This window comes from Hibiscus syriacus, unplaced genomic scaffold (genome assembly GCF_006381635.1).
Source record: "Hibiscus syriacus cultivar Baekdansim isolate YM2019G1 unplaced genomic scaffold, ASM638163v2 tig00005712_pilon, whole genome shotgun sequence".
In the NCBI taxonomy this organism is placed as follows: Eukaryota; Viridiplantae; Streptophyta; class Magnoliopsida; order Malvales; family Malvaceae; genus Hibiscus; species Hibiscus syriacus.
In genome coordinates, this window is record NW_024062065.1 from 464506 (window position 1) to 608684 (window position 144179).

Genomic DNA, 144179 nt, shown 5'->3' on the forward strand with positions numbered 1-144179 from the left:
GCAATGCGAAAATGACTATCGCAACGCGAAAATGACTATCGCAACGAGAGAATCGCAATGCGAAATGAAAATCGCAACAACATCGCAACGCGAAAATGACTATCGAAATGCGAAAATGACTACGTAATGCGAATTTGACTATCGCAATGAAAGAATCGCAATGCGAAATGAAAATCGCATTGCGATTCTCTCGTTGCGATAGTCAAATTCGCATTATGATAGTCAAATTCGCATTGCGATAGTCATTTTCGCGTTGCGATTTTAAGTTTCAGATTCTATTCTTCTTCTACAAATTGAAACTTGAATGAATTGCATTACTTCAACCAAAAGACAAATACTAACTTCACAGTGTTGAAAATTTAAGTTTCAAGAATAAACTACTACTCTTTATGTTGTCATTGAACCTGCATTAAACCTATATGTTGTCCTTTTAAATGTTTATATAAGTGCTTACTTCTGGAATGTTATCTGATGCATTTTGTGAACAATGATATAATAATGACTTGGGTGAATACCGTGCAAGTTTGAAATATATTTGTCTTTGTTTTCACTGTTTAATATAATGTTTGTTTATTTACTGATTTATGTATTAATTTATTTTTAGCGGCCCGCTAAGGTGGATGCTCTACGTCGGGTTTTTCTTGCAAGACGGAGTTCACGCATCAGACGGCGTGCATGTGCCATTACGTCTCCGTTCACCCCAATAGTTTGAAGAATCCGTAAGAAAAAGGCCGACTCACCTGTCATCGTTCAAGAGGCCTCCTCTATCGTTCAAGAGGCCCCTATCATCCCTCAAGAGTCCCCTCCCACCATTCAAGAGGCCACTGTCATCGTTGAAGAGGTCCCTCCCAACATTCTAGAGCCCGATTCACACGGCGTAATATATCGAATTATTGAGAAGCCCTCTCGCGTGCCGGACATGATGGATGATTGTTGGCTTTCGTATAAGTTACCGGCCAATACCATTCCGACATATGAAGTGGAGAGGAAATAACTACATGAAACAATTCTGGATAATACCCTTTGGGCTAAGACCACAGTTGATTTTTATCTACATGAGTGGAGCCAAGGGTGTTACGCTGACATATACAAACTCAACGATGATATGCATTTGTTACTTGAACTGTCTTGGTGGGGTGTATTATTAGGGGTTGAAGACAACGGCTATTTCGATGGGGGGTATGTCTTATACTTCTTCTTATATTTCAGTTTGATTAATTTTTTTTAAAATTTATGTAATTCACTAATATATGTCTTTTTTTTTTTTGTAAAACATCATATTGATGCATGGGTGACATGTCTTCTAATTGTAAGGAAATTGAAGAAAAATATAAAAAAAACGCGATATACAATTATGCCGACGTCTTTTCACGTAGTTCACTTGAAGAATCAACGACAGGAATCATATATGTTGGCTAATGGACAAGCTAAACTTTATCCTGCATGGTGGGAGGTCGATAAGGTTAGTATTTATATGTTTAAATATTTTAAAGGTGTTCATAAATAAGTGTGCAATTTGAATTTTTACATTTCGATGCAGGTGTTTATCCCTGTTTTAGAACGTACTCATTGGCTTCTCGTCGAGCTTCAGCTCCCATCCCTAAAGACAATAGTATATGATAGCATGATAAATTACATATCATTGTCTAATTTGAGAGATATTATTAAGTGATGGAGCTCTCATTTGGCTAAATTCTTGGATGCAATTAATTATTGGACTAATTCTGGAAACAAGAAGCCAAAGAAGTTCAATGTTACAGTTATCAGAGACGAGACCGCGCCACAACAAACGAAGGAAGCCAGAGGGGATTGTGGTCCTCTCGTATGTATGTGCTTGGAGCGTTTGACGACAGGAAGTACACAGTTTCTACCTCCCACCGATAGAGATAGAGGTGCAGTAGGCTTGTGGTTTCGGTATTTTATGGCTAGAACGATATATGCGAGACGCTGCCTGCCTGCATCCGCGTTATGAAAGTGTCCATAAACAATTTTTAAGTCAAATGCAAGTGTTGTTAAACATATATACTCTTTTTGGTTTGAAAATGTTTGGTTAAGTAGCTAGAATTCAATAATTTGCTATTTGTAGGTTTTAGATGTGTATAAAGTGTTGTTGATTCAATGTTTGGTTTCTGCAGGTTAATCCTGAAGTGAGCTGCGTGAAATGGATGTATGGGTGCAAAAGTTGATTCAATAATTGATGAGGAAATAATTCTTATTATTTTTTTTATTGTTTAATTGATTTGTAAAAGATGATTTGTGTTGATTTGTTTAATTGATGTGTACATAATTATTATTTGTGCTTGTTTAATTGATTGAAATGTAATAGTTGATTTGTTGATTTCAATTTGCATTATGTTGAATGCAAAACAGACTATCGCAACGCGGAAATGACTATCGCAACGAGAGAATCGCAATGCGAAATGAAATCGCAACGAGAGAATCACAATGCGAAAATGAAAATAGCAACGCGAAACTAAATTCGCGTTGCGATTTTCATTTTCGCATTGCGATTCTCTCGTTGCGATTTTCATTTCGCATTGCGATTCTCTCATTGCGATAGTCATTTCCGCGTTGCGATAGTCAATTCCGCGTTGCGATAGTCATTTCCGTGTTGCGATTTCCGCGTTGCGATAGTCAAATGAATGTTAATAAGTGATAACAACTGAACATATCATAGCAATGTTCAAACTCAAGTTACTGACCCAACTTCACTACTGGTCAATACGAAAACCAGAATTTGGTGCTGAAAGTTTATTGGGATTTGGATTAGGGAAAGGTTGTGGGTTTTGAGATTGTGTTTGGTATTGGAAATGTGGTGAAACAATATTTGCTTGGTGATGAAATTGTGGTGGAACCATTAAATTTTGAGCACCATAAACTGCGGTTGAAAAACTTAGTTGATTACTACCCGCTACTGACCCAACTTCATTACTTCTAGGTTCAACAACATACAATGTAACATCATCACTTGAAACACTAATGTAAGCAATGAATCGTTCAACATCTTCATTGTCGGTTAACAAATAAACTTTACCATTTCTCTGATAAGATAACCTAAATCCACTTAGGGGCTCTAAATTCAATTTATTTGCAACACGTAACATTAGAGTTTCATAAGTTAACTTTTTTAATGACAGTTTTAGTTGAAGATTCATGGGTAAAGGCATATATTGTAAAACACCATGAACATTACACAAATTTATCCAAACATGATCAACATTAGATGATTTCATTATTGTAAATTAATTTACTAAACAAACGAGCTATGAAACTAAAACCTGTTACCGGATGGGGAAGGATGTCGTTGGATATAGGAACGGATGTCGTCGGAGAGAGTGATAGATGGAGATGGAATGATTGCGATTTAGGGATTTAGGTTATGAGTTGTTGTTGCTGCGTAGTTATATACCCAAAACATTTGTGTTGCGAAACTAAAACCTGTTGCAAATTCAAAATCGAGTTGCGAATTTAAAATTCAGTATTGCGATAGTCAGAATCGCGTTGCGATTTATATATTCGCATTGCGATTTACGTATTCGCATTGCGATTTACGTATTCGCATTGCGAATTAGGAAAATCGCAACGCGAATTTGTAAAATTGCAATGCGATAGTCAGAATCGCGTTGCGAATCTGGAAACTGATTTGCGATACCGGAGATCGCGTTGCGAATTATCGATCACATTGCGATTTAGTTGGTCATTTTGGCAAATCCAAAAAAAGTTTGTTAAAATCGTATATTATAAGGCATTTTTGGTCACTGAGGTTATTTTCTCTTATAAAAAAGAAGTGAAAAGGGCATAATAGAAAAAAGTAAAAATATTATTTGATCATTTATATATAGGGATATATGTGTCAAAGAGTATTTACAGAGGCTCGGGTTGTTAATATAATGTGTGAAGTCAGCATTTCGTTGCCCCAATAACGTTCATTAACGGCGAGGGATCATTTTGTTACAAATCGATAATATTAGTGATCAATTTGTAACTTTTGAAATTTTTAGTGGAGAAAACAAAAACTTACTTAAATATTAATGACCATCTGTGTAGTTTACCTTTAATAAAATTTATATTTGAATTTTTAATATTTATAAGTTTTTATTTAACAAATTATTTAATTTAACTTTTATTTAAAGAGGAAAATTTTAAAGCATAAGGGATAGTTTAACATTGCATTTTAAAAGTGATTTTTAAAAGTGTTGTAGAAAGGAATTTTCAAAAATATAGTTTAAAATTTAATTGTTTGAAATTATTGTTAAAAGGTGAATTTAAAAAGATAAAATGTTCATCATAGACATTATATTATAAATTAAAAATATATCATTTAAATTATATTTACACTTATATATGAATTATTTCAATTTAAACTATAATAAATTCAAAAAAATATTATTATATAATAATTATATCAATTTAAACTATAATAAAAATATAAGCATGAACCAAGTGACCTCGGTAGTAAATGAATTTTTGTTATTCTTTGAGGTCATGGGTTCAAGCACCATGAATGTCAAGAGTGCGAGCATTTAATGTCAAATGGTTGAGAGTGTTCTTTGAACAGATATTACCTTGTACTTATCATATCTCAGTTAGCATTTTAACGTCTAACTCATATACCCGTTAATTTTTAGCAGCAAAGTACGTATTTGAAATATAATGAATAGTCGAGTGATCATTTTATAACTTTTAATAGTCGAGAGACTCAATAAAACAACTCCATGTAGGCAAGAGATCATTTTGTAACTTTTCATAGTCAATAGACTCAATGAAGCATTATCCTATAGTTGGGGGACTTTTTGTGTAACTTACCCTATTTTATATGAATTTTATATTTTAAAAAAATAAAATAAAATATTAAAAGTAATAAGTTATTTTTTTTAAAAAGGATTTTTTTAAGCTAAAATTACGTTTAGACACCTTTAAACAACGAGCCTAATTCTATGAATAGGTTGACAAAAGTAAGTAGTAGGTAGAGTTTTGAAGGGTGAGGTAATAGGATTGGGAATGAGGTGATGGTTGCTTTACTCATTTGAATATAAAACAAAATCATATGCATTTCTGTCAATTGGACAGTTGCACAAAGCTTACGTGCCCAAAGGTACACCTTCCCTACCAAGTAAGTAATCTTCAAAATATGATGCCCAAAACCATATTTTAATGCCCATTTCACTTTTTAAATTTTAAATAATAAACTTATAAAAAATATAAGAAATAAAATCATATTATCTCTACATTAAAAGAAAGGAGAAAAGAACCAATAAGGTTGGTCGAAGTGGTAAATAATTTGATATCGCTTAAATAAGATATCGAGTTTAATTTTTGTGTATGCAAAAAATTTATATTAAAAAATTTATCCACTAAAATTAAATGTACGACGTGAATTGATATAGAATAATCAATACAAGACTTGGGTGGAAAAAAAAAAGAAAAGAAAGTAAAAGGGAATGACAGGGCATCCAACAAAGCTTTCATGCTATCAACTTTTTGGGAATCTTCTGCTTGGAATGCCTGTTTTTTAATTAAAACCTGCATTTCATATCCACGAACCCAAAACCAAAAACTTTGACTCATCTCCCTCGACTCACATCACAAACCGAGTCGACTCATCCTTCACAAAAACAAAACTTCATTTCAATCTAACACCTGCCAGTGCCAGCTAATATATCCTTTAGCAGCACTAGTTTCCCCGTCGGATTAACATCGCCGTTATTAACGTCACCTTGTTGGGTCGAATAAACCACCCTGCTGCATTTCCTACTCAGCTTCTGCCGCCTCTTGAGTTGAACCAAGTAATTCAAAACGCCGGTCCACGCGGGCATATTCCCGAGTCTGACTCGTTCAACGGAACAACTCTCCATCGCCACGACAATTTCTCCAATCGGAGGACGGCGGTCGTGGTCCTCTGATAAACAACGTGACGCCACGTTCAGTATTCTCCTTATCATGCTCTCCATCATGCACGTCGGGAATGGAATCCTGGGGTCGTAGATTTCGATCGTTCTTTGCTTTTTCACCAACGGAACCGCCCATTCGACGATGGAAGCCGACGCTTTTGTGAGATCAATAATTTTCCGGCAACTGATGATTTCTAATAACACAACCCCTAAACTAAACACGTCGTTTTTAGTGCTTAGTTCGTTAGGGGAAGTGTAAGAAGGGTCTAAGTACCCGATTGTACCGGCCGGTTGAGCGGCCTGACTCGACAAGTCCGCCGGCGAGATCGCGAGTCCGAAATCAGCCAGCTTAGCAGTCCAGTTCGAATCGAACAAGATATTATCCGATTTAATATCTCTATGGATAACCGAAGGCTTGCCTTCGTGTAAAAACTGAACCGCCCTCGCGATTTGCATAGCGATTTCCACACGTTTAGGCCACGACGGAGGCGTGACGGCGGCGTGTAACAAGTCATGCAATGAACCATTAGGCATGAACTCCATAACTAGAAGCTTGTCGTCGTTCTCAGCTGAGCCGTGACTCGCTCCGAGGTAGCCGATGACATTAGAACTTTCACGTAAAGATGACAACATGGATATTTCATTGTCCAGCTTCTTCAAATTTTCACGTTGCGCCTCGACGCCATTGATGGATGACCTCTTCACGGCAACCACTTGGTTTTCTCGAAGAATGCCTCGAAACACCGCTCCATGACTGCCTTTTCCGATCAGCCTCGACGGAGAGAAACTTTGGGTGGCTTCCACAAGTTGTTCATAACCAAACTCCACCATTGCTCCTTGTTTGTTTAGAAAAGAATAAGCTCTGAAGGAACATTAAAGGACTAAACAATGAATAAATAAATAAAGGGGGCATGAAAAGGAGAAATTATAATGGATGAATTATTGAGAGAAGAAAAAGTGGAAGAAAAAGTAAAAGGAAGTCTTACAAGTCCTAGTTAAAAGAGAAGTGCTCTGACAAGGCGAGATGAGTTGCTGATCCACCATAGCCGGTTCTTGGGACCCTTTCCTTTCCTTTTCCTAAATCGAAATCAACATATTCTGAGTTTTTATGTGAGTTGATTCGATTTTAATTGAGTTGGAGACTGAGTGACCGAGTTGAAAAACGAGTTGAAAAACCTGGTCTTCCTGCAGATGAATAGGATTTAACTATGTGTATATATTGATCCAAACGTATCAATCAAAGCTTTTGACATTTTAAAGAGCAGATAATGATGGAATTTTATCCGAATATTGCGTTGAGTAATCAACAGAATCTAAACAATATATATAGGATAGTTATTATATATATCATTTCTTGAAAGTATTAAAATTGTTTTCAAATTTGGTAACCAACTTTGAAAAAATAGTTTTTAAAGTTTGGTAAATGTTTTTTTAAAAATGGTTTACAAAGTTTGGTAAATGTTTCTTTGAAAAATAGTTTTTCAAAGTTTGGTCGATGTTTGTTGAAAAATGATAATGTGATAATCACAATTAATCCCTAGGTTTTAGGGTATTTACAAGATTAAGTCCTTAAGTTTCAACTATAAATACCTTAGCTCATTTAGCTTCAATATCATCCAAAAATCATTTCTTTCTCCCAATACTATAGAGTTTTCTTATGAGTAGTGAGTGTTTTGTAAACAACTGTAAATTTTCTCTCTTAGTAAAAGATCTGCAGCAGTCCGGAGACGTAAGCACAATTGGCTGAACTCCGTTATCAATTTCGGGTATTATTTTTCCGCTTTTATTTTGCATTCTCACTAATCTGGTTATAAGAAAATTACTTCTACTTGGTTTATTTCCCAACAACTGGTATCAGAGCTTTTGGGTTGTGAATTTTGTCAATTTTTTGCGAGGTTACTATTCGGGTTACTATTCATGTGAATAGTGAATTTCGTGAATAGTGAAATTCAGTCGGCGATACGAGTTTGTCGACGGAGGTGTTCTAATACACGGCGGTTCGTAAAAATTGTCAGAAACGATCCAAACGAAGCTAGATTCGAGTGGGAGCGATGGCTGCAGACGAAGGGAAGGTGAAAATTGAAAAGTTCGATGGTGCGGACTTTGGATTTTGGAAGATGCAAATTGAAGATTTTCTATACCAGAAAAATCTATATCAACCCCTCTCAGGAAAACAACCAGAGAGCATGAAGAATGAAGACTGGGCTCTTCTCGACAGACAAGCCCTCGGAGTTATCCGACTGACGTTATCCCGCAATGTTGCTTTCAACATAGCAAAGGAAAAGACCACGACGGGTCTTATGACGGCTCTCTCCAGTATGTATGAGAAGCCATCGGCCTCAAACAAAGTTCATTTGATGAGGCGATTATTTAATTTGCGGATGACGGAAGGGGCATCGGTGGCACAACACCTAAATGAACTCAATACAATCACAACCCAGTTGAGTTCAGTGGAAATTGAATTTGATGATGAAGTTCGAGCTTTAATTCTCTTATCATCTTTACCAGACAGTTGGAATGCTACTGTTACAGCAGTCAGCAGTTCGTCGGGAAACAACAAATTAAAATTCGACGATGTTCGGGATCTGGTACTGAGCGAAGAAATTCGGCGGAGAGAATCGGGAGAAGCATCAACCTCCTCAGCCTTGCACACGGAGTCCAGAGGGAGAACTTCAGAAAGAAATTCAAATCGTGGCAGATCGAAATCTAGAAGGGGAAAATCAAGAATAGGAAATAAAGATTTTACCTTTTATAATTGCGGCAAGAAGGGCCACTTCAAAAGAGATTGCCGAGCATCGAAGAAAAATACCGGCGTACAGGAATCTGCCAACATGACGGAGAAGACAGGTGATGCTATGATTTTAAGCGTCAACAGTCCGATTGAATCATGGATTTTGGATTCAGGGGCATCTTTCCACTCCACGCTATGCCAAGAAATCATGGAGAACTATGTCAGTTGTGATTTTGGGAAGGTTCATCTTGCTGATGATGAAACCTTGAAGATCGTCGGAAAAGGAGACATTCGACTAAAGCTGCCAAACCAGACCACCTGGAAGCTGACAGGAGTGAGACATATTCCTGGTCTCAAAAGAAATTTGATTTCTGTAGGACAGCTTGATGGAGAATGATACAGTACAACCTTTTCAGGCTGTGAATGGAAGATTACCAAAGGAGCACTCGTCATTGCTCATGGTAAGAAGACTGGTACTCTCTATGTAACCTCAAATTTAGAGAATATCATTGCAGTAGCAGATGTTGATGGAAAATCAAACCTATGGAAACAAAGGCTTGGCCATATGAGCGAGAAAGGAATGAAGATACTTCTGTCAAAAAGGGAAGCTGCCGGATCTAAAGAATGTAGATATCGGACTATGCGAGGATTGCATCTTTGGCAAACAAAAGAAAGTCAGTTTTGCAAAGATTGGCAAGACACCCAAGGCAGAAAGGTTAGAATTGGTTCATATTGATGTATGGGGACCATCTCCAGTTCCATCTCTTGCAGGCTCATTATATTATGTCACCTTCATCGATGATTCTACAAGGAATGTGTGGGTTTATTTTCTGAAGAAAAAATCAGAAGTCTTTGATACCTTCAGAAAATGGAAGGCCATGGTGGAAAATGAGAATGGTATGAAAGTCAAGCGGTTGAGGTCTGACAATGGAGGAGAGTACAGAAATAGGAGATTCAGATATTTTTATGCAAACAATGGGATCAAGATGGAGACAACAGTTCCCATGACACCGCAGCAGAATGGCGTAGCAGAGCGCATGAACAGAACTCTGAATGAACGTGCCAGAAGCATGAGGATACATGCCGGATTGCCCAAATTTCTATGGGCTGAAGCTATTAACACTGCAGCTTACCTGATCAACTGTGGGCCCTCAGTTCCTTTGGATGGAGGAATACCAGAGGAAGCTTGGAGCAACAAAGAAATAAACCTTTCACACTTAAGAGTGTTTGGTTGTATTTCTTATGTACACATAAACTCTGCTGAAAGAAGTAAACTTGATGCCAAGTCCAACAAATGCGTATTTGTTGGTTACGGTGGTGATGAGTTTGGTTACCGGTTTTGGGACTACGAAAATCGGAAGATCATTAGAAGCAGAGACGTCATTTTCAATGAAAATGTGATGTACAAAGACAGGTCAACCGCAGAATCAAGTAATAACGAAGCTGAAACAAAGGAATTTGCTGAGTTCAAGGAGATTTCTGGAAATGATGTTCAGATCAGTCCTGAAGCAGTTCAAGAGGAAGAACCAGGCACACCAGAACTGAGACGCTCCTCCAGAATTCTTAAACCAACCCAACGGTATTCTCCTTCTTTGCACTACTTGTTGCTGACTGACAATGGTGAACCATATTGCTATGATGAAGCAATGCAAGTGGAGGATTCAGTCAAGTGTGAGTCTTCCATGAAAGATGAGATGGACTCGCTTATGTCAAATCAGACATGGGAATTAGCTGAATTACCACCAGGCAAGAAAGCGCTCCATAACAAGTGGATTTACAGGATCAAAGAAGAGCACGATGGGAGCAAACGCTATAAAGCAAGATTGGTTGTCAAAGGTTTTAAACAAAAACAAGGTATTGATTACAATGAAATTTTCTCTCCTGTCATGAAGCTATCTACAATCAGACTGGTGTTGAAAATTGTATCTGCAGAGAATTTACATCTTGAGCAGTTAGATGTAAAGACAACTTTCCTTCATGGTGATTTGGAGGAAGAAATCTATATGAGGCAGCCAGAAGGCTTCATAGAGGTAGGCAAGAAAAACCTGGTATGCAGGTTGAAGAATAGCTTGTATGGTTTAAAACAAGCTCCTAGACAGTGGTACAAGAAGTTCGATAGTTTCATGAGTAGTAGTGGTTTTACCAGATGCCAAGCAGATCATTGTTGCTACATCAAGAGGTTCGACAATAGCTTCATTATTTTATTGTTGTACGTTGATGACATGCTCGTTGCAGGCTCAGACATGCAAGAGATTATAAACTTGAAGCAAAAATTGTCAAAGCAGTTTGCTATGAAGGATATGGGCGCTGCAAAGCAGATTCTTGGGATGAGGATCAAGAGAGACACAAAGTCGGGGACTTTGATATTATCACAGGCTGAGTACATCAACAAAGTACTCTCCAGGTTCAACATGCAAGATGCTAAACCAGTAAGTACACCTTTAGGTGTTCATTTCAGACTCTCCAAAGAACAGTCACCAAAGACGGAGGAAGAACGTGCACACATGGTGAAGGTGTCATATGCCTCAGCAATTAGAAGTCTGATGTATGCCATGGTTTGTACCAGACCAGATATTGCTCAAGCAGTGGGAGCTGTTAGCAGGTACATGAATAATCCGGGCAAGGTACACTGGGAAGTAGTCAAATGGATCCTCAGATATCTGCGGGGTACCACAAACAAAACACTTTGTTTCAAAGGTGGAGATACAATACTGACAGGCTATGTAGATGCTGACTTAGCCGGAAATGTTGACATCAGAAGGAGCACTACAGGGTATGTCTATACTCTAGGAGGAACCGCAGTGAGTTGGGTTTCTCAACTACAAAAGATAGTTGCTCTCTCCACAACTGAAGCAGAATATGTCGCTGTTACGGAAGCTAGCAAGGAGATGGTTTGGCTCCAAAGTTTCTTGGAAGAGTTAGGCAAGAAACAAGAAAACAATGTCTTGTATTGCGACAGTCAAAATGCTATACATCTAGCAAAGAATCCGTCTTTTCATTCCAGGACAAAGCACATACAATTGCGATATCATTTTATCCGGTCTCTTCTGAAAGATGAGATTTTGAAACTTGAAAAGATCAGTGGAGCTCAAAATCCGGCAGATATGTTGACAAAGACAAACTAAATTTGTGTTCAACTTCAGTTGGCATGCTAGAGTAACAAGACTAGAAAAGCTGTTGCATTGATCGAGGTGTGAAGACAGATTAAAATCAGTCTTCAAGTGGGAGATTGTTGAAAGTATTAAAATGGTTTTCAAGTTTGGTAACCAACTTTGAAAAAATGATTTTCAAAGTTTGGTAAATGTTTCTTTGAAAATGGTTTTCAAAGTTTGGTAAATGTTTCTTTGAAAAATAGTTTTTCAAAGTTTGGTAGATGTTTGTCGAAAAATGATAATGAGATAATCACAATTAATCCCTAGGTTTTAGGGTATTTACAAGATTAAGTCATTAAGTTTCAACTATAAATACCCTAGCTCATTTAGCTTCAATACCATCCAAAAATCATTTCTTTCTCCCAATACTAGAGAGTTTTCTTGTGAGTAGTGAGTGTTTTGTAAACACCTGTAAATTTTCTCTCTTAGTAAAAGATCTGCAGCAGTCCGGAGACGTAAGCACAATTGGCTGAACTCCGTTATCAATTTCGGGTATTATTTTTCCGCTTTTATTTTGCATTCTCACTAATCTGGTTATAGGAAAATTACTTGTACTTGGTTTATTTCCCAACATCATTATCTTTATATAAAATAATAAGCATTTAAATTTAAAATTTATTCTTTTTATCTTGTTAAAATTGGAGAATTTAGTTTGTTTTAATCTGTTAAAATTTGATCTCATTCTTTATAAATTAGTCTGGTGAGAAAATACGGTTGAATATTTTTAAATTCTTAACTAAAAATCAACAATACAATAATTTATAACTAATATAACGTATTGAATAACATTAATAATTAAAGGAAGTGTTATTTTTCTTTAAAATTTTAGGTCCAACCAGTTATATTTATATGGTATGTGTGTGTTATCAATAAAAAAAATTATGAACAAATATTATCTTATAATCATTCAAACTATTCATAAAAGATTATATCTATTAAATTTAAATTAAAGTAAGAGATAATTTTTTTTTAAATAAAATATAAACTATTTTTTTTATAAAGTATAAAGATACAATGACAATTATTTTTTTTGAAAAAAAAGATGGATCTCGTTAAAAACCCTTTCTAATCTTAAAAAGGGGAAAAGAGTGCCCAATGGAATATATTACCCGGGATCAACATCGTTTGATACATCAATAACAATAAGCTTAAGGCAAACCGAGTCAAATAATAACAATGCACTGCCAGAACGAAGGCCCAAGAAGCTAGCTTATGGACGACCTTGTTACAAGAACAAGATACATAAAGAACAGAATAGAAAACATTGCTAGCTAAAATGTCACATGCATCTTGAAGATGAAAACCAAGAGTGGAGATATCCTCTGTGTCACTGCTCAGTTTATTGACAACCATCATGGAGTCAGACTCAGAAATCAAATTTTGCCATTGATTCTGTTAAGCAAACGTTAATCCAGCAACAAATGCATGAATTTCAGCAACATCGGCTTCCACACAAGAAGGTAGTTAACCGTGCAATGAGGAGCTAGCCACACTCCAAAAAATTTTCGGTCCACCAAAAACGTCGTATGACTTATGTTATCTCATTAAGAAAATGCTCATGGAGAAGGTAGTAAGACATTATGTATTAGGGTAGGGCCTGAGCTACCGATTTAAGGAATATTTCTCTTTCTCCGTACGATAAAAGTCGTTTGATCCATCCTATGACCATGGTTACAACATTTTCTCGCAAATACCCAAAAGTTCAAGTTTTATTCTTGCCAATATGGAAAGGGAGACCCAGATAGTGACTTAGGGAATCAAATGCTTGAATGTCAAATACATTAATTGTAACACCCCAAATTTTGGGCTAGTAGTTTCGAGTTTAGCCAAAGGTAAGTGGACCCCGTGAATTTCATGATTTAAGTTGTTGGGTTCAATTGAGTTGGATTCGGGCCCTATTAGCCATAAAAAGAGGATTTTTTATTATGAGTTAAAATGATAAGGACTAAAAGTGTAATTATACCTTCAAAAGAAAACAAGCTTTTTTTGGGGGTTTTATTTGTGTTTGGGCGCAGGTTTCATCTTCCCACCTTTTCTTCTTCATTTCTATTATCTTCTTTCATCTTCCTTCTCCATAGCTAAGGCAAAAATTCTAGGTAAGTGTTTGAGTTCTTCCATGCTCCCTTAAGCTTCAAAATTTGTCCATAATCTTCATCATTTCAATTTTGTATTAAGAAATCGTTGTCTTCTTTTGGCCAGAGGAAAAATAGTGGAAAAATTAACAAAAGTTCAAAAAAGAAAGTGTTTGCTAGCTAAATGAGGTTCATTTCGTGATACAAACATCAATGTAGTGTATTTCTAATCCTTTGGAGTATTAAATTTTCATAAATCACAAGAAATTGCTAATATTTGTATAGTTGAGCATTTAGGGTTTTACTTTTGATTCATGACATAAATAATGAATTTGTTGTTTATCGTGTGTTTTATGATACTTTAAGACCCTAAATAACTACCCACAACATTAGTAAATGATTTAGAATCAAACTATGGCATTTAATATGAATTTTGAGTGTTTTTAGTCTAAAATGTCCATTTAAGGGTTTGAGTACCGATACTAGATGAATTGGGACAAAATTAGGGATTGGATTGGGGAGTATCGATACTTCCCCTGCAATATCAATATCTACTTGCAGTATCAATATTGAGCCCCTATTTTCGCAATATAATGCATTTTCAGTACCGATACTTGACCCTAGGGTATTGATACTGCAAGTAGAGTATCGATACTACTCACTTTGGATAGTTATATTTGACCTCGTTTAAGGCCCATAAGTGAAGGACATAAATGACCAAGCATACCCAAAAACACTCATAAGAGCACGTTACATCAGTTGTAACCACATTAAGCGTATTATGTCAAAATATCTTCAATTGAGGATGTATACAGATAATTGGGATCGAGGATCGTTACAGGAGATATTCGATAAGCAGTACGGTGAATACATCAGATTCAGTGGTAGCGAAAAAATAAGCTTCGAGTATGTCCATGAACCCAAGAAGAGTAAGTCGTCCTTTTCATATCAAGAGGTTCTGAGGGAAGTACGATAAGATTGAATAGAGTATTGCTGCTAAAAAATGAACCCGAGCCAGATATCAGGCTAGCTAGTTCCACAGTTAATAAATAAACCTTCACATAACGTTTTAGATGAGAGAACGAGCGAGATAACAACTCGTGAGAATATGACTTCACTTTAGTGAGTCCAAATATGTTAAGGTATACCCAGGTTACCTTAGTTGCCCTAATGGGGCATTGTCAGTGTGTGAGGCACTTCAGAAGCTAACTAGGGTGTGAGGCTCAAACACACGTAAGGAGTGGGTTAGCGATGTTAATGTTGTGTGGCCTTGTATACATGAGTAGTAATGATTATGAATTGCCTTAAGGGCATAAGACACTAAAATACTGTTAAGCTTTGGTATAACGTTCTAGGAGAAGGAAATTTCAAAATACTAGTAAACTTTAGACTATTACTATTTAGCCCTTAAACTTTAATTAGAACTTTCAAATTGACATAATTGATTAGATTAACAATTTGAGCCTTGACTCTAGGTTTAATTTCATCTTAGTCCTTTAATTAAGGGGTGATTCGATTTGGGCTTTCACATGAAAAATGCCCGATTGCTCAAATCAATTATCTGTTCCATAACTGGTTTTAAAAAATCAGGGTTAATATTAGAGCTTTCATTTTAGGTTTACTCTTTTAAGTTCTTTAATTTTCATAAATTGACACCTTAGGTTAGGAAATCTTTTAATAAACCCACTTAGTAAAATTAGGTTCTTAAACCTATTGATTGGTTGCATTTCTTTTTCAAACACAAGGCAATGTTGATTTATTAGGGAATTAATAGTATACTCCCCGTCATTATGTTGTAGGGGCTACCACTGGTGATTCCTGAAGTAGGTCAACATCTTTTTCAAAACCCTTCATTTTTTAAAAATCTTGAGGCAATGTTTGGTTATTGGGCACAATAATTGATCTCACACATTCATGTTAGGGGATAATATTATTGGCTTTAATAAACGAGCATCCTCTTCAACTTTGCATTCATAGTGATTTCTAAATTAAATAAAACTTTGAACACAAAATTTCCAAATTTTAAAATAGGGTAATCAACTATATACAAATTTTTGGGCGCTGTGGGAGTGCTTACCCTTCCTCACGCGTAACTGACTCCCGAACCTATTTTTTGGTTTTACCCACTTGGGTGAAAAATGGTGTCGACGGTTGCTTTAATATATTGTGATGCATTCTTAATTATTTATTTAAATATTAATTAAATACATATATTATTAAGTTAAAATTGTTAGTGAAAAATGAAAAACCCTATCATCAGTTAATTATTCTTGGTATATTGTAGTTTGGGTTTTAGGGTGCTCGAAATTCTGAATGTTTGATAAGAAAGTTCAGTTTTTTAAAGAAAAATTATATTCAATTAAATTTTTATAGTTTAAAATTTCTCCAGTTCGCCTTTTATATCAATATTAATAATTAAATTTAATATATTTTAGATTAATCAGTATTACATGTCATATTATTATATTATCTAGTGAAAATCTTTTTTTATATTTTTTAAGCCAATAATTTTTAAATTCTACAAATTTTACACGGCATAATCATGTTTGTCGTATGGTATTAAAAAGTTTGAGAGCTTCCAACATTCTTAAGCCTATCATTTCTATTAAATTATTAATAGAGAAGAATGTATGAATTTTATGGTAGAAGGGAAAATTTAGGATGTCATATTAAAAATTTAGTAGTCGTAAAATTATATCATCAATAAAAATATCAAAAATATCTAAATTATAACCAATGTGATTGATTCAAGTGGTAAATAGATTGATATCGCTTAAGTAAGGTCTCAGGTTCGAGTCCTTGTGTAGGCATAAAATCCTACTGGGAGACTCATCCACCAAAGACAAGAGTACGACTTGGGTCAGTCTAGATTTATCGTGATAAAACCTTAAAACTGAAGAGTAAAAAGAAAATAAATTATATGAGGATTGAAATTTTTAAAAGATCCGATCCGATCTAATATACTCTTAATTATTATTAAGTAGATGGAGAGTGAATTTTTTTCTATGAATGATATTAAAATGTTGACAATTATTACATTTATTTACTTTATTTCATATTAAATGTTTTTTACATTAAAAAAAGACCTAAATAAGTGAATAACCCAATGTAGAGGCCCGTTAAATTGATATAATTGGAGATGGGTAAAAGCTTGGGTAGAAAGTTGGGTTCATTGCCATCACTTATAATTAAATATACCAACCACAATCCAAAGCCCTAATGATAAAAAGACCCTCATAATAAATAAATAAAAAATCAATTGAATCCATAGTTTGTGTTCTTTTTTAAAATATTTTTCCAATACATTATATATGATTTTCATAATTTTTATATTTTTAGACGTAACGTCAGAATTAGTTCTCAACGTTTATCAAAATAATTATTTTGGTTTATATTTTCTTCTATAGCATTTTAGTCCCTAATATTTTATTTTAAGACAAAAAACTCCTAACATTTGATTAAATAATCATTTTAACCCTTATATTTTTACAGAGCATTATAATCCCCAACACTTCATTTCAAGATAAAAAGGCTTCTCTTTTAAAACATTACTATTTTTTAACTAACAATTTCCATCACGACTTTCAAAATAAAACATTAAGAGTTAGAGTGTTAAAAAATTAATTATTTAATAGAATGTTATACTTAGCGGTAATATTTGAAATATAGGTGGCATTTCGTTGAGCTATTAACATCAAGAAAATAAAAGGAAAAACATTTTAATTAGTTTTAATAATTAATAATTTGTTTGAATAATAAAAGGCGGAGGAGAATTGGAATTTTCCGGGTGGTCCCCGCAACGTAGACCGTCGGCACAGACAGGCTCATCACCATTGCTTCTTGTATCTCACGCGCCTCTTAAATTCCTCAAGCATAAATAAATAAACACTTTTAATTTTTAGGGTAAACTACTTGTTTAGTCAAAAAAATTATTTCCGGAGTTCTGTTTTAGTCACATAGCTATTTTTTTTTCAAAATTATATCAAAAGTTATGTTTCGTTAAAAAAATAACAAATCAGCTGACATCAGGTACGAAGCCACTTATGGATGGGAGGTGCAGCTGCCCCTAACATTGACGGACTAATTATATTTTAGGTTATTGGATATTTTGAAACTATTATAATTAAGCCCTTGTCCCCCCAAATTTCTTGGTATAATTACTTTTGAGATACTACCAGTTTTAAAATTAATAGAATTAAGTTTTGATTCAAAATTTATTTTTAAGACATTTAAATTTTAAAATTAGTTGAATTATACCATCAATCTTTTATTTTTTTATGAATTAATTACTTTTTATAAGGTCCTATTTATTTTAAAATTAAACAACTTGCCCCAGAGATTCAGATTATAGTTACTGTAGTGTTTTCGATTACGTTGCGTTTATCGCAATTATGACAATAGAGGATATTATTGCGTGTATCGCAATTGGCGATAACGATTTTAAATGACATTTTTACCTCTATATAATGTAATGGTCGTTATTCTAATAGCGGACCGGTATTTAAATTCATGTTTGTCGCCCTCGTAGTTTAATCCCGGCTCCATCCCTGGTTGACATAATATTATTTTATGGTGAAAAGTTAGTGTCATTGTTTATTTTTTTATCAAGTGATCAAAACATAACTAGAATATAAATTTATGTATGACTGTATAAAATAAATAGTTGGCTGACCAAAACTAAATCACAAGAATAGTTAGAGGACTAAATATATAGTTCATCCTAATTTTTTTTATTTATATGAAAGAGGAAGAATAGTCTCCTATCCGTGAAACTTTGGGAACGGTGGTGAAAAGGACTAGATTTATAACCAGACAAAACTCCGCCAAATCAAGTGAGGGTCTGTCGAATCTCACGTGACCTGCATGTGCGCTCATCTACTTGCTTAAATTCACATAATCATCATTAATATTTAATCATTACCTAAATTATTTTAAGCTTTCCTACTTTTTTTTTCTTTATTTTACAAAATTAAATTTGTAAAATCAAATATGTAAACGAATTTATACGGTGGTCCATTATTTGCTGAATTTTTGTTATTTTCATCCCATTGAAAGTGTTTTTCTACAATGCCAAAACTACTAACATTTCATATTTAAAATATGGAATTTTTTATTATTGAATGAGAAAATTAAAAAGAGAAAAAGAATCATAGTTTGTTGATTGGGATTTTTTTGGGTGAACTGCGTGTTTAGTGCGTAAACCATTAGTTTTGGTCCATTATAGTATCTAAATTTTTTATTTTTTTTCAAAATTATTCATAACGTTTAGTTTTTATTTCATTTTAATACCCTGCCATTAAAAACTTAACGAACAAGTTGAGGTGACATACCTCTGACGGACCACGAGACGAGTCGACCAACATAGTTCGATTTTAGGCCCATCGGACGGTGGACCGTGGAGATCGGTGGATTAAAAAATCGAAAACTCCATCGTTGATTTAGAAAGATTAAGGCTTTCCTCGATGAAAAAGATGTTGGAATCGCATTTAGGAGATTAAAAAGTTGTGTGTTGAAAAGTTTGGGCTTCATTGACCGACAGATGCAATGACCGACGATTGTAGACGCGTAAGCCCGTCCTTATGTTTTTAACGATAGTATTAAAATGAAATAAAAACTAAATATTAGGTATAGTTTTTTTTTAAAATGAAAATTTAATTATTAAAACATACTAAAACTGATAATTTAGATACTAAACACCTAATTTAACCTTAACTTTTTATCGAAGAGGATAAAATGGGTCCATTGGCTAGACTGCATCCTCTTAAATGCATCCACATGTGTAGCTCAAAGTACATCAATAACTCTTGTCAATGGTGACAACGATAGCCGTAAATTTCCCATTTTTTACTGCTGATGTCAAAAAGGGCAAGTTTATTGGAACAGAAAGAAATGCAGATTCATTCAAGGCTGGAAATGTAGGGTACGGTAAAAAAAAAGGATAATTAATGAAACAGGTAAGGGGTTGAGTATTTACGAGACCCTGCGACCGCCATTCAATTCTGGGAATGTGAAAAAAAAATTAAATTAAATCTTGTTAGTTGGAACCGACTTGTCCATCCATACATACAAAAGGATGAAGGATTTGTACCACTGTATGGTCATTAGTGGGGCTAATCATGGATTAGATTGGATGATGATCTGTCCATTTCGGAATACTTCCTTTATGTTTATTTTAAGTATACAAAAGTGGGTCCTGTGGGGGGTACTAGCTGGATGGTTAATGTTGACAGATTATAATCTATAACAAGCTTCTTCTTCTTCTTTTATCGGATACATTTGCATTGTTTTGGATCAAGCATATTTGATCTGATAGTCATACTGCTCATCTGTATTCTTTTATAATATCTTATGTCATGAATTTTAACCCCATTACGAGTATTTATCTTCCTTCCTCTATGGTCACTCCTCCCCCTTCCCTATAGGTAAGATCGAAATTAGATTTAAAATTTATAAAAAATAATTATTTTGGAGCAAGAACATTTGATCAACTAACCAAACTAGTAATCTTTGTTCCCTTGTATTCTCTTAGATCATAGATTTTAAACTTACTATGATACATAAGTATAATGTATATAAGATTCAAGAACGAAAATAGTTATTGGCATGTATACTGTGTAAACTAAAGAGGGTAGAGAGAACAAATGTGAAAGAAGATTGTTATACCTCGCCAAATGTCCTCATCACACCTCGTGTTTATTGGAGGATACTAAAATATTTTCGATTATTCGACACTAATAAGACTTCAAAAGACATAGAGAGAACATCTCCAAAAGAAGAATATTAAATGCTTAATATTCTTTAAAATATCACGACTAATCGATATAACCTTTGACAAGCTAACGTAACATACGAGAGAAAATTCATTGTTACATGATTGTATTCACATAGTCGGTCACATACGGATAGTCATTATAGTCATACGAGTAACACACTAACAAGACCCTATATAACCTCTTATAAGGTTGAAGCAAAATTTGTCTAACTTGAAAAAAAATCAATTTTTTTTACTTAACTCGATTTGACTCAACTTGTAATTTCATAAATTCAACTCAAAAAAATTCAAATTCAAGTTGAGATATAAAATAGAACTCGAATAACTCAAACTTTTTTAGCAATTAATAGATTGATTTTCAAGTTTAAGTCGAGTCCATCAACCATGCATGATATATGCATATTATATATGGAAAAATATAAAGGAATATATATATTGTATATGATTATAGAAAATCGTTTAAATTATAATGAAATAGTATTGTAACATTACATATAATTATAATTAAATTTAGATAGAAACTCAAATAATTTAACTCGAAAAAGTTTCAAATAAAGTTTATGTTATAAAATAGGATTCGTCAACTCGACTAACTCAAAAGTTTTAGCCCAACTCAGATCAAACACTCACCTCAGCTCAAGCATGACCGAGAGACAAGATGCAACCAACAGCAGATCCATTCATGACTCAGGGTGGGCACGTGCCCACCCTGAAATTCAATTTTTTTTAACCAATCACTTATTTTATTGATGGTGTCCACCATAAAATTTAAATTTTATTCGATTAGTTACATATTTTATTGTCGGTGCTCACCCTGAAATTTTATTTATGCTCAACCATTCAAAATTTTTATATTATTAACACATGTGTTAACCTCAAAATTATTTTTGGATCCGCCACCAGATGCAACCTTAATGAAACTACACCTTAACTCTTTTCTACTCTACCTTCTTACGGAGAGACAGAGTTCATTGACACCGATTAACGATCGATTTTCAACTGACGCTAATTCTTTGCATCAATTGTTTAATTAGTATAGTTTCGTTGAAGATGCATGCAACAAACAGCAAATACACACTCACATATCAGAATCGATGAACTTATTGAATATGAAAAAGATACAGTTGTTTCTGGCTGCAAACAACTTCTTCAAGGATCATCTGATGTTCTTTCACATGGGTATATAACTAATAAACACGTGGCATCTTTTCTAGAATCTAAAGGGAGGACAATTCCGTCATTTCCGGATAAATAATAAGTGGACAGCTTATTAAAGAAGGGGTGCCCATTTTGACAGCCATCCAAATCCGAAAGCAAAAGAGATATGCTATTATATTTTATATACAAATGTTAAATAAATAAATAAATAAATAATTTATGTCAATGTCAATGTGGGGATTCTTTTATATATAAATATTAAATAAATAAATCCGAAAGAAAAATTGATGGGATTCTTTTTTGTTAGATTATATTAAATCTCGATTAAGTTTAAAATTTAGCTAAATAAATTCTCACAATCTTATTATTTTTATATTTGTAAAGTTGAAATTAAATTTTCACTTAAATGTATAAAATTTCGAACAACGAAAAGCATGAGATATATTATTTTTATAAAAAAAAAATATAGTCAAATTATGAGTTGTGACATAATGCTCGATCATATTCTATATTAATCATATAACATGTTTTTATTTATAATAATAAGAATGTTAATAAATTTAGTTTTATCAAATAAGTTTGTGTTCGTGTTTGTTTGTTTATTTTTTAAAGTGTTTATGTGTAGTTCGTTGTCGTTTAAATTTCTAATATTGTGTTCTTATTTGTTTATTTATTTATTAAGGTATTCATGTTCAGTTCGTTTAACATTCGAAAAAATATTCATTTAATATTTGAAAACCTCTCTACTTTTTAAGTATGCAATGATTACAAGGTAATATTTGTTTAAAATCTTTATTAGTTGTTATCAATGCATACATGCACATTATAGACACAATTACTTGAACACAAAACTTATAAGGAGAAAAAGAATCTCTTTTATCACCAAGGTCGCTTAATGATTTCATTTATATGTTCGCCAATACATTTGTTTAACATTCACAAACATATGCACGAATTAACTTACCTCAGTGGTTAAAAAAATCGTTATTATTTCTATATGTCGCATGTTTGAGCACCAGCGACTGCAGCAGGATGATTGAGCGTTTATTGTCAAATGATTGAGAATATTCAGAATATATACTATTATGTAATCACCTTAGTTTAATAAAATTTAAAAAGAATCACAAACATATTGGTGAAAATTAACCATTAGTCTTTAAGCTGTTTAAACTTCACAGTTTTAACTTCAATGTTCACCCTATGTTCAATTTAGTCATTGATTTCACCAATATTTAAAATGTAAAAAAAATCAATTAGGAGAGTTTATAAATGAGTCAATAAGCAAGTTTATAAACGAGTTTATTTGTGAATATAAATTAACAGAACATTCATATATTCATGTTCTTTATTTTATTAAATTTATATAAAATATTTATTCATTAATATCGATAATAAATTTTTTAACCCTTCAAAGATTACATACCAAAAAACAATTAATCATTAATATCGATAATAAATATCATAGTTTAGAAACAAGGAAAGGTGAAAGATTTACAATACTACTTTACGAGGACGAGACGCTACGAGTGGACTTGTTGTACATGGCTAGACCATGTTACCACCTAGCATTAAAAGGTCCCCAACCTGGTTGAGTTAGCCGGGCTCTTAGGCTTAACTCGGTTTGTGACTCGTACCACTTTAGTTCTCAACTCAGCCAAAACATAACACAATGAATCAAAAAGCAAAAAGAAAAGAAGCCCCACAAACTCTTAGTCTTACTTATGTCCAGACTCTGCAAAAGAAAAAAAGAATTTAACTTTTTTCTTTTATTTCTCTCTCTCTATCTTGTTTTTTCTCGAGAAAAAAACAAAATAAAAGTGATGACTTGGAGAGAGGCGAGAAGGAAGAGAACAAGATGGGATTGATGATGGAAAACACATTTTAGTATAAAAATTAAAAAAAAAATCCAGACCTTTCAAAAACCTGGAAACCCCACCAGATGGAACTTACAGATTTGCAAAACAATAAGCAAGCCAACAACAATTCCGAAGAATCGCACCGCCATCAGCACCACCAGCAGCAGGAAGAGCAGCTTCAACATCAAAAACAGTCTTCTTCTTCTTCTTCTCACTTTGTGGTTCCTTTTGATGACACCAGATCTCCGGGTCCTCCTTCAGTTAACCCTTTTAATATGGGCTCCATTTCTCAACATCATCACCTTCTTCTTCGTCCAACTACTACAACCACCGCCGCCGCCGCAGCAACGCCGCCTCTCCCGTCTTCTTCTTCATCATCTTCGACCACTGCAACGAACCCATCACCTCAGCTCGTTGACGCCTCTCTTGCTATCGCTACCAGATCTAGTTCTCTCAACATAGATTCCAAGAACCAAACGAACTCTTCGCTTTCATCTACAACGACGGCGACGGCAGCAGCCGCTAACCCACCAGCGAAGCGCTCCACCAAGGACCGACACACCAAAGTCGATGGTCGAGGCCGCCGTATCAGAATGCCAGCTACTTGTGCAGCTAGGGTTTTTCAATTGACTAGAGAATTAGGTCATAAATCCGATGGGGAAACAATTGAGTGGCTTTTACAACAAGCTGAACCGGCGATAATAGCAGCCACCGGAACTGGTACCATACCGGCCAATTTTTCAACTCTTAATATTTCTTTAAGAAGCAGCGGTTCAACGCTTTCAGCTCCACCTTCAAAATCCGTTCCTCACTCCTTCCATGGCGCTTTAGCTTTGGCTTCTCATCATCACCACCCATATGACGAAGGGTTCGCTCATAGCGCTTTGTTGGGATTTCATCGGCAGCAGCAACAACAGCAGCATTTTTTAACGGATGATCAAATAGCCGAAACTTTACCCGGCGGCGGAGATGGTGGGAGTTTAAGTGAGAATTATATGAGGAAACGTTTCAGAGAGGATTTGTTTAAGGATGATAACCACCAACAAGGCGAAAGTGGTAGTGGTGGCGGAGATGATTGTCCTAATAAGGCTTTCAAAACCGGTTTAAGCCAATTATCGAAACCGCAACAACAACAACAACAACAACAAGATGTCGGATCTTCAGGTCTACTTCGACCATCGAATATACTGCCTGCTACTGCTATGTGGGCAGTAGCACCAGCACCGAGCAGCGGAGCTGGAAGTACATTTTGGATGTTACCGATGACCACTGCTGGCGCTGGTGGCCCATCGATGACTTCGAGTACATCTGGGGCTGACCAGGGTCAACCCCAGATGTGGCCATTTGGAACAGCAAGCGGAAACACAATGCAAGCGCCATTACATTTCCTACCAAGATTTAATCTTCCAGGTAACCCTGAATTCCAAGGTGGTAGAGCCGGTCCTCTGCAATTAGGTTCAATGTTAATGCAGCAGCAGCAACCTCCTCCTCCTCATCACCTCGGTTTAGGTACGTCCGACACTAATTTAGGCATGTTGGCCGCTCTTAATGCCTATTCTAGAGGCGGTCCGAACATTAACTCGGACCAAAATAATCCACTCGAACATCATCATCATCAACAACACCAACCTGAAGGTACAGATAGTGGAGATGATGAAGACCCTAATAACTCTCAATGATGTTCGGAGAATTAAACACACAAAGTTGGTCAGTAGCTAGGGTTTTTAATTAAATTCCCATATATATTACATGATTGAGTGCCTTGGGATTTATTTCCTTTTTTCACCTTGAGAAAAATGAATACATGCAATCTGTGCCATTGTTAGTATTGTTTGTCCATTTTGATTTCTGGTTTTTATGAAGTCTGAGTTTGTAATTTATGTTTGATGTCCGAAGGGGACACCACAGAGAGCAGTAATGAGAGAAAATAGAGTTGTTTTTGTATAGGAGGATATTTGTTTTGTGTTAGATTATTACAGGTGTTTAAATAAATTTATCTAAATTTAAAAATGACAAATTCAGAAATGGGAAACAAAGGCACAACCTTTATCGTTTCCAAAGATTAAACAGTTCTATAAAGTGTCAATTTAGTCCTTTTTATTCTTCTCAAGTTTCAAAGTGACCCCCGGAAAGCATGTTCTGTCAGTAGTGTGTTGTCTTACCAAGTTGCAAGCCATTGTCACTTTTTTTTAAATTGGTTTATTTAATGCTGTTTTGTTTACACTGCTGTATGCATGTTTTTTTTTCCCTCCATCGGCAGTAGGCATGCTGCTTGCTTGTTGTGATTTTAAATTAATTAATTAAGCAAGCCCCACTTCTCCTTGGTGGTTTGGTCTGCCTGATTTCCGGGGGAAAAAGGAAGAAAAAAGATTACTTTATCTAGGATGTTGCTTGTCAATGTTCCAAAGTGCTTACAAACATCAACGGAAATTCAAGAAAAATAGAATGGATGAGAATGTCTTTTCCCAATGATCACTATCTATGCAATATTTCTTTAAAAAAAATTAAAATCACTTCAAACTAATTTCTTGGATTTTGATAACTTTACGTCGGGATCTAAGCGGGGTAGATGGGTCGGTTGTCTTCTTAAAATTTAAAATCATGATATATTTTAAACTTTTCTATGTATTTTTCGACAATCTTAAGACTTTATAAGTTCAAATTTAAGTTCGTCATCTAATATAAAATGCAGTTTCCTCTGAAATTTGTAATAGTGTAGCTCGAGTTGAACATGGAAGGGGCTGCGTTGTTAGTGGGAGGCCATGATTTCGATTATGCTGGTTTAATTGCATGTTTTTATTAAACATTTTAAGGTTTTATCCATTTTGAATTAATAAAATTAAGTCTTAACTCTTAATTTTTCTTATTTAATTATTTTTTAAAATATTTTAATTTAAAAACTACTGAAATCAAGTCTAATTTCTTCAATTTTTATGATTGAATTACTTCTATGAATTTAATTGTTTCAAAATTAAATAATTTAGCTCCCTAATTTTAGTACATAAAATAATGCAAAAGTCAATTTTATTAGATTTTGGTTATATCAGACAAATTTCCACTTTTATCCGCTTAATAAAATATTAAAAAAACAGTTTTTTTTTAAAAGTCGGATCCATATTATATATATTTTTATGTATACCTATATGAGAAAATAGTTTAATGATATACGGTTAGAGTCGAATTTTAAGTAAAACATATGGTTATTTATTTGACATAAAAATTTATTAAATCAGCACGAATCAACTTACCTCAACGGTTAAAGGAATCATTGATGTTTCTAGAGGTCACAAATTCGAGCACCAACGATTGCAGTAATGTGATTAAGCGTTTATTGTCAATTATGTTGATAAATTTAACAATCAAATTGTTAAATATCAAATATATACAAAACTATGAACATATATAAAATTAATTTGGTCTTAGACTAAATAAATCTCTCTTTTTTATACAATATTCTCACTTAATTATTTAAAAAAAAATAAATACGGATAATTTTATTTTTTTAACAAAAATATCTATTAAAAATAAATCCATATATTAACGGTATAAATTTCTATAATATAAATACCACAGTGCTCAACATTCCAATAACATTAGAGGGTCATATTTCCTGTATACAAAGGCCAAAAAAGAAAGCTTCAATCTACATTTTTTCGTGCTTCAAGCCAGAGCAGAGGGGGCCAATGAACCAGAGAAAAATCTCACCTCATTCTGTCTCCAGATAATGAAAAAATTACAAGGTTTCTCCTCGGCTGCTGTTTCGAGCTTTTGAAGGAACGGCGGACCGACCTTAAATTTCGATCAAGATATTTCTCTGTCTCTTGCCGCTTAAGAGGGATGCCTTCACCGAAGCCATCCACTTCTCCATGCTTTAATGACCTCATGAAGATGCTGATAAACCCGGACCGATCAGACGTAATCCATCGATTGTTTAAGAAGCGAAGAGTGGAATGATGGATGTTTCTTAAATATACATTCTTCAAGGTCTCTGAGAACTACCCTAACCATATCTTTGGTTTTGTGCGGAAGAAAAGTTCCCCAAAGGATGGTCACGAAACCAGCATACTCGGCTATGATATGAGTCGGACTCTGCCCATCCAATCCTGATATCAAATAAAACTAACATCACTAAGGTAAATTAAAGTTCTATAGCAAGATCCCAATCTAAACAGCAGAAAATATGCCAAGAGCTGAGAACAATATTAAGAAAATGAAACCTGGCTCTGCAAGATCCCAAACTTTCCACTTTTATCCGCTTAATAAAATATTAAAAAACAGTTTTTTTTTAAAAGTCGGATCCATATTATATATTTTTATGTATACCTATATGAGAAAATAGTTTCATGATATACGGTTAGAGTCGAATTTTAAGTAAAAGATATGGTTATTTATTTGACATAAAAATTTATTAAATCGGCACGAATCAACTTACCTCAACGGTTAAAGGAATCATTGATATTTCTAGAGGTCACGAATTCGAGCACCAACGATTACAGTAATGTGATTAAGCGTTTATTGTCAATTATGTTGATAAATTTAACAATCAAATTGTTAAATATCAAATATATACAAAACTATGAACATATATAAAATTAATTTGGTCTTAGACTAAATAAATCTCTCTCTTTTATACAATATTCTCACTGAATTATTTAAAAAAAATAAATACGGATAATTTTATTTTTTTAACAAAACATTCTCTTATTAATATAAATCCATATATTTAACGGTATAAATTTCTATAAATATAAATACCACAGTGCTCAACATTCCAATAACATTAGAGGGTCATATTTCCTGTATACAAAGGCCAAAAAAGAAAGCTTCAATCTACACATTTTTCGTGCTTCAAGCCAGAGGCAGAGAGGGCCAATGAACCAGAGAAAAATCTCACCTCATTCTGTCTCCAGATATGAAAAATTACAAGGTTTCTCCTCGGCTGCTGTTTCGAGCTTTTGAAGGAACGGCGGACCGACCTTAAATTTCGATCAAGATATTTCTCTCTGTCTCTTGCCGCTTAAGAGGGATGCCTTCACCGAAGCCATCCACTTCTCCATGCTTTAATGACCTCATTGACAAAGATGCTGATAAACCCGGACCTGATCAGACGTAATCCATCGATTGTTTAAGAAGCGAAGAGTGGAATGATGGATGTTTCTCAACTACATAATACATTCTTCAAGGTCTCTGAGAACATACCCTTAACCATATCTTTGGTTTTGTGCGGAAGAAAAGTTCCCCAAAGGATGGTCACGAACCAGCATACCTCGGCTATGATATGAGTCGGACTCTGCCCATCCCAATCCTGATATCAAATAAAACTAAACATCAATAAGGTAAATTAAAGTTCTATAGCAAGATCCCAATCTAAACAGAAGAAAATATGCCAAGAGCTGAGAACAATATTATTAAGAAAATGAAACCTGGCTCTGTAGCAAGATCCCAAACTTCTGTTATGGATTCAATCTGACGTTCTAGGGGAGCATGCAACACAATTGTTGTAGAGCCCAACACACAGAACACAACCAAGAACCCCAAAAATATGTAATCTTTCCCGCAAAATGACATGTGCAAGTGCCGCACTGAAAGAGAAACAATGATTAGCGATCAACACCGAAATCCCAAACCTAAATGTAAAAAACTTTCTTGCCTGATAATGATGCTGAGGGCACCTAGAGGAGGGACCAGTATTGCTAGTGCAAATGCATAACCTGCAAAATTAGCAATATCTCCCACAACCACTGTTTCAAAGCCAGTTACCAGTAAAAACCACATTTTTCTTCAATAATCATGAACCTTTAGCTAGCCAAACAACTCATTATATTTAAAGAGAATGTAGGGTTTGATTAGTCCCTACAGATTAAGAAGTACAGAAAGAAAAAACTATTTTTCTATAAATGCACGATATATAATTGACAAGAGCCTCCCATTTTTAATTCATGTTAGATAACTTCTATTAGATATCTTTCAGGGATAATATTTGAAAAGAAAAAGGTGAAAAGGAATATAAAGAAAGAGTTTTCAACATGAATGAAAAATTCATGAGTTATGGAGTTAATGATCAATGAGAAATCCATAAAACTTACTTGTTATCATCCCTGCCCACCAAAGTGGCTCAAGCAAGTAAGAATTCCCCCAACTCCTGCAAAAAAAACCAATAAAACAATGTCATTTTACTATGCAATGCATAAGAACAATAAAAATCCTCATAAAAAAGAACAGGTGAACAAGCAAATGATATCAATCAAGCAAGAATGATTGATGAATGGAAGAAACTCTATTAAAAAGCAACAAATTATGCATGAAAACAACAATCATCTGGAATTAGGAACACCCAAACATATCATTTTCTCCAGTTGGATCCTATAAAGACATATTGTTCCTTGCATTAAGCATACTTTCTGCACAAGAAAACACCGGCAGATGGCCATATTCAAACGGTTTGAAATCAACAGATTAAAAGATGTAAAATATCAAAGAAGCCAAGTAACTCATAGTTCAAAAAGGATGGGCAGTAGATTGGGAATGGCTCAAATCAATAAATTCACAGGGTAAATTAATTTCCAACATTTACAGTTCACTCAGTTTCATTTTCTAAATGAGGAAACATTATTCTGAATGCATGCAAATCATTTACAGAAAAACATTAAAAAAAGAAAGAGAAGAGAAGAGAAGAGCAATTCAGTAGAAAACCTTGATAGAATTGCAGTATCTGCTCTGATTCCGGAAGCAGCTATTTTAATTTTTAATAGTTGGAGGACTCAATAAAGTAACACCCTAAAGTAAAGGGATATTTCTGTACTTTACCCTAAAATATAAAAGGAAAGTATAGTGTATATAGGTCAAATATGTAACTACAAGTATTATGCACTGCGAAATTGTGAATGACTAAAAAAAAACAAACTTGTTTTGGAGTTCCCTCTGTGCGCGGATATTATTAACATTTGGGTCGGCATCTTGTATGCGGATATAGGGGCTTAAGCCATGATGTGCCAAAAGAAGAGAGACGTGAGTCAACAGCTCTCCCCCATTTAAAGATACAGCATGCTCCTTCCACGAACAGTTTTTGGCTGTATCAAACAACATTATCATCCGCAGATCACACAGAAATTTCCACACGCCACCATGGATCTCGTTGGATCGATCTTTCAATTGAGTGGCAAATTGGTATCCCTTGTAAGATACAGACTGTTCATCCTTCAAAATCAAGACGTTTGGATTTGTTCCACGAAGCTCATGTCTGATGCGATCAGGTCTTCTTTTGTCGAGTATAAAACTTTCTGCTGACATATCGCCAGAGTCTTTGGGCAGCATCGTAGGATGAACTAGAACAAGGTACATCATATAATCAGACAAGGTACTGCTTTTCCGGCGCAATGATGAACCATCAGGTCCTTCATTTTCAATACCAATGAATTCGTGCACCAACTTGGTAGCAATATGGAAAATAAAGATGGCACGCGTTGAACTTGTGGGCATTTGTTTGCTTTCATCCTTTCCGTGTTCCAGATATGGACGCAAAGATGCATCTAATTCCTCAACATTCAACGTCTCTGGGAAATTACATGATAAAGAACCCGTAAGCTCCTTTTTCAAACCACTGTAGATGAATTCCTTCATATCACTATTGGCTTCCACCCATGTCATAACATGATACTTGCTTGCAACTTCGCTGGTGTCAACAAGATTTATGAGTGGGGAGCAAATCTTAAACCAGAGTCTGAAATTAAAATCATAGAACACATTGTACTGTGCCATTTTTGGTATTCCAGACTTGGACGTAATCGAATGCAACTTGGGAGCAACCAACCATTTGTACAACTTATGCAGGATGCTACCAAATTTGCAAAACAACTGCAAAAACGTCCAGGAAAATTGCCCCAACTAACAGCATGTAGGTGATGGTAATGTCAACACTTGATACGCCGGGCATCTTAATCACACCACCAATACTATTTTGCGTTGAGAAAGCGATCAATACGTATAGAGGAGACAAAATGTAGAAGCCACGAAGAAATGCACTCAGTATTGGGTGACAGTGTCGTAAGGGATTCTTGGTGAAGAGCATATCATAAGGAACTGTAGCTCAATGTTCACCAATCGGAAGGCTTCCACAGGAGATTTGTGTTTTAAGAAAACTCTCTCCTAGTGGTACTTTTTGGAAACCTCAAATTGGAGATCCAGAAACAGTGGTGTAAAATTTTAAACGACTTGTAGGCCTCATCAAGAAATCTAAACATAGGAACCATCTCAGGCTCAGGCTCAGGCTCAGGCTCAGTCGACTCGAACAGCCCCATTCTAATCATTTCACTCCCACAACTACGTTCTGCTTCGGAGTACAAGGCATCCCGGAGCTGTTCACTGCTTGCGGATCTCAATGCCACAAGCCTTTCCGCATACTTGATAATTCCACCAACTAATAGCAGAACCATCACAAGATCAAGGTGATAGAGGCTCCATTCAATGATTAGCCGCCTGTTCGAAACTTGACGTAGATGTAAACTGCTTCTGCACCATTGGAGACTAGCCCAAGAAAGTGTCTTAGCCACAGCTCGTTGTCTTCTAAGGAATAAGCGGTGATGTTAGCAGGGCTGCCAAGATGCCATAGAAGGAATGGAACCCAAAGCACCAAAATCGCACTTTCACCATTGACGTTGATAGAGAAAGAGGAAATCGGCAATTGAGAAGAACGGCGAAGATCCATATTCAGATCAGCAACCACCTCCTACGCCAACAAGCACGATGAACTAACAAGAACGCCCTGAGTTACACAGCAAGAAAACAAAGGCTCCAGGACTTATGGCGATTGATACCATGTTGAGTATCTAGTGAGAAGATACTGAAATCAGTATATTGAATAGAGAAGATCAATTGAGTTCTTGATCTACATCCCTCTCTTCCTTATATGCAGCTCTACATAGTTTTATAGTTTTAAGACTTTGTAACTAACATTAACAACCTCAACTAATCTTAGCACAATCTTCTAGAATCACTATGCATCATGCACTAGAGCTCGAGCAGTGTAGGAGCACGATCGTGATGCTCACTAACTCATTATGCTAACATATATTGACCACACAATAACTGCTACGCAAGGTAAGCATCTTCCCTTGTATTTTTGTCGACTGTACGCTGATAGGATGAGAGCAGCTGCAGGGAAAGACTTCAACACAACTAAACACCGGACTTCCCAATCCCTCCAATCTTCTGCCAACTCTTTAAATGCTTTGATTTTCCCCACCGCCCAATTTTTATCTCCACGTAAACCAATGACTGAAAAATAAAAATACTTAATTGAAAAATAAATACTTAAATTGTACTACTATTTATTTTAGGAGTTTAATTTTTATTTAGTCAAAGTATATATGGAAGGTTATTTCGTTATAATTTCAATGTCTAAAATTTTATCTATTACTATTTTAATATCTTTCGGTCAACAACGTTAAAAACACATTAATTTTTTTAAAAAAATCGTAACTTTTCTTTTTTAACCTCAAATCCATAATCTCTAGATTCTCTTAAATTGTCGGAAAGCATGTAACGATCGAAGGTTTATGTTAGCAGGTAAACGAATCGAATGTTTAGCAAACCATTTGTGAACCATTCACGGGAAGTTTGTTATTTATTAAACAAATGAACATGAAATCTTTTATGTTCATTTAATTAAATGAACGAACACGAACAAATGACTTGTTCGATCATTTTGTTAGTGTGTCGATAATCCGTTCGTTTATGTTCGTTTATGTTCATCATCTATATTCAGCCCAATCTTCAGACCCTTTAAAATATTAAACCTACTAAAATTGTAACCTTAAAACTAATTATTTAAAATCTAATTAATTTTAAACCCAAATAAAAAAAATACTTAAATCAATAACGAAAATAAACTAAAATTATTGAAAAGAAAAAACTCTTCTCACTTATAACTCGATTAATTTATGCTCGTTCGTTATGTTCGTTCATTTGTGTTCATTTATCATGTTTATAAACAAAAACGAACAAGAATTCTTTCGTTTAGTTGTTTGTGTTCGTTCGTTTGTTCGGCCAAAATTAAACAAACAACCATGAACACACCCTCATTCATATTCATTTACAGGCCTAGGATAAATGGTGAATTGACGATTGCTCATGAACGTAGTTGAAAATTGTTGAAGTTGTTTTAATTTTAAGAAGATTGTTGAAGTTGTTTTAATTTTAAGAAGATTGTTTTGTCGAACAAGCTAATCTTTTATGTGGTAAAAAATCCAACACCTCTCAGCCGCCGCCTCAACTCCCCCAGCCCCTCTCGTTTGACATCGACGGTGGCCAACATGGGTATAGAGATTACAATAAATGTTTTCAAAGTTCTGAGATTCTTTTAAGATTTTTTAAAATTTTGAACTTTTTTTAAAATAATATATTTTAATTTTTTATTTTAAATAAAACCTTCAAAGTTTTCACAACATAATATGTGTCACTTAACATGAGATAATTTTATTTAAAAATTACTTAAAAATATTATTTATCAAAATAACATTTATTTACCATTATTTATCGAAATGTCACCCATTTGAATAAAACTTACAAAACGCGCCTTACGTATTGACAAAAGCGCTTTCTGTAGAAAGCGCCTTATGTTGATTTGGCAGCACACATGTAAAGCATATTAAATAAAATGCATTTTATTTTATTTTTAAAAAGTATAGGGTCCAAAGAAGTAATTTAATACATATTCGCTCCATAAATTAAAAAGTCTAATGGTGTTAGTTTATGTAAGCATAAGTGATTCCTTTGTTTGTTACCAATGTAGAATAAAAGATAAAAGGAATTCTTCTACTTTTTTTTAATATAATCTTTAGTATTTTATTTTTACTTAATCGATTAAATTTTATTATTAAAATATATATGAATTAAAATTAGAGAATATCAACATAATAACAAAATCAATACCTTGATCAATTGTGACGATATCAAACTTAACTATGAGGAAAAAGATAAACGAAAACAATTTTCCAACGATAAAAAATATATTAAAAAATAGAGAAAAACGTGTCGTAAAAATGAAGTTAATTAAAACTAAAAGAACAAAGAAAAATAAGAAATATCAATGATGATAACAAATACCAAAATTAATATCATCAGATATCAACTAAAAATGAAGAAAAGTTGAGTGGATATAGAATTTCTAAAGCAATAAAAAGACCCAAACATTAATAGGAAGATTAATTAATCATTTAACATACCATCATCTCTTGCATTATAATTTAGGGTAAAACACGTAAATGATTCTTTAAATATAAGACATTATTTTGTTAATTCTTTCAACTATTAAAAGTTATAAAATGATCTATTGACTATAGGATGTTGCATTTTGCTTTGTTGAGTTTTTCGACTATTAAAAGTTACATAATGATCACTCGATTACTCATAGGTTCTAAACTCGTCATTTCTCATTAAAAAAATTAACGATCTTCAGAGTTAGACGTTAACCTATTGATTATGATATGATAAAATTTAATCCTTAAATTGTTTGAGTTATATTTTGTGGATTGACTCTTCTTTTAAATCATTTCGTTGAGTCAGTGCTCGAAATATTATGTTGTCGAGTCAGTACTTAAAAGTACAAACGGGACGGTAAAAATCATTAAAATGTTATTTTATTATATCCAATTTGTAGGTTATAATATGGTGCAGACGATTGTCAATTTTTCAATAGAAAATGATGAGTTTAGAACATATGAATAATCAGATGATCATTTTGTAACTTTTAATAATCATGAACTCAACGAAACAACACCCTATTGTCAGAAGGTTATTTTGTAACTTTTAATAGTCGAAGGAATCAACAAAACAACACCCTAATAATTAAAGGATTATTTTATAACTTTTAATAGTTGAAGGACTCAATAGAGAAACATTCTATAATTAAGGGACCGATTGTGTATTTTATCCTATAATTCAATATGACAACGGCAAGAAAGTATGTGTGACAAAACCATATCCAAACAAGCCAAGTGGGCACCTTTTCGCTTAAAATAAAAGTGCGGGTTTTGTTTTTCCTCTTCTTTAATTTCTTCGAACGCTGTCGCGTGATCGCCTCTGTTTTCTTGATTCATGCCATAAATTGATAGTGGCAGAACACGCTATTAATTAAACAAGGAAAGATCCACTGTTAGTTCCTTTCACATATGTTCAAGTTTACGACCTGCCACTGGGATCGATGTCATGAAATTATGTCGGCAATTTCACTGAGTATGATGCAAAATTAACATCGAAGAGATAACAAAAAAGTATATGTATTTAGGTCAAATTAGATGTGTGTCTTCCGTTAGCACTATTTTAATGGGTTCAGATTGTCAAAAAATAAATGTCAATAAATTTAGGGAATTAGATTACCAACGAAGGACAGATTGCTTCGGTGGGGAATGGAGGTGACTGGAAGCTGCTGTTTCTGCTCGGGGTTGGAGTCAGGAGATCACTTGTTCTTTGGGTGTGGTTACTCAAAGGAGGTTTGGAGTGGTATCCTTGCTTTGTGTCAGTTATCAAGGCAGGTCGGCACATGGAGGAAGAGATTGCATGGGCGATTATGAGCTGAAAGGTAAGGCTTTCATCTCCTGTTTGCTGAAACTGGCCTAGAGTGCTTAGTTTATCATATTTGGAGGGAACGAAATGTGAGTTTTTGGGGGCCTAGTCGGATTGCTGGTGCCTTAGTGGAAGTGTCAGGGAGGAGGTGAGGATAAGATTGGTTCAAACTGAGAGGACATTGACCTCAACTTTTGTTTACAAAGCTAAGTACGAGAAGAAAGAAAAATGTGCGCAAGAGATGTATTGCTGCTCTGTATATATACACACAAGGCATATTAGCCAGAATTACAAGGGCTCCTACAAAAGCAGTTGAAACTAAACTGTGCTAGCAGTGAACTGGCTTGTGGCCAAACACCACACCAAATACTTAACACCTTTCCCACTTCCACGCGATACTTAACACTGCCGGCTGCTTCGCTGTCCGTGAAAAAAACGCAACTCGATCACCGGTACCGAGCTGTTTGCTGCAAACAAACTCTCGCCATCCCTTGGAAAGAACGGCTTCGGGTATCTTCTGTTCGTTTTACGAGTGTAGATTGGAACTTCCAACACGGCCGCCCGCGTCTCGTACTTGAAAATTGACCAGTGCTTGTCCCGCTCAGAGGAGGAAAATACTTGAGGGACTTGCTGGGGAGGGTCATTCGTTTTCGATATCGGTCTTCTTGAGATCCTTTAACACGATCGGTGCCATTGAAGAAATAGGATTGGTTGCTGAAAGCTTTTTGTATGTTTGGTCGAGAAACAATGAGCATGAAGTGTAGACACCCGTTTTTGTCCAGGTCTTTTTTGTTAAATATTTATTATTATAGTTATTATTATTATGTTTATGTATTTTTATTATTAATTTACATGTTACATATTTTGTAGGCCCAACAATGACCAGAAACCCAACAGTAATTACAAGGCCCAACCTAGGCTTAGCCCGAGCCCATCATATGATAACCCAACAAAATTAGGGTTTCAAAACCCTAAATCATCAGCTCAGCCACCGCTTGCCATTGATGTTGCCGCCGTCGTTCTTCCCTGCATCAACAGTGACTCACAAATCCATCAACAGTGACTCACCAATCCATCAAACAGTGACCCAGATCCTATCCAAGTAAAAAAATCAAAAGATTATTATCCTAAAAATATAGGATATTATTACCTATTTGGAGGACTCAAATCCATCAGCAGGAATCATATATCAACTTATGCATCAATAAAAAGGAAAAAAAACATGGAGAAAATAGGGAGAACTATTCGAGTTTTGAGAGAAGAAAGAAAGAGAGAACAAAACATAAAATACAGTGAGAGAGGGGGAACCATTCGGACCCCAAATAAAAAAACTAAAAACTAAAAAAAGAGAGAGAAGGAAGAGATTTACCCTTAACCGATCCGGCCACAGCTGCTTCATCGGAGCGGTTGGACTCTATTTTAGGAGGTAAGGTTCTTATCTTTGGGGCTTAGGTTTTTAAGATTTGGTTGTGGGGAAGAGGGTCTAGTTTTTTAGGTTGGTTTTTTAGATGAGGATGTGTGTGTGAAACACCATGGCCACCGATCTAAAGTGGCCGGGGTTGTGTGTTCTTCATCGGTGAGAAGAGAAGAAAAGGAGAAGAGGAACAGGAAGAACGTTTGGGAGAGAGTTCTCTCCTCTTTGGTTTTGGGATACGGCTGAGAATGAGAAAAACAAGGGTTTCGAAACCCTTTTTTGGGTTATAATGGACCCAAAACGACGCCGTTTACATTATTTCAATTTGAGCCTTTATCTTTTCACTTTTATATTTAGTCACTATCCTAGGTATTATAACATTTTTTGTTTATATTTGGTTTGGTTTCAATATTTATAAATGTTACATCTTAGCCACTGATTTAATATTTCGTGTATGTTTCTTTGATATTCGATCTGTCCATCACATTTATAATATTTTATTTTAGTCCTTGATTACGTTTGGTTTAATTATTATTCAGTCTTCTGTTTCTGTTTCAATTTCAATCTAGTCCTAAGTATTATTTATGGCTTATTCACATTTCTGATGTTTGTATTAGTTGTTGTTTGCGATTTGGGCCCTGTTATTTTGTAATTACTTTTTAGCCCTGTTAGTTTCTGCTTTTACTATTTAGTCCATTATGTTTAGGTATTTCTATTTTAGTCCTATTAATGTATGTTATGTCATTTTTGTGGATATTGACTTTTGGTCCCAATGTTTGTAATAGTTTCATTTTAGTCCTATTTCTTGTGTTATGATATTTTGTGGGTGTTTGAATTTAGCATCATATTTGCAAATGTTCTATTTTGGTCACTGTCCGACATTTTGTTTAATTACTTTTTGATCCTCCGTATTTCTGTGAAATTGTTTTAGTCCTCATTTGCATGGTTTGTGTATTATTTGATTTTACGCCTTAGAGTTTAGATTGTTTCATTTCAATCCATATTTGGTTATTTATTTCAATTTCATTAGTTTTAATTTAGGCTATGATATTTATAATAATTTTATTTTAGTCACTTATTACATGTGTTGTGTGATTTTGGCTGATGTTCGAATTTGGCCCTCAGATTGGTGCATCTTTTGTTTTAGTCACTGTTTTGGCATTGGTTTAAATATTTTTGATCCTTCATGTTTCTGTGTAATTTCAGTTTGGTCCTTAACTTGTGTTTCTTCGACTTTAGCCCTTTAAAAATTCATGTTGTACTATTTTGGTTCTTTGAGTTTATGTGTTGCTATTTTGGTCTTTGAAATTTCAAGTACTTTATTTTTGGTCATTATAGTTTGGTTTGTATATTAATTTTCTTTTATTTTAATTCTTTATGTATGTACATTTTTTATGTTATGTATTTGTATCATATAAAAAATATTTGACTATATTTGTTGTAAATATTGTATTTTGCATATTTCTATTTATAGTTATTTATATTGCATTTCTTTATTTAAATATTGTTCGAATGTTTTCAAGAACACAAATTTGTAGAACGTGCATGGAAAGTATCACTTGATCGAAGTGGTACAATCCGATATGACATTCGAACAAATGTGAACTTGAAATTAATTTGATTTTATTTTGCTAATCCATTTCATTTTAAATCGAACATTGCAATGAATGTCTCTAAATGATAATTAATATCATTTCAGGCAAATTATCAATCTTTATTCTACAATGTATTCGATTTTTTTATCAATTTATTTTGTTGTATGTAAATATCTTTTTATATATATTCCATTCGTATTTTGTTAATGAGGGAATATTCTTTTATGGATAAGAAATAGTCGAAATAGCTTTCCCGATGGAGGATTGTTAATTTCGAGGTTTCTTTTTGAATTAAAGAATTTTCCATGACATTCAGTAATATGAGGCAAATTAAATAAATCTCAATAAATTGATCATAGTTTAATTTTATATTCGATTCATCGTTTCCACCATTACAACAATGCGTAAATGACACAGTACCAATTTTGGGCACTGTGGGGGTGTTTACCCTTCCCCACACGTAACCGACTCCCGAATCCATTAAATTGAATCTTTGGTAAACGCATACCATCTTTGTCTTAAAAAACTATTTTTCTTAAAATTGTTTTTAAAAGATATTTTTGGGTATTCGACCTACCTAGCTCAAAGGTCGATGGCGACTCCCATTTAATTAGTTCCAAATTAATTCCAAATCACCAAAATTTTCAAATTAAAGTCGTAATCATTTTTTTAAAATAATATTTAATTGTTTCACTTAAAAATGGTTATGACAGCTTGGCGACTCCGCTGGGGACTTTTTTAGAGAGTCAGGCTGTATGTCGTTTACATATTGTCATCTTGGTGGAAATTATGATTTCTAGTTTTAGTTAATTATGATCCGTTTATTGAAATTTTTAATTGCTTCGTTTTTTTGTCGTACTAACATTTTATTTTTGGCTTTCAGCTTTGTCAGGATTTTATCATTTTTCTTTGTTTTGTTTTCCTTTTGGGTCGAAGGTAGGTATGTTTCTCCTCACACACATCACTCGCATTGGCATAACATAAGCTCTAGACACGAGCTTCGATCCAAATTAGTTGGGGTGAATGCTTTACTCTCGTAAGAATTTATTCTTCGTATGAGTTTTAGCAAATAACCCATGGGATACATACCTTATACCTTCGTAGGGATTTATTCCTCGTACGGGTATAAGACAGTGAATCCCCTCGAATTGAACTCGTTCCGTTTGAAACCTGTAATGGGTGAGGATCGAGGGTCTGGCAGCCCAAGGGGGCACCGACATCAAGGACAATTCGAGTCCCTTTTTTCCGTTAGAGCTTAAACCAAGCATGTAGTGAACCGTCGAACGATCACCCTAGGTATAGTCGTACCGAACCTTTGTCCGTCAGTAGGTACCCAAAATAGGTGTACACGAAGGAGGAACGATTCTAAACCTTAACCTTTTAAATTTGTAGAATATATTTTTTTCCGAATAAAGCATGCGAACTAGATACCATGCGGTTAGGGCCAATTTCTTGAAAATAGATCATTTTGGGTAGATAGCATGTCCGGGTAGGATTGTTATTTAATTGAAAGCATGTTTGGGTAGATATCATGACGGGGTAGATGTTATATCCATCTCTGAATTACATTTTTATTTGTATCAATTATTTTACATGTACTAACTTATTTTTCTCTTTTGTTTGTGTATACTAACTTATTTCTTCTCTTTTCTTTGTGTCATTTTGTCATTTGCATTGCATTGCATTGCATCATCATAATGCAAAAGTGTTGATCCGTAAGGGGATATTCAAGAGAAAATTTTCACCAGAAGAGATAAAAGTTTTCAATCAAGCGATCGCATACACAGACATGCATCGAGGGCTAAAAAGAAGTCCAGAGTACAAGAATGAGATGAGCTCGAAGATCGTGCATCATTTGAGACTGATATGATAATCCACTAATCCAAGGAGTAATCCAGCAGTAGATTCTTATCTACATTTATTTCATCGCTAGTCATCAAGGAGCCATGCATATTCAAGATTAGAAAGATGATCCACTGATCTGAGGAGCAATCCTGCAGTATATTTTAATCTACAATTATTTCATTGCTAGTCATCAAAGAGCGACACACCGACCTCACTACCACCGAGGCATTAACGGAGTCAGATTACAGAGCGCTAGAGGGGCATCATTATTGAGGACGAAGATCCGAGATGAAGCAGTGATCCATTCTAGGCTCACCATCTAAGCGAAGACATGTTTGTAAATTGGATTGTCTTGTAATGTGAAAACTTTTATTTCTGGTGAAGACTATTCTATGATATTCATCGTTGGGGTCAACATTTTTCCATCTGCATTTGCATCTTTTTATTTTGCATATATATTTTATTTTTAAGCATTTTCATATGCATCATTCATAAAAACATGAGATCAATTTGTGGAGAAGTCAGTGGAAGTAATCCTGATCACGTGACCATATTGAGAATATAAACAAGAAGCTGAAATCAACACGATAGAAGCTTGTTCGATTGAGTCTTCCAGGATGGTTCGAGAAAAGAGTCCCCGTTCCTGGAGGTCCATGATGTTGATCTCGGGTACAACTACAACATAGGAAGCTTCAGTCATTCCGCTAAGAACTGTAAGACACTGAAGATCAAGATCCAGAACTTGATGAATTCAGGGCATGTACAACTGAAGAAAATTGGGGCATTGCATCTAACACTTGAACTGAGAGATTGTTTTGTTTGAACTCGTTTTGTTATATCTTTTATTTTGCATAAATATTTTTAATCTTAATACTTGAATTTATACTACCTTTTAAGGTTGAATAATGGAACAAATTTTAATCTTGAGTTCTTTGAATATCAAATGAATTACATATTCTCTTAATTCTTCAAGAATTATAGATCTTTGACATATGCCAAGATTGGACCTATCTTATCCTGTCTAAAACCCTAAAATAAAATCTCTCAATTTTTACCCGAAATAATTCCTGGTCACTACCAAATAACCAATTTTTGACATTCTATCTCTTTGAGACCTTGAAATATTCTTTCCACCTTGAAACACTGTATTTATTTTTTTTGAGACACAAAAGTCATACCCATACCTTTCTTTGAGCCAATAAAGTCACCATTGTCTTCTTAGACGTAAAACCAACATTTTCTACCAATAAAACTTACAGGCACTGAGTACAAGATGTTCACTTGAACATGATCCTTCCTACAAGAAGAAATAACGTGGGGCATCTCGCAATAATTTTCTGAAGATGAGCCTGAACAATGAGAGACGCTGAGAGCAAGGAGCAAATAAAAGAAGAAATTATTTCAAAATAATTTTATCATGCATTAATTACATTTTTTCATGTGAATAAAAATTAATCCTGAAAATCTATCCCCCTGGGGATACCTCTTTCGCAAGGATTTCTATGTATGAGATGACGAACGGCTTTCTTTCATTATCTCTTCACAACAAGAGAAAATATATATCCCTTGTGTCCCCATTTGAGCCTGAATTATATTTTCTTCTGATTCAACCCTAACCAAGGATCACCCTCCACACTGGGGGGCATGTTGGAGGAAATCTGCTCGCATGAGTGAAGACCATTGATCCAGATGAGATACTGAAAGGTGAACAAAACATCAAGTGCGAAGATCCAATCAAAACAAAGAGAAAAGAGCAAAGAAAAAACAAAGAGCAGAGAGAAAAATCAAAGCAAAAACAAAGAAAAATCAAAGAAAAAGAGCAAAGAAAAGCAAAGAAAAAAAAGAACAAAGAGCACAGACAAAGAGTCTCTCGACTCAAATGACGCATTGAGCTTCAAACTGTGAGATTGATCGAGCACAATCACTCCAGAATCACTTCACTCGAAGATCATAGAACATCAAGAGAATGACGCATAAGAGCATATCCAAATTGAGCAAAGTAAGATTGAAAGCATCTGAACAAATTGGTTCAATAACCTTTAAACACTTGTTTGAGCCTTTTATCCCTTTCTTTCATAACCCTGAACCATGGCCCACATTACGTGCCTAAAAAGTCCCTTCTAATCATACATGGATTTCTAAACAGAAGAGACTATCTTCAGATTTCATCCCGCTCATCAGGATTAATCTTTTATTTACAAAAGGTTCTCTAAAATCTTTAATGCATGATAGAGAGGATAAATCGAGTTCTTGAAAACGAGGCTGAAAGGGTGCTGAATATGAAGATATACATAGGAGACGATTGCTCAAATCCCTTGATGAGGCATCACACAACATGAATGAGAACATGAGAGCTGGGAGTCCGAGAACACTTCCAATAAATGAGTACAGAAGCTACTCCATCAGACCAGTGAACATCAAATAAATGAGAACACTATACTTTTGACCAAAAATAACCACTTGAGACTTTTTTATCCTTCCTTACTTAACCATCTCTCAAAGATAGCATTGATCTTGACACTTGTCAAATAGCTATAATTTATTGAAGGATTAAAAGAGTAATTAATTCTTTGATATCCAATGAACTCTTGTTCTATGATTTGTCAATTGTGAAACCTTAAAAGGGGCAATATTTTCATATCTTTTGATTAAACATTTTTCAAAACTATTTTAATTGATATTTTCATACTTTTGAAAATAAAAGAAGAAAAAATTTTCAAACAAGATAATCTCTTTGGAGGCATATCTTAGAATTCAACAAATATCTCACCGAAGCTCAGAATCGAAGCTGGGGCAAGAGAAGCTAAATTTTAGGGCAAAATTTGATGGAATAAACAAATGGTCTCAGGTCAAGGTTTGTAAGAGTACACATTGGTGGAAATACGGACAAGTTGAATCAATGATAGAGTGAAGACTGCTCTCGCGATCATTCTCCTTCTAGATCAAGAAAAGTATACACATACATACATACATGCATACATACATACACATACATACATGATACCTAAAATTTGTATCAAACATTTATCATGATGTGTATTAAAGACATTTTTCTCCTCACTTGAGGACAAATTCAATAAAAAATCAAATAAATTTCATAATTGACATCTATCATAACATCCAAGATAGTTAGTCAAAAATGCATCATTCTGATCTTTTCAGGAAATAAGAGCTCGAAATAACCAGATGTTTTCAACCTGAAAGAACAATGCAATCCACATATTTGACTTCCTGAAGTCAACAATCAGATCTTCTGAAGACGTTTCCTCAACATGCAGGAATCAATAGACAAACTTTGAGCTATTGAGATCATTTTCTTTAAAAAAAAATAAATAAAGTGTCGTCTCACTAGAGATAGTTTTCTTAAAAACAAATTTTATTTTGTCTCGCTTGAGACAACTTTCTCTTTAAAACAAATTATGTCTCGCTTGAGACATTTTTCCACAAATTTTGAGAATTTTAAAACAAATTGCGTCTCGCTTGAGACATTTTTCCTTTGAGATACAAATTTTGAATTTAATTCACTAAAAACAAAATTAATCTCACCTTAGATTGTTGTTTCTTTCAAAACAAATTTCGTCTCGCTTGAGACCTTTTCCCTTTGAGATCCAAATTTCGAATTTGTTTCACATTAAACAAAGTTGATCTCACTTGAGATCGTTTTCTCAAAAACAAACTTTGTCTCGCTTGAGACAATTTCTCTAAAAACAAATTTTGTCTCATTTGAGACTATATCTTAAAGCAAATTTCGTCTCGCTTGAGACATCATTTTCTCTCATAATACAAATTTCAAGGTTGTTGTACTTAAAGCAAAATTAATATCACTTGAGATTTTCAAAGCTGGATTTGTCTCGCACGAGACAGTTTCCCCTTTTAACAAATCCTGAAATTGTTTCATTTGAAACAAAATAAACACTTTTGAAAACACCTTTGAGATTATTTCCATATAAACAAAATCGAAAATATTTGAATCTTTTAAAACGATTTTTTATCTCTTAAAGACAATTTCTTTTGAGAAAAAAAATCTTTGAGTTTGTTCCTCTTGAAAAAAATCTTTGAGTTTGTTCCTCTTGAAAAAAATCTTTGAGTTTGTTCCTTTTGAATAAAAATCTTGGAGTTTGTTCCTTTTGAATAAAAATCTTTGAGTTGTTTCTTTTGAAAAAATCTTTGAGTCTATTTATTTTGAAACAAAGTTTTGTCTCTCTTGAGACAATTTCGTGAAAAATCTTTAAGTCTGAAACAAAGTTTTGTCTCATTTGAGACAATTTTGTGAAAAAATCTTTGAGATTGTTTCTTTTGAAACAAAAATCTTTGAGTTTGTTTCTTTGGAAACAAAATTTTGTCTCTCTTAAGATAATTTCTTTTGAAACAAAAATCTTTGAATCTGTTTCTCTTAAAATGAATTTGTATCTCTTGAGACCGTTTCTTTTGAAGTAAATCTTTGAATATGTTCATTTTGAAAATCTTTGAGTTTGTTTCTCTTAACAAAATCATCTTTAAGTCTATTTTTTAAAAACAAATGTTGTCTCTCTTGAGACAGTTTCTAATTAAAAACTAACTTTTGAGATTGTTTCATTTGAAACAAATTTGGTCTTACTTAAGATGTAATCCATCTTTGAATCTGTTTCTTTTGAAACAAAATTTTATCTCTTAAAGACAATTTCTTTTGAGAAAAAAATCTTTGAGTTTGTTTCCTTTGAAAAAAATTTCTCGAGACAACTTCTTTTGAAAATACCCACCTTTGAGATCGTTTCTATTAAAACAAATTTTGTCTCGCATGAGACAATTTCCTTTCAATGTCATCTTTGAGTCGTTTCCCTTGAAACAAATTTTGTCTCTTGAAACATTTTCTCTTAAAACAAGGTCATCTTTGAGTTTGTTTCTCTGGAAACAAGGTTTTATCCCTTAAAACAGTTTCTTTTGAAGAAAATCGGAGTCTGTTTCTTTGGAAACAAAATTTTGTCTCACTAAGATACAATTTTCTGAAAAACAAGTTTTGTCTCTTATGACAATGTCTTTAAAAAAATCATTGAATCTCTTTCTTTGGAAACAAAATTTTGTTTCTCTCGAGACAGTTTCTTTGAGAAAAATCTTTGAGTTTGTTTCTTTGGAAACAAATTTTACCATCATTTGAATCTGTTTCCCTTGAAACAAAACAAACAAAGTCTTTGAGTATGTTTTTCTTGAAACAAAAACATCTTTGAGTTTGTTTCTCTCGAAACACTGATCTTTGAGATCAATTCCCTTTAAACGAATTTTGTCTCATTTGAGACAGTTTCCCTTTAAACGTCGCCTTTGAGTCGTTTCCTTAAAACAAATTTTGTCTCTTTTGAGACAGTTGCTTTTAAAAATATCATCTTTGAGTTTATTTTTCTTGAAACAAATCTTTGGGTTTGTTTCTTTTGAAACAAATCTTTAATTTGGTTTCTCTTGAAACCATAACTCCTAAAGATGGCCAGCCGTCCTCATCATGTAGGAACCGTGTCATCCCCAGACCAGATCTCTTCATCACGTAGGAGCCGTGTCAACCATAGATAACCAGCCGTCCTCATCACGTAGGAACCGTGTTATCACCTTTAGATGGCCAGAACTCTTCATCACGTATGAGCCGTGTCATTCCCTGACCAGATCTCTTCATCACGTAGGAGCCGTGTCAACCACAGATAACCAGCCGTCCTCATCACGTAGGAACCGTGTTATCGCCCTTCCTAAAGATGGTCAGAACTCTTCATCACGTATGAGTCGTGTCATCCCCCGACCAGATCTCTTCATCGCGTATGAGTCGTGTCACCCCTAGATAACCAGTCGTCCTCATCACGTAGGAACCGAGTTATCACCCTCCCTTAGACGACCCGAACTCTTCATCACGTATGAGCAATGTCGTCCCCAACAACCAACATTATTCAATTTCTAAGTTTGAAAGGGAGAGAACCAGACAAAAACATGATGTCTTTTCATCTTTGCCCTATTCTTGTTAACACAAGAATGTGCAAAGAGGGGCAGCTGTAGACACCCGTTTTTGTCCGGGTCTTTTTTGTTAAATATTTATTATTATAGTTATTATTATTATGTTTATGTATTTTTATTATTAATTTACATGTTACATATTTTGTAGGCCAACAATGACCAGAAACCAACAGTAATTTCAAGGCCCAACCTAGGCTTAACCCGAGCCCATCATATGATAACCCAACAAAATTAGGGTTTCAAAACCCTAAATCATCAGCTCAGCCACCGCTTGCCATTGATGTTGCCGCCGTCGTTCTTCCCTGCATCAACAGTGACTCACAAATCCATCAACAGTGACTCACCAATCCATCAAACAGTGACCCAGATCCTATCCAAGTAAAAAAAATCAAAAGATTATTATCCTAAAAATATAGGATATTATTACCTATTTGGAGGACTCAAATCCATCAGCAGGAATCATATATCAACTTATGCATCAATAAAAAGGAAAAAACATGGAGAAAATAGGGAGAACTATTCGAGTTTTGAGAGAAGAAAGAAAGAGAGAACAAAACATAAAATACAGTGAGAGAGGGGGAACCTTTCGGACCCCAAATAAAAAAACAAAAAACTAAAAAAAAAGAGAGAAGGAAGAGATTTACCCTTAACCGATCCGGCCACAGCTGCTTCATCGGAGCGGTTGGACTCTATTTTAGGAGGTAAGGTTTTATCTTTGGGGCTTAGGGTTTTTAAGATTTGGTTGTGGGGAAGAGGGTCTAGTTTTTTAGGTTGGTTTTTTAGATGAGGATGTGTGGTGTGTGAAACACCATGGCCACCGATCTAAAGTGGTCGGGGTTGTGTGTTCTTCATCGGTGAGAAGAGAAGAAAAGGAGAAGAGGAAACAGGAAGAACAGTTTGGGAGGAAGAGAGTTCTCTCCTCTTTGGTTTTGGGATACGGCTGAGAATGAGAAAAATAAGGGTTTCGAAACCCTTATTTTGGGTTATAATGGACCCAAAACGACGCCGTTTAAAGGGGTCAGGGTATGCGTGTTTCAGCATAAAAGGGTAAATAGTCCATCTGGTCCTTACATCTTTGTATCATTCTTCCCGTGTTTCTCATATTAAAAGGGGTAAACTACACTGTAGGTCCTTGATCCTTGTAATCTCACGATTTAGCCATGGAATGAAGTTTACATTATTTCAATTTGAGCCTTTATCTTTTCACTTTTATATTTTAGTCACTATCCTAGGTATTATAACATTTTTTGTTTATATTTGGTTCTGGTTTCAATATTTATAAATGTTACATCTTAGCCACTGATTTAATATTTCGTGTATGTTTCTTTGATATTCGAATCTGGCCATCACATTTATAAATATTTTATTTTAGTCCTTGATTTACGTTTTGGTTTAATTATTATTCAGTCTTCATGTTTCTGTTTCAATTTCAATCTAGTCCTAAGTATTATTTATGACTTATTCACATTTCTGATGTTTGTATTAGTTGTTGTTTGCGATTTGGGCCCTGTTTATTTTGTAATTACTTTTTAGCCCTGTTAGTTTCTGCTTTTACTAATTTAGTCCATTATGTTTAGGTATTTCTATTTTAGTCCTATTAATGTATGTTATGTCATTTTTGTGGATATTTGACTTTGGTCCCAATGTTTGTAATAGTTTCATTTTAGTCCTAATTTCTTGTGTTATGATATTTTGTGGGTGTTTGAATTTAGCCATCATATTTGCAAATGTTCTATTTTGGTCACTGTCTGACATTTTGTTTAATTACTTTTTGATCCTCCGTATTTCTGTGAAATTGTTTTAGTCCTCATTTGCATGGTTTGTGTAATTATTTGATTTTACGCCTTAGAGTTTAGATTTGTTTCATTTCAGTCCATATTTGGTTATTTATTTCAATTTCATTAGTTTTAATTTAGGCTATGATATTCATAATAATTTTATTTTAGTCACTTATTACATGTGTTGTGTGATTTTGGCTGATGTTCGAATTTGGCCCTCAGATTGGTGCATCTTTTGTTTTAGTCACTGTTTTGGCATTTGGTTTAAATATTTTTGATCCTTCATGTTTCTGTGTAATTTCAGTTTGGTCCTTAACTTGTGTTTCTTCGACTTTAGCCCTTTAAAAATCATGTTTGTACTATTTTGGTTCTTTGAGTTTATGTGTTTGCTATTTTGGTCTTTGAAATTTCAAGTACTTTATTTTTGGTCATTATAGTTTGGTTTGTAATATTAATTTTCTTTTATTTTAATTCTTTATGTATGTACATGTTTTTTATGTTATGTATTTGTATCATATATAAAAAATATATTTGACTATATTTGTTGTAAATATTGTATTTTGCATATTTCTATTTATAGTTATTTATATTGCATTTCTTTATTTAAATATTGTTCGAATGTTTTCAAGAACACAAATTTGTAGAACGTGCATGGAAAGTATCACTTGATCGAAGTGGTACAATCCGATATGACATTCGAACAAATGTGAACTTGAAATTAATTTGATTTTATTTTGCTAATCCATTTCATTTTAAATCGAACATTGCAATGAATGTCTCTAAATGATAATTAATATCATTTCAGGCAAATTATCAATCTTTATTCTACAATGTATATTCGATTTTTTTTTTATCAATTTATTTTGTTGTATGTAAATATCTTTTTTTATATATATTCCATTCGTATTTTTGTTAATGAGGGAATATTCTTTTATGGATAAGAAATAGTCGAAATAGCTTTCCCGATGGAGGATTGTTAATTTCGAGGTTTCTTTTTGAATTAAAGAATTTTCCATGACATTCAGTAATATGAGGCAAATTAAATAAATCTCAATAAATTGATCATAGTTTAATTTTATATTCGATTCATCGTTTCCACCATTACAACAATGCGTAAATGACACAGTACCAATTTTGGGCACTGTGGGGGTGTTTACCCTTCCCCACACATAACCGACTCCCGAATCCATTAAATTGAATCTTTGGTAAACACATACCATCTTTGTCTTAAAAAACTATTTTTCTTAAAATTGTTTTTAAAAGATATTTTTGGGTATTCGACCTACCTAGCTCAAAGGTCGATGGCGACTCCCATTTAATTAGTTCCAAATTAATTCCAAATCACCAAAATTTTCAAATTAAAGTCGTAATCATTTTTTTAAAATAATATTTAATTGTTTCACTTAAAAATGGTTATGACATGAAGATTATAGAGCGAAAAACAAAGGTGCCTCGAGGACTATTTTTCTTCTACGGGTACGCTCGATTTTCCTGCCCAAACGCGCGGTTTCTATTTTATGCTGTCGTGAATCGACTGTCCAATTGTAAAGTAGCGCGATTTTGCTAGTGTTTCCGACTGTGACGCGCGTTTATCCTTTTGTTTTCTTTCTTTTTTTTTTAGAGTTAATTGCATCATATGTACTTAAACTATATCTCTCATTTTAAATTAGTTGTTAAATTTTTAAATATTCCAATTTCATCCTTAAATCATGAATCTCATTCTAAATTAGTCTTTCAACTTTTTAACATTCGAATTTCATCCCAAAAACATGAATTTCATTCTAAATTAGTCCCTAAACTTTTAGATTTTCGATTTCATCCCCAAATTTATCCAAATATGCAATCCATTTCAACCATAATTTAACCTAATTTTTTCCTTCAAACATATAATAATATAACTTGTCTAATGATTTTATTAACTAGACATGTGATTAGTATATACGAATATAAAATTAAAATATTCAAAAAAGTTTGGGACCAATTTAGGATGAAGATCATAGCTTGGGGATGAAAATGAAATGTCTAAAAGTTTGAGAACTATTTTAGAATAATAATCATAATTTAAGGATCAAATTAAAATATTTAAAGGTCTAAGGACTAATTTATAATAAGAGTCATAAATTAGGGACATATGATATAATTAACTCTTTTTTAATAAGCTCCAAATTCGTCATTCACAGCCCAATAACGTCTATGATCACAAATCTAAAGTTTAGAAACTTCTCAAACGTGGGACCAAACTCGTCGTGTGTGTAGCGAGAGTCGGGTGTTCTTTGTTCAATTCTAGCAATGAACTCGCGCAATGCTTGTCATATTGTATTGACGTGCGTTCCAAAGAGAAAACAAATCGTAATTATCAATAGATCGGAATCAGATGATTAATCGAAAAAAAAAAAATATTGACCTGATTATATTTTAAAAAGTTTAAGAGTAAATTATATTGATAATACCTAAACCTTTAGAGTGATTTCACATCGGTTACTAAATTTTTACAATTCTCATTATGATCACTAAATTTTTAGTTTACTTTCATTACAATTATTATCGCTAACTATTGTTAAGAAAAATCGAATTGAAAGTTTTGGATGAATAAAATGATCATCAATCAATATCAGCGATAAAAAAAACATTGATATATTAAAAAAGTTTTAACTTTTAATTTCGATACAATCATAATAACTATTGATGATGAATAATGAGAAGTATAAATGCATCCCATACATGTTAAGAATATAACATGTTTCTAAGATGCAATTGCATATAGCTCAATATCGTGACCGGATTACAATTTACATTAAAAAAAAGGTTCAGGAAGCATATGAAGACTATCACTCAATTATCTTTTCTCTTCTACTTTGATTCATTCAACTTTTAAATTTTTTAATTTACTAACTGAACTTTCAGATTATTCTTATTTTCACCATTTTGAATTATTTTTATTATTATTTCATATAAAATTAAATTCAATTGTTCGCCATCGTTGGACGCCACTATCGTTGACCGTCAATGGTGGTCATGTCGTAACCTTAATTTTGTTGGAATATGCACCAAAGTCCACGAATAGTATATCAAAAGTGAGGAAAATTGAAATGTTTCAGTCGAGATTCGCGGATTTTGGGTCATTTTTCGGTGAAACAACCACCAGATTCGGACTTAGCATGTCAAAGCGAGTCTCCCAATACAATTTGGAACCAAATGGCAATCAATTTTGAAGGCTGTCATGACGACAAGTGACAGTGATTATTTTAAATATTTTTAAATTTAATAATAAAATAATTTTTATATTTATAATATTTTAAAAAATCATATCAAAGAAAAATAAAAATAAAATAATAGAGAGTGACAAAAAAGTTGAATGTATAAAGTATAGTTAGTAAATTAAAAGGTTTAAAAGTTGACTGATCAAAATAACATAGAAAATAGATTAGTGATGACCTGTGTAATTTACCCTTTTATCAAAAAGGAAAATATTTAGAATCATACTAAAACTTTATAACTACAATTGTAAACTAAAAATATAATAAGAACATTTTATTATAATCATTAATACAAAAAATTAGTTACTTAAAATCTTATAAGGATTATACAAGAAAAAGGTTTAAAAATATAGTCTTCATACCAAAATAAGTACCCAAACTATACTACTTTTCCGAAATAGGTGCCTAAACTAATTTTCGTCTCATTCAGGTGCCTAACATTACAACCGTTGCCGTTTTGGTGCTCGGGCTATCAACGACGTTAATTTTCCCCATTAAGTGACACGTGTCACAATATTATGATTTTGAAATTTATTTTTTAAATAAAATATTAAAAATATTATGATATTTATAATAAAAAAAATACTAACCTTCATCCGCCGCCGCCGCCCTTTCATGCCACAACCACCACTACCAACGTAGTCCCTACCATCCTCCTACTTATACACCGTCGTATTTTTCGTCGATTGGCTGTCAGAATCGAGCGGTTTAAAACATTGATTCATCCTCGATACGACGTTGATCTATCACGATTTCATGGGGTTTTGGTCACCGGGGAGGTCGGGTGGAGCTTCGTCGACGGTAAAAGACGATGGGCGACGTGGGTTTAGGGGTTGAAATGAAGGTTTTTAAAGTTTTGGGTTTATTTCAAAAATTGCGCTTTATATTTTTTAAAAAATATATAATTTTAATTTTTGAATTTTAAATAAAATTTTTAAAATTACCAAGTTGTTACACATGTTATTTAACGAGGAAATTAACATTGTTATCTGCCCAGACACCTAAATGGATAACGTTTGTAATATTAGGCACCTAGATGAGACGAAAATTAGTTTAGTCACCTATATGGGAAAACATGTATAGCTTGAGCACTAATTTTGATATTGAGCTAAAAGTCTAACAAAAAAACTCGAAAAAGATCTTATTACATCAACAAACATGCCACAAAAGAAGATTAAAGTATTGAAATACTATCAACAAATTGCATATCAAAGTCGAATGATGTTAAAAATTATCAATGAATTCAAATCACATATCTATGTCTAATCTGAAATTCTAAAATAGATAATATCAACATAGTAACAAATAAGCACTGTCTTGATTAATTATGTCGATACCAAATCTAACTATATATATATATATATATATATATATATATAAAAGCAATTGTCAAATATAAAAAAATATATCAAAAGATAGAGAAAAATGTATCATAAAAATAAAGTTATTAAAATCTAAAGTAAAGAAAAATAAAAACCGTTGATGATGACAATAAATACAAAAATTAATATCATCACATATCAACTGAAAATGAAGAGAAGTGAATATAGAATTTCTAAAACAAATCTATTTAAAAGAAAGAAAAAGACCCAAACGAATATGTCGTGCCTATCGATGTACAAAGCAAAAGATGTCGTAAAAGTTGACATGATTTTCTTAATGGGAAAAAAAGACCGTGTGTCCCGCGAGAACAAAACCAACTGAAAATGGCATCGCGGTGCGATAGGTGTACCGCCCGAGTGCGCGCGATTTCTTTATTTTATGTATTCTTTTGCCTGACCAATCGTGCTGACGCACCAAGTCGACGTTCAATAAATAAATGCACCGCGAGACAAGAATCAGAATATGTTGAAAATGGCGTCATCTCTCTATTATGAAAATGAGCATGAGCGACAGATTTAATATCGGTTAAAAAAATAAAATCGGTAAAAAATAATCGAAAATATTATTAGTAGTTATCGGTTTTGTTATTATTAGATATTTTATCGAATTTAGTAAAAATGACCGGAAATATTATTAAGCGCTATCAATTTTATTACTGTTAGACACTTTTTTTGAAAATATTAAAAAAATAATGTTTTAGATAAAAATAATAATATTTTTTATATTTTTTTATTAATTTTATTATTTAAATAATAACAAAATTAATAACATTTTTTTAACTGTATATTTAAATGTCGGACTATAGAACTTGCCCTTTATTACTCAATCAGCTAATCTAAAAAGAAAAACGTTGCTTTCCAATGTATTTATCTATTCTATTCTTAAACTTCTCTGACACAAAGTGCATCTCATGAAGGAATTACTTATCTGGTAGCTATCGGCCTATCACGAAGTACCTTTAGCGATTTCTCTGATAAAATCTAACAATCGCTCGTTCTCAACATCGGATTAATTAATTATTTTTTAATTAATAATTGATATCCGATCTATTAATTTATTAATTTAGACCAAATTTTGCATATGTTTATTATCAGGTTGACCTTCCCAACCCAGTTTGTTTCATAATCAAATGTCAGGATTCGAATCTCTGACATTGCTTAAGAAATCTAATGTCTCATCCCACTAAATCAATTGGTTGTTGGTAGACTAATTAATCATTTAATAGACCATCAATTCATGCATTAATCATTAGAATTTAACCTATTCGTTATGATATAATAAAATCTAATCTTCGAGCAGTTTGAGTTGTGTTTTGTGGAATGACTATTTTTTTATACCATGTCGTCGAATCAGTGCTCGAAATATTATATTATCAAAAATTACTTAAAAGTACAAACGCGGCGATAGAAAACATTAAAATATGATTTTATCATATTCAATTTGTAGGTTAACGTCTAGTGTAGACAATTGCTAATTTTTTAGTAGATAATGACGAGTTTGAAACATATGAATAATCAAGTGATCATTTTATAACTTTTAATAATCATAAACTCAATAAAAAGCTCTCTATCGTCAAAAGATTATTTTATAGATTTTAATAGTTGAAGGAATAAAAAAAGTTTATACACTTAAGAAACCAATTGTGTATTTTATAGTATAATTTAATATGACTAACGGAGAGAAAGTATGTGTGACAAAACCATATCCAAACAAGTCAAGCGGGCCCATCTCGATGAAAAAAAAAGTGCGGCTTTTTGTTCCTCTTCTTCTTTAGTTTCTTCGAACGCCGTCGCGCGATTGCCTCTGTTTAGCGAATGATGGCAAAAACATCAAGCAACACCCTTGGTTTTGGTGATCTGAAAAACTCAAATGTAAAAGTAACGATAACAAGAGAAGATCGAGAGATCAAAGCTGAAATGCTATCAACGATATGAAATATTTCTGGGTAATCAAACTCGGACGATGCTGGGTTGGGAGGCACGAGTCCAGATTCAAGAACTCTTGGATTTAATATCCTTAGGGGAGAAGGTTTGCTCCGCCGTTAACAAGGCCAAGCCCTTCAAAGGGGAATGCGGTGCGGTAGGGAAGCTGGTGAATCAACTGGCTCAAACGACGAAGACCCTTCTTTGTTTATCCTAAAAGAAAAACATCGCTTTCCGATTTATTCTACTTCAACTTCTACAAAAAGTAGATTTCATGAATAAAATATTCATCAGGTAGCTATCAAGGCGTACCTTCAGAGATTTCTATGATAAAATCTAACGATCGCGCGTTCTCAACATCGGACTAATTAACCATTTAGTATACCATCATCTATTGCATTATAATTCAGGGTAAATTACGTGTTTAATATTAAAATTATCAGATTTAGTTTTTTTAGTATATAAAATTTCTTATTTTTTTTATTAAAATTATACCTAACGTTTAATTTTTGTTGTATTTTTAATACCCGCTCCACTATTAAAAACTTAACGAACGAATTGTCGTGACATAACTCCTATGGACGGACAACCAATCCGAACAGTGGACTACGAGAGAATGACGAGTCGACCAACATAGTCCAATTTTAGACCCATTGGACAATTGACCATGAAGATCGGAGGATGAAGAAATCAAGATTCCGTCGTTGATTTGAGGAGATTGATGCATTTCTCGATGAAAAGGAAGTCGAAATCACGTTAGGAGTCAAAAAGATGAGGATCGAAAAGTTTCAACTTTATCGGTCGACGGATACGACGGTCGACGGATACGACGATTAACGATTGTAGATGTGACGATCGATGAGCCCATCCGTTAAATTTTTTACAGCGGATAATAAAATGAAATAAAAACTAAAAAATAGATTTAATTTTAAAAAAATTAAAAAAAATACTAAAATTAACAATTTAGGTAATAAACACATAGTTTATCTTATAATTTAATATAATAACGGAAAGAAAGTATGGTCTGACAAAAACATATCCAAACAAGTCGAGTGGGCCCTTCTCGCTGGGAAGAATAAGTGCGGGTTTTTTCTTCAAGTTCTTCGAACGCACTCGCGCGATCTCCTGTGTTAAGCGAATGATGGCAAAAACATCAAGCAACACCCTTGGCTTTGGTGATCTGAGAATTTAAAAGTAACGATAACAAGAGAAGATGGCAGATCAAACTGAAATTCTATCAACGATATGAAATATTTATGGGTAATCAAACTTAGACGATGTTGGGTTGGGAGGCACAAATCCAGATTCAAGAACTCTCGGACTTAATATCCTTAGGGGAGAAGGTTTGCTCCGCCGTTAACAAGGCCAAGTCCTTCAAAGGAGAATGCAGCGAGGTAGTGAAGATGGTGAATCAATTGTCTCAAATGATGAAGACTCTTCTTTGCTGCATCCGTTCAGCTCGAGCTCCACTTTACTTGCACCCACTTCGTTGCATACTGGCCAAGGTCAAGCGTCACTTTGAGCTCGCTCTCGCCGTCGTTCACAAATGCAAGCGGCGGAACTTGTTCTGGCGGCTCTTCGGCAGTGGAACCCAATTCAGGGAGCTCCGCAATCGTTTATATGCTTCTATTGAGGATATGAAATGGTTGCTTTCCATATACGTCGGAGGCCGCCGTGAATCGCCGTGCAAGGAGTCGCCGAGGTATCGGGTTTGGTCTTGCATTGCCGCCGTCAAAATGGAGCGTGAATTAGAAGATCGAATAAAGGCGGTGGATTCTCTGGCGTTTCTTGCTCGAGAAAAGACGAGTATAAGAACATTATTTATGAAGAAGGTGGTGTACCTCCTTTACAAAAGCTTTTGAAAGAACACATTTGTTTCGATGCTCAGATCAAGGTTGCCAACACACTTTGCCTTCTAGCTAACGAGAAGGGAAAGGAAGCTGTAATCATGAAGGAAATGGTCTCAACGATCTTAAACCGGTTATCGAGAACATCTCAGATTTGGGATCGAATCGAAGCAGCCGATTTGGTAGCCAGCATTGCAGAACATTATCCGGAAATGAAGGAATATCATTTAATCAGGGAGAACGTAATATGGAGACTGGTTTCATTGCTGTCATCTGCTAATGATCGTACGCCGAGTTCACTTAAGCTGCAGCTGAAACTCGGTTGTTCCAGGGCTTTGCTGATCCTTGTTCGAGAGAGCGTTCGGAATTGTTGGACGTTCGCCGAGACGAAAGGTATGCTGTGCTTGGCTAAGTTGTTGGGAACGGAAAAGAATGAATTGCAGTACAATTGCCTAATGATTATAAGGGAAATCACGGCCATTGCTGAATCAGATGATGATTTCAGACATTCCACTTTCAAGAGCTCTTCTCCGGCTTCGAATGTGATTGTTGATGAGCTATTGAGGGTAATCGAAGAATACGACATCACTAAACTGAGAATCCCGGCGATCGAATCCGTCGGTTCATTGGCGAGGTCTTTTTCAGTGAAAGAGAGCAGAGTAATTAGTCCGTTGGTGGTACTACTAGGCGATACAGATCGAGAAATTGCGATCAAAGCTTCCATCGCCTTGCAGAAGTTTGTTACCTCAACCAATCACCTTTGTTGCGAGCATTCGAAGTCGATAATCGAATTCAACGGCGTACCATTGTTAATGAAGCTAATACTTGATGACGGAGATAAAGAGTTACAGTCGCACGGATTAACTCTCCTTTGCCGCATTGCCATTGCCATAGGCAACGACGGCGAAAGCGATGTTCTGATCAATGCCGGAGCATTAAACGCTCTTCGGACGACCGGTCGGGCAGTTGCCGATGAAGATTCCGAATTAAAGGCATTGGTTTCCGAAGCAATATCGAAACTACAATCCAACAACACAGAGAAACACGAAGAATCGGATAATTCACCAGGAATTAAACAATGTATTGCAGAACAGAGTAAAGCGTTTTTCGAATTTATGCGACGTCAATCGAAGATATTGTTACAGGGTCTTATATACTTGCCGGAGATTGTGAATCTCCTGCAAAGATCATGTAAGAAGGGTATTTCAAGAGCAAAACGATCATTGAAGAAGAGGAGAATTCGGAGGCTTAAGAAATCAAAACGCGTGGAACTGAGTCCAACTCGAAGGCTGGTGATGGATTCATGGATGGAGGAGATTGAGGGGAAACTTACGGTGACGAAGAAAATTTTTAAATCGATGGAGAAGAAAGAGATCCGAAGAAGATTTGGATTTATCATACATAAAATCAGAAACGATTTCTAGTGAGTTATTTCAAATCCCCACGAGTTTGGATATTTTATGTTTAGGCCCAGAATTTAACAAGGGTTGGAGATGGGCCGAACAGGTTATATGGCCCGCTAACCTCCTTGTAAATCCGTACATGAATAAGAAAGCTGTAAAATGAAACTGCAAATATAAAGCCGTAAAATAGGAAATATCTCAAATTACAATAAATATTTACAATTAAGAACATAATTAGAAATTTTTTTATAATAACTGAAACAAAACTAACAACTTAATATCACAAAAGGGTCATACAAGGAAAGATTAAAAATCTAACAAAAAAACTCGAACAAAGATAGATACAAACAAATCTGATACAAACAAAAGGAGATCAAACCATCGAAAAATCGCAAATCAGACTTGAGCGACGTGAAAAGCTATCCACGAATGCAAATCGGGTATTCAAATCAACCCTTAGAAAAAAGATAAATGAAAAACGACCAAACAACAAAAAAATGTCAAAAAAATGTCAAAAAGAATAAGAAAACGTGTCATAAAGACAAATGAAAACGTGTCATACAAGCATACTTATTGAAAATAAAAAAACAAAAGACAATAGAGATACAATATAAAAAAAGGACAATAAAAAATATCGACGACCGGTAACCAACACTAAAATTGGTGCCATCGATCAACAAAGACGAAAAGAAAATTTATTTAGTTACGAGTGATGGTGGTGGTGAAATTTAATGCTTATCATATAAATCGGTACATGGAGTTATTAATTTTCATTAAAATGCGTATATGACCATTCTTTTATCTCAAATTAGTGTACCAATTTTTTAAATTTCTTAAATTGGTAATTAATTTTTAATGTGATATTTCAATAACTAATCAGATTATGACATGTATTATTTAATGGTCTCAACATTCAAATCACACCGGTAACCCAATTGGTTGTTGAAGTAATATGCCGTCATAGGGGCCAATTTGAGAATTTGGAAAAACTCAAGAACCACTTTGAAAAATTTACAAACTTCAAGTACCAATTCGTAGAGTAAACAAAATCCAAAATGGAGTCACCCGGTTCGGTTAATCAGGCATCAGTCATCACCCAAATTTTCAAACCTCTAGAACTAGTTTGAATCTTTGGCCTTCGAAAAGATGCGGAGTAACCCAATTGGTTGTTGAAGTAATATATTTTAATTTTTTAAAATTTTATAAGTTTAAGTCAACTTTTAAAATTTTATAAATTTAAATTTTATTTTTGTAACATTAAATATTACGTCCGTTCCTATTCATCATTAACATAAAGTCGGCTAGTCAACTTCAATTACATATACTAAAACATTACTTTATACAATGCTTAATCTGAATAATTATTTATTAATATGCATTAATAATTTCGGCCCCCCAGTGTGAAATGTAAATCACCAAAACTCCCATGCATCGATTGACCGAGAACGTGATCGGTTGTGTAAAATGATTTGCTGCAGCTATCTCGGTCATGAACCACCGTGTTACCACCCGCAGTCGAACCGAGACCGAAATGCTCGAGCACAGCAGCCGTCTTTTGTTCACCACCGCCGACATCATTAGTGTCACCGGTAACAATGGCACCGAACTGCTTTTGTTCTCTCTTCGCTTGAACATTTTTGCACCTACTTGCTGCTCTCTTCAATTCGACCTTGTAATGCAACGAACTCAACTTATCTTCCTCCTTGTGAAATGTGGTCGCCGGCGTTCAAGCCGTTTCCGAGAACAAAGCGCCTCCAAATTACCTATTTGGTCATCAACTAATTATTGAGTTTCTGTTTTGTTTTTTTCCCAAATTATACTCAACGTTATGTTTTGATTTTACTTTGGTCGTCCACCGTTAAATAATTAATGGTGATGTTGATGTGATATTATCTTATGGTAATACATCAATATTATCGATAATTTTTAAAATATGAATTACTAAAATGTAGCATTATATATGATTTTGATGAAAATAAAAATTAAATGATCAAAACAAAAATATATTATCGATAATTGTTGATGTGATAGTTTGGACCCCTTATTGTGAGCCTATGTAACTAGGCCTCCATTATAATTCAAAAAAGAAAAAAGAATGTCGACTACATGACTTAGGTTACATAGTTTTTATGTTTGCCAACTTAATGGATGGACTCATATGGTTTGCCTAGGATTTGAAACCATTACTGCTGATTTTAGCTCAAGTTTCTTAATCACACTTTTTCCCTAGCCCTATAACACCTTGGCACTTAGAAACTTGTTTATATGTCATTGTTTCTTTATTTTCGGTACTAAATTATTTTAGTGTAAATTACGTGTTTAATATCTAAACTAGCAAATTTGATATGTTTTAATATCTGATTAATTTTTCAAAATCATACCTAGCATTTAGTTTTTATTTTATTTTAGTACTGCGCCATGAAAAAGTTAACGAACTGGCTTGTCGATCGTCGTGTCTACAGTTTTAAGCCATGCATCTGTCGGTCGAAGAACCCCAAACTTTTCAGCCAGTAACTTTCGACCCCTTGAACTTGATTTCTACCTCCGTTTCGTCGGAAAATGCCTCAATCTCCCTAGATCATCGATGGGCTCTTCGACTTTTTCATCTTCCGATCTTCTTTGTCGACTGTCCGATGAGCCTGTAACTGAACTATGTTGATCAACTCGTTATTATCTCGTGGTCTACCGTTTGGATTGGTTGTCCATACACTGGAGTTATACCACGTCAACCCGTCTGTTAAGCTTTTAACAAGTACTAAAATGAAACAAAAACTAAACGTTAGGTATCATTTTGAAAAAGTTAAAAGTTCATGTAGTAAAATTGATCAAAACTAATAGTTTAAGTACTAAACGCGTAGTTTGCCCATCATTTTATTATTACTCAGCTAGACGAACAGGCAAGGGGTCATCAAAGACTTCAAACAAATCTTCAAGTACAGGGCTTAATTTCATGTATAGTTCCTCGAGGTTCATCTCACATCTTGTTGCTTCCATTGATTTAGATTCTAGACAAAATTTCGGCTAATTCTATATTTTCTCCCAACTAATTCATAGTTAAAATATCAAGCAAAAGCTGCTCTCTTTATAAGGTAGTGATGGGAAGGAAGCATGAATCTTAAGAGGTTATATGGTTGTAATGAAATTACCTTCTCTATGTTTTCTTCAGCGAATTACAAATTTGGTCATTTGACTGTTAAATAGTTAACGACATTAAAATCAGCAGTTATATAAACACAAAATGGTGTCATTTTGGTATTTTTTTAAAAACAATGTAGGTTTTAACGGCGTTAATTATTTAACAACGAAGTGACCAAAATAGGAGAGAGAATAAAGTTCAGTGAACAAAAAAATCAATGAATTAAAATCATTTGAGGAAATTGAAATTTTTTAAAGTTCAATGATCAAAATAGGAGAGATAGTAAAGTTCAATGATAAAATTTGTAATTTACTCATAAATAAATTAGTTAGAAATGAACTTTGAAAGTTGAGGACGAGGACAAGATTTATTATTATTTTGAATAATCAAAAATTGTTTGTATTTTGAATAGATATAAAGATTTATTATTATTTTAAAATATATATATATATTAAGATTATATTTTCATTTATTAATTAAAATAGAGAAAATAACCTCAGTGACAAAAAATATCTTATAATATACGATTTTAACCAACTTTTTTTGGATTTGCCAAAATGACCAACTAAATCGTAATGCGATCGATAATTCGCAACGCGATCTCCGGTATCGCAAATCAGTTTCCAAATTCGCAACGCGATTCTGACTATCGCATTGTGATTTTCCAAATTCGCGTTGCGATTTTCCGAATTCGCAATGCGATAGTCCAAAATCGCATTGCGATAGCACTGTTCACCGTTGCGATAGCACTGTTCACCGTTGTGATAGCACTGTTCACCGTTACGGTAGCACTGTTCACCGTTACGGTAGCACTGTTCACATTGCGAATTTACGATATTACTGTTGTTTTCTGTCCAGAATGATGCAAAAAAGCTTCAAACTTTGGATTTTTTTGTTTGAATTCTCTTTAATGGTGTATGGATTTATTTAAGTTTAATTTTGTTTAAGAATGGATTTTTTTGTTGCGATAGTACTGTTCACAAGATCTGGATCCAAGTGCATTTTCTTTTTCTAATATTATTCTAATAGGTCTAGTTCTTAATTAACAGATGCTGATGCATTTAAGACTCATTTAATCTTTTTTTTTCACACAGTAAATTTTTTTCCAGTATGTCAGTGAAACATCTCTAGAACCAAAACTGATGCATTATTTTAGAGAGACAGTGATAGCTCATCAATCAATACCAGGCAAATACTAAACCATGGAATGTTTTAGCTTCAAACCCAACAGCAAATTGGTCAATGGAAAATTCATATGGCCAACCATGTGTTGGTCTCCCTGTACAGTTTTCAGCTTCATTATAAACAATGCTCACTATCATCATAATCATCACAAACAAAACATTACTCGATAATTAAAAATCTTTAAGATAGAATGATAAACAATGCTCATAGATAACAATCAACTTCATTCACGATTTGATCCTTCAACTATATTTATTTTCAGGTAAACTACCTTCAAGATCATTATTAATTAGTTTTCTTCTTATTTTGATCACTATCTCAATGGTAAACAGTGCTATCGCAACGGTAAATAGTGTTATCGCAACGATGAACAGTGCTATCGCAACGGTGAACAGTGCTATCACAATGCGATTTTGGACTATCGCATTGCGAATTTGGAAAATCGCAATGCGATAGTCAGAATCGCGTTGCAAATCTGGAAACTGATTTGCGATACCGGAGATCGCATTGCGAATTATCGATCGCATTGCGATTTAGTTGGTCATTTTGGCAAATCCAAAAAAATTGGTTAAAATCGTATATTATAAGATATTTTTGATCACTGAAGTTATTTTCTCAATTAAATATTGTGATAACTTATTATTTTAGCTTAATTCTAATTTTATAGATCATACAATAAAATTTTTTTTAAGTTTTGTACCTATAACAGGTACACTTTCGCTTAATTGACGTCCAAATCTGCTATTTTTTAAAAAATAAATTATATTTTTATTCATTAAAAAATAATGTAAAGTACATCAAAAGTAATATAACCTAAATGAAATTTTTGAAGGGAAAAATAAAAATAAAAAATCTTTCCTTGAATACATGTTTCATTTTATGTAAAAATCTAACAACTATCAATAATTTATAAGTTTATAGTCGAACTTAGACATAATTTGATGTAGACATAGAGATTGAGATAATTAATCTGACAGATTATTCTACGAATAATTCTAAATACATCAACAAATTGTCATAAAATAAGATCTAACTATAAAATGCAGTTAATACTTTTAACTTTTAGAGCCACTTTTCTTTTATTATTCCGTACATGATATTTAAAAAAATATTTTCTCTCAAAAATAAAATAAAAAATATATATTTTTGTTTGAAATTAAAAAACAATGTCAGAGTTTCGAATATTGATATTTACGAATGAAGTAAATTAGGTTGGAGGGTCGTCCTTCTGCAGTACCCGATTTAGATTAGTGATCATATATAAGTTATTAATTAAAAAAAATGAAACTTTGAACCGTCGCCGTCGACGTTTAGACAAAGGCAGGGCAGAATCGTGATGAATTTATTTAAGTATACATTTCACAAATGCAAGACACCCTCGGAATATATTACACATGCACTGCTAAAACAAAACAAAGCCATGCTTTCGCTCCATATAAACGATGATAAAACATGATATAGAAACAGAAGAGCAAAATAAAACACTTTGAGATCAATCGAGATTTAAAGAAAATAATAATTATAATCATTAAAAATTCAGCATCATGAGGCATAAAGAGGATTGTGAAGAGTTGTAGGCGACCCTTTCTTCTTGAAAATCCAATCACCAACCAGAGGAACAATGGGCTTCTTCTTCATCAACTTCCTCTCTCTTTTCCCCGCAAAATACCCTTCTTTTTCACCTATACTCAGTATCTGAGACAGCGTCGGGTTGTTCTCAATTCGCTTCATCAACTCCTTTCTTCTCTCTTCCTCCCTCGCTATATCTTCTCCCTTCCCCATCTCCAAACTCGCCGTCCTCCGCATCGGCGTCGGCGTCGTCTCCGCCGCCTTCTTAGCCGCAGCAGCCTCGGCTATGGCCAACTTCGACATGTTCTTGTGGAGTTCAGCGTTCAATAAAGCCAACGCAACCTCCGTTTCGGATTCTCTTTCCTTGAGCAGCTTCAGCTCCACCTTTGTTTCCTCGAGCTCGGTCTCCAGCTTCTTTAAGGTGTCGAGAACCTCTCGTTGATCATCTTGTTTACGGCTCATTGGAGTACTACCGGGTGAAAACCAGGCGATCTCTTGGCTTGGAGGGCGACTGTAAGTGTAAGGCTTCGGAGTGTATATCTCTCCGACGAGAAACCGCTCGCCGAAGACGGCGACGGCTTCTTTGACGGTGCGAAAAGGGCGGGAAGTGTCGACGTTGGAACGGTAGTCTTTTGGTGGCTTCGTAGCCGCCGGAACTGGGACTTGGGTTTCCATGGAAAAAAGGTAGAGATCAAATGAGAAGAATTGTATGTGTTTTCGCCTGTAGATTATGGAGAAGGAGAGGATGTATTTGATAATGAGTCTGAGATTTCTTTGCTTTTACTGCAAATGATTGGAGAGAGAGAGAGATTGTTGTTTGAAAGTTAAGCCTCGGAGGCAGGGGAAGTGGACTGCTTAACTACTGGGTCAATGAATGAATGGGTATAATTCTGATTTTAGTTTCCATAATTTTATCTTTTAATTTTTATAATATTTTTAGTACGTATTGTCACGGACCGCTCTTTTGGATCCGAGACTTCGGCACAAACATCCGGAAAGAGGGTTCTGTGCGTGTAAATTTGGGTTTATAACAGGCCAAGCTTAATTGACCCGGTTCTTGGAAATGCTTATGAGTCCGTGAAAGGGATCAAGTCTGAGAGCATTCGAGAGAAACGATGAGGGCTTTACAATATTCGATGGGGGCACATTTGTCAAGGGTCGTGGATTCGGACGGAAACATGTGCACAGATTTGGCCTGCCCAGAACCATCAGACTTGGCCTACTCCTTGAAAGATTCCAGAAGTTTCCATAATGGATAGAATTATCTCTTGATTTAGGAATTTAATTAAGGAGATGATGTTGGATTTGAATTTGGAAAAATTTTGTTAGATTTCAATTCAATCCAAGTCATCGATGTACTTTGATCTATACCATTGGTTTTTGAGAGTCTCAACTATAAATAGAGAGTTGATTCACTCATTTGTAATCATCCATCATAAATATTCCTCTCAGAGTAATACAACTCAGACATTTATTCTTGAAATTATCTTGTTTCCTTTGTTGCCTTTGTTTCTAACATTCTAACCTTGATGGCTTTGTTACTTAAGCTATTTAGCTTGTTCTTTTTGTGCTTAAGCCTTTGTGGCTTGTGTTGCCGATCGTGAAAGCTAAGATAGCCTCGAGAGTATTACTTGCTCGCAGTTCTTTCATGGTTCCCAAAGTGGCTAAGCCTTTGTGACTTGGAAAGGTTCGATAGTGCTTGCGTAACTTAGACTTATTCTTGGTAGCTTGGATTAGCCTTATTGTTGTTAGCTTTCGCATCGTTGTTCTAACCCTAAAAGGTTAGTTTATCGCTTGGTGAGCCAGAGTCTCACCAGGACGTGGTAAAGGCTGACTTATGAACTATTTCGACTTTGAAATTGCCTAAGTGGCGCACAAATCAACTAGCATGAGTCTAGTCCCGTGACAATATGAATTAATAATATCTTCAAAATATTAATAATTTATATTTTTTTAATTCATAAAAAACAAAAATTAATCACTATTTCTATAAAAATATCAAAGGGTGTTACGATAAATTAAGTAGATATAGGTAATTATACCAATAAATGTAAAAGTAATAATTCTTCAATTTTAACATGATAGAGGGACTAAAAGCATTATTAAACCTTATAATGGCATTACGTGCGGAATATCAGGGAGACATAATTATAGGGCTTTCCCAATCAAACAGCTGCTTAATTTTAGGTGCTTGTAACTTTTCTAATAATTACTGGGTAATCATTGTTTTGAGTCACATCTGGAACAGGACAACACTACACGAAACTCGGAATTTAATACAAAAGTGAGATTCATTGTTGTCTGTTTCAGAACAACTAGATTGATTTAAGTACCCTACAAGTGTTTAATAATTCATTACGATATCAAAAAATATATTTAAACAAATAAATACATATAAAAAAATTGTATTCGAGTATTTCTTGATGTAAAATTATTAATGATAATGTCAACATTAATGTTTTTCGTCGTATTTTTCTCAATACATGACATATTATTTAGAAATAAAAGAATAATTTTATCTAGAAATTAGAAATATATAAAAATCAAAAGAAATAATTTAGAAATGTGATCTTACCAAGAATTTTAAGAATAATCTTTAATATGATTCAATCACTACAATTGATGATAAACAATTATGACTTTGCACTTGTGAGATATATGAGAAATTAAAAAGTGTGTGAAAATTTTCATATGAATTGTGAATGGAAGAGAATAGCAGGCTATTATACTTAAATGGACTTACATGGATTTAAGGAGGACTTGCATAGATTTAAGGAGAACTTACATGGACTTTCTGTTAGAACCAAGGGCAGTGAGGATGAGAATTCTCTAAGCACGTGCCAACCATCACAAGCAGATTGGATTCGACAATATATGGAGCAACAGGAGGAGGTAAGGGAACAGAGTGCAGTGCTACTGATGTTGTATTCTGTTGCTGTCTCTGCTGTTTTGGTTTAGGGTTTACAAGCAGATTTGTTACTATGACGGTCTAATTTCATTCTTTATGAAGTCTTTCTCTCACTATCTCTCTACATATATTAATAGGTTTCTGGGCCAAGGCCGTATGATGTTATTGCAAAAGAATACCATGCAGCACGATTGGACGCGACAAAGGCCAAGGAAAATAGGGATAAAAAGGGCCAGGAAAAGGCAGGCAGTGTAATCCGCAAACCCAAGCAAGAGTTATCTGCCTTAGGTGATTTGTGGTTCTTTTTATTGTTTATGTTAAAGGATTTGTCTCTTGATTTATTTGTAATGAGTTGTTTAATTTTACTGATCAGGATTATCAGATGATATCTTAGCATCAGAATTTTTGCATGAACGAGCATCTGGTTGTGTGTCTGAGTCCACAGCCACTAGTTCCATGCCTGAAGAGCAGTCTGAGATAACATCTTTTGGGCATGAAGAAGACAATTCTGCAGCCTCTGTTATAACTTTAGGTGACACTACAGGCACTGTAAATGAGACAGAGACCTCTAAAGAGTCTTCTACCGAATCTGTTCCTTCTTTATTGCCTGATCAAGAAAAAGGTGACTCCGAAAATATGTCAGAAGATGTGGAGATCGGTGATTTCTTCTTAGAACATTCTCCAATTAATGATGCTGTTGATTCTGAAGTACTAAAATTGCAGAAGAACGAAAAGATGAAAGAACTATACAATGAGAAAAATTTGTAGAAATTGGATGGAATCTGGAAGAAGGTAATGCCCAAAATTCAATGATCTTGTGAGGTTAATATTACTGATGATTGGTGATAAGGTATTAAGCATGTATCTCCTTTAACTTGACATCTATGACTGTGAACAATGAACACGCAGGACAATGATTTTAAAACTGAGTGCCTTATCAATCTCCTTAACTTTAAATGTTTGACTTTGGCCTTGTTCTATCCGAATTCATTCTCACTTATGCAGGATATGATCTAAATAATGACAGGGAGAACCAAAAAGGATTCCCAAGGCTGTTCTTCATCAATTATGTCAAAGATCAGGGTGGGAGGCGCCAAAATTTGATAAAATACCTGCCAAAGGTAAAAGTTTTGCTTATTCTGTTAGTGTGTTACGTAAAGCTAGCGGGAGGGGCAAGAGCAGAAAAGCAGGGGGGCTAATCACCCTTCAGCTTCCTAATGAGCAAGAAGTTTTTGTATCTGCTGAGGTACTTGTTTGTCCTTATGCTTCATGATATACTGTGATTGAACAATATACACTACAACAACCTAAAAAAACATGAGTGAGAAAGGCAAAGGCGTAGAGAGAGAAAAGTTGAAAGGCCAATTCTTCTCCGGTGAGGAATGGACAGCTTTGGTCGATAATCTGAGAAGAGAATTTCACGAGGGGCGCTAAGGGAACTGTTCCTTTTTCAGGGACCTTTCAGGGTCCTGTAGTGAGAGTCTTCATCCCAAGAGAAACGAAGAATCCTAGATACAAATCATCCACTTTTGCCTTTGTGCAATTCGACAATGAGGCAGGTTTGAGGAAAGCTATCGAGAATGTGAATGGATCGCTCATTGATGGGAGGAAAGTTTCAGTAGGAGTTGCAAAATATCGAAATGAAAGATTAAGGATAGTGAGGACAAAACGAAGTATGAATGTTGCTTGGTTGGAGTTAGAAGAAAGATCTAAGTTAAAAGAGAAAGTTGAGTTGTCGAAGAGTATTAGGGATGACAGGTCCTACAAAGATGTTCTGCTGACAGACAGAACGCAGAGGAATGATTTGGAGTACAAGGAGAAAAGGAATGACAGTATAAACAAGGTTACAGGGATAAGGAATGTATGGGAGATGCATATCCCTTCTGAAAATTCAAGCTGGGTGAAAAAAGATCATTAACGGGGATTGTCAAACATTCTTTCGAGCTGGAGTTGGTGTAGAAGTCTCTGTCCAATGAGGGTTATGAAGTTCATATTGCAAGTTCTATGTCTGGAATTCTTGCATTGTTACTTTTAAAACGATCGAAGAGATGTTGGAGGCATGGTTGAAGAAGAAAGAGGAGTTATGGTTCTGGTTTGATCGGCTGACATCTTTGCTGAATGAAGACGGAGTTCCTATGGCTTACTACCAGGTAGAGCTTTATGGTGTCCCTCTTTTATGCTGGGATGATTCCTTTCTGGTAAGACTAACTGGGAGATGGTGGACTGCATTGAGGAATCGACTCGAAAAAGGAAGGACTGTCGAAGGAGAGCATTCTGATCAGGGTGGCAAGTCCGTTCGACGTTCCGGAGGTGATCAGTTTAGGGTCGTATTGCATGTCATTCAAGGTACGTACAAAACTGGGGTCGGTGTCGGATTTTTCGAGTTTTTTTCAAAGTCAATCGACGGAGAAAGTTTCCGATGAGAGAGTCATTGAGTAAGCTTCGTCGGAAGAGGATGTTGTCAGTCGAAAGTCAGTTGATGTTGTCAGTGCTGGAAAGTCAATTGAGAGTAGAGGGCATAAGGTTGTCATGTGGATTGAGCAGGGGGTTCGGTCGTTTCAATAGAGTTTACATCGAGAAAAATTTGGCATCACAAGGAGCAGCACATGGCCTCAGTGTTATGTTCGAATATTTTCTTAGGTTAAATTATAGTTTTGGTCCTTCTATTATATACAAATTTAGAATTTAATCCATATACTAATTTTTCATATTATCATTCATTCATCCAGAGAGTTTTTTTTTTCTATAATTCATCCAAAGAGTAACAATAGTAAGCACTGATGTTAAAATGCTAAATGTGATATATAAATATTTTCACATAATTAATAAATAAAGTTTTGTAATGCTAATAATATTAAATTAATAAGATCCACATCAATAATCTTTTTAAATTGAACTCAAATCATATCTCTAATATCAGTTGTTAAAATTTAAATGATTAACTCGTACAAGTCATCGAGAAGAGGGTAAAAACACCCTGAAAGAAGCTGCTACATTTGCATTAACAAAACTGTTACTTGGTTTGTAAGTTTGTACTTCATTCAGAACCGTCATCGTCTCCTTGCATGTGTGAAGACCGTGCAAGGCAATCCGGGAACTTGAAAGGAAGAGTCATCAGTGGCTCGTCGTCGCATAAGTTCTGGCAAGCCAAACCTAAAGCGTATCCCAATGCGGTTGCTACCGGAAAAGCAACAGCGTTTCCGACCTGTATGTACCTGGTAAACAGCAAGAGAAAAGTGTGCTTTGTAATTGGACTACGCTATGATTCTTTACATGTCTTGAGTATCGCTAATAAAATCCACATCAATAAATTCATTTATGACTAAACAACATTTGACTTAAAATTGGATTGAAATTTTATGTACAGAGTCAACAAACCTCTCTTTAATAGTCCCAAAAAGTTTGTAGCAGTCCGGGAATCCTTGTAATCTTGCATTCTCACGGATTGTAAGCACCCTATCTTGGGAAGGATGGATGACCGTCTGCCAAAAAGGTTTGCTTTTTAAGTGAAAAATACAATATATTTAAATAACACAAATAAGATAATCGGGTAAGGTCAAATTTTTTACCCACCCAAAGATTAAACCCTTCCATTCACGCCATATCTAATCCGAGGTTCCTTATTTTTATTAGATAAAGTAATGACTTAATTGCAATGATCTTTTAGTTTAGATATTTTTTCATCTTAAACTCAGACACGACCAGTCACGCCCAAAAACCATCAGGTTCAGGGAAATGACCATCCCTACCCATAAACATCCTTAATCCTTGCAATCCAATACCTAAAAAGAGAAGGGGAAAAGGAACCTGTTTGTGAGGTTCAGCTCTTGTTACCACTGTGTTGACAATTTCGTCCATCCACAAACGACCGAATGGCCTAAATTCCAGTCATCATATAAAGTTGTGCAAAAACATTGTAGCAAAATCAAAATTTGTCAATAATAGTTAAGCCATGCTTACTTGGTTGATCTCCCTTTGACAAATTTCATGGCATAATCTGGCACCTGTAAACATTTAGCTTAAAAAACTTGAACGAAAACAATTTAATAAACAAGAGCTGACTGGTTGTAGACAACAAAATACCAATGGTTTTCCAGATTTGAGCAACACTCTGTCCATTGTTGTGTCCCACTCCACCTTCTTGTTTTCACCAACTAATACACCAGGTAAGTCCCTGAAATTTGCACCCTGGAAAAATAAAATATTAGCTATTGAGAAAGAGAAATATGTCGATCCAAGAATATCAATCAAGTGAACTGAACATACTTTCTTCTTTGGAATCTGGCAAACACGTTCCAAGTCATCAGCATTCAATTGCAAAGGTTGATGATCATAAAGCATTCCAGAAGATGGTACATGTCGAGAATCAACCGTTAAATATGTTACACCTGCACATTACAAAACGTAGTTGTAAAATATTATAAAGCACATAAAGACCAAGTTCATTTAAGTGATGATACATTTTTGGGTAAACTACGTATTTAGTCTCAAGATTCCATTTCGATCATTCAACTATTTATTTCAAAATCATATCTGACGTTATATTTTGGTTCCGTTTTAGACACCCATCATTAAAAAGTTAATGGTAATTTTGATGAGTCATCATAAGGTAATGTCTTGTCATCATTGAAAAATTAAAAAATTGTCACATCAGCAATTTAGTTAATTTTTTTATCAGCAGGTGACCAAAACAGTCACAAAAATAGTTGACTGACTAAATAAGTAGTTTATCCTTCATTTTTACATGTATAAGATCTAATCCAATAATCATGAGCCTTTGATTGCAAACACTGATTATCATACAGAATTTCAAGAATGATACATAGAAAATATAACTAAATTTATTACATACAAACAGAAAAGGTTGGTTTTAAGATATCCCAAAACACATGAACACAACAAGTAATGCAAGGAAACGTACCTTTCCTCGGCAATCTAATAAATTTTTGAAATTCTGTTCGAGCTTTTGTCTCATAGTTCCTCTGGTCTTGACTCTCATCATTATAAACCTATAACAATATAAGAAGCTAAACAACATATTCCAAAGTCTACTAAATTACACATTAAAAAAGTACAAAAACAGAAACATACTTGTGGAAGATCAGAAATTGCATCACCAAGAGTGAGAGCGGCTTTCAACTGAAAAGTATCCTTTTTGTCATATGCAACGTGTATTTCCTAGTATCAAAATAAATAGATTCAACGTAGAACCAAAAAAGTATCTAGTAACAATTAGGGTTGCAAATGAGACGAGACATATCGCAAGCAACTCAAGTTCAATTTAGTCAACTCGAATTCTTAACAAACCAAAGCGAACTACTTGATACCTAACTCAAAAAGCTCGCAAGCAACTCGAAAAAAAATAATATATTGAATTTTTTATTTTTTAAACAATAAAAAACATAACAATTTAAGTTTAGTAGCATACATACCTCAAACTCATTTGGAACAGCTCCTCTAGAAAAAACCTCATGAGTTGGCAATGGATATGGAGGCAATTTCTAAAGTGGAAAAGGGAAAAGGTAAAGTTTTAAACAATTATCTTATGATTTCATCATACTACACAACTTTAATTATACTTGCCTCTGAAGGATGTGAACCCCACAGAAAAACCCTCATTCTAAATTGTGGAACACCATAATTTCCAGCAGCCATCATCCCCATTCTAGCCTGATAATTCATGGAAACTAAACGGCCAACAGCATACCGTCCCAAAAAGCCCTTAGCGAACTTTAATATGTCCACGACATTTTCCATTAGTACATATCTCGGTTTCAAATGCTCTATAGTATCCATATATACAATTAACTGCTTATTTTTTTCATCTTCCAATGGTGCATTTGAGTTTCTAAAACGATTAAACCCACTAACGCCTTGACATGGAGGCCCTCCACATATAAAATAAACACTTCCCTGCAAGAACGAATGAAATAAAATAGAAAATGTTATCTTCCATATGCAGCACTAATTTAATAAGTTCATATAATCAAAAGAGAGAAAAAAAAAACCTTACAGGCAAAGGCAGTATGTTTGATTTGTGACCTTTTCTCACAAATTCTTCCAGCCTATCTTGACAATTACTGAAAATAAAAAGAGCATTAAGTAAATTACTATACAAGGTAAGAGAGTTCTCATGGATGTAAATGAGCTAAAATAGATTACCTCAAGCCCTCAACAGGCTCCCAAGTATCATAACTTTTATCATAACCCTTCCAACGTACCTATATATGAGATAAAAACTTGAATAACATTTGAATCCAAGAGATAAGTTTACTTGCAATTACTAGTTAGTGCATATAATTTTACCGAAATGCACCACTGATATGATAAAAAAAAGATAAAATATGGCAACAAACTACCATAACTGGTTGTAAATCTTCATTCTTGGAGGTTTGAATAATAATAATGATACCTTGAAATATATTCCTCGCTTTCTCATTTTATTAGGATCGCCAAAACAAATGTCCAACAATCTCTCAACCTCAAAATCTTCAGAATCCTCAGAGCCACTATCATCTTGTCCCTCCTTTTCTTCTTCTTCACATGCTTGGTCATCATCATCCACTTCCTCAACAACTTCACTAGAATCTTCCAATGATTTGTTTGGATCAAGCAAGGAGAACTGTTGGCATAACTTTTCCCACTCTTTCAGCAAACACAAAAAATCCTCTGCTGCCTCATTTCTCACCTAATAGTCATCATAGGAAATAATAGTCAATACTAAATAGCTGAAATGTATTAATAGTCATCTAACAATAAATGGTTTACCTTAGTTTCAGGATGGTTCCACTGCAAACTTTTACAAGCAAAAGAATTTATGTCAACAGCCCACCTCTACAGTACAAAAAATTAGGAAAACAATCTCAATCAACCAAAAATGAAAAAAAAAAAGTAATAAATAAACAAAAATTGTATTGTAAAAGTTATGGAACCATTATGAACTCACTGTGACAAGCTTTATGCCAGCTATGGAGGCCCCCATGCAAAGGCCAGTGGACATAGCCCCACAACCAGAATAAAGATCCAGCAAATATTTCTGCGACTTATCAAACTTCTGAGCTTCTGAGATAGTATTGTTTGAACCACATTCATTTGAATCACTTTCACTGGAAACTACTGAAGATGTACCACTATTATTTTTAGAAATCTCTGCAATTATAATATGAAAATGTTAATGAAACAAATAAATCAAATACATAGAAAAATGCAACAAAACCAATGAGAGAACTAAAAGATACACATTAATAGCTAACTTGTTAGCTTTTCCTTCACTGTAAATGGAAATAATCTCCAAAATCAGTAAAAGGATGACACATTACCAGTGAATATGTTTTTGAATGTTAAGTGCTGTAACGAGTACTTCATATTGCAATATAAACCCGATTCAGGGATTTTTCCCTCCTCAGCAGCTAAGTCAATCTGAGATAAGAAATTAAAAAAAAAGTTCAAGCTTGTATAAGAAAAACATAAGGAACAATGGCATGCTACATGTGTCAGCCTTACATCGGGTGCAACTTCAGCAATTTCTACTTTGGAAACAATGCAGTTCAAAGGATTGTCATCTTGGATATCAGAGAGAAACACACGTCTCTTATAGATCAAATGTGCATTTTCCTTGTTGATAACCTAAAATTTCCAAAATAAATTGAACAATGAGTGCTCTTAAGGAAAACCGGACAAACAAGATCAATATAATGCTTATCAAAACCACCAAGTTTCATATAAATAGTTCTCACGGTATCTTCAGCTCTATAAAACCATTGAGCTTTGAAGTACGGCTCCCCGTAAATTGTTTCAAAGAATTCAACAATTCTGGCAATATAATCAGGACTGCCATCCTCTGCCTACAGGCAAATGATCATTCAAAATTATCAATTTAATCAGAAAAGAGAATGTCATACATCATTTTAACACATAAAACCATACCTTAACATATGCATTATCTCCCAATTTGTAGAGACAACCATCAACCATAGCCTCTGTATGATGATTCCTTGCTTGTAGTACCTCATCCCCCTCGCTTATAATTGGGAAAGAAGAAAAAAACAAAACTCAACAACATTGATAAGCATCAACAGTACAAATATACAAAACTCTTACCCATTAATAAGCATTAGTAATCATCGAAACGTTGTACCCATTACTCAATATAAATAAGACTTAATTAAAAAAAATACATCAACCACTCAAAATATCAATAAAATTTAATTAAAAATCATATTTTGAGTGATCGGCGTGTTTTATTAAAGGATGAGACTGACTAAAAATACTTTAGACAACTAAAATGTAAAGGCTTAATACAAAAATAAGAGACTGAACTAAACTCAAAGTTGACTTTTGGTGACTAAAGAATTTTTTTATTAAAAATAAATGTCTAATGTTTTATAGATTACACTTTTAGGCGCCTAATTTTTTGTTAACAGCTTGTACCTAAAAGTTTGAGTGAGAAAACATTATGCACTTATTTTAAATCTTTAGGCAATTGAGTACGGTTTAGTAACTTATTTTTATATTAAGCCAAATATAAAATATGTATAATCGATAAATGAAGCAATGTGCTTCTTTATTGTTCACAAGTAAATGAACTTACTCATTTGAAGTCTCAGTTACAGCCTGCTTCTTAACCTTATTCTGTAAACAACAAATGAAAAACCGAGTATAAAGCCGAGTCCAAAGAAAATTAGAAGGAAAAAAATACAAAATGCAGGCTCTTTTTTGCCATATGTTGCTTGCTAACCTTTGACTGATATCTCTGCGGCCATCGTTCTCGGGCTTTATCAGCGGCAATGGGCGGACCGACGAGACAAAGGTCGGAATCGGCTACAACTTTTCGGGCTTTTTTCGATTTGGTAGGGTCCAACAAAGTAGTCACACCTTGGTCTCGGGTTTCGGGTTCCGAATCGACAGATTCATCGGACTTATTTTGACGCTTTCGTTCAGAACCCTTCCCCATTTCCGAAACAGTCCCCGATACTAGACAGAGAGAGACACAAAACAGAGAGAGGGGTGAAGGATTCTCTCTCTGTTTTACTGTTTGGATAGAGAGAAAATATGGAATATAGACGTTTGAAACTTGCGAGTTGCCAGTGTGGGAGCAATAAGTAGTGGGAGAACACTTTTTAAAAGGAAGTTTGTTTTTTTAGGGAAAGTTTGATTTTTTATTTTAACTTTTAGACTCGGGCGGGAACCGGCAAATTTTGGTTCCAACCCATTATTTTAGTCCTGATATTTTGGGAGATTTCGTTTTAAGGACACGACTTTTCTTTAGGAGGGTCACGGACCAACTGTCATTTGACACTTCGTACATCAGGGGAAAATTTAAGGATAAATAGCGGAATGGTCACTTATCTTTTATATTTGTACATTGTTACTCACAAATTCATAAAAGTTAAGTTTTAATTATTTGCGTTATTGTTTTATGAAGTCTTTTTCGATTGAGACGTTGAATATTGTTAGTTTGATAATAAAATATGTTAGTAAAAGGGTTTAATTTTTATTTTAACCCTAAAAATTAGATAATATATTCATTGTATGTCTTTTTATAAATCTAAAGTAATTCATGGACAAATTTTGAATCGTAAATTTGATTGAGTTTGTTCAACTAAACGATCTAAAAGTAAAACAATAACATCTTTTATTTAAGAGTGTGTTGTAATCTAATTTTTATATTAAAACGATCCTTAAATTTTTAAATATTTAAAGTATATCTTTAAACTATGACTATTTTTTAATTACTTACTTTGAGTTTTTTAAATATGTAGTAAATACAAGTTAGTATTATTTAGTGACTTTCAATCATTTTATAATGAACGTTCATATTCATACATAAATCATACTCGTACTCGAAATTTCAAGGATAATAACAAATATATTAATCACTTAATTCGTGCTACTTAATTTACGTTTGAATGATAAATTTTGAAGAGCAACGTTTTTTATATTTTTAAATTCCGATATTAAATTATTTATTCGAACGAAAATAATAAAAACTAATTACTTAAAGTAATGTATTTTGTATGGAACACGAGCCACAAAAGCAATAAGAAAAATAGATACAAGAACAAGGAGAGAAATTTGTATTATTAACTCAATATAATTTGTGCATAATATTTTATTTAAATTCTGTATTTACAGGTATAAATAATAGGTATCATATAGAATTTTAATCCTAATAAATATAAAATCCTAATAATAAAGTACATCAAAGTAGTAAACAACTTGATATCGTTTAAGTAAAATCTCATGTTCGAGTCTTTATACATGCAAAAAATCTCCGTTGGGAGGTCAATCCATAATAGTTAGGGCAAAGCCTTTGAACGAGTGGACAACAAAAAAATACATTAAAGTCATATATTTAATGTACATTATTCTAAGGTTTAAGTATACAAAATGTGTTAAATTTATGCCCGTTTTTCCAATATAGTATCTAACATTTATTTCGTTTTAGTTTAGTGTCTAAAATTTCATTCCGTTACTAAAAATAGGTTAAGTTTAACAATTAACCCATTAAAGATATCACTTGACATATTTTTAATATTAAAAATTATTTATAAAAATAAAAAAAATTAAAATGAAAAACTAAACCTAATAAGTCTTTCACTCTCTCTCCCATCTCCCTTTTTTGAAATTGAATTCAAGAACCCTAAAGTCGGTGTCGTCTTCAGCAGAGGTTTTGGTGCTTAGTTTTATAATTAAAAAAGAAAATAACTGTTCCAAAATACATATAACGAAACTTGTTTCAGTTCTTTGGCTCCATTAAAGAATGTTTTGAGGTTTTGTTCAGAAAAAAACGCATGCTTTTTTCTTGGTTTAGTTTTGGATTGATTCACTGAATCGGCATCGCAACTCATTGATGATTTGATAATGCGTTTTTAACTCATAGTTTAAGAGTTCTGTCCTTTGTTCAGATTACTGGTGTAACTTTGATTGCATTTTGGTAGAATGGATGGACTCAGAATCTGCCGATTCCTCCTCTCAACCTCAAACTAAAGCTTCTGATGTTGAAACCTCTGCTGAAGACGACACCGATGTTAAACGGCCGGCTACTACTAATGATACGGGAAGTCATTCAATGGCCAACAACGAGGAACCTACTGTCAAAGCTTATGATATTGAACCCCTAAAGGCTGGTGAACTGATTTAGGGTTATTGAATTCAATTTCAGGGAAAAGGTAGAGAAGAGAAAGAGAGGGAAACACTAAATCAGATTTTGTTTTTCATTTTAATTGTTTTCTTATTTTCAAAAATCATTTTTAATATTAGAAAATATGTTATGTGACGTTTTTAATGGGTTAACAGCTAAATTTAACGGTTCGTCACGACTTAACCCATTTTGAGTAACGGAATGAAACATTAGGCATCAAATTAAAACGAAATAAACGTTAGGCACAAAACTAAAAAAACGGGCATAGGTTGGACACATTTTGTAAAATTAACCCTTATTCTAATTATAATTGACATACACATAAATACATGCAAAAATATATTACTAAAAAAATATTACATATATCTTTAACACACATAATATGTTATATTATTTAAAATTTTACTGAAAATATTCACTAAGACAAAAACATGTGTAAAAAAAACAACACATACATATATTCCACCTTCATGAAAGCATCACATAAGAACTTTGAATCTTTACAATTCAATATTGAATATAATCTTCAAATTTTGAAATATATAATGTACAGTTGAAAAAATATTCTAAATTATTACTTTAATAGATTCATTGAATATTTATATTACTATTTTTTTAAGATCACGAGAGAGAAAACTTTAGGAAAATATGTTTTATATTTGATGTGTTATATTTTCAATTGAATGGAACATTTTACAATAATTTCGTACATGATAGTTGACATCTTATAATATATAAGCAGATCACATATATTATGAATGTGTTCAGTTAATAGTCTTAGCCAAACACATTTTCAACTTGTCTTGTGTAAGTATACATGAAATTTGTTAACAACATGGATAAATAAAGGGGATGGACGGGACAATCTTTCCTCCTAAAATTTTAAATTCATATATGTCTTAGATACTTTGTATAACATCCTTCCTTTGTTAAAAACAATATGGTTATGATTATTTTTGCATAAACTATTAGAAATATTAAAATAACCTTACTTTCATAAAATATAAAATTTAATTATTTAATGATATGATATATCACATTATATAATATTAAAATATCATATTATAAAAAATGAACTGAAAATAATTCTGAAATTCAAAAATTAATATATAAAAAGTAGAGATTAAATCATAAGAAGGAGAATGATGTTTTCATGCTGTATGATTTTGCCCATCGCGTGGGGTATTATACATTTCGTCACTAAAAGGACAAATCACGTCAGGAAACTGAAACGATCAATCTTGACCGTCGGATTTTTGCCCCATTTTATCCTCATCGGCATGGAAGTCCATTTGAAACCGTCGCTGATTCTTAGTTAGGTTTTATTCGCTTCTTCTACTTTTAGCGGCGCTGCGATTCCATGATCGTCACGGTTATCAGCTGAATTCGACTATAACTCTTTCACTTCGAGAATTGAGTCCAAAAAGATAGCTCTGACACCCCTCCTCGATTTTACTCGCATCTCGCAAGACATAGGTAGCTCTCTCTCGTCCTCTCTCTCTTTCATTTCATTGTACAATTAGAGCATAGTTTAGATCGGCTGAATTACTTAGTCTATTGAAAGTTGAAGCTCTTAAGATAAGCAATTAGCTAGAAAATACTGCTTTCTAGAGATTTGGGGATTTTTGGTTCGTTGCCTTCAAGGTTTTACTAGTTTATTCACTTCCTTGATCAAATTTTGCTTCTGTTTGTTTTTTTTAACTATTATATTACTGATCTTGTTGTTATTTTCACAGTGTACGGTTATGAGCAATAATTTAAAGCAATCTGTTTTCTGTTCCAGTCTCTGCAGCTCTTAAGCAGTTGAAAGAGAATGAGAACCAAGCGAAAACGAGCATGCAGGAAGCTCCCTGCCCGAAAACCAGCTGCATTGGCCAAAAATGAAAAAGCAGTGAACCAAGTTGAAAAAACAGCGAACCAAAGCGAGGAAGTATTTTTAAATTTTATTAACCATAATAGGCAAGAGGAGGCTGTGTCTGCAGATTCGAATGATTTGGAAGTAGTTAACTTAGACCCTGCTGGGGCCAAGAGTAATTCATCTTCATCGTCCTCTTCAAGTGACAGTGACAAGTCATTTGGTGCTGAAGAAAGTAGCTCTGACGACTCATCAGTTGAAAGGAGATCAAGGAATTCAACTAAAGGACATGGTAATGCAAAGCAGAAAGCAAGTAAATTACTGAAGAAAGGAAGGAAAGATGGTGATAAGCTGCCCAGGGTTTTGCGTTCTTCCAGTAAAAAGCAGGATGAATCTACGTTGCCTCAGCAGGACTCTCGCTACAATATGAAAGAACTGAAAGCTTCATTGGAGGTATGCTGAGATCCTTATAACTGCTAATTTTTAGTCATTGCTTGATTAACACTTACAATGCTTGAGAAAGAAAGAAGAGGTACTTCCAAATTGCTAGTTTGCCATTTTTCTAAACTTATCAGGTGATTAAGAAAATAATGAAGATGGATGAGGCTCAACCATTTAATGTTCCCGCCGATCCTGTTGCTTCGAGAAAACCTGTAAGTGTATTGCCACTTTTCTAAATTTGTGAATTGTGTATTTGTGTTGCCAATTTATCTTCATCAACTGCATGCTTCGGGTTGAATCTATTCTAGTTATATTGATTTATCTCGCTAACTCTCTCTCTCCTCCCCCCTCCTTCCTCCCTTTTGGGTTGTGGTTTACTGGAAACAGGATTACTTTAGTGTGATAGATACCCCAATGGATTTTGGTACAATATGTTGTAATTTAGAGAATAGCACAAAGTACATGAATGCAGAAGACGTTTTTAATGACGTGCAATACATTTGGGAGAACTGCTGCAAGTCCAATAAGAAGGGAGAGTACATAGTTTATCTAATGAAACGAGTGAAGAAAAAATTCATGAAGTACTGGATAGCCGCTGGCTTGAGCATTGAACAATCAAGAAAGATTAATGGTACGTGTTCAGAGTTACTACTTATTGCTTACTTTCAGGTTATTTCTCCAAAATTTATACCAACTACTTTGCCATTTTTTGAATTTTTACCCTGAAGAAGTAACTGGTGCAGCCAAATACAAGTGATTACAAATTCCACCATATGTATAGATAGTAGGTTTTGGGGTTTACTGATATCTAGAAAGTTTCGACTTCTTTTTGAATTGGAACTCAATATCAGGAGATGCCTTTTTGTTCACATTACATCATGACATTAAACTTCTCTTTAATGAATGTATGAAATGATAGCAGTCTAGCTGGTAAACCTAATGTAGGGTACTTACTTAATTGGTAGGTTAATGTTGAGAAATGGAAGTTTATATACATGTGCAATGATGATCTATCTAATGTCAATGCCCTTGTTCTTGGATTATGAAATCTCAATTATAGGGAAATTATGAGAATTTTGTTTTGGTATTTAAGCATTTACCTTGTAATTTTCATTCACTTGGTGGGAACTTCATACAAACCATCTACAACAGACTATGCTCCGAAAAATAGTGCACATGAGCCTTTCCATCCAGTGGGTGGTGCGGTAGATGGTGCCAGCCATAGTCAGTTGGGTTTTAATCATCATTATCTTTTCTTTCCTCCATCAGGCTATAGCCAACCTCATCAGTTGCCGCAACCTGCACCAAGCACTACACGGACACAGTTGCCTCCGGGGAGTTATCAGCTACCTCAGCTGTCACACCATCCGCAACCAAGCACTAGTCAGCCACAATTCTCCCAGTTACAAGCTCGCACAGGCAATATGTTCATTTCTGTCTATTTTCTCTTGGATGGGTGCTATAACGTTTTAGAATATATCTTTCCTTTTTGCCTGTTCAAAGCTCGTACTAATTTGATTTCAACTTCAAAACATGCCATTGAGAAGGGATTATGTTGTCGTTTTGGTTTCGCAGCAATGGGTAGCGTAATATTTAATGAAATCATTAACATTTTTTTTTGATGTTATACATGTAAATGACCATATTTTTCACAAGTTTACTGGTTCTGCTAGAATAACACTACCTCAAAAAAAAAAAGATTCTAAATCTTGTTGATCTTACTCTATCTGCCACAGGTATGTGATGACACCAGTTAGCTATTTTCATTTCTATCTCACTCCATTAATGATTTTGTAGGATATTCGCATTATCATTAACTACCTAAAGACATGGTCCCTAAACACAAAAATCATGCATCTTCGTCAAAATAGAAAAGAATGCATCTAAGGCTACTGCAGTATTTGATGCACAACAGATTGTTACCCACAAGCAGCCATATGATCTGCAGCAGCAGCATAGCATCAGTCAATTAAATGCTGTTGCACTGCCCTTTTAACTTGTAATCAGGGCATTATATTCTTAAATGGTTCTTTATTTCCGTACTCAAGAATCCGTTATTACAGCAGATTCTGAGTTTGGAAGCATGCATTTTTTCTGCATGTCTGAGATTTAGTTTCGTCATCAATTTGCCCATGCACTTGATTTTCATCTATCTGGCTGCATTCTGTCACAACTACAGCTACCATGTAGTTGTTTTCATTTCTCTTTATGTCCTTTTTTTCCTTCTGCTGTAGGATATTCAAATTTTCAGCCTCCTGGAGATGTAGCCCCAAAACACAAAAAACATGCATCTAAGAAACAAAAAAAGAACTCAGCTATGGGTCCTGCAGCCTCCATTCTCAGTGAGCCACCAGACCAGTTACAACAGCATCATTTGAGCTACTGGCCGCCATATGAACAGAGCATCAACCAGCTACAATTCTCTCAATTGCAGGCTGCCGTAGATGGTGGTGCGTAAAGGAGTTCAGATTCCCAATGATCTTTATACTGTCTTTTATTTCGTAATCAGGACATTATATTCGTAGTGATTACTTATTTTGTTTATTGTTATAACCCATCATTATAGGTTCTGAGTTTAGATGCGTGCTTAGTATCTTCATGAATTTGTCTATATACTCGAAAGTAATTTTTCTCCAAAGGATCTGCATAACATGTTACAGACAATAAAATTATAAAAAATGGATTTAGAGGGATCTCAAGATTTTTTCTTCACATATATCTGACTTTATATTTTTCTGCCCTAGGACACTCACACTTGCTGCCTCAAGCAGATTATACAAGGTCCCGTGGCTATGTTCCCTGTTATCCAGTGGATCCCATGGTTCTCCCTGGCCGATCACATCCCCTGCAGTCCCCATTGAGCCATGGGGAATCTAGTGAGCCACAGCAACGGAAACCGAAGGCAACCCATTGCCAGCCTCAGTCGTCCCAGCTGCAAGATAATGTCGATTTTGGTACCGTCTGAACGCTGCTTCTGTGTCAATCTAGTAACTATCTGCTTACCCTTGTGCTTATATAAATTGTATGGATGGTCTTATCTTCTATGCTATTTGATAATTTAACCATCCGCACCAGCAGGAAAGCAGTAATGAACATAAATAAAAGCTAAACATGATTATCTGGAATAACCTTTAGTTGCTTGTAAAATTGCATCAGCTATGAGTTATTTTGCTTAGGTGTTGTGAAAGTTTGTAGATTTCTTTTATTTGAAAATGATTGATACTTTCAATCTTGATGCAGCTTAATATTAGTGTTTCTTTTCCGGTGGCACATATGGTTTTCTTTCCCCTTCTTGCAGAGCATTCTCACATGTCTCTTACAGATTCTACCGTGAGGGGTATTCGATGTGCACTTAAGTATTCTGCTGGCCCCACAACCAATAAATCTAACCGAGTAAATCAGAAGCAGTTGGGCCATGCCAAATCCCAGCCCGAGCAGACCCCACAGAGCTTGGAACAGCAACCGTTCACAAAAAAGAGGAAAGGAAGAGGTCCTACACGCTGCCGCTTCTTGGACGACCTGGCAGAAGGTGAGCAGATATTTGTCCAGATCAACAAGCTTGGACAGCCTGTTGGTCCAAATGCATACAAGCTAAGCTGCTTCCTGGGCACTATAGCACGGAATGGACACAGAGCACCCCTTACTTTTGTTCACTGGAGGGCAATGCCAGATTCTTATAAAGTGGACATGTGGGACTATGTTCAGGCATGATAAAACATTTGCTCTGTCCTTCTGTGTCATATTACTTCCTTTTTCATTGACATTTTGCCTCTTCCATTTGCTATATAGACAAAGTTTGACATTGATCCAAGTGGCAAGTCTTGGGTCATGCAGGCTATTGGTACAAAATGGAGGGACTGGAAAGCTGATTTAAAGGCAACGTATTACTATTCTCTTAAGACGGATGAAGAGCGCTTGAAGGTATGTGATCCAAGGGTTGTCCCTGAGCAATGGTCAAGTCTTATTTCATACTGGAACACTGATGAGGCAAAGGTACATGCTGAAAAGTGATTGTCAACCCCAAATACCTGCAAATTTTTGGTAATTAATGTTTATAATTGCCCTTTGTAGAAGCGTTGTGCAAGAAATAAGGCTATCCGTAAAAAACAGACGTGTGGACATTCATCAGGGACCAAGAGTTATGCAAGGATATGTGAGGAGGAGGTGATTTCTCATTTTCTGTAGTTACATGCATGTTTCATATTTTGCTTTGGCCATATTTGAAAGAAGCTGTTGCTTTTGTTGTTGAAATAGCGAAACAAGAGGCCTGATGGGAAGGAACCAACTAGAGCTGAGCTTTATATACTAACACATACACGCAAGGATGGACAGCCTGTTGATGAGACTGCGTCAAAATTAATTGTATGTACAAATAACTCAACTGTACTTTTGCTAGTTGCAGATTTATGTGTAAATCTTATGCATCCGACCTTGATAAATTTTGCAAGTTGAACAGTTGTGTTTTTCTTTGCAGTCAAAGATCCGCGAACAAGAAGCTAAGAAGCAGAATAACTCACGATGTAGTGATGAGTCAAATGACACCTTGTGTCAAGTTATGGGAGAAGAAAAAGGCGACTGCATGGAAACTTCTGGAATGGGTCCCAATCGTACTGGTATTTTTGGCTCAAGGCCTAGCCGTGCTGCCCTTGTGAGGATGGCTTCCGAGGCCAAAAGTTCCGCAAATGAGGAGGTGCGTAAGATGACAGTGAAAATGGAGGCCATGGAGGAAAAATATACCCTTATGGAAAACCACATGGCTAGAATGGCTTCAAACATGGAAAAGTTTCTACAGAAGATTGACGCGTCTTCAAATGTTTTGGGGTCTGAACAGGTAACTCTTATACCAGTATTTAATGGTAGTTATTTTTTGTCTTATGCCATACTATTGTGCTGTTTGCATAACAGTTATATGATACTCCTAAATGTCCCGAGTACACAATGAAGCTACAACCTACAATAATATTTAGCAGGGACAATATTTTTACTGGACATGTTAACTAATTAGCTTGTCTCGGAAATGTACCAAGAGCCAATAAAAACACAATGCTGTGACCAAATGGGTTTGCAAAATAAGGGACTTTTAAGCGTATAGGGTAAACCAAAATATTATGAAAAGTGCCTTAGTTGATTGTAGGATCTCAGTTGTGAAAACAAAATGATCTCAAAATATAATATTTTAGGAAATAGCATGTCATGAATTTGTAGTTTGGTTGCAAATATGTGCAATATTATTAAGCATATTTCAGGAATTTACACTACATGACATTGAAGAAATGTTTTCTCATGAGATTCTACACCTTTGATCATGCCTTCCATCAGGACGAACGCATGACTTTATGCCATCCAAAGGTGCGAACTTTTAATAAGTTATATTAGAAATTTAGGGGGTGTCAAATTAGATCTTCGATAATAAATACAAAGAAAATACTTAAACTATATGGGAAATTGAAATTTCCAGAGTGGGTGTGATTGTCCCCCTCGAGATCCCTGCCTTCCATGTATGCTATTTGTCTCGATTACGTTAACTTGTCAATGGCACAAGGAAAACAATACTTCCTTTGTTCATTGTGCATTTGCCTTTCGGAAACTAGTTTTGCCAATGTCTTCTACGGAAGCTGCTCTCAACCTGGCGTTGGGGGACAGCCTACTACCCTACCTCCCTCTTATCCCATTACATATGGGAATAGGGTTTTGTTGTTGTTGTTGTTGTTGAAACCAGTTTTTCCAATAACTTGGTTTTGTTTTCTTTTTCCAGCATTTCCACGAGGAGGAAGACCCAGAAGAAGATGATACTTGATGGACTTTACCCACCGTTTTCGCCCTAGGTGGCGTTATGTTGATTCAATTTGGTAGTGTTTTAATGTTGAACTTCTGAAACATGAACCATTGAAGGAATGAAGTTGCTAAGTGAAACGTTCTATTTTATATGTATGTATAGGGAGCTATTAAGCTAAATGGTCGTGGGTGGATCGCCACCACCGGACGACTAGTTGAATCGTTTCTCTCCAGTATTTATTTTTTCCCCTGATGAGTTTATGTTTCCGGTAGGATAACGACAATGCATGCAATTATTTAATCGGTTTAGGCTTTCAAGTTGACATGGTTTCAGAGCTAAGCTTCTACATGTGTGTGTACAAGTATGTTCAGTATATAATCACTATTTTCAGATGATACGATTCATGTGGATTTGTAGAACTTTAGATATCCCCCGACGTTATCATTTGATGTAATTAATACCTATTTATTCCAGGAAATTCTCCTTGTAGCCCCTCAGACCCGGTCTGTAAGTTAGACCCAAACTTAAGTGGTCACATATCCTATTCAGAGGTTTTTTTTATATCTTACAATACATTATATTAATACAAACCAAAATATTAATAATACAAATATATCCAAAACGATAACAAATACATGTCACCAGATACAACAGAAAACATGTAGATATATATGTTCGTACAAAATAAGTAGTTGATATCTCCGGATGTCAAATATGCTAGCTTACGGTTTTCTGTTATCTGAAAGAGAATGAGCTAAAAAGCTCAGTGTACTCCATACAGTGTATAAAAACATATTAACAAAATATTTTAATAAAATTTGTTTATGCAATATGTTTTGAAAACATGAACATTACTCCATCCTATCACAATCTGTTTGTGTAGGTTCCCCAGAACCATACATCCCGCACAACCAGTAAGGCCTTGAGCACACAGCCGAGGAACCTGCAGATAATCTTCCTCCAATAATTTTCCCCCCAATGATAATAATGAATATGAATTTATGCGCGTAAAACAATGAATAATTCTTTAAAAACAATAAGAATGTTTCAAGCTTGAAAACCATAAACAGAAATACACAAATCAAAAATCAAATCAGTAATGTATGGTAATTCAGATGTTGGGTAATCAGTATTCAGAAAACGGTATAAAATATCGTAACCATAAATCATATCAGAAATATATAGTAAATCAGAAATCAGATACACAGTATTCAGATATTTATATACTTTAAAACAATAATATAACACTATCAGGAAACACACCTGTAACAGTCTGAGAAATCAGATAAGGAAGCCTATCACTGGGTTTGTCGATCACGCTCTGCTGCAGCGCTAGATCCTACGAATTGGAAAAATCCATATTGGAATCCTAATATAAATAATCTTTATTTAAATAATATACGGAAACCTACGGGTAATTCTTGTAGTACGCGATTCAAGCTGATCTGACGAACGAACAACTCCAGACCTAACTGATCCTCGTTCATGTGAAACACGGGTACCTTCATAAAATATTTTACTGAATTAATTCCTTAACCAATTCTCAAATAAATAATCAAAATACTAAAATACTAAACCTTTTTGGGTTCACATGCTTGATTCGAGGATTTCGGGTCAGAATTTGACAAAACGGACTTCAGAATCAGATTCAGGACTTCGAAAAACATAAAGTATGACCTTCCGAAATTCTGAATTCTTGGTCAAAATCAAAGTCAACGGGTTTGACTGACGATTCAGATACTTTCATGTTTGAATTTTGTGAAACCGACCCCAAAAACAGATTCAGAACGTCGAAAAATGTCAGGATAGGTATTATCGGAAAAGATTATAGGTTGTTTAATGGCCGGTCAAAGTTCAGGTCAAAGGAGGTTAACAAACTGTCAACCATTTTACAGAAATAACACCCTTTTTAAAATAATTACCAAAATAGCACCCTTTTTTGAATTAATTCTCAAAATAGCACCTTGTTCGAATTAAATTCCCAAAATAACACATTTTCGAATTAAATTCCTAAAATAGCACCCATTTTGAATTAATTCCCAAAATGTTACTCGGTCAACGGGTCGGGTCGGGTCGGGTCATCGGGTCAACGGGTAGGGTCTGAACCGGCCAAACCCTTTGAAAAACCGGTTAAACCGATTATTTTAGCCTTCCCCACGTGCAGTGGGGGCGCGTGAGGACTCTTCTGGCTGCGTAAAATTCACGAAAAAATTTCTAAAAATTATTTTGAGCAATTTCGAGATACTTACAAATATCGGTTCAATTTTTTGAACGGCGGAGAGCTCGATTTCATCAAATTGGAAACTTTGACCGCTTCACCACCACACGCGCCGCCGTCGCCGGAGAAAAAATAGGACACCGGTGTACTCGGAACGGCACAAGGAACACGATGGTGCCGGAGGTGTCGGAAACGGAGCAACAATCGACGATGAATTTAAGATTTTCTCGACGATTGAGCTAAAAAAACGTCGAGGCTTTGATTAGAAATTCCCGGCGTTTGGCAGCGTTTCGCTTCAATTAATTTAAGGGACTTGTTCCTCACTCAATAACGAACATGATGGTGGTTTCAAAACGACGACCGGAATTCGGACGGCGTCGGGATCGTGGTTGGAAAATGGGCTATGGGAAGGGAATTTGGGATGAATTGGTTTCTGATTTTCAGAAACCAATTCATGCATATAATACCACATACCTAACATTTTAGGGTAAATTCATGGCTTGGTCCCTGAATTTCCTTTAACTCTAAAACAAGCTACGAATTTTTAAAATCTTTTAATTTAGTCCCCAAATTTCACCAAATTACTTAATTAAAACCTCAAATTACAAATATATTTTTTTTCAAATTTATGGGTTGTTACAATTCTCTCCCTCTACAAGAAATTTCATCCTCGAAATTTACCTTATGCAAATAGATGAGGAAATTGAGCCTCCATTGACTCCAATGTCTCCCAAGTAGCTTATGAGGGACTACGATTACTCCACTGAATTTTGACCATTGGAATTCGCCTATTCCGAAGAACTCATTCATCTCTCTCTAAAACCTGAACAAGCTCCTCCTCATATGGCAAATCAGGCCTCAGCTCTACCTCATCAACTTGAATGATGTGATCTGGATCTGGACGGTATCGCCTCAACATAGACACATGAAAAACATCATGAATACGACTGAGCTGGGGAGGCAACTCGAGTTGATAAGCAACAGGTCAAACTTTCTTCAAAATACGATACGGCCCAATAAATCGCGGACTCAGTTTACCCTTACGTCCAAATCTCAATTCCTTCTTCCATGGAGATACCTTGAGAAAAACCTGATCTCCAACCTCAAACTTGATATCCTTACGTCGCTTATCTGTGTATGATTTCTGCCTATCGAATGCCTCTTTTAAGCGATCACGGATCAATCTGACAGTATCTTCAGTCTCCTTAACCAAGTCTGGACCCAAAGTTTTTCTATCATGCAACTCTGTCCAACATATAGGAGTACGACATCTGCGTCCATACAGAGCCTCGTACGGTGCCATGTGAATACTTGCCTGGTAATTATTATTGTAAGCAAACTCAGCTAATGGCAAGAAATCTTCCCAACTACCATGAAAATCAATCACACAACCCCGTAACATATCTTCCAACACCTGAATTACTCGCTCAGACTGTCCATCAGTCTGAGGATGAAAAGATGTACTGAAATTCAAACGGGTACCCAAAGCCTCGTGCAAAGCCTTCCAGAACCTGGAAGTGAACCTCGGATCTCGATCATATATGATAGACAACGGAACACCATGAATTCTAACGATCTCATAAATGTACAACTTAGCCAGTTTGTCCAAAGAATAATTAATCCGGATAGGAATAAAGTGCGCTGACTTGGTGAGTCGATCAACAATCACCCAAATAGAATCCTTTTTAGAAGGAGTCAGAGGAAGACCAGTAACGAATTCCATTGTAATGCGCTCCCATTTCCACTCAGAAATCTTAATTGACTGTAACAATCCAGATGGATGTTGGTGTTCTGCCTTAACCTGCTGACAAGTCAAACACCTCGCCACAAAATCTGAAATATAATTTTTCATACCAGTCCAGAAGTAGCGCTCTTTGAGATTATTGTACATTTGTCCCCGCCAGGATGTATAGCATAAGGACTACTATGAGCCTCCTGAAGAATAACTCACCTCAAATCATCATCTTTAGGAACGCAGTAACGACCGTGAAAACACAAAATATCATCCTGATCCACAGTATACTCTGAACTCGATCCTTGTTTAACTTGTTCAATAATGGAAAGCAATGAGCTATCCAGAAGTTGTTTGGTCTTAATCTCCTCGGCCAAAGTAGGCTTAACCTACAACTCTGCTAACAGACTATTATCATCAAATAAACTCAAGTTGGTGAATAAGGCTCTGAGATCTGATATTGCCTTACGACTCAAGGCGTCTGCCACTACATTAGCCTTCCCTGGATGATATTCTATCTCTAAATCATAGTTCTTTAGAAGCTCCAACCAGCGACGCTGTCTCAAATTCAATTCTTTCTGAGTAAGTAGATACTTCAGACTCTTATGATCAATATAAATATAACACTTTTCTCCGTAGAGGTAGTGTCTCCAGATCTTTAAAGCAAAGACCACAGCAGCTAACTCCAGATCGTGAATAGGATAGTTACGCTCATGCGGCTTTAACTAACGCGACGCATAAGCGACAACCTTCCCATCTTGCATCAAAATACATCCTAATCCAGAATGAGAAGCATCACTGTAGACATAAAAATCTTTCCCAGATTCAGGCTGAATCAACACTGGAGCTTGAGTTAAAACAGTCTTCAATTTCTCAAAGCTAGCTTGTTGGTCCTCAGACCAGACAAATGGAACATCCTTCCTCAATAGTTTCGTCATAGGAGCTGCAATAAAGGAGAACCCCTCAACGAAACGACGATAGTAACCAGCTAAGCCCAAGAAACTACGGATCTCCGAGACGTTCCTGGGTTACTTACAGTTCAGAATAGCCTCCACTTTGCTCGGATCCACCTGAATGCCATCAGAAGAAACGATATGTCCAAGAAAAGTAACTTCGCTTAGCCAAAACTCACACTTGCTCAACTTAGCATAAAGCTTATTCTCCATGAGAATCTGTAGAACAATCCTTAAATGATTCTCATGTTCAGCTTCACTTCTAGAATACACCAGTATGTCATCAATGAATACAACTACAAACTGATCCAATTAAGGTCGAAACACCCAATGCATCAAATCCATAAAAGCAGCAGGGGCATTCGTTAACCCGAATGACATCACTAAAAACTCATAGTGCCCATACCGAGTACGGAAAGCAGTCTTCGGAATATCCGAATCTTTCACTTTGAGTTGATAATAACCAGACCTCAAGTCTATTTTTGAAAAGATAGAAACCCCTCGAAATTGGTCAAATAGATCATCAATCCTGGGCAAAGGATATTTGTTTTTAACCGTGAGCTTGTTCAGTTTCCTATAATCAATACAGAGTCTCAATGTCCCATCTTTCTTCTTGACAAAGAGAACTGGGGCTCCCCACGGTGATATACTAGGTCGGATAAATCCCCTGTCCAACAACTCCTGGAGTTGGACTTTTAGTTCCTTAAGCTCCTTTGGGGCCATACGATAAGGAGCCATTGAAACCGGGGTGGAACCAGAATATACTTCAATTTCAAACTCAACCTCTCTATCCGACGGTAATCCAGGAAACTCCTCGGGAAAAACATCAGGAAATTCATTGACAATAAGGATACCTTCAATATCAGATTGAGAACTCCTAATATCCAAAATATAAGCAAGAAACGCCTCAGAACGCTTCCTGATCATCTTCTTAGCTACTAAAGCAGACACAACATTCGTCAGAAATCCACGATGTTCTCCGATCATTACAATCTTTCGATTATCTGAGGTCTTCATAACAGCTCTCTTGGTCTCAAAATCAATATTTACTCGATGTTTATCCAACCAATCTACGCCGATAATCAAATCAAACTCTTCCAAAGGTAACTTTCATCAGGTCGGCCAGAAAAATCTCTCAATTGATCTCAATAGGGCACTCTCTATAAATACGATCCAACACAATGGACTTGCCTAAGGGACTTTGAACTATCACCGAATGCTCAGTATTCTCAACAGGAATATTTAGAGCCTCAGAAACAGAATGTGATACATAGGAATTGGTAGAACCACTATCAAACAATGCAAAGTAGGGAACTGAATAAATAGTAATAGTACCTGAAATCACATTAGGCCCATCGCGATCCTGTCGAAGTCTAGCAGTGTAAACCAATGCAGGTTTTTTGGCCTCAGATCTGACTGGACCCCTACTTTGAGATGCTCAGCCTCTATTAGCCGATCCAGGTGCTCTCTCCTGAGTACGACCCCCTGTTGGAGTCTGAAATGTACTATGAGAACTAGCGGGAGTACGAGCTGGTGTCTGAACTGAATGAGTTAACTCTGGACAATCCTTTACAATATGGTCACTTGAACCACATCTAAAATATGTACCCAATTTCTTCATGCATTCCCCATAATGAGGTTTCCCACAATAATTACATGACTGCAAAGATTGCGACCCAGAAGATCCACCATGTCTAGAAGGCTGAAAAGTTGAAGAACCAGATGCAACATGTCTGACACTCGCACCGCCTCTCCGAAATGACTCACCCCTGCCTCTCTTGCTAGGGTGTGTAGAAGAATCAACAGAACCAGAAGGCCTCCTGAATCGATTTTGGACTCGATCACTATCTCTCTTGTGCTTCATACCCAATCGCTCTATTTCCTCAGCAGTCTTGGCTATCTCAACCAATGCATCAAAATTCCTCTCCCGGTGGGTAGCGACTTGACTCATGATCTCATACCGGAGTCCATTTTCGAATCTCAAGCATTTATCTGTCTCTGTGCCAACAAGTCCAGGAGCATAACGGCTTAATCGGATGAACTCAACCTCGTAGTCCATAACAGACATATTACCCTACTCCAGATCCTGAAACTCCTGACGTCGCTCCTGCAAGTATCTCTCTCCGATGTAGCGACTCCGGAAACGAGTCTTAAAAAGATCCCATATTAACTGGTTTCTCGGAATACTACCAGAAATTGATTGCCACCATCTAAAGCTCTCTTTCTTCAACATAGTTAGGGCCCCCTTCAACTTCTACTCAGGTCCGAGGTCCATCTCATCCATAATCCTCTCTGTGTCCTCGAGCCAATACTCAGCGTCTGTCGGGGGTCCACCAGTAATACCCTCAAATAGAACTACACCAGCAACAACCAGAGAATTTGAAATCTCCACTGCAGTCATGTTACTAGGAGCTCTAGCAGCTCTCTGAAACATGCGGAAGATAGCTCTATTAATGGCGTCTTCATTCATCTTAGTATCCTCATCTTCAGTGATAGGAGGGTCTCTCACAGAAGTAAACTGATCATCATGAGAAAGAGTCGAATCTACTTGCGGAACAGGAGGATCACATGGTGACATCGGATCATTGATCGTAACAGAAGGTCAAGCAACTCGCCCTCGACCACGTACACGTCCTGTCCTACGACCTCTAGCAGCATTCATCGTTGGATCTATAAGGCTCTAAAGAAAAAATTTGAAACATATATCAGATTAGCATCAGGGATCTCGAGAAAATTTTAAATCATAAAATAAGGTGACATTTTTTTTCAAAATTTCTTAAAAATCCAAAGTTTAGGACCCATATACGGTCCGAATGTTTAAAACTGAAAGCTCTGATACCACCAAATATAGCCTCCCAGACCCGGTCTGTAAGTTAGACCCAAACCTAAATGGTCACATATCCCATTCAGAGTTTTTTTATATCTTACAATACATTATATTAATACAAACCAAAATATTAATAATACATATATATCCAAAACGATAGCAAATACATGACACCAGATACAACGTAAAACATGTAGAGATATATGTTCGTACAAAATAAGTAGTTGATCTCTCCTGATGCCAAATCTGCTAGCTTACGATCTGCTGTTATTTGAAAAAGGTAAAAACTACAAAATGAGCTAAAAAGCTCAGTGTGCTCCATACAGTGTATAAAAACATATTAACAAAATATTTTAATAAAATTTGTTTATGTAATATGTTTTGAAAACATGAACACTACCCCCATCCTTTCACAATCTGTTTGTGTAGGTTCCCCAGAACCATACACCCCGCACAACCAATAAGGCCCTGAGCACACAGCCGAGGAGCCTGCAGATAATCTTCCTCCAATAATTTTCCCCCAAATGATAATAATGAACATGAATGTATGCGCGTAAAACAATGAATAATTCTTTAAAAACATAAGAATGTTTCAAGCTTGAAAACCATAAACAGAAATAGAGAAATCAAATCAGTAATGTATGGTAATTCAGATGTTGGGTAATCAATATTCAAAAAACGATATAAAATACCGTAACCAGAAATCATATCAGAAATATATAGTAAATCAGAAATCAGATACACAATATTCAGATATTTATATACTTTAAAACAATAATATAACACTATCAGGAAACACACCTGTAACAGTCTGAGAAATCAGATAGGGAAGCCTATCACTTGGTTTGTCGATCACGCTCTGCTGCAGCGCTAGATCCTACGAATTGGAAAAATTCATATTGGAATCCTAATATAAATAATCTTTATTTAAATAATATACGAAAACCTACAGGTAATTATTGTAGTACGCGATTCAAGCTGATCTGATGAACGAACAACTCCAGACCTAACTGATCCTCGTTCAGGTGAAACACGGGTACCTTCATAAAATATTTTACTGAATCAATTCCTTAACCAATTCTCAAATAAATAATCAAAATACTAAAATACTAAGCCTTTTTGGGTTCACATGCTTGATTCGGGGATTTTGGGTCAGAATTTGACAAAACAGACTTCGGAATCAGATTCAGGACGTCGAAAAACATAAAGTATGACCTTTCAAAATTCCGAATTCTTGGTCAAAATCAAAGTCAATGGGTTTGACTGACGATTCAGAGACTTTCAGGTTTGAATTTTGTGAAACCGACCCTAAAAACGGATTCGGGACATCGAAAAATATCAGGATAGGTATTCTCGGAAAAGATTAACGGTTGTTTAATGGCCGATCAAAGCCGGTCAAAGTTCTGTGGAGGTCAACAAATTGTCAACCATTTTATAGAAATAGCACCCTTTTTAAAATAATTACCAAAATAGCACCCTTTTCGAATTAATTCCCAAAATAATACTTTTTTTTAATTAAATTCCCAAAATAACACATTTTCGAATTAAATTCCCAAAATAACACCTATTTCAAATTAATTCCCAAAATGTCACCCGGTCAACGGTCAACGGGTCGGGTAGGAACCAGTCAAACTGGTCAAACCCTTTGAAAAACCGGTTAAACCGGTTATTTTAGCCTTCCTCAGGGTGCAGTGGCGGCGCTTGAGGGCGCGTGAGGACTCTTCTGGCTGCGTAAAATTCACGGAGAAATTTCTAAAAATTATTTTGAGCGATTTCGAGATACTTACAAAGATCGGTTCAAATTTTTGAACGGCGGAGAGCTCGATTTCATCAAATCGGAAACTTTGACCGCTTCACCACCACACGCGCCGCCGTCGCCGGAGAAAAAAGAGGACACCGGTGGACTCGGAACGACACAAGGAACACAATGGTGCTGGAGGTGTCGTAAACGGAGCAACGATCGGCGATGAATTTAAGATTTTCTCGGTGATTGAGCTAAAAAAACGTCAAGGCTTTGACTGGAAATTCCCGGTGTTTGGCAGCGTTTCGCTTCAATTAATTTAAGGGAATTGTTCCTCACTCGATAACGAACACGATGGTGGCTTCAAAACGACGATCGGAATTCGGACGGCGTCGGGATCATGGTTGGAAAATAGGCTCTGGGAAGGGAATTTGGGATGATTTGGTTTCTGATTTTCAGAAACCAATTCACGCATATAATACCACATACCTAATATTTTAGGGTCAATTCAGGGTTCGGTCCCTGAATTTTCTTTAACTCTAAAACAAGCTACGAATTTTTAAAATATTTCAATTTAATCATCAAATTTCACCAAAATACTTAATTAAAACCTCAAATTACAAATATTTTTTTTTCCAAATTTCCGGGTTGTTACACTCCTCTTTTTATTGATGTATATATATCTAGGAAATTATTTGGTAGATGCAGGGTTGAAATTTGGCTTTCACTTCAGTCTTTGTAATTGTCACGATAAATGAAGGCTATGATAAAGGTCGAGTAAAATTTGATTTAAGAAATCGATAAATTATTAGTTTTGATAACATAAAGATTAATTTATTCTTAAGTGTAAGCTATTGGTTTTTTTTTAAAAAATTTGGACAAGTGTAAGCTAGTTTAATAAAAAAAGGATTAAATATAAAATAAGTGTTAAACTATATATTTTTCACGAATAGAAGTCTAAACTATTTTTTGCATAATTCATGTAACGTTATAAAATGTTATCATTTTAAGTTCTCGGGTAATTAACGACGTTAATTTCCTCTGATAAGTGACAAAGATCATAATATGATAATTTTAAAATTTATTTTTTTGAAAAATATTGCTATATTTATTAAAAAAACTATAATTTCTCTGAAATTATAAAAAAACTCCAAAATCCTTAAAATCCTCAAATCCTAACCCTAACCTACCTTTGCCGCTCTTTTTGGCCACGAGTATCGCCGCTAACGTAATCCCTGCCATCCTCATAGTCATACGACGACGTAGTTGTCGTTGATTGGCCGTAGCAATTGTGTGGGCTTGCAATTTTCATCTTAGTGTTTATCGGATATAAAACGTCGATTCACCGTCGATTGATCATGATTTCATAGGGATTTTGGTGCCAGGGGAGGTGAGGTCGGGTGGAGCTTCGTTGACAATAAAGGGCGATAGTCGACGTGAGTTTAGGGTTTGAAATGAAGGTTTTTAGAGTTTTAGGGTTATTTTAAAATTTATATTTTTAATACCAAATTGTGACACGTGTGAATTAAGAAAGGAAATTAACGAGGTTGACGACTCAAGCACCTAAAGTGATAACGTTTGTAGAGTTAAATATCGAGATCATTCAAAAAATAGTTTAGGTACCTACAAGCCCCGTCCCTAAGCATGTACAAAAAAGGGCACTCGCCCAGGGCCCCACTTGCTTAGGGACTAAAACTATAAATTTTTATATATAATTAAAAAGGATAAATTATTCATTTAGTCACTCACTTATTATTTTATTTCCGTTTTGGTCATCTAATTATTATTTTTCTTTAAAATCATACTTAACATTACATTTTGTTTTTTTTCTACTCATCATTAAAAAATCAACAGTGATACTAAAGTGACATTTTTAAATTATTTTTTTCACTTTTCACTTAAATATTCTTTAAAATTTTTTTGTAATACTTGTTATTAAGGGTCTAATTTCTACATTGGCCTTAGGCCACTAAAATCTCATAAACGGGCCTAAGTACTTATTCATGAAAATCGCTATAATTCGATTATCAATATTAACAACTGTTGAGTGAAGTAGTATTGATAGTAGTGTGTTCATTATTGGATATTCGAAATGTTGGGTGCTTAATTTATCGGGCATCAAAATAGTTAATATGTGCCTTGGTCCTGAAATTTGAGTACTTGTAAAATTTTAGTACATATTAATTCGGGTAATAATATATCTGATATTAATTTTGATATTTATAAAACTAAAAAATTGAATAAAACTTAAAAATCTAAAAGCCTAAATTATATAATTTAAATATGAAATTTTAGAGATTTAAGTGAAATAATTGAACATCTTTGCAAAAAGGATGGAAATAACCTAAATAATAATACGACGCCGTTTTTCAGCGCATCCGATAGTGTTCTTTAATGCATCTTGGCCCTCCGTTAAAAGTGAAGAAATCTCCAAATACCTAAAGTTAATTTCTTTCTGGGATTTTGCAATTACCTGATTGCACCCGCAGCTAAAGGTAAACACGCTCACTCTCTTTTTCTTCAAACTAATTATTCGCTCTTATTTGTTTCTTAAATTTTAAAAGAGAAAAAAATCTTTTAAAAATATTATTTTCAAAATTTTGGTGATTGCTAAATCGCCCCGCCATCACTGTTATTCGTTGTTCAAACCAAGATTAGCCCAAATCGCCATTTGAATTTTACTTTCCCTTGTCAAATCTAGCGTTTCTTGCGTTTTCTTTCCACCATGTTGTTCTTTTATGAGAAAACAGCAAAGAAAAGAACTTTCTAGGGTTTTTGGTGAATTGGGTTTCTGGGTATTTTAAACTGGGGAATTTTACGAGGGAAAAAGATATAATATTTTTAGTGAAAAAAGAAGTAATATTTGGATTAGTGGGATTGCTATTGACTTGATTTCTGTTTTTTTTTTGTATGGTTGGTTGTAGCGTGTAAGGAAAAGGCCAATTTCTGTTTAGACAAATGAAGCGAAAAAGAGGGCATAAGAAAGGAAACAAGGCTAAAGCCAATGCTGCTTTGGTTGCCCCAGATGAGGCTGCTGCCAATGATGTGAGCGTAAATAGTGAAGATAATTCTGTTAACGATGAGTATGAATCTGGGATGGAAGTTGATACTCCTCCATCGTCCAGAACCGATCAGGCATTCAATGTTGCTAACATAAATCCTGATAGCTCTATGGATAAACCTATCGGAAAGTCTATAGGCCGTGTGAAGGTGAAGCTCAAGACATCATCGAAAGTGTTGGAATCCGATGTGCCTTCGCATAGTGATACTGACAAGAGCAGTCCACAAGTAGGGCTCGAGAGACAAGGTGTGGTTTATGAGAAAATGGAAGACAGTGCTAATTCGTCAGCCGAGATTAAAATGGGTGTTTCTAGTGGTGTGTCGTGGAAAGCTGGAAGTATCAAGATTAAGTCGTCTAGGATGTTGGCTGGTTCAAATGCTGATAAGAGTGGCAATGCCATAGCCGCAGAACGTGAGAGTTCTTACCAGAAAGAAGCAAAGATGCCTCGCCTGGGTTATCGGTATAATAAGCTAGAATTAGATTCTGCTCTAACGGTATGCCGGAGGTTTTACTTTGTTTCCATTACTTTGTTTTTTCTCTATTTTCTTACCATTGTTTCTGTTTGTTGTTTTATCATCTTAGGTGATTAAGAAAGTGATGAAAATGGAAGCAGCTGCTCCCTTCAATGAGCCCGTCAACCCTGATGCTCTAGGGATACCTGTAAGTGTGAATAACAAGCTATACTTATATCCAATGGTTATTTAAGTTTCCAGCTTTTGCAGCCTTTTTTTATGTAAAAGTCAAGAGGTTTTTTTTCGATGATAGGTAGATAGTAATTTCTTCATATCTGGATGATCTATGCACTTCTATTATTATGGCTATTGATATCGTTATCCTAAGGGATTTAAATAACATCTTAAAAGAAATTTCATTGGTAGGGAAGCCAATGGCATTTTTATTTATTGTTACAGGTCTCGATATACATGCTTAATTACTTGATACATTTATGTCTTGCCTTATGACGTAGGGCTTTCTTATTCCCATTTTGTTAAGTCTAACAAGATATGTTTTACGTTTTTAATTCTTTTCTGTATCAAAACTTAGGACTATTTTGATATCATAGACACACCAATGGATTTTGGAACAATATGCAACAATCTTGAAAATGGTGACAAGTATATGGATTCAGAGGACGTGTTTAAGGATGTACAATACATTTGGGATAATTGTTGCAAGTACAACAACAAAGGTGATGCTATCTTGGACCTAATGAGACGGGTGAAGAAGAACTTCATGAAGTATTGGACAGCTGCAGGATTATACACCGAACAGTCAAAAGGAGCAAACGGTGAGGACTGATGTTGACTTGTGTACCTAGCAGTCGATGCATTTTGTTTTTCTTTATACTGAATTTGATTTTTAGTTCTCCGGGAAGGTTTTCTTAAATTTCAAATTTTCATTATTGCATCTATGATGCTATTGACCTTTCTGATTCTTGTCTTGGTAAAGACAAAACATCATAATATTGGTTATTTTTTCTCATGAACGTTGTTTACTTATGTGGAGTTGAGGATTTTTGGTATCACATTCGTGGCTTTACTAGAAGTCTTTATTTCCTTTGTATCAGGTGCTGATGGTGGTGATGTTGAGGATGGTGCATTTTCCAGCCAGGGCAAAATGCATATAAAAGGCAGTCACTCAAAAATGAAAAAGAAACATGGGTATGTTGTTGGTGGGGTTTCTCTCTTCCTCTCTTCTGTGCAATGGACTGTTTCATCTGCATTACCCCCAATTTATATATCTTTATTTGTTTTTCATCCTTCATTTTGCAGGAGGCGCCATAAAAGCGATTGTTTATGTGCTATTTGCATCTTGAAGCGGCGCAAGAGAGAGCGCGAGGCAAATGCTCGAATGGCTAATAAAGGTCAGAGTGGAGTCCAGGATTTCCAGCAAGAGGTATGCTGCTGCTAATTTATTGGACTAATGTTTACGTTTAAGGCTAAATCATTTGGTAAAAGAATTATGTTTCGTATTCTAAACAGAAGATTGGCTTCTGTTATCCATTTCTTGAATGTAGGAATCTTCACCTGTTGGTAGTCTTTACGGTGAGGACTCATCACCAAATATGGATGAATCAGTGGACCCATATGCAGATACCGAGGTGGAAGGTGAAGGAGAAAAGGTGAAAAGAGAGGTGTCTGAGCATCAATATAGCCATATGGAGGGGAGGCATGAGGAGGAGGAAGATGATGCGGAAGAAGAGGAAGAGGAGGATGAGGAAGAAAATGAGATGAAGCCAATGAACAAAGATGGTCATCAAACGAAAGAGCAATCACAGTTCAGAGGTAGCTTGTCAGAGGAGCCCAGTAGAAAATCTCTGCCTGAAGCAATGGATAAGTCCGGTGCGGTAGCCCTAAACCAGAGAGGATCTACTCCATCACAAAATGAGGAAAAAAGTAAAGCAGTTCAGCAACAGAGACGCAAGGTATTTTTCTTCTCCGCTCTCCTTTTTTTTCCTTCCCCACCCCATCTTGTTTCCGATTTCCAAAATATAGTCATCAATGATGCGTCAAGAGTGTACTACAAATTACAAAATATACCATTTCCATTCCTGCTCGAAGAGTGTATTGCAAACTTTCTTTTTTGGGACAAGGCTTAAGCACCTTGTTAAGTCCTCTGCACAATGATGCTTCAATAGTTCAAGGTTTCTATTTTGCGCACACACATTTTTGCATGTCTATAACATTCTACTATGCATTTAGTTTGTGCACCGAGTTAATGGTGTTCATGGAATTACAGGACTCTCAAGAAAGGCAACAGAGATCTAAAATGTTGGAGAGCTTCCGCTTCGAGAATCCTATGCTCCTTAACCTATGTGGAATTCTCTTTCCTGACAATAAGAAGTCTGTTTGGAGTGGCCCTCATTCGTTGGCTCAGAATCGGGGTTCTCGAACTAGTGCAATTCATGCAGCTATTGAGACTTTCATGAAGTAGATTATGATATTTCTCGTCCTTCCTTTGTCAAGTTGTATTTGACATAACTTTGTAAACTGACATGGTAAACTAGGTGATCTGCATATTACCACTGTAAATTATTAGATGGAAAACACAAGAATGCTCAGACACTAGACATAATCTACATTTATGGTTTACAATTTACTCCTCCAATCTAAGTTTCCTTTAGTTCCGCCATTTTTTATCATATAACTATAGTTTTTCATCCTAGATAAAGGGTTCAATCATTGTTTTCATCATTTGCTGTGTGACGAGTCATAACAGCGTAGGATCATTTTGAGAATGGCATTGCTTCGTAGCAGCGTTGGATCATTTTCATCATTTGCCGTGTGAAGAGTCATAACCAGTTCTTTCACTTGAATGATTTCCAAGTTTTCCGAGTTCTGTGAGATGCTGTTTTCAAATGTGTTGCATGCTTGCTGTTATCTATGTGATTTGTCTAACAAAATGGGAGAGACGCAGGCAATCATCGAAATTTAGAGCGGATAACAATTTTATCATAATTAGTCTGTTGTCTGTGGTGTTGTTCCATTAATGTTTTGGAGTTTTGCTTTGCTAATAAGAGAGAGGGAGAGGGAGAGGGAGAGAGGGAGGGGGAGAGAGAGAGTAGGCATACACAAAATAGAATCCAAATCCATATAGAAAATCACAAGGTACAAGAAATAGCAATATAAGATGATGAAAATAAATGTCAACATAAAACAATAGGAAGTGTAGTGAAATATACGAGTGAAACTCAACATAAAACAATAGGAAGTATATATACGAGTGAAACCGTGTCTACCATCTCCATACTAAAGAAAGTTGAACCACTGACAGCATCTCACGGACTGGTAGTTGATGATGGTGGTGGAGAGAGGAAAGGAATAGACGGAATAGTTGTCGGAATCGTGGGGATCGAAGGGAAGCTCGGCAGTGGTGGCAGGGTAACCTTTGGGACACTAGGCAAGTTGGGAATGCTAGGAAGTGGCGGTAGCGAGCCAGGCTTCGGCAGGGCCGGTAAAGTCGGTATCGCCGGCTGCGGCATTGGTGGCAGCCCTGTTTTCGGCAAAGTTGGTATAGTAGGTATGGGCGGTAACTGCTGAAGACGACGAGCTGCTAGACCGACATCAATGATGGAAAACATCAGTGCTGCAAACAAGGCTAAGATGAAACAATTGCAAGACGCCATTTTCTAGTGATTCCAACGGATGAAACAATGAGTGATTGGAAGTTGAAGAAAGCCGATGCTGGTATGGAGTTTTTATAACCAAAATCCATAGTGTAGCTTGTCTGGTTAGATAACTGAGTAGATCAAATTTGGGTTTGGTAGTTCACCACCTTCATCTATCTTCGACTCTGCAAATGTCAAATACAGTTGTGGTTAGCTGGACGTTTAATTCATTATATTGCCAAGAATTACAAGTCCTTTTGGTTCTACATTATTTGGTTGGTCGTCTAACATTGCTTTTATATCTAGTTCACGTATATTGTTCTATTTGGTATTGTGTAAAATGTAAGTCATAAGTTACCTTATATAAAAATGAAAGGGTAAATTATATTAATGGTCACTCAACTTTTAAAACGTTTGTATTTTGATTATCAAATTTGAAATTATCTTATTACGGTGGTTAAAGAAAGAAGTATTATTTCAATCAATAGACATCAAACTTTTAACAGAAACCGACAACATGATACTTGAGTTAGCATGCACATCATTTTCTCTAATAAAATAATGTATCTACTAACTTATTAACAAAATAATACTGTTTCCGTCTTATAATCCGTGTCTTATATTAGCTGTGTATATTGTTTTAAGAGATATATTTAACCAAGATGAATGACAAAATTGATTGATAGATTTGTTTGATAGATATAAAGAAATGAGACATAAAGGTAAGAAAAAAGTATAAGTGTTGTTTGTTGATTTTTTCTAATAAGATATTTTGAAGTAAAAAAAGAAGATATATTCTAAGGTTTTTGCTCATGCTCCACTCTTGTAGTTGTTTATCTTCTTGATCTTGGTAGCGGTGATCTTGGGTTTTAGGTATTTTAGAAGGCCTGGTTTCGGTGCTTGTGCTCGGGACTTCCCATCATTTCATTTACTAAAATTCCCCCCCACCCCCACCCCCATCCCCGGCCAGTTTCAGCCTCCAAACAGCACTATAAAACAAAACTAAGTGTGGCATTTAAATATAGATAATACAAGACCCCATTGTTAAGGTTACAATCCTTTGATATTATTCCTAATCCTATATATTTCTGGCTCACCAAATCTTCCTAACCCATAAACTCAAATATCCCATTCACTTATTCAATTATGTTCTTCTTTTCAAAACTTTTTTGGAATGACCGACGAAGACGAAGGATGATAGTCCGGCGACTGTCGAGAAAACTCCGATAGCATCTGAACGACCTCTCTCATGGTGGGGCGTTCGATGCTATTTTCTTGTACGCATAGCATTGCGATGAACAATAAGTGCATCGCTTCGGCTTTGGGCACGGATGTTAGCCTTGGATCCACAATGCTGCTAACTTCTTCTTGTCGACAATTCGTCACTCGTTTAGCCCAATGTACTATATCTACACCTTCTCCGAACTCGCCCACCGGTCGTCGGCCGGTTATCATCTCTAAAAGAACCACTCCGAAGCTATACACGTCGCTTTTTTCGTCTACCCTCAATGTGTATGCATATTCTGAGATTAAGAAACATCAACATTAATGCCAAGAAATAGTACTATCATGGCACACAATTTGACGGAGAAGAAGTCTAGTACATACCAGGAGCAATGTAGCCATAGGACCCTGCAATAGCCGACATGCACTCCGATGCACCCCCGTCGACCAAGAATTTCGCCAATCCAAAATCGGCAACGTGTGCTTCGAAGCTTGAATCGAGCAAGATGTTGTTCGATTTCACGTCTCGATGAATGATCAACGGCGAACAATCATGGTGAAGATAGCATAGTCCTTTAGCTGCTTCCACTGCAATTTTGTACCTCAAGTTCCATCCTAGGAATGCACCCTTTTTCTTCCCGTGTAACGCTTCTCCGAGGCTCCCGTTTCTCATGTACTCGTAGACCAAGAGATTACTTTCCTTGTTGGAGCAAAACGCTAGCAGCCTGACAATGTTCCGGTGCCTGATGTTTCCTAGCGTCTGGATTTCGGCTTGGAAACCGTGATCGTGTCTACTTGTGCCGAAGCCAAGAAGCTTTTTCACTGCAATTTCCATATCGTTCGGCATTTTCCCATGGTAAACAATGCCTGCACCTCCTCTTCCGATTACATTGCCTTCTTTCACACATTCGAGGATGTCGGAAACAGTGAATTCGATGTTTTGGAACGCAGTCATCTTCCAAGAATCCGAACCGTTTTTCTTGAACGACTTGGCCTTGATAATAGCGGCACTGGCGAATATTAGAGAGCATATTAAAAGGCCTATTGCAAATATTAGCTTGAAGTTCCCAGGGGCCTTCCTAGGGGTTCTTGAGATTGCTGTCAAATTGCAAGGGTTGTTGAGCAGAGAACCACAAAGTTGAGGATTGCCCGCAAATGACGAAGCATTAAAGACGGTGAACTGGCCAGATTCGGGCAGCTTCCCGGAGAAATGGTTGAATGAGAAGTCGGCAACCGTGAGGCTTTTCATCGATCCAATGCTTTTAGGAATGACCTCATTTAAGTGGTTCCTAGATACATTCAAGTAACTCAGGATATGCAAATTGGAAATCTCCATCGGAATTGAGCCAGAGAGGTTATTCTGGCTCATATCAAGGTATGTAAGATGAAAACAGTTCCCAATTGCTGGTGGAATGATACCAGAAAGCGAATTTCTACTAAGATCGAGCTTCAAAACTTGCCTGAGTTCACTTATAGAGGGTGGTATCGGACCTGAGAATCGGTTTCCGCTAAGTAAAAGGATTTCGAGAGAAGACATGTTTGAAAGTGAATACGGCAATGGACCTGAGAGGAGATTGTTTGACAAATTAAGCTGGCCTAACTTAACCGGTCTCGACGACATGTTACCGTTTTCGGCCAACGTTCCCGAAAGGTAATTGTTCTGCAATTCAGCTAAGTTCAGCTCAGGCAAGTAAATGAAACCATTAGGAATGGTACCATTCAAGTTATTCTGCCCCAACCTGACTCTAGTGAGACTATAACATCTCCCCAGTTCTTCCGGAACAGATCCGAAAAGGAAGTTTTTCATCAAAACTAATATCCTTAACCGATTGGAATCACACAGGCCTCGAGGAATCGTACCGGTCAGCTTGTTGGACGATAAATCAAGCAACTGCAGCTTCCCATTTCGACCGAGATTCTCGGGTATAACACCAGTGAAGTTGTTCATCCATAGCCCCAACGTCTCCAAATTAGGCAAGTCAGCTACAAAGTCCGGAACGGAGCCATGCAGTCTGTTCATGAAGAGATTGAACAGCCTGAGCTGTTTGAGATCGACGAACCGAGACGGGATTTCTCCGGTGAGCGCATTGTGGGAGAGATCGAGGTTCACCAAGTTAGTCAAGTTGCCTAACTGCTTCGGAATTGGACCCGAGAGTCGATTGACATGGAGGTACAGAGTATCAAGTAACTTCAAGTTCCCGAGCTCATGAGGAATTGGGCCATCCAATTCACAGCTAGAGAGATCCATGTGAACCAAATTTATCAATTTACCAAACTCAAAAGGGATACCACCATCGAAAACATTGTAATACCCCAAGTAAATCTCTCTCAGGTTCACCAGATTGCCTAACGCATCGGGGATTTTGCCATGAAGATCATTTCCCGCGAGTGAAAGATACTCCAACCCGACCAATGTGCCATAACTCGGTGGGATTGTGCCATAGAAATAGTTGCCACCGAGGTCCAAGTACCTGAGTTTCTTCAATCCAACGACACCAACCGGCAGCAGAGCAGTGAAATTGTTGTTATAAGCATCCAACACCTCCAGGTTGCCTATACTTGCATAGTTCCAATCAAGGTGACCGTCGAACTGATTGTTCGAAACGTTGAGATATCGAAGCTCACTCATATTTGATATATCGATGCTTCCGGTGAAGTTGTTGCCGGCGAGAGAAAGGTTTGTTAGCCTATCGAGTATCGAAATTCGGGGTGAAACCGAGCCGCATACGTTCATACTGGTCAAGTCCAACGACACAACTCGGCCACCGGAGCATCCGATTCCGGTCCATGAACATAAAGAACTAGGATCCGATGAATTCCATGAGCTCAACATCGGTTCAGGGGACTCAAACCCGTGTTTAAGTGCCACCAAGACGTGAAAATCAGAAACCAATGAAGCAGAACATGCCGTGGTTACAAGTGAGAATAATGCCAAGACAATGAGAGGGACCATGTTTGGCTCGTGGGAAAAAATATGTTTTTTCTTCTTTCTCAAGAGAGTTGAGTTTGGAAGGACTTGAAGCAAAGACAAAGGGATTTAAGCGTTAGAACAACAAAAGATTTTCTAGGAAAGTAGGGAAGAAAAGTGAAAGGAATCTGAAAAACTTCAAGTGTGTGTAGGCTTAAAGAATCAAACATCTTGATAGAAAGAATCTTGATAAACAAGATAGATGCTAAGCCTCACCTTTTTCTTCTTTTCTTTTCCTTTCCCTTTCTTTTGCTCTCAAAGACAAAGAAGAGATTGAATTTCTGCTAGTCATGGCAGGTTTTACCTGTTCATTCCTCTCTCTCTCTCTCTCTCTCTCTCTCCCAAGCTTCTTTAAGCAAAGAAAAGTGGAACCAAAAGGAAAGAAAATGGATTGGTTTAAAGGGTTTTACAGTCCGAGTCTCTGGGTCGGTTCAGCTGGTTAAAACGAGTTAATACTTTAATAAGTTGAGATTATAGAGGAGGGAAGGAAGAAGAAGAAAAAGGTAAAGTTTGATGGACTCTTTATTTATATGACAAAAAAGAATGGCCTTTAGCTTTAAGCCTTTAATCAAACAATGATCTTTATTGCTTTGAACGAGAGATCAATGGAATTGAAGGTTCAAAGCCTTGAGAATGATTCAAAAACATGGCTTTCACCGCAGAAATTTAAGCATGTTCAGATCAAAATATCCAAATTCTCTCACTGTTTCAACCCAGTTTTGATTCCTTGGATTGGTTCCAAAATCTGGGTTTTCTTATTCTACTTTCAACACTAAACATATGCAGAATTTATCAAGAATCTGTGTATATAATTCCATTGGTGAAGACATATCAGTTTCATCAGAAAATGGAGCTCAACCATATTGATTCTTTAAAAAGTAAAATTCTGTCCCCCTTGGTAAACACCATCATGCTTAAAGATTCATGCACATGGACTTATTGACGCTATGTGCATCATAAATGAAAAAAAAATGGTTAAAGAAAATCAAGAACCGGTGGATAGACTTTCAGTTAAACAGGGAATTTCCATTATCAACAGTGTTGTCCAACAAAGATAAAAGTAACTTGGATGATGCATGCATGGAGGTCCCATTAAAAAATGATTTTATAATAATATTGTGGTGTGAAATAAGATTGGATTTTTGAAGATATATATCAGAGATTCAGAGTGACAAAATCTTATTAGACATAGTATTATATCAAGTCGAGCTCAACTCCACTCGTTTACGGCCATTATTAGACTTACGATATTACAACACGACACAACTCATATCCTGTAAATCGAATTGAACTTGATCCCAACTATATATTTTTTTTAGAGTTTGTCATTCGAATTCTGTTTTGATCCGACTGAAAAAGTAATGCATTTGGGTGAGTATTCCCATGCAGAGGGTGGTAATTCTCGTGAGGAATTTATGATGTTTTGAGTTGGGAACATGTGGGTGCGGCATAGTCAGAGATGATGATTATTAATATATGATTACAATGTTTTGTTTGAATGATCAAAATATAATTATGCTGCATCAAAGTAAGCTTTGCTTTTCTTGTGTTTGATCAACTTTATTCCAATCTGGGACCAAACTGTACATATTGATGTGCAAAACTTGAGCCTTTAATGGAAGATGGGATAGTCTTAAAGAGAAGGCTCTAAAGCAAAAGCAAACTCATATATATATATATATATATATAAAAGAAGAAGGTAAAATCAACTTTGATCTTCCATTTTTTAAGCATTACAATTTAGTCACTCAATTAAAATATTCTTATAAACAAGTAATTGACATATAAATATTAGACGAAATAGAGTTCTTGCATGGTATAATAACAACTTTAGTCTTCAATGCTTATAATAAATTTGGTCTTAATTAGAAATAATTCAATAATTTAAAACTTCATATTTAAAAATTCTATCACTATAGTCTTTTATTATTCTCCTAATATGTTATATTATTTTCCTATTACATTCACTGGTATAATAACGATTTAACAATAATTTGTTGTTACCTTATGACAAAATGCATTTATTCAGTTGCTGCTTTGATTTGATGGACTTGTTTAGTCTGGTAGTATTGAAAAAAAAATGATTAAACTGATGAAATTTTTAAATATAAATGATTAATTTTATTAAATTGTTTCAAATTAAGACCATTTGATAACAAATATATAAGTTTTAGGGACTAAACAATTGTTATATCAAACTACATTAGACATGTATTTGATTTTTAACAACGTGTGACTTGTTTGTAATGATTTTTAATTAAATAATTAAATTGAAACTTTTGAATAATAACCCATCTGTTATCAAATATAGAATTGAGTGACCTAGAGTGTAATTTACCCGAAGAAAAATCTAGGACCGCTCTATATTCGACATGGAAAAGAGTGCTCTTGTATTAACTTGAACTCATCGAATACATCATTCGTTATTTAAAGAAAAATAATGACTAACCATTACATGGGAAAGAGTGCTCCTCTTTTGTAATAGCTCGATCTTTCACTGTTCATTTTCCTATCTCTGTCATGTGGGCAACGCCATAAAAAAACAGTGGTTCCCCCATCTGACTTATTGATAGGAAGGTTGTGGACCCTTTGAAGGGTCACTGTCCCTATGGTTAATCCTATTAAATTCAATAAAAATATTATATTTTTCATTCATAAGATTTAAATTTAACACCGGGGAGTGTGAGGGTTGTGCGGTCATATCCAAGAGTAGCTTCGAGTATTGATCAGGTAAAGTAGCGACCTCTCTTTTAAGGTTACGTGATGATCAATTTAGATGGTGCTTTTGAGTCTACTAGGCGTATAGCGGTTGTTAGAGTTATTACCCGAGATGTCGTCGGCCAAGTACTTGGTGGCATGGTTGCATCGTCATCAGATTATGTCGAATTTGGACTTTCAGATATTCATGCTCTGAATGCAACATTTTTTTTGTAAGTGAGTATCGGTGGATGCATTAATATTTGAATCGGATTCGACGTTTGTAGTCAACAAGAAGTCTCGATCGGAGGAAGATTTGTTCACATTGGGTTATCATCATCGGGAAGGTCGTAGGATTTTGAATGTTAATTTAAATTACAAAACGTATTTTGTTCCTAGAGCTTATAATATTGTGGCACATACTTCGACTAAGTGAACTTTCCGTTTGTTGTATTCAATATTTTTATTCTGGTAATACAAGGTCCTAAAACACTATTTTCTCGTTATCGATAACCCTAAGATGTTTTAACGCATAAAAGCACCCAAATGATGTTAATTAGTTGACCAAACCCAGGGCATGGGACCATGTGTGATATCTTATGGTTCCAAATCATGTACAATTTCCATAGATGAAGTCGTCGTACCAATAACCGACGCAATTTGACTCTTGCTTATCAATGATTGTGCTGTAATTTTCGTTTGCCTCGGGCAACAACAAATCTGTGCAGCTTTGAGAAAAGAGAAGTCCCATTCCGAAAACTACAGTGGAAAATAAGTATTTATTGTCACCACATGAGCTGGGGCTGGTGTTTTTCTCTACGGATACTCGGGGTTCCTCGTGTACCAGTCCTTGTCTCAGGACCATAATGGCCAAAAGAATTCCGAAATATATAAGCAATAAATAGAAACTCTCTCTTATTCGTCGATATAAGCAATAAATAGACTACCTTTAATCGTCAAAATAAGATATCTTAACATGTTCGACAAAACTACCTTTAAATAGGGTGTCTCACCGTAATATTAACCAAATCAGAAGGAGTGAATCATTGTTCTAAGACACTCACAGAAGAGTTATAACTATTATGCTAATTACTGAACAACATATAAATAGTAAATTTCAAGTGAAATAACGTATAAATAGAAAAAGAAAGAAGTAAAATAGTGAGGGAAAGATCACATAAGTAAGTATATTCCTTTCTCTGTTTTATCGACGAATCTTTCAGACTGTAAATGAGATGATATAGATCGCGAGTTATTCGAGATTGACTTGATCAAAACTCGATAAATACTCGAGTCAAGCTCTTAACGAGCCGAAACGAGCTACTTGATACTTGATTCGAAAAGCTCGTGAACATATCGAAAATATAATATATTAAGATTTTATTTTATTTTTAAAAAATTATTAATAACATTAACATTTATGTGTGGTTTTTAATAAAAAAATATAATATAAAATTTTTATATATTTAAGGTTCAGTTTCAAGCAGTGGCAGATACACAAATGTAAGGATGAGGTCCAAAATTTTAATTTTCTTTTCATAAAAATAATGGGCATGCAAAAAAATTGTTTTTTCTCTCAACACGTTCAGCTAAATTTAACAACTTTTCTAAAATAATGGGATGCATTTGACCTATGGGGGTTTAGTGCATCCGTCATTGGGTTCGGGTTTGAAATTTCAATCGAGTTGAGTTTAAGTTTTTTCCCATTTCTAGCTTTTACGAGCTTCAGTTCATAATTTAAAGTTCAAGTCGAACTTAAAAATTTTAAGCTCACGAGTTTTCGAGTCGAGTCAAGCTCCATTTCAAAGTTTTCGAGTTGAGCTCAATAATACTCGAGTCCAACTTGGATCGTTTACCGCCCTGGTCTCTTCGATCAGATTATTCGTCGGCGGTAGTATAGTTGACAATGTAATGTCTTTGCTAATTTTCAGACTAATGACATTCGTTGGCAAAGAATAAAGTCCAATCGTTTAGTTCACGAAGATTACTCAGAACCTTCCGCTTAGTTATTTTTATCACAAGTATGAACTAATCATCGAATCAGTTAATCCGATTGTAATCGAGTTTTGTTCGTCCCTATCATCGTCTAGATTTTCAGACACAAAACCATGATAGTACAGCATGATGACAAACCGGTGGAGGAGGAAGAAGAAAATGCACGTCCATGTCACCTGGTCCCTTGGCCGTGCACAAAAAATGGAACTGTCCTTTGAAAAAAAAAAAAGATGACAACTTGAAGAACACAACTTTCCTGCTTTGGGTACTGGTTTTTGATTCATTATTAGTCCTTGCTGAGTTCGGACGAACTAATGATTGAGTTACATTGCAATGTGACATGGAAGTGTTGGTGTTTGGTGGCCATGAAAGTGAAAGCCATAATTATCAGTAAAAGTTTTGTTAGTCTAGCTTTTGTTCCTTTTCTTTTTTGGTAGAATTATGAGGGCCCTTTTTTCAGTTTAATTTTTCTCGTTCATAATATTAGATGATTTTATTGAGTTCATTGACTATTACAAGTTATAAAATGATCCATCGACTATAGGGAGTTGCTTTGTTGAGTCCCTTGACTTCATTATGTTCCAAACTCGTCATTTTCGTTAAAATTTTAATGGTCATCTAAGTTGGACATTAACATGTTGACTGAGATACGATAGTCATTTGAGATTATGAGATCAAATTTTATCACATCTCAGTCAACAAGTTAACATACAACTCAGATTTCCATCAAAATTGTAACGGAAAATGACGAGTTTGGAACATAATTAATAGTTGGGTGACAATTTTGTAACTTTTCATAGTCGAGAGACTCAACAAAACAAATTTCTATTGTCTAGGGGTCATTTTGTAACTTTTAATAGTTAAGTAACTCAATAAAGAATTATCCTATAGCCAAGGGACCATTTGTGTACTTTACCCAAAGATATAATACATCATCTCCTTAAATTAATTAATGTTTTATTATCTCCCAATGATAAAACAAGAGAGAATTACCTAGTTGACGGGTTTGCTTATTTTTTTAATATTTTTTTAATAGAAATAACTAATTTTATTCAAAATATGAAATATTTTAAATTACAATAAAAATTTATAATTATAATCGTAAATTAAACACATAATTAGTAAAATTTCCTATAATCATTGAAACAAAACTAGCAAGTTAAGATCACACAAATATCATACAAGGAAAGATTAAAAATCTAACCAAGAAACTCGAACAACGATAGATACAAATAGATTTGATCGCATAGGCAAACGAATCACAAAAGAGGATTAAGCTATTGAAATACCGTCGATAAACTGCAAATTAGACTTCGAGCGATGTGAAAAGTTTTTCACGAACGCAAATCGGGTATTCAAATCTAATCCGATGGTCCAAAACAGGAAAGATCAACAAGATTTTAGATAAGTACCACATTGATCAGTCGTGGCGATGTTAAATCAATCCTTAGAAAGAAAGATAAATGAAAAAAAGTCAAACAACCGAAAAATATGCCAAAAAATATAAGAAAATGTATCATAAAATTAGATGAAAACGTGACATACAAGTAGATTTATTGAAAAAAATAGAGATACGATATAGAAAAAAAATATAATAAAAATACCAACGATCGCCATCCAACATTCATATATGTAATTATGTTCATAACTGTTTGTAATTAAATTCTATCTCACATATATATAATCATATTAGCTCGAACATTATAGATATATAATTAAAAGTAATAATTGTGATTTTTTTTAAAAAAATTGTAAATCATATAACAAATACGAAAAATATCTTCAAGATTAAAAATTCATGAAAAAAATAACTCATTTACACGGTGAGAATTTAGGGATCATATGGTGGTGCTAAAGGGTAAAGGGGACAGAAGTTAAAGTTAAAAGGGTACAAGAAGAAAGGGGAGCAATGAACATGGGTGTCACTTTGCGGGGGTAATTAAGGGGCATAATTATACTGATTTAATCATGAAATCAGTATAGGGATGTAAAGAACGTTATCATTGCTCCTTCGAAGTGTCATCACACAGATAAAAAGAAGTCTTAGGAGGCAAGGGCTGTCACGCCTTGGAACTCCTTTGAGCTTTGCCAAATGCACCCAAAAGCAATCATTCAAAGTTCAAATTTCGATACGAATAAACAGGTTTCATTGATTAAAGATATAGTTTTTATTTTTAGAGAACTCTAGTTCGAGCACGACGTCTATAAGATATTAGCTATTGCAGTGAAGCAAACCAGAGAAAATGAAAACTGAAATCAAAAACTTGTTTGTAGATGCTCGATTTGTCCGGGGCATTATTTAAATTCAATTGGGTTTTACTATTATCGTTATTAGGGTTATTATTATAAGTCTGGTATTATGTAGTTATTAATATATATATATATATATATATATATATATATGCGGATAAGTAATTAAATAGTTAAATAATTAAATAATTAAATATATAAAATATGCACTAAATATTTCCATTTTTGTTACAGGCCGAACCAAACAGGCTTGAACCAATGAAAAACACAACAGCCCGGTTGTTATGGGCCCAACTCTGGAAAACCTAAACCCGTTAGGGTTCCCTGTCACAGCCTCCAGCGCCGTATCATTGAAGGCCGTTGGATCTGGATTCAAGATCCAACGGTTCCCAACTCCCAGCAATCCCCGAGCCAGCTGCAGTCTCACGGGAAGCCAACCCTGCAGCCAGATCACGCACGCCCAAGCGGACAATAGCTCGCCTCCCCACAGCTGCCGCCCGTGATCTGCTCTCGCCAGTGCCCTGCAAACACACGAAACAAGAAGCAGAACGAGAGGCACGGAGAAATCGAGGAGAGAAAACCAACAACAAAAAAAAAGATATAGGGAGGGACCAAAGAAGAAGAAAGAGGAGGCGGATGAACGAGGGAACAAAAAAAAAAACGAAAGAAAAGGAGAGTAGAGGGGACTCTCAGTCATCAGCAACAGGGAAGAACAGCAAATAGAAAGAAAACGGAAATTAACCAGAAATCAACAGGAAGAGAAACTATTTCAAAAAAGCCTTAGATATCCACTTTCAATCCATCAGTAACCAAAAAAGGGACGAGAGCGAAGAAACTCACATTTAAGTACTCACTGCCTTTGTTAAGAGCCCAGAACCCGCTGTAAGAAGGTAAAACCCTTCACCTTCTGTTGTTTCCCAGCCGTGCATGACCGTTTTGGGTCTCGGGTTCAGGGGTTTTGTTGGGTTCTGGGTAGGACCGTCTAGGTGGGGTTTGGGTGATGGTTTGACTTCTCTTCGGAGTCCTCCAGGGAGGGGAAAGGCCACGGTGGTCACGACGGTTGCGAAGGTTTCTGTTAGGGGGGATATAAGGCTCGGGTTCGTCTGGTTAGCAGCGGGTTTTGAGGGCTATGTCTCGGGTTAAGGTTTGGTTTTAGGTAGAGGTCTGCTTCGAGTTATCGTCGGGGCTTGTGTGGCTCCCCATCGGAGCCGTTGAACGGCGGAGGCCGCGGTGGCCTTCTGTCTCGTTTAGGGTTGAGAGACGGGAGAGAAGAGAGGAGATGGGAGAGGCAGAGAACGGCGAGGGGATTTATTTTCTGGCTGGAGAGGGAAATGAGTTTAGGTTAGGAAATTTACCCTAATTTCCACTATATTAATACGTCAAAACGACGTAGCTTTGGGTAGTGTTGAAACGACGGCGTTTTGTTATCGTGGGAAAATATCCCGTGTTTTGAGGGAGGGGTTAATCTCGTTCAGGGCCCATAGATTTTAAGTCCATTTCGCTTTGGTCCCAAAGTAGACTTTGCTGTTTTCTGATTTTGGCCTTAAATTTCCAGCGGTTTACACTTTAGTCCTGAATCCTGCTAGGCCGATTTTATTGTTGTTTTTACATTGGATGCATAGTTTTAGAAACTTGCATTTTGATCCTATGTAATATTTTGGTTATATCATGTTTGGACTGCCCAGAAATGAAAATGTTATGAAAAGATCATGTGATTTAGCTTCTTTGTATTTTAGTCCTATGTTTTGTTGTATTTAAATCTTTGTTGTCTTGAACATTTGACATCCACATTTTTGTATGTTGCATTTTAGTCCTGAGTGTGTTTTGTTTTATTTTGTTTTTAGTCCCTTGTAATGAGAATAGTTTCATTTCAGTTCTTAGTATTCAGTACGGTATAATGCTAGCATTTCTACCTTAATTTGTATTTTATTCATAATTAGGATATTAAAGTTTAATTTAAATAATTATTTTCTGAAATTTTATAATTTGTTATGCTATGTTTTCGTTGGTTGTGTTTAGGTCACCTTTGTTCATTAAGTATAGCTATGTATAGAGTATATATATATATATATTTTTTAATTATAAAATATGTATATGATTGAAATATCACATTCCGAGCATGTTGTTAGTGTTTGTATATTTAGGTGTAGTTTTTTTATGCATGTTTAGCTTCATGTGCATGACTCAGCCTGATCACATAATTGGATTAAGGGTAATACCCTTTTAATTTAAAATCGTCAGAATGGCTTTTCTTAACTTACAGAAAAGTCATTTTTGACGATTTTAAATTACAAGCGTATCCTGTCATTGTCACAAAAAAAAAGGGTTGATTTCTCACTTTAAAATTTTGGGAACGAAAGAAAAGGAAATATTCGGTTATTTAAAATTTTCGAGAAAAGGTCGTTAGAACTGAACTAAAGATTTGGTCTCGATATTTTTAAATAATCGAATATTCTTTGTCTTTCTAATGACTTGGTAATTTTAAATTAAATCTATTTTGTTGCTTTGAATGTTACAAATTTGCATGTTTGTTGTTTAAAGGGATCATTAATCAAATTAAATTTGAACTTGCGAAATTCGTTGCAAAGAAATTAATTAATCAACTAGGTACCGATTTAGGGCGTTGTGGGGGTGCTAATCCTTCCCCACGCGTAACCGACTCCCGAACTTAGATTTTGGTAACGTAGACCGTAAATTTGTCGTTTTAATTAAAATTAATTTTTATTTAAAATGACAATGTTTTTGGGTGCCCAATCACACACTAATCAAAGATTGGTGGCGACTCCTCGAACCTTATATTTTTATCGTAAAGGAATTTCCAATTTTTCGAAACGAGAGGTTTTCTAAAATCGCACTGTTTTTAATTAAAAATTCAATTGAAAAGATAATAACTAAAGATGATGCGGTTTTCAAAAATCTCACCCCCGTTTTAAGCCCGTTAAAAATCGTTTCGACAGTTTGGCGACTCCACTGGGGACTTTTTTAGAGAGTCAGGCCTATAGTCGATTAATTAATTGTCTTTGCAAACGAAAGTTATAAGTTCGCTTTGATTTGGTTCTTGATCCCTTATTTGTTTGAATTGTTTTGTGCGCATCTTAATTTGTAATTTGGGTTAATGAGTAAATAGTTGTACTAATGTGTGATCTACATGTTTTCAGTTTTCTGACTTTCACTTTAGTCTATTGTTTCTCTTGGATCGAGGCAAAGGATTATGAGTTTCCCCACTGTTGCTGTAAACCTTTAATATTTAGAGCACTCTAACTGTGCTCTGTCCCGTTAGGTAGGGGTGAAAGCTACGCTTACGTGAGAAAAATTACTTTTCTCCGCATGGGCTTTAGCTAGTAACCTCTGGGGTACATGCCTTATGTTTACGAGTGAAACATTGAGTTTCCTCGCATGGACATAGGGAAATGTATCCTCTCGAAATTGAACTTGATCCGTTTTAAGCCTATAATGGGCGAGGATCGAGGGTTTGGCAAGCCCAAGGGGGCACCAGCAAAGGACAATTCGAGGACCCTTTTAGAAATATTGAAACTCTGCCCATCTTATGTTGAATCTCTGTCCGCAGACACAAAGGGGAAACTCATTCTAACTTTTCCCTCGAATTTATTTTTTGCAAAAAGTATGCGAACTAGAGATCATGTGGTTAGGTTTATTTTTCGAACAGGCATGTGAATTAGATACCATGCGGTTAGGATTTTTTTATGAGTAACAAAACATGTGGGTAAATATCATGTTGGGTAGGATCTACTAAAGCATGATTCGGTAGATGCCATGTTGGGTAGATACCATGTGAATAAGGTTTAGGATGTATATATTTTCTATCTTCATGTTGTTTGTTTATTCTTTGACTATTCATTGTATATACTAACACAGTTTTATTTTTGTTTGTGTTTTATGTTTTATTTATTATTGATGCATTGCATCATCATTCATGAAGAAAGGCGTTGATTCACAAGGTGGTCATAAAAGTAGAAGGCGGTCATAAAATGGACAAGAGCTTTCATAACAAGGAAATGGATAACGCGGAAGTGAGGTCATGGTCCGAAGAAACTCAGAGGAAGAAAGGCGACAGTTTGACTGAAGATTACATATCAGTACTACCAGAGGTTGCTCCGGTCAGTCTAAAGCAAAACGATTTGCAAGAGTTACGCGAAATTTGGGAAAGTTGGAATTCTGATGTGAAATACTCTTTCTGGCAAAAGTATGGTGACATCGCCCTTCTGTTGTATGTGAAAGTAAACGAACCCCTAATCAAAGCTCTCATCCAGTTTTGGAATCCCGCATATAGCTGCTTCACTTTCAACAAGGAAGACATGACTCCCACGTTAGAAGAATACACCTCCTTGTTTCATTTCGAGACGATACACTTGGACCGAATCTACTCAAAAGCCTCAAGGACACAATCCTTTAAGAGCAAGCTCGCAAGGATTACTGGGATGGGAGAGAAGTGGGTTGCTAATCGAATCCAAAAGAAGGGAGAGCCCGATTGCTTCCCTTGGTCATGCCTCAAGGAGCTTATCGTCAAGCATAGCGATATCGAGAAAAGCATGGAGATGTTCGCCTTGGGAATTTATGGTTTGATGATTTTCCCGAAAGTTCTTTATCACGTGGAAGCCGCAGTGGTCGATTTATTCGAGCGTTTGGAAAGGAAGGTAAACCCTGTTCCTGCGGTTTTGGCTGAAACATTCAGAGCACTTAGCAGTTGCAGAAGAGCTGAGAGTAGCCGCTTCACCGGGTGTGTCCAGTTGCTTACTGTTTGGATACGCAGTCACTTCTGGAAAATTGACCGAGAGTATAGTCGACGGTTTTCTACGGCCTATTCACCCTTAAAAGATTTCCTCACTAAAGAGTGGCCAGAGCATCTCACCAGGAAGGATTGGGTTTCACTCTTCAGAAATTTACAGGAGCATGATATAGTGTGGCGTGTCCCCTGGTTAGCTTTTGTGGATGTGTTGTACAAATGCGGGGATTCTGATTGGGGGTAACCCTATTAGGGTTATGGGGTGGAGTAGGTTATGCGCCACTGATGGTACTGAGGCAATTTGGGGCACGCCAATTCGTTCCAGCTACATCCGGTCTGAAGGCATCTGAATTTGTGTACTGTGGAGATCACTACAAGAAGACTGCTCGTGCAATGTCAGAGGCGTGGAAGTCAACCTTTAGAACTGATTTCATAGCAGCTGAGGTCATGCTGACACCAGATTACGTGGCATGGAGGGCGGTGCGAAAGAATGATATCCTTCCGTTGGCGGATCGTGACCAAACAATTCCTTTGGAAGCACAGTTTAAATACGTACCGTCTAAGTTGGAGATACTGAAGAGTGAATTCGAAGCGGAAATCGCCAGGAAGGAAGCAGAGTGTGAGGCCCTTAGACAAAAGAATTTCATGTTGGACATCGATAGGGGGGTTCTATAATACACAATTTGAGCTTATGCGCAAGAGAAAGGATGAAGTGGAGGCCAATCTCACTAGTTTACAGAGCGATTACCAAAAGATGAGTCGAGCACGGGCAATTGCTGGCCTCGGGAGAACTTCAGAGCAGTGGTGGTTAGAGCTCCGGGCTGAGAGGGATCGTCGAGTTAGAGACGTCAGAGCCGAGAGAGAGCACCGAGTCAGAGAAGTAGAGACAGAGAAGAAGAAAAGAAATCAAGAACTTGAGTCTGAGAGAAGGTCCTGGGTTAGGGCACTGAAGAGCGAAAGGACAGAGGCTAAAGAGTTAAGACAAAGGTACACCTTGAGCAAGAAGCGAGAAGAAGAATTGCATGCTGATATTGAAGAACTCAGAATGAAGGCAAACAACATGCAACTTGAACTTGGGGTTAGAAAGCAAAGAATTGACGAGATCGAAACTGAGAAGAGGCAAAGCAAAGAAGAGCTAAAATTAGAAAGGCAACATCGGGAGAGTGTGCTCCAAGGCAAACAGGATGAAGTATTCCTCTGGATACAGAGGTGCGGAGCAAAGAACGAACGGATAGAGGTACTCAATCAAGAGATGCATGAAATAGAATCAAGGTATGAGGAAGAGTTAGCTCGAGCCAAGGCAAAGAATGAAGAGTACAGTGCCTACGTTATGCAGCTTGAAAGTTCCTTATCTGCAGAAAACAGTCAGCGTTGCCCAGTGGATCAAAGGGTTAGCCTCGAGGAGAACGCTGCTTTGCAAAAGAAGATTCATGATTTAGAGGCTGCCTTACGAAGCTACCAGACACAAATCGCTGGTCTCGAGCGCACCGTCCAAGGCACCAGACTGCAATGGCAAAACTCAAACGATCACTTTAGAGACTGGAAGACAAACGTGAATCACGTGATCCGAGAGACCATGAATCAGTTAAGCGGCGTTACGAGGCAGTTGGGAGAGATGGACCTCCAAGCAAAAGTCATCCAGAGCTATACCAATCCAGCATCAGATGTAGGAAAGAGGGTCGATTGGCTTGTCAATCAGATAGTAGAGCTGAACATGAGAGCTAGGCCTTTTCTGTAATGGACTTTTCTTGTAAAGATGATGCTTTTGTCCTAAATGAAAGTTGTTCTAAGACTGGTCGCGTCTTATGAATCAATGCCTTTCTGCATGCATTTGCATTTTATTTGCAATTGTGTTGCATTTTTTATCTCACTTTACATAATTTGCATTCATCCTCAAAGCATTAAAATTAACAATAAGGGATACATTACAGAATACTGGGAAATTTCAAGCATCACTATAACACAAGGAAGGCCATGGATGATAAGATTGCTCAAATTGAAAGAACTCAACTGCAATTGCAAGATGATCTAAGGAAAATGCAAGAAGATATGCTTAAGGCTCAAGATGATATGTTGTCTAAGTTGGCAAATATGCTGGGAGGGAGAAATCCAGAGTACGGAAAGGCCCATGAGCAAACAAGTGAAGAACCACTTTACCCTCCAGGGTTTACCCCGGTACAGTCTCCGAATATCCAAGGAACATCTATCCATACCAAAGTACACATAAATCCTGACGGCATTGCAGTTAATCCGCAACCGGGATCTTGTTCGCATCCCGAAGAAAGCCCATATCACCAGGTCCCGGACCTTGATGAAGAAGCAAAGAAGAGCGAAAACAAGTTGTTATAGGAGCAATATAAGCAGCTAGCAAATGAAGTACAAGCTATGAAAGAAGATACCAGCTTGTATGGTCTCGACGCTAAGGAACTGAGTTTAGTTCCTGATCTGGTCTTACCTCCCAAGTTCAAAACTCCTGACTTCGAGAAATACGACGGTACCCAATGCCCTTCTGCCCATATCACAATGTTCTGCAGGAAAATGACAGGTTACGTAGGGGACGACCAGCTGTTGATCCACTGTTTCCAGGAAAGCTTAATAGGCTCAGCATTGCGATGGTATAATCAACTAAGGAGAGTTGATGTCAGAACATGGAAAGACCTGTCCAAATATTTTCTTGACCAGTATAAGCATGTGAAGGACGTCAGGCCTAACAGAATGGTGTTGCAAGCAATGGAGAAAAAGCATAATGAAAGTTTCAGACAGTATGCTCATAGGTGGAGAGAGGTAGCAGTACAAGTCCACCCACCGTTGGTAGAGGAGGAAACGAACCTACTTTTTGTTAATACCTTGAAGGCTCCATTTTTCTCACATTTTGTTGGTAATCCTTCTCGAAGTTTTGCTGATATAGTTACGGCGGGAGAAATGATTGAAATGGCGATTAAAAGCGGGAAGCTTGAGGGAGGAGATTCCAGCAAGAAACAGCCGATGAGGAAGGAGGAAAACGAAGTCAACAACGTAAGGCAATATGATTCCCATAATATCACAGTTTCCCGACCACAGGGAACGGTAGCATCACCCCAAATTGACAATAGGCAAGGGGCAAGAGATCCAAGGAGAGAGAGGCCTCAATTTGATCCGATTCCTATGACTTATAAGGAGTTATTCCAGGAATTATATGATCGACATGTAGTCTCACCTTATCATGTGGACCCTATACAACCCCCTTATCCCAAGTGGTATGATGCTAGTGCTAAGTGCGAATACCATGCAGGGGTTTCCGGACATTCTATTAAAAATTGTTCCGCTTTCAAAAAGGTCGTCCAAGCTATGAGAAGAAGAAACGTCATCAATTTTGGTGACAGCGAACAACCAAACATAGCCCAGAATCCATTGCCAAACCATGCAGGAGCCGGGATTAATGCAGTCGCTGAAGAGAAAGGAAGAACGATTGTAAGAAATGTTAGGGAAGTGATGTCACCCATGTCTTGGGTGTGGTGCCAAATGGTCAAGGTAGGACTATTAAAGACTAATATGCCATGTGAACAGTTCAACAATGAAGAGATGTGCCACTACCATAACTGCACAAGACACAGTATACAACATAGTGCTAGTTGTCCCCTCGTCATTACTCCCAAGAATCGAGTGGCTGAGAAGGTAGCTCCAAAGGTGATTATTACACCTCCCTCTCTGTTCCCGTACAAAGACAATAAACAGGTACCCTGGAGATATACTTGTCAAATAGGAGAGGTGGCAAAGCAACAGGAAGAGGTAGATGAAGTGGGACACATGACCAGGAGTGGTAGATGTTATCACAAAGAGCCTGAGAAGAAGATTGCTGTCGAGAAAGGAAAAAGTATCGATGTGCAGATAAAAGAAGATGAACCCATCGTCAATGAGCCAGTAACGGAGAATGAAGCGATGGAGTTTTTAAAATTTTTGAAACATAGTGAATACAATATTGTTGAGCAACTACACAAGCTGCATGCCCGTATTTCTGTCCTATCACTTCTTCTGAGTTCAGAGGCTCATCGCAACGCCCTGTTAAAAGTTTTAAACCAAACCTTTGTCCCGAAGGAGATACCCACAGAAAAGCTGGACCGACTAGTTGCCAACATCCAGGCCGATAATTTTTTATCTTTTTCTGAGGACGAGATCCCTTCTGGGATGATTGGCAATCATAAGGCTCTACACATCACAGTTAGGTGCAAAGGGCATGTTCTATCCAGAGTACTGATAGATAACGGTTCGGCGTTAAATGTGATGCCCTTGGTGACCCTGAAAAAATTGCCAGTGGACAGCACCCTGATGAGAAGCTGTCAAAGTGTGGTTCGAGCTTTTGATGGGACGAAGAGAGAAGTTCTAGGCAAGATTGATATCCCTTTGACTATTGGCCCGACGATATACGAAGTGGAGTTTCTTGTGATGGACATCATGCCTACATACAACTGTTTATTGGGAAGGCCCTGGATTCATCAGGCTGGTGCGATTCCGTCAACGCTGCACCAAAGGATAAAATTTGCAATTGATGGGAGGCTTATATGCATTCATGCTGAAGAAGACATTATTGCTTCGGTTTCTACTACGGCTCCATACGTTGAAGTGGAAGAGCAAGCTGTTGAATGTTCTTTCAGATCGTTGGAATATGTTAATGCCATGTTTGTGGCAGAAGAAAAGAAGATCCCGAAGCCTAGATTGTCAAACTGCACCAAAATGGGGCTTAAGCTGACTCTTGGAAGAGGAGCAAAAACTGGCAAGAGGTTTGGACGTCGGTTGCAAGGATTGGTGGGCCCAATCTACCCTATAACTAAAAGAGACAGGTTCGGTTTAGGGTATCAGCCGACTTTGAAAGAAAAACTGAGAAGCATCAAGAAGATTCAGGAATTGAGAAAGGCAAGATTGACTGGTGAGGACCCAACCTGGGAGCCCATGACATTCCCGCCATTGAGCAGCATTTTCGTATCAGGAGGATATATATTTCAATGGACTTTGGAAAGCAGTAAAGTTATAGTTGAGAATGCCTTGGAGGACTTGGGCATTAATGTCATAACCGATGAGGAGTTCAAAGAAATGAGAGCTACGGGCATTTACCCTGCGCCACCGGGCTTTGTGTTGAACAACTGGACTGTGGAGGAATTGCCTGTAGTTTACAAATCTTTTGCAGAGTAATACACTAGAACTCTTCCCTATTGTTCATACCCTGGGACAATAGGTGATTTGATGTAAAGGGTTAAGTTGTGTGTTTTTACTTGCTTTCAATAAAAGATGTGTTTTGTTAATTCCCAAATGGCAAACATTTCCTCATGCATTTTTGTTTGAATATACGCATATATTATTTCTTTCTATTTGTTTATATGGGAAAAGATTCTCCCATATGTATATATGTATATATATCTTCTTTTTCGTTATCCTTTTAGGAACTCAGATATCAATAATACGAATGCTAATGACTCTGACCCGGAGATTAATTTCGAGATGCCCATATGTCAAGGGGAAATCGAAGGTTGTGATGATGATGAGGGATGTGAACTATCTTTAGAATTACTAAAGATGGTGGAACAGGAGGATGAGCAGATTCTGCCTCACGAAGAGCTTACAGAGATCTTGAACCTGGGTACAGATGAGGATAGAAAGGAAGTAAAGATTGGTACCACCCTGGCTGCTGAAGGAAGGCAAAGCTTGATAGAATTACTTCAAGAATTCAAGGATGTATTTGCTTGGTCGTACGAGGACATGCCAGGGCTGGATACAGAATTGGTTGTCCATAAATTACCGATAAAGCCTGATTGTAAGCCCGTACAACAGAAACTGAGAAGAATGAGACCCGAGATGCTGCTCAAGATTAAAGAAGAAGTGAAGAAACAATTTGATGATGGGTTTCTCACAGTGGCCAAATATCCTGAGTGGGTAGCAAATATTGTCCCAGTACCAAAGAAGGATGGGAAGGTACGAATGTGTGTCGACTATAGAGATCTGAATAGGGCTAGTCCAAAGGATAATTTTCCTTTGCCACATATAGATACGTTAGTGGACAATACTGCTGGAAATTCCTTATTCTCATTTATGGATGGTTTCTCCGGCTATAATCAAATTAAAATGTACCCTGAAGATATGGAGAAAACAACATTTGTCACTATGTGGGGGACGTTCTGTTATAAAGTCATGCCGTTTGGATTAAAGAATGCAGGGGCAACCTATCAAAGGGCCATGGTGACGTTGTTTCATGACATGATGCATAAAGAAATTGAAGTCTATGTCGATGATATGATTGTCAAAGCCAAGACGGAGGAGGAATACATCAAGAATTTGAGGAAGCTCTTTCAAAGATTAAAGAAGTGCCAACTAAAACTTAACCCAAATAAATGTACTTTTGGGGTGATATCGGGAAAACTTTTGGGATTCGTAGTGAGCCGAAAGGGAATTGAAATAGATCCCGATAAAGTAAAAGCCATTCAAGATTTGCCAGCCCCAAGAACACAGAAAGAGGTTCGAGGATTTTTGGGGAGATTAAATTACATTGCTCGGTTTATCTCGCAGCTGACCGAAAAATGTGATCCCATATTCCGCCTTCTTCGTAAGAATGATTCAGGAGAATGGAGTGAGGATTATCAAGAGGCTTTTGAGGCAGTAAAGAGATATCTTTCGAATACTCCGACCCTAGCGCCACCTATCCCGGGAAAGCCTTTAATTCTTTACTTGTCCGTTTATGACAATTCAATGGGATGTGTGTTGGGGCAACATGATCAAACCGAGAAGAGGGAGAGAGCTATTTATTATCTCAGTAAGAAGTTCACTGAGTGCGAGGCCAGATACTCACCAATTGAAAAATTGTGTTGCGCTTTAGTGTGGGCTACCAGAAGACTTAGACAGTATATGTTGTATCATACTACCTGGCTCATATCCAAAATGGACCCTTTAAAGTATCTAATGGGTGTACCTGCATTGTCTGGAAGATTAGCCCGTTGGCAAATCCTGTTGTCCGAATTTGATATCCAGTATGTAAGCCAGAAGGCAGTTAAAGGGAGCGCCGTAGCAGAATTCATTGCGAGTAGGGCTTCAGAAGAATATGAACCGTTGAACTTCGATTTTCCAGATGAGGATTTAATGGCTATCTCGGAGGAAGAAACAATTGCGCTCACCGGTAAATACTGGAAGATGAACTTTGATGGTGCTTCAAACGCCTTGGGGCATGGGATTGGGGCAATCTTGGTCTCACCAAGTGAAGAGCATTATCCTTTTACCAGTCGGCTCAATTTTGATTGTACAAATAATATGGCTGAATATGAGGCTTGTGTCATGGGTCTTAGAGCAGCTATTGAACTCAAAGCAAAAATGCTAAGGGTATATGGGGATTCAGCTTTGGTAATTTACCAGCTCAGAGGAGAATGGGAAACGAAAGATCCCAAACTTGTGGAATATCGTAATTAGTTCTGGGACTTATTGAAGAATTTGAAGAAGTGACTTTCAATTACCTCCCCAGAGAAGAAAATCAAATGGCGGACGCCTTGGCTACTTTGGCAGCAGCCTTTAAGATGAACGAGCATTCAAATATGATGCCTATTGAGATGAAGGCTTATGAGTATCCAACCCACTGCTTTAACATTGAAGAAGAAGATGATGGAAGACCTTGGTACTATGATATCTTCCAATATATAAGATATCAAAGTTACCCCGAACAGGCAACTGAGAATGACAAAAGGACCATTAGAAGAATGGCAGCATGGTATGTGCTTAATGGTGAGACCTTATATAAGAAAAGCATGGATCAGGTCTTATTAAGGTGTGTGGACACTAGAGAAGCGAAAATGATTCTTGAAGAAGTACATGAAGGAATATGTGGCACCCATGCTAATGGGCATGTAATGGCCAGACAGATTATGAGATTTGGGTATTATTGGTCAACTATGGAAACTGATTGCATCGATTATGCCCGAAAGTGTCACAAGTGTCAGATTTATGGGGATAGAATGCACACCCCTCCTCATCCGTTGAATGTGATGATAGCTTCGTGGCCGTTTTCTATGTGGGGCATGGATGTTATTGGGCAAATTTTTCCGAAAGCGTCAAATGGTCATCGCTTCATTCTGGTAGCAATAGATTACTTCACCAAGTGGGTAGAAGCAGCTTCCTATGCAAGTGTTACCCAGTCAACGGTATGTAGGTTCTTGAAGAAGGAAATCATCTGCAGATATGGCTTACCAGAGAGAATTATCTCTGACAATGCATTGAACTTAAACAACAAGATGATGAAATATGTATGTGAGCAATTCAAAATAAAGTATCATAATTCCACGGTTTATCGCCCAAAGATGAATGGGGCAGTGGAGGCGGCTAATAAGAACATTAAGAGGCCTATAGAGAAGATGACTGAAGCTTATAAAGATTGGCATGAGAAGTTGCCATTTGTTCTGTTTGCCTATCAGACTTCTGTACGGACGTCAACTGGGGCAACTCCGTTTTCTCTAGTTTATGGGATGGAAGATGTCCTTCCTATTGAAGTGGAAATTCCCTCGCTCCGGGTTTTATCGGAGGTGAAGCTAAATGAGGCAGAATGGGTACAGGCCAGATATGACCAATTGAATCTGATTGAAGAAAAGAGATTGAAGGCTATTTGTCACGGTCAGATATACCAGAAGCGGATGATACGAGCACATGATAAGAAAGTTCGCCCTCGAGAAATCCACGAAGGAGATTTGGTGCTCATGAGGATATTGCCCATTCAAAAAGATTTCCGAGGGAAATGGATGCCCAAGTGGGAAGGACCCTATGTTGTCAAGAAAGCCTTCTCTGGGGGAGCTCTAGTCTTAACTGAGATGGATGGGTCTGAATTACCTTATCCAGTGAATTCTGACGCAGTTAAGAAGTATTTTGCTTGAAGAAAAAAAAGAAGAAGAAAAAATGAGTGAAAAAAAGAGAGAAACAAAAGATGAGGGTTCAAGATGAAAACTCGAAAAGAGGCGTCTTGAAACCAAAGGAGGTCGAGTCGAAAACCCGCAAAGGGCGACTTGAGTTTTAAATTCAGAGTTCGTGTATGGTGGACGATCTGAATTATTTTTGGATAGTAGGAAGAGCTCCTGATATGGGTAACGACAATGGCAATTGGGGTTGAGACCAAAGATTAATAAGTCTCGATAGGGACAACCAGAGGAGGAATTAAATGCACATGAGATTCAATATTGGTTTATGGCATCCAATAATGGGAGATTTTGGGGCTCAGAAAGAGTTTTGCACTCTTAGGTGTCATCACCATTTTGGAGATCCTTTTGACAGAAGCTACACTCGAGTCATTCTGACGGCGTGCCAGTTCAAAAGCATTATTGATATTTGAAGACACCTATCCTTTGGTTCTTTTCCGATTAAAAGTTTGTCATGTAGTTGCCTAAAAATTCTTCGCATTTATATAAATAAAGAGATATTATCCCTTCTTAATTTCCCTTTTACAAGCATCTAATTTTGAAAAAGTTAAAACGCATAGCTTAACTTGTGGTGCATGAGATCATTTTGTATTATTATGCAAAAGGTTTTGGAAATGCATGTATTCTGAAGCTAGCAATGGTTTTACCCATAAGCTTGTATGGTTGCGAAAAGCTAAAACTTTGGAATTCACAGACAATCTTAGCCATTAATAGATGACCCAAAGAAATTGTCATTTATCAAGAAGTTGGTCATGTGTACCGGCAGGTTTCAAGAAAGAAAGAAGTCAAAGTCCGGTCGAGCCAAAAGATATGGTATTGAGAGTGTTAGTTGGGGTGAACTGGTCAAATGCTCTGTACCCGAAACGAAATCGAGTTCTATTGAAATCAAAAGATATGAGGTTCATTCGAAGAAGAAAATGCATTAAATTGCACATTTGCATACATTTTAGGCATGAATAGGATCATGACATTGCATGATGACTTAAATATTTACAGGTTTCCCAACGATTGATGAAGATTGTGGGTCTTATACTCTCTGAAGAAATAAGGGGCAGACGCGATCGTTGAAGATTGTTCGAGTCTTATACTCTCTGAAGAAATAGGGGGCAGACGCGATCGTTGAAGATTGTTCGAGTCTTATACTCTCTGAAGAAATAGGGGGCAGACACGATCGTTGAAGATTGTTCGAGTCTTATACTCTCTGAAGAAATAGGGGGCAGACGCGATCATTGAAGATTGTTCGAGTCTTATACTCTCTGAAGAAATAGGGGGCAGACGCAATTGTTAAAGATTGTTCGAGTCTTATACTCTCTGAAGAAATAGGGGGCAGACGCGATCGTTAAAGATTGTTCGAGTCTTATACTCTCTGAAGAAATAGGGGGCAGATGCGATCATTAAAGATTGTTCGAGTCTTATACTCTCTGAAGAAATAGGGGGCAGACGCGATCGTTGAAGATTGTTCGAGTCTTATACTCTCTGAAGAAATAGGGGGCAGACACGATCGTTGAAGATTGTTCGAGTCTTATACTCTCTGAAGAAATAGGGGGCATACGCGATCATTGAAGATTGTTCGAGTCTTATACTCTCTGAAGAAATAGGGGGCAGACGCGATTGTTGAAGATTGTTCGAGTCTTATACTCTCTGAAGAAATAGGGGGCAGACGCGATCGTTGAAGATTGTTTGAGTCTTATACTCTCTGAAGAAATAGGGGGCAGACGCGATCATTGAAGATTGTTCGAGTCTTATACTCTCTGAAGAAATAGGGGGCAGACGCGATTGTTAAAGATTTTTCGAGTCTTATACTCTCTAAAGGACTATGGAGGTTTTTGAAAATGTTCGAGTTCTATTCTCCTGGAGAAAGAGAGAGTGAACCCATTTTGGAGGTTTTTGAAAATGTTCGAGTTCTATTCTCCTGGAGAAAGAGGGAGCGAACCCGTTTTCAGAAGATTTTTTTTTCAACTCTCACTCCCCCTAGGGGAAGAGTGGAATGGATGAGTCTGTCAAAGTTCTCAGGGTCGGACAAATTTGAACATCTAGTGATCTTTGCTCTAGTCTCGTTGCACGACAATGAACAAAGAGGGGCAGCTGTAGATGCTCGATTTGTCCGGGGCATTATTTAAATTCAATTGGGTTTTACTATTATCGTTATTAGGGTTATTATTATAAGTCTGGTATTATGTAGTTATTAATATATATATATATATATATATATATATATGCAGATAAGTAATTAAATAGTTAAATAATTAAATAATTAAATATATAAAATATGCACTAAATATTTCCATTTTTGTTACAGGCCGAACCAAACAGGCTTGAACCAATGAAAAACACAACAGCCCGGTTGTTATGGGCCCAACTCTGGAAAACCTAAACCCGTTAGGGTTCCCTGTCACAGCCTCCAGCGCCGTATCATTGAAGGCCGTTGGATCTGGATTCAAGATCCAACGGTTCCCAACTCCCAGCAATCCCCGAGCCAGCTGCAGTCTCACGGGAAGCCAACCCTGCAGCCAGATCACGCACGCCCAAGCGGACAATAGCTCACCTCCCCACAGCTGCCGCCCGTGATCTGCTCTCGCCAGTGCCCTGCAAACACACGAAACAAGAAGCAGAACGAGAGGCACGGAGAAATCGAGGAGAGAAAACCAACAACAACAAAAAAGATATAGGGAGGGACCAAAGAAGAAGAAAGAGGAGGCGGATGAACGAGGGAACAAAAAAAAACGAAAGAAAAGGAGAGTAGAGGGGACTCTCAGTCATCAGCAACAGGGAAGAACAGCAAATAGAAAGAAAACGGAAATCAACCAGAAATCAACAGGAAGAGAAACCATTTCAAAAAAGCCTTAGATATCCACTTTCAATCCATCAGTAACCAAAAAAGGGACGAGAGCGAAGAAACTCACCTTTAAGTACTCACTGCCTTTGTTAAGAGCCCAGAACCCGCTGTAAGAAGGTAAAACCCTTCACCTTCTGTTGTTTCCCAGCCGTGCATGACCGTTTTGGGTCTCGGTTTAGGGGTTTTGTTGGGTTCTGGGTAGGACCGTCTAGGTGGGGTTTGGGTGATGGTTTGACTTCTCTTCGGAGTCCTCCAGGGAGGGGAAAGGCCACGGTGGTCACGGCGGTTGCGAAGGTTTCTGTTAGGGGGGATATAAGGCTCGGGTTCGTCTGGTTAGCAGCGGGTTTTGAGGGCTATGTCTCGGGTTAAGGTTTGGTTTTAGGTAGAGGTCTGCTTCGAGTTATCGTCGGGGCTTGTGTGGCTCCCCATCGGAGCCGTTGAACGGCGGAGGCCGCGGTAGCCTTATGTCTCGTTTAGGGTTGAGAGACGGGAGAGAAGAGAGGAGATGGGAGAGGCAGAGAACGGCGAGGGGATTTATTTTCTGGCTGGAGAGGGAAATGAGTTTAGGTTAGGAAATTTACCCTAATTTCCACTATATTAATACGTCAAAACGACGTAGCTTTGGGTAGTATTGAAACGACGGCGTTTTGTTATCGTGGGAAAATATCCCGTGTTTTGAGGGAGGGGTTAATCTCGTTCAGGGCCCATAGATTTTAAGTCCATTTCGCTTTGGTCCCAAAGTAGACTTTGCTGTTTTCTGATTTTGGCCTTAAATTTCCAGCGGTTTACACTTTAGTCCTGAATCCTGCTAGGCCGATTTTATTGTTGTTTTTACATTGGATGCATAGTTTTAGAAACTTGCATTTTGATCCTATGTAATATTTTGGTTATATCATGTTTGGACTGCCCAGAAATGAAAATGTTATGAAAAGATCCTGTGATTTAGCTTCTTTGTATTTTAGTCCTATGTTTTGTTGTATTTAAATCTTTGTTGTCTTGAACATTTGACATCCACATTTTTGTATGTTGCATTTTAGTCCTGTGTGTGTTTTGTTTTATTTTGTTTTTAGTCCCTTGTAATGAGAATAGTTTCATTTCAGTTCTTAGTATTCAGTACGGTATAATGCTAGCATTTCTACCTTAATTTGTATTTTATTCATAATTAGGATATTAAAGTTTAATTTAAATATAATTATTTTCTGAAATTTTATAATTTGTTATGCTATGTTTTCGTTGGTTGTGTTTAGGTCACCTTTGTTCATTAAGTATAGCTATGTATAGAGTATATATATATATATATTTTTAATTATAAGATATGTATATGATTGAAATATCACATTCCGAGCATGTTGTTAGTGTTTGTATATTTAGGTGTAGTTTTTTTATGCATGTTTAGCTTCATGTGCATGACTCAGCCTGATCACATAATTGGATTAAGGGTAATACCCTTTTAATTTAAAATCGTCCGAATGGCTTTTCTTAACTTACAGAAAAGTCATTTTTGACGATTTTAAATTACAAGCGTATCCTGTCATTGTCACCAAAAAAAAAGGGTTGATTTCTCACTTTAAAATTTTGGGAACGAAAGAAAAGGAAATATTCGGTTATTTAAAATTTTCGAGAAAAGGTCGTTAGAACTGAACTAAAGATTTGGTCTCGATATTTTTTAAATAATCGAATATTCTTTGTCTTTCTAATGACTTGGTAATTTTAAATTAAATCTATTTTGTTGCTTTGAATGTTGCAAATTTGCATGTTTGTTGTTTAAAGGGATCATTAATCAAATTAAATTTGAACTTGCGAAATTCGTTGCAAAGAAATTAATTAATCAACTAGGTACCGATTTAGGGCGTTGTGGGGGTGCTAATCCTTCCCCACGCGTAACCGACTCCCGAACTTGGATTTTGGTAACGTAGACCGTAAATTTGTCGTTTTAATTAAAATTAATTTTTATTTAAAATGACAATGTTTTTGGGTGCCCACTCACACCCTAATCAAAGATTGGTGGCGACTCCTCGAACCTTATATTTTTATCGTAAAGGAATTTCCAATTTTTCGAAACGAGAGGTTTTCAAAAATCGCACTGTTTTTAATTAAAAATTCAATTGAAAAGATAATAACTAAAGATGATGCGGTTTTCAAAAATCTCGCCCCCGTTTTAAGCCCGTTAAAAATCGTTTCGACATTGTTTATTAAGCAATCTGCATCACATTTACACCTTAGCTACACTTGATACTTATAGCACATTTGTAACTAACTTCAGAGCAACCTATCAGCTTGAAAACTAATTACTAACAGCCTTTACACTCAGCTCAACTACCACAGCTAACAACTTCGATGCACACACACATATCACGCACATGGTGACTTATCATGCATGCCATGCACACTTTATATCTTGACATTCTCTCCACTTCTTTTTCCTTCATTCTTCTAATAAGTCAGCACACTCAGTTTTTCTCAAAACTGCTCAAATGTTGGCTTGGTTAAACTATCAGCCACCTGGTACTCAGCAGGAACATAGCTAACTCGAAGTTGCCCAGCAGCAATCTTCTCTCGAACAAAGTGGACATTGAGTTCAACATGCTTGGATCGAGCATGGCAAACCGAATTTACACTCAAGGCAACCGCACTCGTGTTATCACATCAAATAACAGGCAACCATTGTTGAGCGTGACATGGTCTTCTGCTTCTTTGAGCTCCACGCAACCAAGCACCCCCAAGAAAAACACAGTAACGAGACATGGATTTACGATCGTAAGCATCTCCAGCCCAATCAACATCTGAGAAGCCTTTAATACATAACCGGGCATCATTATTCGAAAACACCAATCCATAATCCAGCGTGCCTGCCAAATATCACAAGATTCGCTTGACAAGCACAAGGTGAACATCTCGAGACTGCATGAACTATGCCACCTTATTAACCTTAAACGCTATATTTGGTCGAGTATGACAAACATATAGTAAGGCTCCTATAATGCTTCGATACTCTCGAGCATTAGACAATGGCTTACCTTCCTGATCAGTAATCTTTACAGCAACCATTGGAGTGCACACAACCGTTGCTTTGCTCATGTTAGTTTTTTTCAAAAAATCACAAATATAAGCACGTTGACTCAACATCAAACCAGCACCCAACTTCTTAACCTCTATGCCTAGAAAATACGACAATTCACCAAGATCTTTAAGTGAAAAACAAGTGCTAAGCATGCAAACAACTTGATTAACCATACTGACAGAAGTACCCGTGATAATAATGTCATCGACATACACAAGAGCATACGTACAACAATCACTCTGAAGTTTAACAAATAATGACACATCTGCCTTTGACTCCATAAAGCCTAGTTCCAAGAAACTTGACTTAAGCTTGTCATTCCAGTTTCGAGGTGCTTGGTGAAGACCATAGAGTGCCTTCTGCAACTTACACACCAATATTGTACCATCTGCAACACACTGTTTGAATCCTGGAGACTGTTGTATGTACACCTCTTCACTCAATTCACCATTCAAGAAGGCATTATTAACATCAACTTGCCTTAACACCCATCATCTTCCAACTACCAAGGCAAGAATCACATACATGTTGAAAATTTCACCACTGGGCTGAACGTATTCTTGAAATCAAGTCCAGACACTTGTGTGAAACCTCTTGCAACTAATCGAGCCTTGTGCACAGACCCGTCAGGGTTCCTTTTGAGCTTAAATAACCACTTGCACCCTACCACATTTCAATCAACAGGTAGAAGAACAAGGATCCATGTATCATTCTGAAGCAACCTGAGTATTCAGCATGCACTACAACAGTCCACGACTCTAACTGAAAGGCTTCTTCAACATTTGAAGGAATAGCATCATCAAAAAACGTAGTATAAATTTTTGGTTTAAACACCCCACACTTACTTCGTGTTAACATTGGGTGACCAAGACCAACTGCAGGCTCTACTCTGTCAGCAGGCAGTGACTAAACCTCCTCAGCAACTTCAGGTACTTACTGACCAACACCAGAGTCTACAGGCATATCGCTCGACTCACTAGTTGATTCTGATCACATGACACCATCTCCAGGCGTACCTATAGGCAGTTCAACAAAATTTGTCACATGAACATCCTCAGTACACAACTTGGTAGTATCCATAACTATATCAAGCGATCGACTAAACTGCAAACCAGTGGGACTGAGCAGCAAGTCTATTACTAGCAAAAGGAAAGTGCCACTCATCAAAGCGCACACGACGAGAGACAATGACACACTTATCAGGTGTTAAGCAAAAAAAGTCCAACTTATGACTGTTGAAAGGACGCAGGTGAGGAAAACACTGACAACCAAACACCTTGAGCGAGTTATAATCAGGTATTTTACTGAACATGCACTCAAATGGAGACCTGCTAGCCAACACTTTCGAAGGAAGTCGATTAATCAAATGTACAACCATAATCATTGCATATGACTAGTAGCTAACTGGCATGGAGGCCTGCACAAGAAGAACTAGAGAAAGTTCAAATATATGCCTATGGTTACGCTCTACCACATCGTTTTGTTATAACGTGTGTAGGCATGTAACTCGATGCACAATGCCAACTTCAGTAAGTACCCGAGATAGCCTTCGATACTGACCACCCCAATCGCTTTGAACAACCAGAATTTTTACCCCAAACTGCGTTAGCACAAGCTGCTGGAAGAGTTGAAATGCATGAACAACTTGAGCCTTATCTTTAAGTAGGTATATCCACGTATGTCGAGTGCACGCATCGACAAAGCTAACATAGTACCTATGGCCATTTGAAGTAACAAGGGATGGTCCCCATAAGTCAGTAAATATAAGTTAAAACGGTGATTCATACACAGTGGTCGAATTAGAGAATAGAAGTTTATGGCTCTTTCCTATATGGAGCAACACAAATTCCATTAACTTATTGTTCAACATTTACATCAATCATCTTGCATATTTTCTCAAGGGTCCCATGTGCAGGATGCCCTAGGCTTCTATGCCACAAGTCATACAACTTTTGCGTAGCAACAACATTATTTGCTTCAAAAAAAGCTTGTGTATTATTAATGCAATCAACTCGAAATGTGTAGAGTCCATCATTCTCATGTCCTTGCAGCAGTACCTCACCAGTATCTTCATCATGAACACAGCATGCCGAGGCATGAAACTCGAAATATACCCCATTGTCCCTAGTAAGCTTCGAGACCGAGAGAAGATTTTTAGTTATCTTAGGGACATGAAGCAGCTCATTCAATATCAATACTCGAGAAGAAGAACTAAAAAAAGTGTTACCAATGGCTCGAATAGAAAGCGAGCCTCCATTATCAACAATGAGCTTATCTAGTCCGAAGAAATCCTTCTGATTAAGAACCTTGGCCGAATCTGAGGTGACATGGTGTGTAGCCCTAGAGTCAACCACCAGTGATCCCTTCTGCTGGTGGCTACATGACACTGTGGTTGTGAGGAATAACAAACATGTGCCTCTACATGAGCCTTTGTACATCATGTACACTCATCCACACTACTGGAAGCATAATCCAGGTTGGAGTAGTTAACTGCTCCTGAGTCACCACGCGATAAAGCATAATCAGATAACCTACCAGTGAACATCTGATCAAACCTGTACCACTGATCAAACCTGTACCAGCAATCAAAAATCAAATGTCCATTCTTCCTACATAATTGGCACTGAACACGAGGTCGACCACTTCCACGACCTCCAAATCTACCCCCAGCACTGATCGCCCAGACGATCGATCATGCGCCATGACCTGCATATTTCAAGGCAGAATTCGACTAAGCTATATGAGCACTTATTGGGAGATAATCTTCTTCAGCATCAAATCTGGCCAGCTGAGTTTCTATATTGATAAGCATCGAGCATATCTTGTCTAGCGACAAGGCATCTTTCATGGTAGTTATGTAAGCAATGTACAGTTGATGCTCTCGGGGAAGACCCTTTAATATGCTCGCTACATGCTCAGCCTGTGGAATTATACTATCACACGAATCCAACACATCACACACTTCTTTGATGCGGGTGAGATACACATGCATGCTATCAGTTCATTTCTTGAAGGACTGAAGCTTGTAGTGAATACTAATGACCGCTGTGGTGGATCGATTGGCAAAAAACTGCAACATCATGCTCCAGACCGCCGCTGCCGTCTCCGCTCCAACAAACTGGGACATCAAATGAGGGCTGATCGTGGATAGCAGCCAAGACACCAGTGCACTGTCTTGCACCACATACTCCTCATGTAGTTCATTTGACACCGAATCACCACGCTCATCAACCACCGTGGCAAGAGGAGGAGAATCAACTCCAGTTAGTAGGCGTTCAAGGCGATGACTTCGAACAATCAACAAGATCTGTTGCTTCCAAATTAAGAAGTTGGATTCATCAAGGATGATATTAACCTTCTTGTTTGTGAATGATTTACCAGCAGTGAACTCCATGGACCACTCGAATCTCAGATAATGAGGAAGAAACCTTAGGAACTACCGATGAATGATACCATATTAGGTATTGCAATGAAACAAACCAGAGAAAATGTAAACTGAAATCAAAAACTTGTTTATTAAGCAATCTGCATCACATTTACACCTTAGCTACACTTGATACTTATAGCACATTTGTAACTAACTTCAGAACAACCTAACAGCTTGAAAACTAATTACTAACAACCTTTACACTCAGCCCAACTACATCAACTAAAAACTTCCATGCACACACACATATCACGCACATGGTGACTTATCATGCATGCCATGCACACTCTATATCTTGACATAGCGGTTTTTGAACATTCATTATCAGATGGTTGAGTGTCTTTAAAACATACACTACATTGTAAATGATATCTTTGACCACTTAATTATATGGGGATTTCAATCTGACTATCGATCTTTTAATTTTATCGATATGATCAATTATCTATTTAAATAATATCACTCGAGTCACCCATCGTTAACATTTGATGCAGGAGTTGATGTGACAGTTAACGAAATTAATATAATTACACAATTAATCACATCAATTCTTTAGTCAAATACTAATAAAATATGAGTTGATATTATTTAAATAGCCGAGTGATATGCTCGATAAAATTAAAAGATCGGTGATAAGATTAGAATCCTCATGTCAACTATCAATCCAGGCTTGTGTTTACTTAGAGAAGTAAAGGAAGTATCTTTGTGGTGCCCTTGGTTTGGTCCTCCTATCTATGGAGCCGTTGGCAAAAGCAAAATAATGTAATCTAAAAGCTTGTAAATAAAGCAAACGAGTTGTTCTGAACTGTCATTCAAGTTGTGACCAAAATTGACTCTCTTCCTATTTCAATCGTAAATAGATACAAAATAATTCACGTCCGAATCTTAAAGAAGATATTGTTAAAATAAATAATCATAAATCTTAAAATAGGTACAAAAGATTAAAAAAAATATGCATGGTATTGATATATTATATGCAAGCATGCAACGTGGTATTCAATGTACTATCATCACCAGGACACTAGGGTAGACAAAATACATCGACTTTACTAACGTAATTGTTTCAAGTGGTAAACAGTTTCATATCACTTAAGTAGGCTCCGAGTTCGAGTACTTGAATGCAGAAAATCACCGACATAAGACTCACCACCAAAACTAAGTGTGTGATGCAGGTCGATCCGAATTAATAAAAATGTAGTCTTGAAACCGGGAGGACAAAAAAAATAGTACATGAATATCCTTAAATTTTTAATTCAACTTCTTAAAAATTCACATCATTTAACATAAAATCTTACACCCGTCCTATAAATAAAATTCACTTGTAATTTTTACACGAATAAAATCTTTATGGGCAAACTAAATTTATCAGCCACGTTTAGTTAGTAAACATTTTATGGGAATTTGGGTTGACGTTCTCTATCTTTTTGGATTATCAAAATCCAGTCCCTGAAAAGCACACAAACCACAAGATTTATTGCAAAAGAAGACAATATTTTTTTAGATGGTGGGAGAGTCTTTACAAGTTTTGTCATTAAGCATCTCAAAACACCAAAAGAAACCTCATAATCCGCAAACAATTTGCCTCTTCTTGCATGATCCATGCAACTTTCTTACAACTTTCTTACAACTCCCATATCTTTCAAAGATTACAAAAAAAATCTATTAAGAATCCATGGAATATTCTCTGCTCAGATTTTGTAGCAAAAGTTAAAAACATTATTGTCGCAACCGTCTTTCGGTTGGGCCCCGGAATTGGGCTTCGACTTAGAAAAATGTGAATTGGAGTCGCCACCGATCATTTATTTAAAAATAAATGGGTTGACCGGGTACCTTATTTCTTACCTGATCTGCGTCTTACCAAAGATGTGTCGGATTCGGGAGTCGGTTACAGTCAAGGAAGGGTTTACACCCTTGAACTGCCCTTTCGGTACTGTGTAATCTCCAGTTGTCTTTAATTAAGAAAATCGTAATTTTAAATTGGAAGGTAAAATATCGATCCGATTACTTACAATTGATTGACTTGAAAATGAACCTTTTAGGAGCCGAACGTATATTAGAAAAGGTGATGAAAATGAATTAAAATTGAAAGATAAAGAAAACAAAACAAAGAACAAAAATAACAATAGATGATACACCAAAAGTAACATAATCGTCATGGAGATATAGAACATGAAGAAAAAAAAAATGAAGACAAGTATGACAACATGTGATAAGAAAAAAAAAATAAGAAATAAGAAAATAAGACCCAATAAAACGGAAAAAGAAAGGAATAAATAAATAAATAAAACATAAATAAGGTGAAATAAATAATATACAAATGTACGTGATAAGAATTAAATAAATGTACATATGTATATAAAAAATGCAAAATAATAGCGTATAAAGTAAAATTAATAAAAAACATATAATAATATTAATTTCATATATATAATAGCTAAATATGAGAGAGAGGGAAAAATATATAATAATAATAGAAAAATTAAATAATAATTATAGTAATACAAAAGTAAGGAAATAATAAGATAAAATATAAAACATATATATATATATAATAACGTTTAAACAAGATATTAGTATATAAAAAAAAATACAAAATGAAATGAAAATAAACGAAAAGAAGTACGAACGATAATATATCTACGTGTATATATAAGAAATAATGAAAAATTGTATAATATAACATAAATAAATAAAACACCAAAAAAAAAAATATATTTTAGTATGTATATATATATATAATAAGGATTGAGATGAAACGAAAAGCAAATCAAGTGGCCAATTTGAAAATAAATAGGAATTTAAAATCGGATTAGGACCATATAACGAGCCTTTAAGGAAGGAGGGACCGAAAGAGTAGTTTACCCTAATTTAGCTAGAAACACGCGGATGTTTAAGCATAAAATCAAAAAATTTTAGCAAAATAATCATTTCTCTCTTCTCCAAACCGAATCCTTCCCCCTTTCTTTTTTCTTTCTCTGCTTGGTTCATGTGTTCTTGATGAACACATGAACGCCGCCGTAGTTCCCAGACTCCGGCCACCGTATGCCGCCTCGTCGGCCACCGCGAACGGCGCTGGCCGCGGTCCTCGGCGGCGAAAGTGAAAAAGCTTTTGTTTTTTTGAAAGGTCTTCTTGCGTAGGTTACAAAAATCCAACTAATTTTTTTAAACAGGCCTCGGGGTCGCGTAGATCTAGCAAAATAGCTTCGAAAGCAACCCCCTTTGGTCCTCGGCCAAAACGTTTTTTGTTGTTATTTGTGTGGTTTTGAAGACAAATCTCAAGCAACACTCAACATGCAACAGTGAAAGACGAATGAACAGAGGTAAAAGATGCTACCTTCTTCTTATTTCCTTTTCGAAAGTGTTACAAAAGACTTCGAAACTGCTTGATATTTCTCTCAATATTTCGTATGACTTTTTTCAAGTTCCCTCGTGATCCCCCCAAAAGCTTCTAATTACATGGCTTTATAGTGATAACCTAGGCTATTTTTAGAGTTTTAATCCGAGTAAAACTCGGTTTGTTTGTGGTCACAATCCATGACTCTGACTTGGTTGTTTGTTTTGGGTGTTCTATGTGGTCACGATGCCGAGAAAACCGGATGTGGGAGACGTGCTGCGCGAGGGAGCTTCGACCGGGTATTGCGGCGCTGGGGCGAGAGTCTTGCTAGGGTTTTCTGGGCAACCCTTGGATACCATTTGCTGTGGACCGTTGGATCTCATCTAGATCCAACGGTCACCATTGTTGGCGGCTGGATGAAAGGTTGAGAGATTAGGGTTTACACAAACCCTAATCCATACTGGTTTGGGCAGCTGGTCACTTGGGTCATGTGGGATTTGGGCCATTACTGTTGGGCCTGTAACCTGTAAATCAAGTGTAATTATAAAATAATAAAAAAAAAATAATATGATATGTATACACATAAACCATATATTATAAATAATAACACAAATGCGAATGTAAATGCCATAGAGACGAAAAATATGTGTCGACAGCTGCCCCTCTTTGCCCATAGTCGTGTAACGGGTGTAGGACAAAGATTAAAAGACACATTTTTTGTCTAACATGAATATATCAAACACCATCCATAAAGGGGTCTGTCCCCATCGAATATCCTCTGTTGTAGAGTTGAAATCCGATGCTAAGACTGATTTGTCATTTTGAATTGAATCCTGAAGTGACTCCCTCGTCGTGAGGTTGAGTCGAAACCGAAAGATTCTGATCACGAAATTCTTCGTCGTGAAGTTGAAATCGAACTCAAAGCTTTTGACAAGTGGCCTCTGAATCGTCTTTTTGCTCAAGATACTTCGCCGTGAAGGTGAAACTTGACCTGAAGACTTTGGTGTTGTGGTGTCACTGATGACTCTCTCGTCGTGAAGTTGAGTCAATCCGTTTGTGAAGTTGGAATTGTATATGGCTCCTCCGTCGTGAATTTGAGCCTGAGAATTGGAAGTCCTTCGTCGTGAAGTTGAAATCCAAGTATTGTTCAGAGTCCAATATCCTTCGTTGTGAAGTTGAAATTGGTTCTGGAACTGGGAAATTGTTTGTTGACAGTCAGCCGCCCCTTCGTCGTGAAGTTGAGCTTGTGCTGTCTTGAGTCCAATATCCTTCGCTGTGAAGTTGAAATTGGCTCCGAAATTGGGAAATTATTTGTTGACAACCAGCGGTCCCTTCGTCGTGAAGTTGAACTTACGTCGTCTGGAGTCCAATATCCTTCGCTGTGAAGTTGAAATTGGCTCCGAAATTGGGAAATTATTGTTGACAACCAGCGGTCCCTTCGTCGTGAAGTTGAACTTACGTCGTCTGGAGTCCAATATCCTTCGTTGTGAAGTTGAAATTGGCTCTGAAATTGAGAAATGTTCGTTGACAACCAGCGGTCCCTTCGTCGTGAAGTTGAACTTACGTTGTCTGGAGTCCAATATCCTTCGCTGTGAAGTTGAAATTGGCTCCGAAATTGGGAAATTATTTGTTGACAACCAGCGGTCCCTTCGTCGTGAAGTTGAACTTACGTCGTCTGGAGTCCAATATCCTTCGTTGTGAAGTTGAAATTGGCTCTGAAATTGAGAAATGTTCGTTGACAACCAGCGGTCCCTTCGTCGTGAAGTTGAACTTACGTTGTCTGGAGTCCAATATCCTTCGTTGTGAAGTTGAAATTGGCTCTGGGTAAAACCTGCAAAGATATGCATATATGTGATGTTATGGATGTCATGCTCTTAGGTATGCCTAAAATGCATATGCAACATGTGTTATTCTGAGCTCTGGAGAGTAATCTCGATCTCCAGTGGCCTGTCGTTGTTGACTCTTGAGCTTGAAGTTCCGATCTCTGATCTTGAATTCTTCAAATATTTGATGATGATTTTTTTTTTTTTTTTTTTTGAAGATGCTCCTCAACCATCTCAAGCATGTGCATGAGCCTTGATCGGCTTCTGAGTACCTGTACTTTTCAATGAATCTTTGTACAACAATATGTGATTATCTTTCATAAAAATAAATAAACCATTAGGTTTAAATCTAATTCAAGATGCTCAAAGGTATTGGAGGAAAGATGGTCTTTATTTATAAGGGAGGAGAAGAACAAATAATACATGGCAAACATTCTAGAAAACGAATACACAGTGATGTGTAAATGAATGTCTTAGATCTCGATAACGTGGGCACTTCTGAGTTGAAAAGCCGTTTGGTGACTTTGAATGCAGCCTTTGCCAAAGGATCTTTGAAAATGCGACAATGTTTGGGAGGGTGCAACATTTCTCCGATTTGTTGAGTTCGTAGAAGATTCATGTGCCGGGATGTTTCCACCGTTGATATCCAAATCGCCCTTTCCGGGTTTTCAACTTGGACCCATCCTTAGTTGCAAGACGCCCTTTTGCGGGTTTTCATCTTGAACCCACCTTATCTTCTTTTCCTCTTTTTTTTTTCAATTTAGGGCGCCCTTTGGGTTTCACCCCAAACGTTTTTTTTTTTTTTTTTTTTTTTTCCAACTTAGGACGCCCTCTCGGGTTTTCATCCTAAGCGAAGTATTTCTTGACTGCATCCGAGTTAATGGGATGTGGCAGCTCAGGTCCGTCCATTTCAGCCAGGATAAGGGCTCCTCCGGAGAAAGCCTTCTTCACGACATAAGGTCCTTCCAATTTGGCGTCCATTTTCCTCGGAAATCTTTCGGACTGGCCAAATTCTTTTTAGCACTAGATCCCCTTCACGGAATATTCTCGGGCGTACCTTTTGTCGTGTGCTCGGATCATTCGTTTCTGATAGATTTGACCATGATGAATGGCTTTCAGTCTTTTTCATCTATCAGATTAAGCTGATCATATCTGGATTGTGCCCACTCTGCATCATCTATTTTGACTTCTGACAAGACCTGAGAGACGGAATCTCGACTTCAATGGGTAGCACTGCTTCCATCCCATAGGCTAGTGAAAATGGAGTTGCCCCAGTCGATGTACGTACCGAGGTTCGATAAGCGAACAAAGCAAAAGGCAACTTCTCATGCCAGTCTTTGTAGGTTTCAGTTGTTTTCTCCACTATCTTCTTAATATTTTTATTTGCTGCTTCTACTGCTCCGTTCATCTTTGGTCTGTAAGCAGTGGAATTGTGATGTTTTATGTTGAACTGTTCGCAAGCAGCACTCATCATCTTGTCGTTCAAGTTTGTTGCGTTATCGGTGATAATCCTTTCAGGTAGACCATACCGACATATAATTTCTTTCTTCAGAAACTTGCAAATAGTGGATTGAGTGACACTGGCGTATGACGCGGCCTCTACCCATTTCGTGAAATAATCAATTGCTACGAGAATGAAACGGTGACCATT

General features: G+C 36.1%; 9 protein-coding genes and 1 long non-coding RNA gene across 14 annotated transcripts; 5 read left to right on the forward strand and 5 right to left on the reverse strand.

Moving 5' to 3' along the window:
* Positions 1-5618: 5618 nt before the first annotated feature.
* LOC120199897 (serine/threonine-protein kinase-like protein At5g23170) lies at positions 5619-6725 on the reverse strand. The gene has a single exon (XM_039200873.1). It carries the CDS (start codon positions 6720-6722, stop codon positions 5634-5636), a length of 1089 nt encoding a protein of 362 aa, XP_039056804.1. The 5' UTR covers positions 6723-6725; the 3' UTR covers positions 5619-5633.
* A 16865-nt stretch (positions 6726-23590) lies between these two features.
* Positions 23591-25633, forward strand: LOC120199930 (transcription factor TCP8-like). Its single transcript, XM_039200896.1, has one exon. The coding sequence runs from the start codon at positions 23716-23718 to the stop codon at positions 25309-25311; it is 1596 nt and encodes a 531-aa protein (XP_039056827.1). The 5' UTR covers positions 23591-23715; the 3' UTR covers positions 25312-25633.
* A 30998-nt stretch (positions 25634-56631) lies between these two features.
* Positions 56632-58625, forward strand: LOC120199890. Its single transcript, XM_039200869.1, has 2 exons — positions 56632-57186; positions 57243-58625. The coding sequence occupies exons 1-2, from the start codon at positions 56632-56634 to the stop codon at positions 58623-58625; spliced, it is 1938 nt and encodes a 645-aa protein (XP_039056800.1).
* Positions 58626-64259: 5634 nt separating this feature from the next.
* Positions 64260-65354, reverse strand: LOC120199898 (WEB family protein At3g51220-like). Its single transcript, XM_039200874.1, has one exon. The coding sequence runs from the start codon at positions 65167-65169 to the stop codon at positions 64468-64470; it is 702 nt and encodes a 233-aa protein (XP_039056805.1). The 5' UTR covers positions 65170-65354; the 3' UTR covers positions 64260-64467.
* Positions 65355-67592: 2238 nt separating this feature from the next.
* LOC120199899 lies at positions 67593-70003 on the forward strand. The gene is made up of 3 exons (XR_005523496.1): positions 67593-67690; positions 67776-68194; positions 68430-70003. It is a non-coding gene; the product is annotated as an uncharacterized LOC120199899 (long non-coding RNA).
* A 362-nt stretch (positions 70004-70365) lies between these two features.
* Positions 70366-76458, reverse strand: LOC120199932 (putative DNA (cytosine-5)-methyltransferase CMT1). Its single transcript, XM_039200901.1, has 21 exons — positions 76140-76458; positions 75993-76033; positions 75329-75422; positions 75139-75246; positions 74906-75028; positions 74722-74821; positions 74349-74551; positions 74171-74236; positions 73815-74090; positions 73565-73623; positions 73416-73482; positions 72986-73315; positions 72835-72903; positions 72494-72580; positions 72324-72411; positions 71669-71790; positions 71486-71590; positions 71363-71406; positions 71210-71279; positions 70781-70884; positions 70366-70617 (listed from the first exon to the last, which is right to left on the reverse strand). The coding sequence occupies exons 1-21, from the start codon at positions 76353-76355 to the stop codon at positions 70440-70442; spliced, it is 2550 nt and encodes an 849-aa protein (XP_039056832.1). The 5' UTR covers positions 76356-76458; the 3' UTR covers positions 70366-70439.
* A 3360-nt stretch (positions 76459-79818) lies between these two features.
* LOC120199931 (SWR1 complex bromodomain subunit bdf1-like) lies at positions 79819-86925 on the forward strand. Of its 4 annotated transcripts, none has more exons than XM_039200900.1 (13): positions 79819-80021; positions 80329-80853; positions 80976-81053; positions 81229-81472; positions 82111-82260; positions 83076-83291; positions 83586-83795; positions 84140-84546; positions 84676-84834; positions 84913-85005; positions 85096-85203; positions 85316-85672; positions 86597-86728. In XM_039200900.1, the coding sequence occupies exons 2-13, from the start codon at positions 80359-80361 to the stop codon at positions 86636-86638; spliced, it is 2559 nt and encodes an 852-aa protein (XP_039056831.1). In that variant the 5' UTR covers positions 79819-80021; positions 80329-80358; the 3' UTR covers positions 86639-86728. The 4 variants fall into 4 exon arrangements, with proteins under 4 accessions (XP_039056831.1, XP_039056828.1, XP_039056829.1 ...); XM_039200897.1 differs by having other exon boundaries at positions 79824-80021; positions 84631-84834; positions 86597-86925; XM_039200898.1 differs by having other exon boundaries at positions 79826-80021; positions 84164-84546; positions 84631-84834.
* Positions 86926-98519: 11594 nt separating this feature from the next.
* LOC120199933 (SWR1 complex bromodomain subunit bdf1-like) lies at positions 98520-102262 on the forward strand. 2 transcript variants are annotated; one of them, XM_039200903.1, is made up of 8 exons: positions 98520-98583; positions 99013-99643; positions 99732-99809; positions 100194-100437; positions 100717-100810; positions 100922-101045; positions 101167-101574; positions 101889-102262. In XM_039200903.1, exons 2-8 carry the CDS (start codon positions 99047-99049, stop codon positions 102081-102083), a joined length of 1740 nt encoding a protein of 579 aa, XP_039056834.1. In that variant the 5' UTR covers positions 98520-98583; positions 99013-99046; the 3' UTR covers positions 102084-102262. The 2 variants fall into 2 exon arrangements, with proteins under 2 accessions (XP_039056834.1, XP_039056833.1); XM_039200902.1 differs by lacking the exon at positions 98520-98583 and having other exon boundaries at positions 98976-99643.
* A 449-nt stretch (positions 102263-102711) lies between these two features.
* LOC120199936 (RNA-binding protein 12-like) lies at positions 102712-103341 on the reverse strand. The gene has a single exon (XM_039200905.1). The coding sequence runs from the start codon at positions 103273-103275 to the stop codon at positions 102928-102930; it is 348 nt and encodes a 115-aa protein (XP_039056836.1). The 5' UTR covers positions 103276-103341; the 3' UTR covers positions 102712-102927.
* A 930-nt stretch (positions 103342-104271) lies between these two features.
* Positions 104272-107929, reverse strand: LOC120199935 (leucine-rich repeat receptor-like serine/threonine-protein kinase BAM1). The gene is made up of 2 exons (XM_039200904.1): positions 104866-107929; positions 104272-104780 (listed from the first exon to the last, which is right to left on the reverse strand). Exons 1-2 carry the CDS (start codon positions 107432-107434, stop codon positions 104416-104418), a joined length of 2934 nt encoding a protein of 977 aa, XP_039056835.1. The 5' UTR covers positions 107435-107929; the 3' UTR covers positions 104272-104415.
* Between the last annotated feature and the right edge of the window lie 36250 nt (positions 107930-144179).

Coding starts and splice junctions, on each gene's coding strand:
- LOC120199931 (XM_039200897.1), top strand. CDS start 80,359: ATGAGAACCAAGCGAAAACGAGCATGCAGGAAGCTCCCTGCCCGAAAA. Junction 83,292..83,585: donor GCAGGCTGCCGTAGATGGTG/GTGCGTAAAGGA, acceptor TTTCTGCCCTAG/GACACTCACACTTGCTGCCT. Junction 83,796..84,139: donor GCAAGATAATGTCGATTTTG/GTACCGTCTGAA, acceptor CCCTTCTTGCAG/AGCATTCTCACATGTCTCTT.
- LOC120199890 (XM_039200869.1), top strand. CDS start 56,632: ATGTTGGGTTGGGAGGCACAAATCCAGATTCAAGAACTCTCGGACTTA. Junction 57,187..57,242: donor GAACATTATTTATGAAGAAG/GTGGTGTACCTC, acceptor TTCGATGCTCAG/ATCAAGGTTGCCAACACACT.
- LOC120199936 (XM_039200905.1), bottom strand. CDS start 103,275: ATGGCGTCTTGCAATTGTTTCATCTTAGCCTTGTTTGCAGCACTGATG.
- LOC120199898 (XM_039200874.1), bottom strand. CDS start 65,169: ATGGAAACCCAAGTCCCAGTTCCGGCGGCTACGAAGCCACCAAAAGAC.
- LOC120199933 (XM_039200903.1), top strand. CDS start 99,047: ATGAAGCGAAAAAGAGGGCATAAGAAAGGAAACAAGGCTAAAGCCAAT. Junction 100,811..100,921: donor AAAATGAAAAAGAAACATGG/GTATGTTGTTGG, acceptor TTCATTTTGCAG/GAGGCGCCATAAAAGCGATT. Junction 101,575..101,888: donor TTCAGCAACAGAGACGCAAG/GTATTTTTCTTC, acceptor ATGGAATTACAG/GACTCTCAAGAAAGGCAACA.
- LOC120199932 (XM_039200901.1), bottom strand. CDS start 76,355: ATGGGGAAGGGTTCTGAACGAAAGCGTCAAAATAAGTCCGATGAATCT. Junction 74,237..74,348: donor CTGGCATAAAGCTTGTCACA/GTGAGTTCATAA, acceptor TTTGTACTGTAG/AGGTGGGCTGTTGACATAAA. Junction 71,407..71,485: donor TCAAATCTGGAAAACCATTG/GTATTTTGTTGT, acceptor AAATGTTTACAG/GTGCCAGATTATGCCATGAA.
- LOC120199897 (XM_039200873.1), bottom strand. CDS start 6,722: ATGGTGGAGTTTGGTTATGAACAACTTGTGGAAGCCACCCAAAGTTTC.
- LOC120199930 (XM_039200896.1), top strand. CDS start 23,716: ATGGAACTTACAGATTTGCAAAACAATAAGCAAGCCAACAACAATTCC.
- LOC120199935 (XM_039200904.1), bottom strand. CDS start 107,434: ATGGTCCCTCTCATTGTCTTGGCATTATTCTCACTTGTAACCACGGCA. Junction 104,781..104,865: donor CTATGGCTACATTGCTCCTG/GTATGTACTAGA, acceptor TCTTAATCTCAG/AATATGCATACACATTGAGG.